The following is a 130,327-nucleotide window of genomic DNA, read 5'->3' as shown; positions in this document are numbered from 1 at the left end:
GGGGAGAGAGAGGAGGGAGGGGAGGAAAATCGTCTTGGCTATTTTCGGGAGCGTGGTCCAGGAAGGAGATCCCATTTTCTCCGAGCCCAGGCGCTGCTGCTTATGTCTATGTGGGTTTTCCCGGGGGTGGGGGGGGGCCTCCGGTTTGCTCCCTCTGTTCAAAACATACTGGGTTGATTGGGTAAGCACGGGCTCGTGGGCCAAAAGGGACTGTGTGCCTAAATTTTAACCCCCGCCCCCCGCGATGCCACTGAAAGCCCGGCCCTGGGTTCTGGCGGTGAGACGCTCTAACGTTGCATGGCCCTGCAACAGGGCCATGCCAGGTCATTAGTGGGTAACCGGGTGGACTTGAGGGCGGTGAGATCCGGGTTTAAATCCCACATCTGCTGGTAAGGGGAATTGAATGGGCGCCCTGGATGACCGGCCTGGGGTATTGGTGCTGCTCCGTCACGGACACCACGGGCTGGGCAGTAGTTGTGGGGCCAGCAAAGGATTTGAAGTTAGTTTAATTTCACACAGTGCCTTGCACTGCGATGGCTTTTAAAAGTTATTCCTTGACTTTCAAAGTCCAGCCTGTCTTTACAGAGTTCTTTGTGATCAGTTCTTTTTTGCTTGCACCTTCATCACAATCCTCTACCAATTTAGTTAAAAGATAAATCCACCTTACTCTAACCAATACACACTTCGCCCAAATTTTAGTTCACCCCGTCTGAATCATTTCTCCAATTTTGCCCCCCACAGTGATGTGTCTAAGCACAATCTCCCTCCCACCGTGTCCTCTTTTACACTGGCTTCTCAGAGTTTTGCCTCAAAATGTCAACCATTTTTTATCTTCCACTGATGCTGCTGAGTTCCTACAACTTCAGATTCCAGCCTTTGTTGTCTCCTGCACGTCTACAGTATTGATGAGCCTCCAGTGTGATTGGGGTTTGCTCCTGTGGTCTAATCTAAGGTGTAACATGTATGGGTGTAAATAGGGCAGGGATATCAGGAGAGAGGTCTACAGGATTCTGAAAGACATGGATAAGGCATGGAAAAAGCAGCCAGCTTCTTTTTCCCCCCAAGGCGGAGGGAGTTGCAAACTGCAGAGGTCAAAATGAAGGAAGGAAAGTTTAGGGGAGACATCAGGGGCAAGTTTAAAAAAAAAACAGATTTGTGTATGCTGGGAATGCCTTGCCAGGAGTGGTGGGGGCAGTTAAAAGACTTTTAGGCAGGCACGTAGGTGAAAGAAAAAGAACGTTATGAGGTAGGAATGGTTTTGTCTGTTTTTTTTGTAGGAATACATAGGTCAGCACAATGTTTAGGGCCGAAAAGCCTGTACTGTGCTGCAATGTTCTACGTTTGTTCTAGGGAAGTCTGCAGTTGCTGTGATTGTAGTTGAATGAAAGGTTCAAGAATACACATGTGCCAGAGCAGTGGTTCTCAACCTTTTTCTTTCCACTCACATCCCACTTTAAGTAATCCCTCTGCCATCGGTGCTCTGTGATTAGTAAGGGATGGCTTAAGGTGGGATGTGAGTGGGAATAAAAAGTTTGAAGGACACTTTTAATTGCACCTAATTGATTCGTTATGTGCACAGTTTCATAATTCCAAGGGAAATGACAATTTTTCTCAAGCAAAATATTTCAGTAATAATTGGGTCTAGAGCAGTGATTCTCAACCTTCCCTTCCCACCCACATACCACCTTAAGCCATCCCTTACTAATCACAGAGGACCGATGGCATAGGGATTACTTAAGGTGGTGTGTGAATGGAAAGAAAAACGTTGAGAACCACTGTGCTAGAGGAACTCACCAGGACGTGCAGCATCTACGGGATGTAAAGGGTGACTAATGTTCTGGGCTTGCACATGAGTACAGGCTCACAGGCCATAGTTGGATATGGATGGGAGGGTAGAAGAGAAGGGAAAAAAAGCTGAGGTGATGGGGAAGGGATACCTCTGAATGGAGTGGGGAAGCGGGTTAGAGCTGGTGGTTGAAAGGAGGGATTGGGAAAGAGAGAGGCTCAGGGGAGGGATTTAATGGAAATGGAGAAGTTGATGTTAATGCTGTCTAGTTGGAGAGTGCCCAGAAGGAATATTAAGTAAGGTTCCTCCAATTTGTGGGTAGCCTTGGTTTGGCAGTGTATGCAGCCATGGATAAATGTGGGGAAGCTGGTCGAGTGGCTGATCAACAAGGTCCAAACCTTGGGCCTTTGCAATCCCCTCTGCAACTGGATTCGATACTTGCTCATCAGATGACAACAGTCAGCACAAATTGGAAACGTCTCCTCTTCACTGCCAATCAACACAGTTACACCTCAAGGATGAGTGTATAGGCCTCTGCTTTACCCACTCTACGTCCATTCACATGCTGTCTACAAATTTGCTGATGACACCACCGTTGATGGCAAAATCACGGGGAAAAGTAGCAGGAGAGGTGGGTGGGGAGAGGGGTCACAGAGGTTTGGGTGGGTGGAGAGGGGGTTCTGGAGAGAGAGATCCCTGCAGACATTGGAGAGGGAAGCAAGATGTGTTTAGTGTTTCCCACCCACGTCGACTTTCTACCTTCCCTCCTCAGGCTCCATCTCCCTCGTTCTACCATTCTCACCATCATATCAGATTGGCAGTTTCTGTGTCTCATCACCCACTCCATCCTGTATGACTCCTTTCTTGCCTCTCTCCCCTTTGGCATCTGCCAAGTTAATACCTCTGTCCATCCTCTTTCATCCCTACCTGGTTCACCAATCTCACATGATCCTCGATCCCACACCTCCCACCGTGTCCTCTTTTACACTGGCTTCTCAGAGTTTTGCCTCAAAATATCAACCATTCTTTACCTTCCACTGATGCTGCTGAGTTCCTACAACTTCAGATTCCAGCCGTTGTTGTCTCCTGTACGTCTACAGTATTGATGAGCCTCCAGTGTGATTGGGTTTGCACCTATCGTCTGTTTCAGGGTGTAACATGTCTCATCTTCCTGTCCTTGCGCACCTCCCATGAATCTATAGATGTTTGGAAGGTTATAGCCAGGGCTTCTGCAATGCCCTCCCTTTGTTCAGTGCCCCATCTGGAAAAGGTCATCTACTTATCTACAGCTTGACTTAGCATTAGCCCATCTGGAACCTCAACCATATCTTCCTTTGATGAAGACTGAAGTAAACTTGATGTCAGCCTTTCTGATGAAGAGCTTCAGCCCAAGACATTGACTTGTCTATTATCTTCCACAGATGCTGCCTGACCTTTGTGTGCTCCAGTTTTCCAGCATCTTGTTTACCTATTTTCTCTGCTTCAGTAGTAGATATGACCTGACTGTTCACAAGACCAAAGTATGTTTTTGATGTTTGCTACCAGTCAGTTGCCTCATTTCTTCCCTCCCCCCCCCCCCCCTCCCAACCTCCTCCTCACCCCTCCATCAAAGGTTCTGACCTCTGGTTTGAACCCAGCATCTGTCATTATGTCTGTTTTCTACTCTAAATCCAATTTTTTGGTCATCCATGGAGCCCTGGCTGCAGTTTCCCTTGCCTCCAGTAATGTACCTTGACCCTCGCTGAAACATTGCCACCTTTGTTTACTTGCTCCTGCCACCCAATTTATGTGGCCAGTATCAAGTCATTGCCCTTCTCTGCATGATTTTTTAAAATTTGAAATGCCCTGTGAGCTTTTCCAAATCCGTTCTATATCTTGAATTGCAAGTCAATAAATTTGCAATTTTTCTTTGTTACTATATTAATGGTTTAGATGAGGAAATAGAAAAAAGCATTTCCAAGTTTGCAGACGACACGAAGCTGGGTGGCATTGTAAGCTGTGTAGAGGCTGTTAAGAGTGTGCAGGGTGACTTGGACAGGTTGGGTGAGTGGGCAAATGCATGGCAGATGCAATATAATATGGATAAGTGTGTGGTTATCCACTTTGGAGGAAAGAATGGGAGGGCTGAGTATTATCTTAATGGTATCCAATTAGGAAAAGGGGAGATGCAAAGACACCTGGGTGTCACTGTGCATGAGTCATTAAAAGTGGGCAGGCAGGTGCAGCAAGCAGTAAAAAAGGCAAATGGTATATTGGCGTTCATATCAAGAGGATTTGAGTACAGGAGCAGAGAGGTATTGATGTATAGGGCCTTGGAGAGACCTCACCTGGAGTATTGTGTTCAGTTTTGGTCTCCTTATCTGAGGAAGGACATCATTGCCATGGAGAGCATGCAGAAAAGATTTACCAGATTGATACCAGGGATGGCGGGACTTGCATATGAAGAAAGGCTAGAACGGCTGGGCTTGTACTCGCTGGAGTTTAGACAATTAAGAGGAGATTTAATAGAAATGTTCAAAATTCTTAAGGGATTTGACAGGCTAGATGCAGGAAGATTGTTCCCAATGTTGAGCAAGTCTAGAACCAGGGGTCACAGTTTAAGGATAAAGGGGAAGTCCTTTAGGACTGAGATGAGGAAGAATTTTTTCACTCAGAGGGTGGTGAATTTATGGAATTCTCTGCCACAGGCAGTGATTGAGGCCGGTTCCATTAGCTATATTTAAGAGAAAGTTAGATTTAGTATTTGTGATTAGGGGGATCAGGGGGTATGGAGAGAGAGCTGGAACAGGGTACTGAGTGGATGATTAGCCATGATCAAAATGAATGGCGGTGTAGGCTTGAAGGGCCAAGTGGTCTACTCCTACACCTATTTTCTATTTCCCTGTGTTTGTACCCTTATAAATTAGTTCAAGACTTTCCTGCAGTGCTGGCAAAGCTCGAACAAGCAGATTTTTTAAATCTTTCTTTTCTGTATGTGGTGTATCTGTTAATTTTTTGTTCAGAGTCAAACACCTTCATCAGGATTCTTCAATCTGGTTAATAAGAAATTGAAGCAAGATATGGCCATTTGACCCGTCCTGCTTGCTTTGTCATCAGTCATTACTCTCCTGCAGCAACCCGTCCTGCTTGCTTTGTCATCAGTCACTACTCTCCTGCAGCAACTGCAGATTCCTCTTGATAATCAAAAATGTACTCAGTAACTGAGCATTCAGTGTCTTCTTCGGGAAGAGAATTCCAAAGATACACAGCCAAAGGACGGAATTTCTTGACTCTGGTCTGAATGTAACCCCTTTAGCTGTGTACACTTGAACAGGGGAAACGTCATCCCTGCATGTGCCTGGCTAAGCTCTGGGCTGCTTCATTGTTAACAAGTTGTTCAATTCAGTTCACCTGGTATAACCATCATTGAGAATTTCCACTTCTGACCTTGCGATGAATCAGCTGAAGGGGGTCGGCCAAATAATTTCTGGTGGGAATTGGTACAATTGACCTCGAACAATTGCATTCATCCTCCTTTATAACTCAAATGATTTCCCATGGTTCTCACTGACTTAAACCAAGGAACCTTGATTCTGTTTGATGTTGAGGGCAGTCACTTCTTGCTTTCACCTGGAGTTGGGCCTGGGTTTGGACCAGGACTGAAGTTTGGAGCACAGTGGTCCAAACAAAATGCTGAGTAGGTGCAGTTTGTTAGTTCCCAATGCTTTGCTGATGAATGAGGCTAGACTGGGTGGTAATTACTTTGTCTGAACTTGTCCTGCATTTTGTGTATGAAATGCATGTGGAGAATTAGGAATTGTGATTCTCAATGAAATTCCTGAAGGATTCTATCTGCTCAACTTTGATGCCAGGTTCTAACGTAATATGGTTGTTCCAAATATACAAGCCTGGAACAGGGACTTTAGGCCAACTCATCCATGCTGACCAAGTTGGCATTCTGTGGCACTTTGCCTCCTTGAGGTCCATAGACTCCCACTCCATTCCTCTCCATATTAATGCTCTTGGTAATCCTCCAGTAAACCTGATTTTTGCACATGACTGTCTACAGAACGATCGGGTGAATTTGCAATGAAATCAAAGTATGAGTGAATAATTGCTTTGGGTGGAAAAAATGTACATAGTGTTTGGGTTACCAGGTTAGTGATTCAGTTTCCATTTAATAATCCACAGAATGAATTGAAATCTACTGTAAGAGCTTTTAGAATCTGTACTCAGCAGTTTTAATGAGAAGCTGCTTTCAGTGATTCAAGTGTGAGGATTTAACCATTTCATTACCATAGGGACATGAATCTGACCTCCTGTTTTGTGTGAGATTGGCTCTTCTATAATCCACTGGGTTTAGAGGCTAAATGCAGATGTCAATGTCATATGACATGCGTTGACTAAAACTTTTACCAGCAGTTCTCTGTTAACTTTTTTTAAAAATTTCTTGCTGAGTTTAAAGTAAAATGTACACAGACACTTCATACAGGTGATAAAGCCAGAAGGTTGATAGAAAGGCAATAGTGGAGCATTAAGGGCAGGGAGAAATAGTCTTTGAGTGAACAGTTGGTACTGAATCTGGTCTCATGCAAGATTAGTCTGAATGTGGGCATCAAAATAAATCACTCATTGGAATCCAAGCACAGGAAATAGTTCTCAGGCAGAAATATTATTGCTGTGAAAATGGGAACAGGACAATACATCTGCTCCATCTAATGTGGTAAACACCGAAGGTTCCAGTCAGAGGCATAGACCTTTCCCTATATTTTTGGGTATGAAATGTTTTTAAACTAATCAACACTGTAGAAATTGTTGAGAATGGAGCTCCCTAAACAATATGTGAAGGTCAAGAAAACGATTCTTCTGAACTGCATTCTGAATCGAGTCACTTTACAAAATCTGTTGCTATGGAAAATCACAGATGTTTCAGGATAATTTCAGTTTTGCACTATGTTGGGAATTGCAGTAAATGTGGATTGAGGAATTATATGTTAGACAAAAGCCTGATGGATTCTTGCAGAAAGTTCAGATGTCAAGTTCAAATTTATTGTCATATCAAAAGTTGTTTTGTGAGCAAACCTGCAGACCCTCTCATACTTAGTACAAGTAAGACTCGGTATAAAAGTAGTCTCAGTGCAATCAGTTGGTACAGAGCAAAGGCAACATTGAACCAATTGCAATGTTGCCTTTAAGTTTCACTAGGAGTCCGAAACAGCGGGAAGGGAACTGACCTTGAAGCAGATCGTGAATTTTCTCCTCTCGGGAAGGGGCCAGGGAGGGACCAATAGGTTGGCGGCTTTTTCAAGGCAGTGCAAGGTATTGATGGAGTTGATATAAGGGAGAGGGATGTGATGGACTGAGCTGCATTTGTAACCCTTTTCAGTTTCTTGATCGAGACCACATGAGAACCAGGAGGGCAAGTGAAGCGAGGTTTTACAGGTACACACCAAGCGTATGGAGAAGGGAAATTTTAAAAGATCTACACACTGTATATTCTGATACTGTGACCATGAAGGCAACTGCCACAAGTTTTAATGGACATAGATTACTTCAAGGGGTGGTAGTTAAGTGTACTTTGAAAAGATTGCTTGGCCAAGCTTGTAAAACTGAAATAAAGCCTCGTTTATGATAAAGCTAATTGGTTTTGAGATGTTGACTCTTCTCTTTAAAGATCCTGTCTGAACTGCTTAGTATTTGCAGCTTTTTAATAAAATCTTTCTGGGGTTGAAGATGGTAAGGAAACCTTTTGTAATGACGGTTCATAGGTTGGAGGTTAACTCCACTGTAACCGCAGCCATTTAATTCGACAGCCATAGCTTTCATGTGTCGTGTCGTTTCATTGCACTATCTCCCTCCTTTAACTGACTTGTTTTTCATTTCTAACAACTGCATTTAGATAAAAGGTCAGAATGCTTCTGCTACAGTTCCATGGTTCCTAATTTTCTAATTCCTCTTTATTTGCAGCTTTTTAATAAAATCTTTCTGGGGTTGAAGATGGTAAGGAAACCTTTTGTAATGACGGTTCATAGGTTGGAGGTTAACTCCACTGTAACCGCAGCCATTTAATTCGACAGCCATAGCTTTCATGTGTCGTGTCGTTTCATTGCACTATCTCCCTCCTTTAACTGACTTGTTTTTCATTTCTAACAACTGCATTTAGATAAAAGGTCAGAATGCTTCTGCTACAGTTCCATGGTTCCTAATTTTCTAATTCCTCTTTCACCACCCACCGCTGGTTCTGCACTTGTTCAGGTTAATCTAGAGATCTACTGATTGAGCTCAAATCCTACCATGTTGGTTTGGGCCTTTCAATTTATCTTCTAGAATGTTTCCATCTGCATTAAAACTCATGACTGTAATTGAAAGTGTTGGATTGTTGTCTAGTAACGCACTGGGTCTGTTTAGTAGTGTGGCTCACAAGGCTGGAGTCGGGGCAAAACGTGGGAACTGGTAGTGTACGTGAGCAGCCTGTCTTCACCACCTTGGACCAACAGCAGGAGTCGGCCATCTGACCCGTCGAGCCTGCTCCACCGTTCAGTAAGGTGATGGCTCAGCTCCACCCCCTCCCCCTCCAGTTCCCTATACAATGCAAAAATCTTATCGGACTGTGTCTTAAATACATTTAATGAAGCAGTCTCTTTTTCCTTAGGCAGAGAATTCCACAGATTCATCAGTCTCCTCCTTATCTCCATCCCAAATCTCCTCTCCCAGATCTTAAGCTGACCCCCTAGTTCTTGCCTCACCTGCCAATGGAAACAACTTTCCTGCCTCTGGCTCATCTATCCCTTTCTTAGTTTCTAGTTACCTGCTGTATCTCTAAATTTAAAAATATTAAAATTAAGATCCCTTCTCATTCTTCTGAATTCCAGGTTATTAAATATAGTCCAAGGTGACTTGATCTCTCCTCATAGCCTAGCCCCCTCAAGTTTGGAATCACCCATAGAATGGCAGAGAAAAGTCTGACCTCCAGAGTTGACCTGAACATCCTTGCTCTCCTTCATTTACGTTGCCTGTCTCTGAGCTACAATTGGGTGGGGCTTTCAGTGTATCATCCAGCCCCTGCTCTCTTGGTCAGTCTGGATCTCCTTGGGTAATGATGGCATTTTCCTTTCCCCACTCAACGTGTGTCGTGATGATGTGAATCTTCCTTGTCTCAACAGCATTGTAAGCCTACAACACAAGTTCAGCCACCCTGAGATTGTGTGTAACATTTGTTCCTCCCCACAGGACTTACCCCAGGCCCCATGAACTTCTGCCTGTTGCCTCGCTGCCAAAGGCATGGGACTGGCGCAATGTGAACGGGATGAACTTTGTCAGTGCCACCCGGAATCAGCACATCCCGCAGTACTGTGGATCGTGCTGGGCTCATGGGAGTACCAGTGCCATGGCAGGTACCGCACCAAGGACTCTGGTAGGGGGAAACTGGGCCATGTATCAGAAGAACAGGGGCTCCCATTGACGTGCAAGATGACCTCTGTGGGAGCCATGGGTGGAGGAAACATTACTGGGCCAGGAATACAATTGTGTAAAGGGAGATGGAATGAGTGACAGAGTGGACTTGGTTACTTGTATTTGTAAATCAATTACAGGAAGAATCACGCTTAAAGTGAACAACTTTAGTTGTTGAAACGTAATGGGGATGGTCATTTATTCAAGATATTTTCATCAATCATTAGATGTGTAGAGATTATTTTCTTTTGACACCCCTGTGCAGCTAGGACCAAGTACTAATTTTTCACCAAGCCTTGTGTCTGTATATAGATTGATAGCCCTTTGACCAATTTGAAACATACTCTTCCCCATTCGCCAAGTTCTGACAGATTGGTGAGCTGTACTCAATGCAGAACCTCTCAGCTTTACTGGGGTTGGGTTCTGAGGAAAGCTGCTTTGGTGCTGTGACGAGGTGAATGCTGCTTGCTTATGCCATCGTGCCTTTCCTGCAAACCTCTCCGACAGCAGGGGGTTCTTCCCACCAACCGGATTGGAATGGACGGGTGTAAGTCCACTAGCCTGACTTGTCCAGGCATAAGGATCACCAAGCAGATTAGGACTAGCTAACAAAAAATAATCTCTTCCAGATAGGATCAACATAAAGCGCAAGGCCACTTGGCCGTCTGCTTACCTGTCAGTTCAGAACGTTGTTGACTGTGCCAACTCGGGGTCTTGCGAAGGTGGTGATCACATTGGCGTGTGGGCATATGCCAACTCGCATGGCATTCCAGATGAGACCTGCAACAACTACCAGGCCAGGGACCAAGGTAATGTCTTCACTGCTACAATTTTCGCACCCTATTACACCGGATGAGGTCCTGGAGTACATACATCAGAACATCACTGCTTTTAAGGTAGAGACACTAGAGATGGCAGAATCTGGAGATAAATTGCTGGTGGAGCTTGGCATCAACTGTCCTTTTGTCTCCAGATGCTTTTGACCTGCTGAATTGCTCTAGCAGTCTTGTGATCCCTTTAACGCACTTGTACAGACCTCAGCCCAGAAAAGGAATGATTGGCATCTTAATCTCTACAGATGTTTGAACTCCAGCTGTACCTCTTCATTTAACCCTATCGCTGCCATTCAATCTGTCTCCAGCTTGGGGTTGCCCATTCTCCTTGAATCGTGCTTTTCCTCAGAGGGGAGAGGTGCAGGTGGAATATCTGTTTGGAGCAGTGGGTTTTCAAATTGTCCCCCCGAAACTCACATACCACCTTGTAATCACTTATAGTGCACCTATGGCATAGGGATTACTTAAGGTGGTATGTGAGTGGAAAGAATAAGTTTGAAAACCACAGATTCCTTTTTTCTGCGGAGAGACAGAATTACAACTTATTGGTAGTGCAAAAAGATGCAACATATAACAAATAACTGTGAACAGATAATGAATGTTAACAAACTGTGCACCTATAGAGAGAATTGTTTTAAAAATCAATAAAGTGCACAAGTAAGAATCCTTAAATGAGTCCTTGATTGAGGAGTCTGATGGTGGAGGGGTAGCAGCTGTTCCTGAACCTGGTGGTGTGAGTCTTGTGGCACCTAGACCTCTCTCCTGATGGCAGCAGGGAGAAGACTGTGTGCTGGGTGGTGTGGGTCTTTGATAATTACTGCTGCTCTCCCACGGCAGTGATCCCTGTGGATGTTCTCAATGGGAGGGTTTTGCCTGTGATGTTTGGGGCTGTGTTCACTACCTTTTGCAGGGCTTTATGCTCAGGGATATTGGTGTCCCCATACCAGGCCATGATGCACCCAGTCACCACACCTCTGTAGAAATTTGCCAGGGTTTCTGGTGCCATACCAATCCTCCGCAAACTCCTGAGGAAGTAGAAGTGCTGACGTGGTTTCTTCATGATACCATTAGTGTGTTGGGTCCAGGAAAGGTCCTTTGAGAATACCTCCCCATGATTTATCATCTTTAGTTTACCAAGAGAAGGATCTCTACCATTTTAATCTTTTTTTTCCCACCCAAGTTCTATCGCAGACATTCCTCAGCTTGTATTTTGCATTCCCTACTGGGCTTAATAAAATCACTTCAGCATTGCTGGTTCACTGTACAGTGTGTTTTCCCCATTATCCGAAAAGCTTGGGACCAGATGTTTTTCAGTTAATGGGTTTTTTTTATTCCGATAACAGAATAATGACTTTAAGCAGCTCAGAAAAAAAATTTTAAAAAAAGAGAGAAAAAAAAAAGCAGCTCAGTAGCGTCAGCCGAATACTTGTATCAGTGGTTAAACAAACAACAAAAAAACAATGGAAGGCTTTTCAAGCATGAAATAATGTTTTATTCTTGTATTTTAAAAATCTCTGCTTACAAAATAAGATAAATGCAGCACAAACACTAGAAATTCTCCTCGATGGCTTTTTGAAATGTTTCTTCCAGTGTCATCTGCCTCATTAACAATGGATTTTGTCTTCGCAGTCGCTCTTTGTTCTTGTTCTCGCTGATTTCTTGTTCTGTTATGATTGCACACTCCTCCTGTGCTTCAATGAATCCATAACACATTTTCACAATGTCGTCTATAGGCCCTTTCTCTGCAGTGTCAACTAAGACCTTCATCACGCTCAACTTGATGCAAAACAATTTCAGCTATTTCGCCATTGGTCAGTGAATGCTGGAGCCTCATTATCGATGTTTTAAAAACTTCTTCAATATCCCCTTCCAGTTTACTGATGGGCTCTGAACATCTATTTTTTTTTGCATATGTAAGGAGGTTATACAATTTTTTCTCACCTGACACAGAATCCTTATATCACCATCATCTTCATCAAGGAACGTAGTTGCAGCCAGAGATTGTGCCAGGCATGTGCAACTGTGTCTTCAGTCACTTTGTTCCAAGCATAAATGGCATCCATTATGGTAAACTCCTTTTGGAAACCTGCCACACCCAAACCTCTCTTCACTACTGACAGCATGTTGTTCAAGAAAGTGTTTTTATATTCACTTTTCACTGATCTAAGGATACCTTGGTTGCACGGCTGAATTAAGGAAGTCACATTTGGGGGAAGGTACATGACATGAACATTATCTTTGAGATTTTCAGCTGGAGGATGAGCAGAACTGTTGTCGAAGAATAAAATAATCTTGATGTCATCCAGTCCAGCTTCCCTGCAGTGAGCATGACCCACTGGCACAAAATGTTTGTTAAGCCAATCAGAAAAGATATCCCTGGTGTCCCATGCCTTTCTGTTTGGATAACATTAGACTGATAAAAAATTCATTCCTTTAAAACAATGAGGACACAAGCTTTTGCCTATCACAGCAAGATTACACTTGTGCATGCCTACTGCATGAACACAACCCAGCACAGTTAGTCTGTCCTTGGCATCCTTAATTCCTGTAGGGGCCATCTCATCAGCTGTAGCCAGTGTTCTTCTGGAGCAATAACGCTAAAACAGTGATGTTTCATCAGCATTATAGACTTGTTCTGGCTTCAGATTTTTATCAGTGATGATTTTGACACTCCTTACTGATTATCGGCACAAGTGTACCCCAAGGATGTGTGGTTAGCCCACTGCTCTACTCATTATACACCATGACTGTGGCCAGGCACAATTCCAATGCCATCTATAAATTTTCCAATGACACTGCAGTTGTTGGCAGAATCACAAACGGCAATGAGGAAGATCAGCTCATTGAATGCTGCAACAACAAGCTTAATGTTAACAAACCAAGGAGGTGATTATGGCCTTCTGGAGGAAGTTGGGGGAACACGACATCAAGGGGTCAACATCTCCGAGGATCTGTCCTGGAGCCTCCACGTTGATGCAATCACAAAGAAGACTCACCAGCTGCTATACTTTGTGAGATATCTGAGGTGGTTCGGTATGTCACTGAAGACTCTTGTAAACTTCTACAAGTGTACCATGGAGAGCATTCTGGCTGGTTGCATCACTGTCTGATGATGCACCAAATCTCAGGACAAGAATTTACTTTTTTTTAAACTTTATTTAAGATTTTATAACATGAATAACATATAGAATTACATTAAAAAAAAATAAGAATAAAATAATAAAATTACAATACAGTATCAGTAATCTAAATAAACTATACCCTCCCCAATAATTATTACACATTAATAACTCAACTCAAATTAGTCCAACCCCCCTTTCCCCCCAAAAATAGAGTGAAGAATTAATAAAGTTAATAATATATGTGAGAAAAAAAACCCACTTACAAAAAAAAACAAAAACATAACCGATTAAAATACTAACAAAAAGAACAGTAATTAATACTAAAATATCAGACTTAAAAAACATATTTAAATCAAACTTAAATGCCTATATTTGTGAGAAAAAAAAACCCACTTACAAAAAAAAACAAAAACATAACCGATTAAAATACTAACAAAAAGAAAAGTAATTAATACTAAAATATCAGACTTAAAAAACATATTTAAATCAAACTTAAATGCCTATATTTAACAAACAGGGTTAAGATGAAACATATATTTAACTCAAACTTAATATCACCATCATCACCCTGTACAAAAACAAAGGCGAGAAATCAGACTGCTCAAACTACAGGGGAATCACGTTGCTCTCCATTGCAGGCAAAATCTTCGCTAGGATTCTACTAAATAGAATAATACCTAGTGTCGCTGAGAATATTCTCCCAGAATCACAGTGCGGCTTTCGCGCAAACAGAGGAACCACTGACATGGTCTTTGCCCTCAGACAGCTCCAAGAAAAGTGCAGAGAACAAAACAAAGGACTCTACATCACCTTTGTTGACCTCACCAAAGCCTTCGACACCGTGAGCAGGAAAGGGCTTTGGCAAATACTAGAGCGCATCGGATGTCCCCCAAAGTTCCTCAACATGATTATCCAACTGCACGAAAACCAACAAGGTCGGGTCAGATACAGCAATGAGCTCTCTGAACCCTTCTCCATTAACAATGGCGTGAAGCAAGGCTGTGTTCTCGCACCAACCCTCTTCAATCTTCTTCAGCATGATGCTGAACCAAGCCATGAAAGACCCCAACAATGAAGACGCTGTTTACATCCGGTACCGCACGGATGGCAGTCTCTTCAATCTGAGGCGCCTGCAAGCTCACACCAAGACACAAGAGAAACTTGTCCGTGAACTACTCTTTGCAGATGATGCCGCTTTAGTTGCCCATTCAGAGCCAGCTCTTCAGCGCTTGACGTCCTGCTTTGCGGAAACTGCCAAAATGTTTGGCCTGGAAGTCAGCCTGAAGAAAACTGAGGTCCTCCATCAGCCAGCTCCCCACCATGACTACCAGCCCCCCCACATCTCCATCGGGCACACAAAACTCAAAACGGTCAACCAGTTTACCTATCTCGGCTGCACCATTTCATCAGATGCAAGGATCGACAATGAGATAGACAACAGACTCGCCAAGGCAAATAGCGCCTTTGGAAGACTACACAAAAGAGTCTGGAAAAACAACCAACTGAAAAACCTCACAAAGATAAGCGTATACAGAGCCGTTGTCATACCCACACTCCTGTTCGGCTCCGAATCATGGGTCCTCTACCGGCACCACCTACGGCTCCTAGAACGCTTCCACCAGCGTTGTCTCCGCTCCATCCTCAACATCCATTGGAGCGCTCACACCCCTAACGTCGAGGTACTCGAGATGGCAGAGGTCGACAGCATCGAGTCCACGCTGCTGAAGATCCAGCTGCGCTGGATGGGTCACGTCTCCAGAATGGAGGACCATCGCCTTCCCAAGATCGTATTATATGGCGAGCTCTCCACTGGCCACCGTGACAGAGGTGCACCAAAGAAAAGGTACAAGGACTGCCTAAAGAAATCTCTTGGTGCCTGCCACATTGACCACCGCCAGTGGGCTGATAACGCCTCAAACCGTGCATCTTGGCGCCTCACAGTTTGGCGGGCAGCAGCCTCCTTTGAAGAAGACCGCAGAGCCTACCTCACTGACAAAAGGCAAAGGAGGAAAAATCCAACACCCAACCCCAACCAACCAATTTTCCCTTGCAACCGCTGCAATCGTGTCTGCCTGTCCCGCATCGGACTGGTCAGCCACAAACGAGCCTGCAGCTGACGTGGACTTTTTACCCCCTCCATAAATCTTCGTCCGCGAAGCCAAGCCAAAGAAGAATATAAAAAATTAGTAAAGTTAGTAACATTATCTATCAAAAATTCTTAAACAATAATCAATTCTTAAAAAAAATAGTAGCATGAAAAAAAAATGAAAAAAAACTTTCTCTATAGAGATAAACATTCACCAAATATCAACTAACTTCACATCTATCATCATATTAGTCACATAAACCACCATCTTAAAACAAAATTCAAACCTCATTAAGCATTGTACAATTCAATTTTAGTACTCTTCCACCATTTTTCCCTTTTACTCTTGAATAGTTATCCAATAAAAGCTCCAATACCACATTTAAATATCCCCAATCATTATGTTAAAATTCAGATATCCAAATAATAAAAACACATCTACAACAAAATCTATATCTTCAACAAATGGAGCATAAACCACAAACAAAATTCAAGCCTCATTAAGAATTGTACAATTCAATTTATAACTTTCACCATTATTCTCTTCGTTCTATAACTAAAATAGCAAAATAATATACACCAGAATTACCACTCCTTTCACCTTAAAGTTAAAGAAAAAATATTTAAAAAAACTTATCCCATTCACATTTAAATTTCAAATATTCCTTATCTACTGAATAAACTTTACAAAAAAAACCACATCACTTTTTAGTTTTTTAAACAATCAAATACTTTCTTATACTTTTTTTTATATTTAAACAAAAAAAAAACGGGTAGGAGGTTAAAAATACCCCCTCCCGTCTAAACCGCGCAATGTGGTAACTCCCAAAAAAAAATGGGTGTGAGATAACTCACACGTAGCAGATGACTTTCAGGAAATAGTGCCTATCCAGTTCTCTCCCCCAACTCTCACTTTATCTTAAACTAACATCATCATTATTTAATATTCCTTTTTTTTTAGCAGATGACTTTCAGGAAATAGTGCCTATCCAGTTCTCTCCCCCAACTCTCACTTCATCTTAAATTAACATCATCATTATTTAATATTCCTTTTTTTAAAAAAAAACATTAGAAAAAAAAAGGACAACTCTTCTTTTAATCAGCTCCAACTACCGAGTCACCATTACAACCATTCCTTCTTGGAGCACGGCTCTTTTCTTCCATCTCTTGTCTCCTTAGAGATTGCGGCGGACTATGTCTCTGTTGAAACTGAGTAATTGGCAGCTCTTGAGCAAATGCTTCCTTTGAAGAATCAAAGAACTTTGGTTGGTAACCATCTTGGAAAACCTTCAAAACAGCTGGATATCTAAAGGTTGCCTTGTAACCTTTCTTCCACAACAACTCTTTAGCAGGATTGAATTCCTGTCGTTGGAACATAATTTCTTGACTCAAATCAGCATAGAAGAAAACTCGATTATTTTGAATCATCAAGGGTGATTTTCTCTGTTGTGCATTTCTAATAGCCACTCGTAAAATTATTTCTCTGTCGTAATAATTCAAGCAACGAACCAAAACAGGTCTTGGTCTTTGACCTGAAATAGGTCTTCTACGCAAGGCTCTGTGAGCACATTCCAGTATTATACCTTCCGGGAAATGTTCTTGACCCAGCACCTGTGGAATCCATTCAGTAAAAAATTTTCTTGGGTCTGTCCCTCCATACCTTCCGGCAAACCAATAATCTTTATATTGTTCCGTCTAGATTGGTTTTCCAAATAATCAATCTTTTTCACCAAATTTTTATTTTGAGTTTGTAAGTCTTCGACCCTTTTGGTCACATCAAAAACTTGATCCCGTATTTCGTCTATATCTTCTTCACACGAATTAAATTTATCTCTCACTTCAAGCTTAAAAGCTCCAAACTCAGCCATCTGTTGAGAATGTATTTTCACCAAAGTATTAAACCTAGTACCAAGTTCAGTCATAATCTTGGATAATCCCTGCATTGTATAAGATAATTTAGATTCAAGATTCACAAGTCATTCATTCATAACATTGCCGTCAGATGCTACTGCACATGTGCGAACCTGAGTAACTCTTTGTTCTAAAGGTTGTTTGGCGCCCTCTTTAGGGGGCTCTACCGATGTAACATTGATCTCTACATCCGAAAGCTGTAGCTCTCTCCTGGGATCCATTCCAGGCTGAGTCCCGATGTTTTTTCTGTAGGTAGGCTCCAAAACTTGAACTTTTAGAAAATGTAGTTTTTTGATGATCTGTTGTCGTTTTTTTTTTTGCTCTTTTTCACCAATTGTACCGTCAGAAGTTAAATTAACAGCACTGAAGTTATCTAAACTTTTAAAAAATTTTAACGGGCATTTCTAGACAAAACAATAAGATAGAGTCAGGAGAGGACTGGAAGGCACGTCTGATCCTTACGCCATCTTGCCACGCCCCCCAAGAATGAACTTGAGGGTTGTTAACTCTGCCTCCGACATCACAGGCACCAGACATCACTCCAGTGAGGACATTACATGAGGCGGTGTCTTAAAAAAGCAGCCTCTATCTTCAAAGACCTCACCACCCAGGCCATGCCCTCTTTACTCTACCATTGGGGGGAAAGGTACAGGAGCCTAAAGATGAATACCCAATGGCACTAGGACACCTTCTTCTCCACTGCCATCTGATTCCTGAATAATCAATGAAGCAAAGACTCTGCCTTACTTTTCGTGCACTGTTATTTAAATTTTTTTTATAGTGATGGTTATAATATGAATGTTTCCACTGTGACCCTGCTGCAAAACACAGAACTTCATGACAATAAATCTTAATTCTGAATTTCTCCGCTGCTTCGTGATTAGCAGGTGTTTTTCGCCACTAATCTTTAACAATTTAATGCCATGTCTTTTAAATTGACTCCATCAGCCTGCTGAATATTCAGTTCCCTTCAATGTTCAGATCACCATGATAGAGCTTTGCTTGTTTCATGATCAGCGAACCATTAAGTGGCACTTAATGAATTAAGTGCAATGCTGTTGGATCCACTCTATCAACACATGATCGAGTTCTTCACCTTTACCTTGGTGCAGTGTTTTTCTATCTTTCATTAACCTTTGTTCATCACTTACATAGGTTGTGGTCGTTCCAACACTATACTCTTCAGTTAGACGTTTCACACTTACACCACTGTCCTGTTTCGCCATTGACTTTCTGTTCTGTAGACATACATAAACATTCCTCCTTTTCACTGACCTTGACGGTGCTATCTGCAGACCCTTTTGCCATTGTACAATACATGGGAGTTCTGCTGGATTCAAAGTAGGGCCCCACATGGCAAGTCGGGTGAAATTTGTTTTTCAACTTGTCATGTCGCCACCAAAAAAAATTTTGATAATAAATCTTTTTGTTTAACAGAATTTTGGATATGGGGCAAAGTACTGTATCTACAATCAGAGATGACCATTGTAGGTCTGATGTAAAGAGAAAAAAAAACACCAAAAAATTGGTGTCAAATGATCCATTTGACTTCCCTTTTAATCTTTTAGATTGTTTACCGTTCAACCAATGTGGTACTTGTACAACATTTAATGTCTGCCACGTAATCAAGAATTACACGCTCTGGAAGGTCGGTGACTATGGCAGAGTCAGTGGTCGGGAGAAGATGATGGCAGAAATCTATGCTAATGGTCCAGTCAGGTATGGTAATTGGCCAGGCTCCTCCCTACTTGATATTGTGGCATCAGTGATGTAAAGCGGGAGACTTGATGTGTGAAAAAGTGCATACAGACAAAGTACAAATTAGGAAAAGGCTGTTCAGTTCCCTGTTCCTGCTTTCCCTGTTTCTGCAATCCTAAATATACATGGTACCACTCACCTCCTTGATTATCAAGAATCTACCTCTGACTTAAAATATTCCAGGATTCAAATTCCAGAACCTCAGATGCACAAGTCTCAGAAAATTTCTGCCTCAAATGGGTAATGCCTTATTTTCAGTGGCATTCTAAATTTTCCACATTAACCCTGATAATATCCAGTCAGTTTTAATTGTCTGCTTTCTTCCAACCTCCCAATGGATACCATTGCCCATTCCAGCTGTTGGTCTAGTAAATCATCTCTGACCTGCTTCCAAGGCTTGCACCAGTTTGCAGTGATAGTGGGGCTGATGACCTAAACCACCGAACAAAGCAGTAAGGCCAAGCGGGAAGATTTCATGCACCAGCAGTTTGTTTTTCCCCCGAAGCTGAATTGGCACCTTGTCCTCAGGAGCATTTCTTCTATGGAAAAAGTGAAACCTTTCATGATTTCACAACGTCCCAAAGTGGCAATTGAAGAAATTACTTCTGATGTGCAGTCACTGTGACTTGTGCTGTTACAAAGTGCACACAATATCAGACTTGGCTTTCTTTTGTGGTGGGGCAAATAATTTGCCTATTCCCTGGAGTAGTTGTGTGGAATCTTTTGGAAGCATGTCGTCACTTGGTTTAAAGTCTTAACAAATCTGAGGCATTTCTGAGCTTGGCCACATGAACGTGCTGGACTCAGAGTGTCACTGCTTACATTTTAAATTTAGACATGCAACACTGTACCAGGCTGTTTCAGCTCCGGAGTTCATGCCACCCAATTTACACCCCATTAACCTACACTCCGATACATTTTGAACAGTGGTAGGAATGAAGCCACAAAACTTTGGCTTCTGGAGGTAAGTTTCAACACCAGCCCGAGTTCGGCAATCCAGGTGCCTGCAACCTCGTGTTGAATGTGTCCATTTCTGTCCTGTGTTTGTTCAGTCTTGGAGCTGGCCATGTTTGGTGAATGCTTTTCCTTTTATTCCTCATAGTTGTGGCATTATGGCGACGGAAAAGCTGGAAGCCTACAGAGGAGGTTTGTACTCAGAGTTCCAGCAAGATCCCTCAATAAACCACATTGTGTCAGTGGCAGGCTGGGGAGTAGATGGGGACGGAACTGAATACTGGATTGTCCGCAACTCCTGGGGTGAGCCATGGGTAAGTACAGTCCACGGTTGACATTTCCAATCTTTTGGCTTGCACTGGGAGAAGCCAGGGCCTGTGTGTCCTTTTCTAGTTTGGATGCAAGGGGAAGGTTGAACTCTTCTGTTGACTTACTTGCGGATTAATCTGGTACAACTTTCCAGGCTCTGAAGCTGATGAGCAACTATCCATCTACATTTGTAATTAGGGGATCTTGAAGTAGCATTGTCTTAGTTTGCCTGACTCTTTGGGGGTTGATAGGAACCTTTAATTATTGCAAATCCATCACCTCCTCCAACTTATTTTGAAAGCCCTTGAATGTTCTCTAGGGACTTAACATCATGTAATTCTATGAGCATGTAAAGGTCATTGTGGTTGAGGGATAGAGAATAAACTTCACCAGTGATAGTGGTAAAGAACCTGATAGTCACAGGAGATGTGATCAACAATGGGATTTGACTATTCAGCAACATAAAGCTGATCAGGAATAAGGCTTGAATTTAATCATCTAGTTTGGAAAAGGAGCCCATCTCTGACCCAAAGGCCTGGGCTTGCTGTCCAGTTGGTATAAGCACCGCTTAAAATGCAAGAAAGAGTTCAGACATGACAGGGTCATTAAGCGTGATCACAATCCTCTCATGTGAGTTGGAATACACTGTGCTCCAGGAGTTGCGAAGGAGCAGAAATTCCAGATGAACACGAGCCAGTGACTAGGTGAGGTACCTCAAGAAGGGATCCCATCACTGGGCCCTCACTGTAGGCTGTGCTCCTCAATGCTGTGGGCATGGCTATTTGCTAGTGTTCAAGACCTGGAATAAATGAGTCTCCTGCACTTGGAAATCTACAAACAGAGAGGAACTGGTGCACTAAGGACTGTCCCTGTACAGTACCAGCATCACCCTTGGAACAGGTTAATGTGGATGGATGAAGCTTTCCACGTGGCTGGTATAAGAGCGTATGTAGAAGTGGGTCACTGCCATTGGATGCAGAGCTATGGACTGAGGAGCAAGATCTAGGCTCTATCTGATAGTGTATTGTACACGTGCATTATTAACGCTGCATCATTGTGCTAAGATGCTTTGGAGAAACACAGAAATAGTTGCAGGAGTAGGCCATTTGCCCTTCAAGCCTGCACCACCATTCAATATGATCATGTTCCTGCCTTCTCACCATAGCCCCTGAACTCTTAAATATTGACAAGGAACTGGCCTCAACTACTTCCTGTGGCAAAGAATTCCACAGATCCACCACCCTCTGAGAGAAGAAATTTTTCCTCATCTCAGTCCTAAAAAACTTTCCCCTTATCCTTAAATTGTGGCCCCTCGTTCTAATTTTTCCCAGCATTGGAAACAATCTACCTGCATCTAGTCTGTCTAATCCCTTAAGAATTTTGTATGGTTCTATAAGATTCCCCCCCCTCAGTCTTCTAAATTCCAGAGAATACAAGCCTAGAATATCCAACCTTTCTTCATATGCAAGTCCTTCCATCTCTGGTATCAGTCTAGTGAACCTTCTCTGCACCACAAGGATGTCCTTCCTCAGATAAGGAGTCCAAAACTGCATGCAGTACTCCAGATGTGCCTCACTAACAGTGAGGACACTGGTCTCTGCTGCCTTGAGGCTTTGCTATTACCTTAAGATTGTGGGTTGGGATGTCATTAGCAACACCTGAGTAGCCCTCCTGAGACCTGGGTGTGATTACTGGGGGGGATGGGGAGAAGGTGCTGGAAGCACCTTTAAAATTACAGGGTGATTTAAGGGGGATCCCAACCCTGCGATGACACGATAAATGATGCATCATATACTCATGGGAACTATCGGTAGTCAGTCTCCCCTGCATCCCCACTGACATTGTCGGACTTTACCTTACTCTTAATTTAGTCTATGTGTGGTCTGAGTCCAGCGTGTTCTTTGAATGAAGTGATAGGAGAAGGTATTCGGTTCAACAGTCAATTTATTACACAGCACAAGAATAAAACTTAACAGCTCTGGGTCAATCATTAGTTCATAGGTCACCTGCACAGTGAGCTACTCCCCAAGACTGACCCCTCTTGTCCAGTTGGCTCAGTTTATATAGATCAACCTTATCATACAGAACAAAAGTTGGCTTCCTTTGCTAGATTTCATTATCATACAGAACAAAAGTTGTCTTCCTTTGCTAGATCTTTTTGCATAAGGGTTATCACAAGTCATCTCCTGTTTTGCAGATATCTGGGGTGTAGCACTCCCATCTTAATCCTCCAGGCCAGACTATCCTGTTGTGTTGATCAGAAATTAATTCATCCCCAGATATTTCTAATCACCATTCTGTTCCTGTCTGGCCAATTTCTGCTGTTCTCTTTAACACCTCCTCCTGCCTTAATCTTCCTCCTAGACTGGTTTTCCATTCCCTTTGTTTCTTGCAGGCCATTCTTTGTTCTGGTCTGGCCTGTGTCTCCTGTGCTACTCACCACCTCCTTCAGTTTGAGCATTCCTCCTAAATCGTTTTATGCATTTCCTCTCCCTGTATTTGGGAGCAGACCATTTTGCTCAGCCAACTTTGCTCCATGCTGTGATTGCCACTTAATCACATTCCTCTTTTCCCCTGAACCATGCAGTAAATATACACTTATTAATTAATCATTTATTTCATAATGTTTTAACCCCTCGATTCCAACAACATCTACCCTGTCAATCATGCACTCCGCCCTCAGCGCCCCGCTGCTGCAGTCGTTGAGCTGTCACTGAACAAGAGTAGCTTTCGCAGCAGCGGCAGTTCACTTCTCCCACCCAGGCAGCAATCTCTCTCTCTCTCTCTCTCTCCCCTCACCCCCCCCCTCATTGCGGCAGTGACCTCTTCTTCCTCCCCCACCACAGTAGTGAACCCTCTCCTTTCTTTCCTCCCCCCCCCTGATCACGGCAGGCACTTCAGCCGCTGCTGCGAAAGCTACTCCGGTTCACAGTGACAGCTCAACGATTGCAGGAGCAGGACGCTGAGGACGGAGTGCATGATTGACAGGGTGGATGTCGGTGGGGGCGCAGGGGAGACTGACTATCGATAGTTCCCAGGAGTGTACGATGCATCATTTATCGTGTCATCGCAGGGTTGGGATCCCCCTTAAATCGCCCTGTAATTTTAAAGGTGCTTCCAGCACCTTCTCCCCACACCCCCCACCCCCAGTAATCGCACCCAGGTCTCAGGAGGGCTACTTAGGGTTTCCCTGCACTCCAGTGTGTAAGCGCTGATGTCACAGGAGTAACTGGGTCGGCCATTTTCACGTTCAAGTCACCTGTGGACATGACCTAGGTAGGTCAGGGACCTGGTTGGATTCTGAGGGGGTTGACCAGGTCAGACCTTTTCTAACTGCCTCTTGACCAGGCAAATTGCCTGTTTAACCCCATTTTTCACTCTCAAGACATTGAAGTTTACGGTCCATTGTTCTGGTTACTCAACATTGTTAGTACTTGTCACATCTTCCCTCAACCAGGGGAAAAATGCAGTTCTCAAAAGTGCTGGAGGAACTCAACAGATCATGCAGGAAATCAATGGCAATCATCGTTTGATATTTTTTTTTTGTCCCCATCTCTTCTCAGCTTCATTCTCTCCCACCCTCTCACCTGTATCCACCTATTGTTGGTAGGTGCTTTCCTTTCTTCCCACCTCTTTTCCCTGTTCATCCACATTCTTGTCAAAGGGCTCAGGCCTGAAATGCTGATTGCCTTTTACTTCCTGTGGATGCTGCATGACCTGCTAAGTTTCTCTTGCACTCAACCCCAACAGCAGCAGATTTCCTTGTTTACCTCCAAGGTTTAGTGCATTGCCGCCTCATGTATCCCTTCAACCTGCCAGCAATGTGAATTCTTCAGTAGCTTAACATGGATTCTTTTGCCCATGTGAATCTCCATGGGGTGTTTGGGAGCCTCTCTAAACATTGAATAAGTGCAGCTGTATTGGAGAGACTGCACTGCTAAGACTCCACCATGATTAATGCATATGTTTTGAATTTCAGGGTGAGAGAGGTTGGCTGAGAATCGTTACTAGTGCCTACAAAAGAGGAAAAGGAAACAGTTATAATCTGGCAATAGAAGATGACTGTGCTTATGGTGACCCCATTTTGTAGAAGTTGAAAATCTCTGCTGCTTTTAAAAAAATATATTTTTTAAGTGGCTGTCAAATGTGGTGTGCAGATAATTTTACAAACTTGTGCTTGTACTAAGATGATTGCATTGAGTGCAGAAGTGATTTTAAAAAAAATAAAGATGGAATTGTATAAATTAAAACTGTGAGAAACAGAAGTACCTTCACAGAATTTGCTTGAGACAAAAATCGAGAACAAAGAACATTTGGTGCTTCCCCTTACCCTGGGAATACACACACATACTGGGGCTCACCCAACTTTTATACAGTTCATTTCAGTGTAGAGGTACCCTGCCCCCCTAACATTCTTCTGCCTCCTGGATAAGTTTGGCATTAGGCAATCCTGTCTGCCTACTTGCTGTTTCTGTGAACTTGGAGGACCAGGGGGTATCCTTGTCTGTGTCCTATCATGTCATTGTCCTTATTCACACCTTCCCAACCCTCAGGGCTGACTAACTCTTATATGCAGAACTTGCTAATTCTGTCTAAGGCTAGAAGACCCTTATCTTATTACTAACTTTACTTCCTACATTCTATTATCTACCCTTATCCTATTCATACTGGCTTTATTCATTACACATATATCCATACTAGCATTCTTCATCTCTCATATTTTCAAATTAGTTTTACTCATCTCTCACAATCCTCACTTTTCTTTTAGCTACGCTTCGTGAATTCTCAACTGGAATGTATTACTTGTAAACTTGGTCTTTTTCCCAGTGAGTCAGTAAACGAACTGCAGTCTCAGCCTCATCAGACAGAATTTGGGAAACATACATCCTTTGGGTTATAGTGATCTGACGAGGGGTCTGTTGAATTAAATACTGCAACAAGTCTTTAGGCAGGGGAGCACCATAATGGCCAGAATAGCAAGTCCAGCTGCTGTAAGGGCTGTGGGTATCAGACTCCAGTTACCAATAAAAAGTCTAGTCCATCCCACACCGGACCAAGGTTGCCAAGTCTGAACCTGAGCATGGGAAGATTTTCGAACTCCTGAAGAAGTGTCTTTAACCGCCTGACCGTTGTGAGCATTGTCATTAACCAGTCTTTCACAAACGCTGCCTTCAGCAGCCAACGAGTAATCGAGAGCCAGGCGGTTTTGTTGAACTGTGGCTCGTATCTGTCGTCTTTCTTCAGCCCATAAATTCAGGGCCATCACTGTCTGTTCGGTGATGATCTCCAAGGCTGCCTGGAGTCCGATTAAACGATTTAAATGCCAAGCAGCTGTGGTGTTCTGGAGCAGCTTATGTCGTTTACAACTGGAACTCTCCTTACAGTGGTGGTTCTTCTTCTTTGGCTTGGCTTCGCGGACCAAGATTTATGGAGGAATAAATGTCCACGTCAGCTGCAGGCTCGTTTGTGGCTGACAAGTCCGATGCGGGACAGGCAGTCACGGTTGCAGTGGTTGCAGGGGAAAATTGGTTGGTTGGGGTTGGGTGTTGGGTTTTTCCTCCTTTGTCTTTTGTCAGTGAGGTGGGCTCTGCAGTCTTCTTCAAAGGAGGTTGCTGCCCGCCGAACTGTGAGGCGCCAAGATGCACGGTTTGAGGCGATATCAGCCCACTGGCGGTGGTCAATGTGGCAGGCACCAAGAGATTTCTTTAGGCAGTCCTTGTACCTCTTCTTTGGTGCACCTCTGACACGATGGCCAGTGGAGAGCTCGCCATATAACACGATCTTGGGGAGGCGATGGTCCTCCATTCTGGAGACGGTTCTTAACATTCTGTCTAAGGCTTACTAATTACATATGCGGAACTTGCTGACTCTCTCTAAGGCTAGAACACCCTTATCTTATTCAGACTAACTTTACTTCCTACATTCTATTATCTACCCTTATCCTATTCATACTGGCTTTATTCATTACACATATATCCATACTAGCATTCTTCATCTCTCATATTTTCATATTAGTTTTACTCATCTCTCACAAAATGAAGGAGAATAATATTTGGCTCAGAGGGCCTGGAACCAGAGAATAAAATTAGAGCCCTTTAAAGCTATCCGTCCTGTGTTTTAATTCAAGGCCTTGAGGAACAATTATAGCAAGACAACTTCTGCATGAAGTTGTGTGTGAAAAGCAGTATGGGAATAATCTTAATTAAGTTACCTAAGCTATATTGTGAATGTTGTCCAGATCTGGCTGTCAGGTATTTATACACAGCCTACCTCTGATTCAGCTAATTTGCCAAAATCTTGAAAGAAAATCAATGACAGCAACTGGAAAAAAAAAGTTAAATTGTGCAAAAGGACTAAATTCTAGTGCTGTGTAAAAGAGAATCTAGCTGCTATGCGAGGCCCAATTCCAGGTGAAACCGGGCAAATATATGAGTTGTGAGCATGGAAACTGGCCCTTTCGCCTACACAGAACAAAAATGTCTTACCCAACCAGTCATATCTGCCTGCATTGGGCCATATCCCTCTAAACAATCCTATCCTTGTATCTGTCTAATTTTCTTAAACATTGCTGTAGTACCTTCTGTATACATTTTTTTTTAAAAAAATCACCCTTCAGGTTTCACTGAATCTCTTCACAACCCCCCCCCCCCCCCCCCCCCACCAAACCCTTAAACCTATGTCCCCTCGTTACCATTTCCCCTTCTCTGGACAAAAGACTGCGTTCACCTGATCTATTCCTCTTGATTTTGTACACTATGAGATCATCTCTCCTTTTCCTGTACTCCAGGGAGTCAAGCTCCCTTGCCTGCGCAATCTCTCCCCATCGCTCAGGCCTCCCAAGCGTAAATCTCTGCACCTTCTCCAGCTTTACATCTTCCCTGTAGCACGGTGAATCCGATACTTCAACGTGACCTCCCAACTTCTATATTCTGAACGATGAGGGGCAATGTGCTGAAAGCCCTTTTGACCAACCTATCTACTATGTACCTGTACTTCCAGATTGGGTTTGACCCACTTTAAACTTCCCAAAATGCAACACCTCACCTTTAACTATTAGATTCCATCTGCCTACTTGATCAAGATGCTGCTGCAATCTTCGGCAACTGTCTTCACTATCTATAACATCTGACACTGATCTGCTATGTTTCTCCAGCATTTTGTTTCTACTTCAGTCACGGTGTATAAAGACTTTCATGTTGTACTTTATTTTAGTGTCATTCCCCTCAGTCTTCTGAGGGGGAGGGGAGAGAGAGAGAGATTGCTGCCGGGGTGGGGGCAGTGAACTGCCGCTGCTGCGAAAGCTACTCCTGTTCACAGTGACGATTTTCATCTAAATTGTTGATATAGGTGTCAAACAACAATGGGTCCAACACCAAACCCTGTGGCACACCACGAGTCACAGGCCTCAAGTCTGATTTTTTTTAAAACTTCCACGAAGCCAAATTTTCTATTCATTCTGCTTCCCCCTTGGCTCTGATCTACAATAGCATTGATGCCACGAGACTGATCGTAAAGTTAACTGATGAACAAGATTGAAAATGTAATTTGCTTATCACTGAGGTTAAATAACTAAACCCACAGGTACTATATGCTATGTTCTGTCTAAGGTACGAACAGTGACCACAGACACAGCAGCAGGTTCTGGTTATTAGACTGGCAGTCCTGGGCTCTTGAGGTACCAACAGTCATTTTCAGCTTCCTAATTTAGAGATGTTAGTCTTACCTGGGGTACTCTCAGTCACTTGTTAACCATGAGGACACAGCAATGAGCTGTGATCAAGTGGGTCTCACTCTCAGTGGTGAACAGCACAGGTGTTATCCAATAACACAGCATCAACAAATTGCTTTCTATGCTGCCCTGTAATGTCATGACTCAGTGCACCCTGTACTTGGAGCAGTAGATCACATCCCCCTCAAGTCTGCACCACTACTCAACATGATCACAGCTGAACTAACCCAAGCCTCACATCATCTGTGACCAGTTCCTTTTAAGCTGAACTAACCCAAGCCTCACATCATCTGTGACCAGTTTCTTTTAATGCCCTGCTTTTTCATAACTGGATCTTACTCTCTTTAATTACCATTAATCCTCCAGCCTCTGCAGCCTTCAGATGGAGATTTCCAGGGATCACTACTGTCTGAGAAGGAACTTGAAGCACTTCTTTTTCAAATCACCATCCCTTTCTCAACTTTGTTCCCTTGATCAGGATTCCTCCACAGTGCAAACATTTCATCTAATTCAGGAATTTGCATTTTTCAATAAAACCACCACTTAATCTTCCAAACTCGACTAAAACTATCCTTTGAAAGAACCAACTTTAGCTCCTCGTGAGAGGACAACCACTCAGCATGAAAGAACAGTGAATCTCGGCTGCCTTGAATGTTGCTTCATCCTTTCTTAAACAAACTCATGCACAGCACTTCAGGCATGACCTCACTGTACCCTATATAATTGCAACCACACTAACTTACACCAGCCTCCAACATTCTTGCAATGGTAGCCATTTGCCCTCTTCACTATTGTTGTCTCACTCAAATTGCAACCACACTAACTTACACCAGCCTCCAACATTCTTGCAATGGTAGCCATTTGCCCTCTTCACTATTGTTGTCTATGCTTGTTAACTTTAATTCATGCACGAGGACACCTCGAGTCCCCTTTCCATCACTCATTTGCAATCTCTCTCATTAGATTAAAAAATCCCCTTAGATTCCTCCTATCAGAGTGTACCTATGTCACACTTTACCATGATAAACTCCATTTGCCTATTGTTTGCCCACTTGCTCATCTACGTCCTATTGGAGAGTCCAAACACTTCATTACAACCTGTCTTACACATAGTTTCATATCACTGGCACACCTTTCTGCTTTACAATCTGCCCCGTCATCCAGGTCATTAATATACTGTAGTCTGTAAATCCTACCACAATAAGATGCCGGAAACAGTGCCAGGTATCCTAAAAACAAAAATGTGTGTGCTAAATGGTGGGGCCATATTCAGTTCGATCTATCGGTCAGGATTTCTCATTCTAAGTGCACAATAAGGAACTATGTTTGGTGCCCTCGTTTATCTTCAGCAAACTTGTCAGAGAACACATCAAGTCACACAAACACCCAGCTCTATCTGTTTCCCCTCTTCCAACCCCTCCACTGCCTATAAACTGTCAGACAATGAAATGTAACCAGAGAACACTTTTTCCTTTGGCTTGGCTTCGATTTGTGGAGGGGTAAATGTCCACGTCTGCTGCAGGCTCGTTGGTGACTGACAAGTCCGATGCGGGACAGCCAGGCACGGTTGCAGCGGTTGCAAGGGAAAATTGGTGGGTTGGGGTTGGGTGTTGGGTTTTTTCCTCCTTTGTCTTTTGACAGTGAGGTGGGCTCTACGGTCTTCTTCAAAGGAGGTTGCTGCCCTCCGAACTGTGAGGCGCCAAGATGCACGGTTTGAGGCGAGATCAGCCCACTGGCGATGGTCAATGGGGCAGGCACCAAGAGCTTTCTTTAGGCAATCCTTGCACCTCTTCTTTGGTGCACCTCTGTCTCGGTGGCCAGTGGAGAGCTCGCCATAGAACACGATCTTGGGAAGGCGATGGTCCTCCATTCTGGAGACGTGACCCACCCAGCGCAGTTGGGTCTTCAGCAGCGTGGATTTGATGCTTGCGGACTCTGCCATCTCGAGTACTTTGATGTTGGTGATGAAGTCACTCTAATGAATGTTGAGGATGGAGCGGAGACAGCGCTAATGGAAGCATTCTAGGAGCCGTAGGTGATGCCGGTAGAGGACCCATGATTCGGAGCCGAACAGGAGCGTGGGTATGACAACGGCTCTGTACACGCTGATCTTCAGGTGGTTGTTTTTCCAGAGTCTTCCAAAGGCGCTATTTGCCTTGGCGAGTCTGTTGTCTATCTCTTTGTCGATCCTTGCATCTGATGAAATGGTGCAGCCGAGGTAGGTAAACTGGTTGACCGTTTTGAGTTCTGTGTACCCGATGGAGATGTGGACTGGGCGACCACGCCAAGCCTGCTCCTAGCACTGTGGTAGAGCGCCCAGCCCCTGCAGGGGCCCCCAAGAGCATAACCAAGGCCACAGCATCCGCTTCAGGCCTCTGCTTCTACCACCAGCGCTGGGGAGCCAAGGCTCGGAGGTGTCATCAACTCTGCTCGTTCCAGGGAAACAACCAGGCTGGCAGCTGTTAATGGCTGCGGCGGCTGGCCAAGGACACAGCCTCCTCTACCTACGGGACACAGCCAGCGGCTGGCAGTTCCACATTGACACTGGAGCCCAGATCAGCATCATCCCGGCCACAGCTATCGAACCCAGGAACCGACCTCATGGACCTCCCTTCCGCGTGGCCAACGCAATGGCAATCCAGATGTATGGAGACACGACAGTCCACTTCCAGATCGCCAATAGAATTTCGCGTGGAGATTCACCGTCTCGTCCCTCCCGACTGCCATCCTGGGTGCAGACTTCCTCCTCGCACACAGGCCTCTGGTGGACATTCGAGGTAGGCGCCTGGTGGACGCCCGAACCTTCCATGCCGTTCGCCTCGACACCTCCCACTCAGAGCAACCGCAGTTGGCTACAATCAGCACACCCAGAGACGAGTTCCAGCAGATCCTGGACGAGTTTCCGACACTCCTCAAGCCACAGTTCTCCACTGCCTCACCGTGCCATGGGTTGTTCCACCACATCCCCACCCAGGGCCCACAGGTTCACGCCTGACAAGCTCCAGGTAGCGGAGGTTTTGCACCTGTTGGAGCTGGGGATCATTCGGTACTCCGACAGCACGTGGGCCTCGCTGCCCCACATGGTCCCAAAAGCCTCTGGTGGCTGGCATCCCTGCGGAGGCTATCGATGGCTCAACGAGGCAACCGTTCCTGACCGTTACCCCATCCCTCATATCCAGGACTTTACGGCCAACCTGCACGGTTCGAGGGTCTTCTCCAAGGATGACCTGGTTCGCGAATATCACCAGATCCCAGAGCACCCTGAGGATATACCCAAGACGGCCATAATCACCCCCTTTGGCCTGTTCGAATTCCTGTGCATGCCATTCAGGTTCAAGAATGCTGCTCAGACCTTCCAGAGCCTCATGGACTCAGTGGGCAGGGACTTGGATTTCGTCTTTATTTATTTGGACGACATCCTTGTCGCCAGCAAGGACCGGGCGCAACACAAGGCCCACCTACGTGCCCTTTTCTCCCGGCTGGCCAACTTCAGCCTTAACATCAACATGGCCAAGTGCCAGTTCGGGAAAGAGTCCATGCAGTTCCTGGGCCATAACATCATGGCTGAAGGAGCCACGCCCACTACTGCGAAGGTTGCCGCCATCAGGGAATTCCCACACCCAAACAGCCTCAAGAGGCTGCAGGAGTTCGCAGGTATGGTCAACTTTTACAACAGCTTCATCCCAGGAGCTGCGCGCATCATGCAGCCACTGTTCACCCTCATTGCAGCCAAGCACAAGATGCTCGCTTGGCACCCAGAAATCTGCACCGCATTCGAAGCCACCAAGGACACCCTCGCGAAGTCAGCCATGCTCGCCCACCCACACACCAACCTGCATATAGCACTCACTGTCGATGCCTCTGCCACAGCCGTCGGTGCCGTCCTGGAGCAGCAGGTGAATGGACATTGGAAGCCGCTGGCATTTTTCAGCAGCCTGGTCCGCCCGCCGGAACGCAAGTATAGTGCCTTCGACCGCGAGTTACTGGGCATGTGCCTGGTGGTGCGGCATTTCCACTATTTTTTTTGGAGGACAGGATTTTTACCATTTTCACCGACCAAAAACCCCTCACCCAGGAGCTCGCGATGGCAAAGGATCCCTGGTCGGCCTGTCAACAGCGTCACCTCTCCTTCGTGTCGGAGTTTACCACCGACGTTCAGCACAAGGCGGTGAAGGACAATGTGGTTGCTGATGCACATTTGCGACCAGCCGTCTGTGCACTGATGCCCGGCCTCGACTTCAACCAGCTCGCCCGGGACCAGGAAGCTGACAAAGAGACGAGGGCCTTCAAGACTGCCATCACATACCTGCGGTTCCGAGACCTCCCGACTCTGAGCGGCGAAGGCACCATCCTGTGCAATACCTCCTTGGGCACCCCGCGGCTGTGATGCAGGCAGGTCTTATGTCATATCCACGACCTTTCACATCCGTCCATCAGGTCCACAGTCCGGATGGTGGCAGAACGGTTTGTATGGCATGGGCTGCAGAAGCAGATAGCGGACTGGGCCAGAACAAGCACCCATTGCCAGATGTCCCAGGTGCACAGACACACCAGGGCGCCTGTACAGGAGTTCGAGCATGTCCGGGAACGGTTCAGCCACATTCATGTGGACATCGTCGGGCCCTTACCTGTTTCCCAGGGCAACCATTATCTGTTTACGGTAGTGGACTGCACCACTCGCTGGCTCAAGGTGATCCCGATGCCAGACGCCTCCACCGAATCCTGCTCCCGAGCCCTGTTGCATGGTTGGGTCACCCGGTTCGGGATCCCGGCTCACCTCACCAGCGATCGGGTCGCCCAGTTCACATCTGCGCTCTGGACACAGGTCGCCAACAGGTTGGGGGTACAGCTACACCGCACCACAGCCTACCACCCGCAGGCCAATGGTCTGGTCAAACGTCTGCACCGCCACCTTAAGTTGGTGCTCATGGCCCACCTCACTGGTTCCGACTGGATGGACGAAGTGCCTTGGGTGCTCCTGGGCATCCGCTCCACTCCCAAGGAAGATCTGCAGGCGTCATCAGCTGAGCTGGTCTACGGTGCGCCGCTGGCACTACCTGGTGAGTTCATCAATGCACCTCACAATTTCCAGCGGTCACCGCATGAATTACTTCCTCACCTCAGGGCACGCTTGGAATCCTTCAAACCCCCACCACCACCCAGGCATGGCACCCGCCCGACTCATGTTCCTGGCGAGCTGCTTTCCGCGGAGTTTGTTTTCGTTCTTCAGGGCCTGACTGTGGCACCTCTGCAGCGACCATACGAAGGGCCGAACAGGGTTATAGAGCTTTCCGGCTCGATGTTCACGCTGGACTTGGGCGGCAGGAATGAGCTGTTTACCATGGACAGGCTGAAGCCAGCGCACCTCGATCCCACCGAGCCCGTGATCGTTGCCCAGCCCAAGAAGCGAGGCTGCCCGGCAAAAAAGGACATTGACGCCAGTTCTGGGGTGGGCGCTGTGTGGCGGCTCACCACAAGGCAGGCGAACTGGCCCCGCTTGTAAGCCATGCGGTGGGGCAGCCGGCTAAAATGGCGCCGTCGGCGGGGGGGGGTTCCCCTTCCTTCCAGCTCAGGGCTCAGAAATCCACGCTTGGGGACCATGTGACACCCAGATGACATCAGCGCCCTCCAGCGTGGTTTTCAGCCAGGTTCGGGCTGGGAGTATAAGTGCAGCCCAACAGCCTGCAATAAACCAGTCTGCTCAGTGAGCTCAACCGGTCTGGTTGCTTGTTTTATTTCAGGAGTAGTGTAGCCGCCGCTACAATTGCTTCAATTTGAAGAACTGATTAGCGTTTATTTTTAGCCATTAAATGAAGATCAAGTGACAAAGACTTTCAACTGAGTAATCTGTTAACGTGAAATCCCCATCCATCCAGAGCACCCACTCAGGGTGGGATTTCACAACCCCAACCTATCAATTAGGAAGTGGAGCCTCGATCCCTGATCAGGGTCTGCATTGATAATATCTCGACACCTGCAACATTGCCACGTGGAGGTCCAGATGGATTACAATTCTGAACTCTGGAAATAAAAGCCCTGTAATACTCATATTTCAGACACAGAATCTATGGCAGGGAATCCAAAGTGTCACCACTTTTGAGGGCAAGCTATTTTCTCACTGGCGGGACAAAGTGACAAATGCTACATAGGATTCAGTGCACTTCTGAGTGAATTTCCATGATAAAACCATTGCTATGATTTTTCCTCTTTTTTTAAGATAGTCCCTTGAGATCAAGGGTGACGCCTCCATTCCAGTTTTGTGAGTTATGAAGTGACTGATGAGAACCATGTGGGAACAGCAGTCTCTTCCACCAAAGGGCCAGGAGGTGCCAGACAAGGCTGTGGAGTAGGTACCATCACGATTAGAACCAACAGTCTTCATCAGCTCTACAGTGGGAGACTGAAACTGCAAGAGAACAACAGCTCCTTTGATCCATGACGTCTGCACTGAACTTAATGCCAAACTAAATCTCTTCTGCTCATACATGATCCATACTCGTTGATTCCCTGTGTTTGTCTAAAATCCTCTTAAACACTACCACTGTATCTGCTTCCACCATTACCTACAGCAGTCTGCTCCAAGCACCCACCACTCTCTGATATAATGGGACATTAAACGAGCACTTACCTGTGCAGTTTGATAATTATTATTTGAGCAATGGGAGTTGGTGAGTCAACGTGAGATCCCATCCGTGCATGCACAGCCATTCCTTTACAGTCCAGAGGAGGGAAGAAGCCACTGAACTTAACTGAACGAACCTGTGACAAAACATTTTTGTCCATGAACAAGAAAAAAGAGGGGAGGGAGAGGAGGGCATGTTGACTCACCAACTCCCATTGCTCGAATAATCATCATCAAATTTCGCACAGCTAAGTGCTCGTTTAATGTTCCCTTATTCTTTGCAATGTATGTTGGTTCGCCAACGTGAGAGTTTGTAGGGTGGTCCGACAGACCATAATCAGTTCAATGGGTCCCCCTTCCGCGGCCTTATTCAATCTGCCGCATGTAGGATGGAAGCTGTGAAACTCTGCCCCTCTGAATTTAAAGGTTTGTTGCAGAATCTATTAAAGGTTCTCTCGTTACTCCATCCCGCCTGGCAAATGATATCCCATATAAGGGACCTCGGTCCTATTGGTTGTTGTGGTCGCCGCCCCTCAAGTTGAATGGGACCCTAACTGAGAAATATCCATTCCAACCACTCTCATGACCTTCCGCAGCCATCTCGCCAACACCTGGGAGGTACTCACTAATGCATTTTTTAAAAATGTATAAAGAGGTATTTATCATTTAGTCTAATACGTTTTGTACATACAATATATCTTTTTAAACAATCCAACACACATAATCTTTAATCTTATCCTTATGCATACCATGAAAATTCTGTCCCAATTCTCCCTTGCCTGTCATGTTTCAAAATGTCTGTAACTTGAATGCTGACACAGTCCTTCTCCTAACGGATATAGTCCATATGAATGTGAGACAAAGTTTGTTCCCTCTGTAGACAAAATAGGAGAGGAAATCACAAAAATAGATTGTATCTAAAAAATGGTTTATATGAGGAAAATTTTAAGGCTATTTTCATGATCAACCCAAAATCCATAAAATAAACCCCAAACGTGTTCCGGAAGCAAAATCTTTCTTGTCCAGTGTTAAAGCACCATGAGCTGGCAGAACAAGTTGGATAACTCATTTTTTTTTTAAAATAGCGAGCCCAACTATTCCTGAAACTGCAGCACCAAATATTTATTTTTTCCACTTCAGTTCCAAATACAGTTTACTTCTCAAATTTATTTACAGAAACAATTGGATGTCTATTATGTAAAAAAAATACAAAGTCTAATAATGAATCCTCTGTTCAACAGATGCTGGCTCTCATTCAGAATTCTTCATTTTACATCTCTACGCAGGGCGTTGCACCTTGGCCACATCTCTCAGAATGGCCTTGTCCATCCTCCAGCTGCTCTCGGTATTTCTGCATATCCTTCGTGATTAGTTCACCATGATGAAGTTGGACTTGCAGTGTGCTGGAAGTACAGTTTATAGGTACTTTTATTTAGCAGTTAGAGTTACATCATATCACTAATGCGTTTTCCTTTCCCAGCCTCCCAAAAGCTTTCCCTGTGATCTTCTTCCAGCTCGTTTGTCTAAACCGATGAGTGATCATTGCCTCGAGCTCACACACATTAACTTGGATGAACCTGTGTGGAATTTCACATTCCTGATAGCATTGTAGGTTTTCCAAAGGAGTGCGTTGCAATGAAGGGTCCAAGGTCAAAATGTCAATGACCCTTTACTTGCAATGGATGCTGTGTGACCTGCTGAGTTTCTCCAGTACAGTTAGTATGTAGGTTCTGTAGGTACAATGGAATGTTGGCTTTGACTCCAAAGAGTAGAGTCTAAAAAGAGGGAAGTTTTAGTGCAACTTTAAGGGACACTGGTGAAAGGAAGGATATACTGTATTTGCACTGGAGGAAATGCAAAGTTCACGAGGCTGACTCGAGGATGAAGAAGGATGACGTCTGAAAACAGTTGTGAATATTGGGCTTTTGCTCATTAGGAACATGTGAACAAGAGGCATTCAGACTGAAACGTACAAGATTCTGATGATGATCGACAGGGTGAATGTCAAGAAAACGTTTCCTCCCGTGGGTAATCTAGAACAGAGAGTATGGTTTTAGAGTAAGGAGTCTGGCAATGCTCTCTCTGTAGAGATGGATATACTGAACATATCTAAGGCAGAGTTTGAAAGACAAACAACAAAGGGAACCATAAGGTATGGGGAGTGGCAAAATGGTGCTGAAACATTGACTGCCTATTGCTTTCTATGAGTGGAGTGTGATTTGCTGAGTTCCTACAACACTTCTATGTATAGCTATGGAGTGAAGCCATTTGTCAGCAAGGTGCAGTACACAAAAAAAATGAAAGTCTGAAGCTGACACTGACATGGAAATTATGCTGACTACTTTGTGTTACCACTCAACTGAAGCTATTCCCCAATGCACAAAAGAACATTGTATGGCTTTATAAGAAATGTTATCAATCGCAAGAGGACTCCACCTGATTCTGTAATGAATAGAATACAGTAAAATCCCTATTATTAGGAATTCAAAACTACCAGTAACAAAAATTACCGAAACAACCAGTAACAAAAAAGGGGGAAGTAAATAAATAAATAACTCTTGCTCATAACACTAGGTGGATAGATGGACCTTGCAGGGGAGCACTGAGGCTTCATTGAACACGTGCAGGTTTTCCCTACTGAACTAGTAATGCCCCTCAATGCACACGCATTTTTTTCGCTGCCGCCACTTGCTTGGAGGAGAGTCAGATTATCAGCATGAGGAAGGTGCGACGAGGGCCTGACCGGGACACTTGTGCGGAGGTGAGTCAGGTTGCCTTGGTGAAGATGGGACAAACATTCAGACAGTGGAGTGCTCCAGTCATAGCAGCTGTTTGAATAAGGTTTCAATGAAGTTTCATTGAAATGAAATGACGTCACTCAGGATGAAGAGCCGGCCGATGCCACTGGGACAACTCTCCCAGTGTCTCCTTTTCTCTGCCTAGTAAAAGTCTCAATTTTTATTCATTTTAAGTATATTAGTAGGACTTTATCTGTCAACTTGGGGGAGGGGGGGTTAATTATGACAGTGGCACAGTTAGTGCAGTGGTTAGTGTAACACTGTTACAGCGTCAGAATTTGATTTTTTAAGTTACGGGAATTACTTGATTAAAGTGAACTTTACATAATTAAAGAGTTCAATACCAATTTTTTAAAATTTCAAATTACTTTACATTTTGCACTGTCTTTTATATGATGTACTCATAATGCAGTGATATTAGTTAGGCATTGGAAGAGTGGGTCTCAGTCAACCGGAAAATTAGCATTTCCTTCATCTGTGATCCCCATAGGTGCCAGATTATGGGGATTTTACTGTAAAGGATTCTGCTCAATTCTGAAAAGGCAGATATGATGCACCTGTGAACAATCCAGGTACAAAAACCATACCGAGTCCTTAACTCAATGAGAAAGTCACCATTAAAACATCAGCTAAATCAGAAAGTAGAAGGAACTAGAAATTATGGTGGCTTCTTCCCTACTGAGAAAATGCAGCCACTGTTTCACAAACAGCAAGGACTTGGAAACAGCACAATGATTGTGGCCAGGAAACTGATTTTTATTTTAGTAATACCTCAACTAAGGGAACAATACCGAACACTGTACCTCCAGCAGTGGAGCATTTCCTCAGTATCACACTGGTAACAATCTGGATATTGGGTTCAAGTAGTAGCCTTCAGATGAAGCACTCCACCAAATTCCCACCAACATTTGACTGCACATGGCCGTTTCCCCACTTACCGATGAATTCTGCCACAGCATCACACTCCCCCTCAGTTTTAATTGTACCAACAATGCTGCCATTTTCCAGAATTGGAAGAAAGAGATGAACAAAATCTGAGGTGTATGGAGGGGCGATGACATCCAGAACCTGCAGGCAGAGGATAGAATCATAAATGAAAAGGAAGCCATTCAGCCCAAGGGTCTGTGCTACCTCTTTGGTACAATCAGTCCGTTGTTAAACAAGAAATTGGGGTCAAATGTGCACGCAGCATCCATAGGAAGTAAAGGATAATCAACTTTTCGGGCCAGGCCTTTGGACCTGGAAAGTTTCTCCAGCACATTCGTATATTCCTCAGACTCCACACCTCTATAACCCCTGCAAGTTTTTCTCAGTTTACAAGCTGCTTCCAAAAGGCACTAAGGCAGGGGTGCCAGGATCACAGCAACCCACTGAATATTTTCTTTTCTCCTCCTTCTGCCGATCATCTCAAATGAAATCAAGCTTTGACACCTTGCTAAACAGTCTCCTCTAAACAATTCACTTGTGAATCTGCAGGGGTCATCTCCTGCATCCAGTGCTCCTGTTGTGGTGTCCTCTACATTGGAGAGACCGGACACAGACGGAGATCGCTTTATTGAGCAGCCCCGGCTCTGTCCGCTGCAATAGTGTGGATTTTCCAGTAGCCACCCATTTCAATTCTTCATCCCACTCCCTTGCTGACATGTCTGTCTGTGGTCTCATGCACTGCCAGACGGAGACCACCCGTAAATTGGAGGAACAACAACTCATCTTCTGACTGGGCACCCTCCAACTGGATGGCTTCTCTGGCTTTCATTGAAACCCCTCACTCCTTCTTCCCCATCACGTTTCCCTATCTCTCTCTCCATTCCATCTCCAATTGCATAAACACGATAAATTCTTACCTCATCCCTTAGCCTATCCAATTAGCAACTTTTGTTGGTCCAGATTCCCCCCCACATTGTTTGAATTTTCTGAGATTTCCTGCTTCTGGCTTATTCCTTGAAGAAAGCCTCAGACCCAAAATGTCGGTTATATATCTTTGTCTACTACAGATTCTGGAAAGACGCTGAGTTACTCTAGCATTTCGGAGTGCTTTTACCACAATTACAGCGTCCGCAGACTTTCAGGATTCATTCCTTACTTCCTCCACCAGCTGTGGGCTGAGAACATTCCCATCAAGCCTTCTCTTGTTTTGGCAATAATTCACTCTCATGGTGTCTAAAAACACTTGAACTCTACCACTGTTGGAGCTGTTCCAGTAAACCTCTTCTGCAATTCCCAAAGCCTCTGGTATTATACCTAAAATGTTAAAAATGGATTTAACATAGTGTCCTTAACTCTGTGTCTCTATTCAAAAAATAAAGCATCAATGATGCTTTCTAAACAGATTCCTCAACTTGAACTATGACACTCAAAGATTTATGTCCATATGGCTCCAGGTCTCCACAACCTTGATTGATATTGCAGTATCTCATTCTTCATAACAAAGTATGCCACTTCACATTACTCTTGTTGAATTTAACCTGCCAGGTATTTTCCCACTATCGTCTGCGTACTCATGAAGTCTCACTATTCTCTTTTCGAGTTTGCTTCTGCCTCTTACAAGACTCAAATCATGGAATACTTCACTGTTCCTTTATGTCAACTATTCCCTGGTTTATTCCAAATTCATATCCATCCATCAAGTCCCCTTGATCCCATGGGTTTCAATTTGTGAGGTTCCTACCTATATTGTGATCAAATGTCTGAGGAACAAACTCTTAAATCACTTTGGCATCACTCACTGAGCTCTGTTTCCAGTTCCTTACATTTTTGAGCTCTCACAGCAAGCTTTCAGCCATCAATGGGGTGCCAGCCACACAGAGCTTCTGGTCCCATTTGCTGCTGGGGGTTGACACTTCTTGACATTTGATGAGCAGAGTGCCGGGCCTGGGTGGGATTCCCTCCATTCCTACAAGTCGTCCCACCCATTGGAATACAAGGCTGGTCTAATAGTTACAGGGCTTTGTCATCAGCATCAACCAGTGGGGTGAGGTGGTGGACAGCAGCTCATCCCAAGAGCACTCTGCCCCCTTGCTTGAATCAGCAATGTCAAAAATAATCAAAAATGCCTACGAAACCATCTACATTGTCTGCCCAAAGCAGTTGTACATTGTTCAACTAAATGTGTACAGTAAATCACTACTTGAACTACTAACCTCTGTCACAAAGTATCGGATGAGGGAGATGTCGGTGTCCAGCTTCTCCAGACACTTGCGAATGTAGCTGACCACAGGTAGGACGTAGCCACGACTCAGCAGGTGAACCATCCTGTCCAGCAGGGTTTTCTTCAGCTCCAGCTGGTAAAAAAAAAGCAGTACATACTGAAAACTTTTCCCACTGCGCCCTCCGTTCCCCAGGCACGTGGAAGTCAGTGTCAGAAGAAGGGTGGGAGACTCGAGGAGCTCACAGGAAGGATGGGAATGCCCTGGGAGGATTGCAATAGAGAGTTACCTGGATGATTGGAGCATTACAACACAAGGAGAGACTGGATATGATGGGTTTACGTTCCTGGTTTTCTTATATCCGTGTGCCAAACAAGAATTTTCTGAATTCCCTATGTACTAGCCTCCACCACCACTCCCAACAAAATACATTTTAGGCACCCACCATTCTCTGTAAAAACACTTACCTCCGAGTTTTTTTTAAATAAAAAGGCCAATTCGACCCTATGAGTCCGTGCCACCCAATTTACACCCCATTAACCCACACCCCCGAAACTGGAGCCCCAGGAGAAAATTCACACAGACACAGGGAGAACATACAAACTCCTTACAGACAGCGTGGGATTCGAAACCAGGTCCGGTCCCAATCGCTGGCGCTGTAAAGGTGCCGCACTAACCGCTACGCCAACCATGCTACCCGTAACTTTCCTCCACTCAGCTTAAACAGATGTCCTGTGGTACTTGCTATCGTCACCTCAGGTAGTTAAAGTAAAATGCAAAGCAGGGATTCTGTGCCCTCTGCCCCATCCCTCCCTCAGTTCCTGTTGCTTTGTTTCTTCCCCAAATGACAGGAGGATTACCTGCTCCATGACGTCAAGCTGGGAATGTTCAGTTTCAAACAGTTTAACAAGGAGCTGCAGGACCTGGGGATGGAGAAGTTGGTGGCAGGTGCTTATCTGAAGAAGACCAAAGAAAAACCATTACAATCACAGTCCCAAAGAGCCTGGAAACAACACTGCTGAACCTTCCTCAGTGAAGTACTGATCAAACTTGAGCTAACCAATCTAAATTGGGCAGTAAAAATCCTACAGTTGGCTTTAGTTAAACCTGAAAGTTTGCAGATACTGAGGTTGAGAACATGCTGGAGAAACTCAGCAGTCGTGAAGCATAAAGGGTAACCAATGTTTCAGGCCCTTTGTCTCCTTTCCTCCAGTACCCCACCTCTTCCTTTACTTCCCTATCAGAGAGCTACCCTCAACCCTCTCCCCTATCACTTCTCAGCTGATTTCTCTTCCACACTCCCACATGCATCCACCTATGACCTCTTACCTATTAGCCTGGGCTCCTTTCCCTTTCCTTCCTCTCCTCCTCCCTCAACCCTCCACCTTTTTATTCAGGCACCTACCTATTGTTGCTTATTCCTGGCGAAGGGCCCAGGCCTGAAGTGTTTGTTACTCTCTACTTCCTATAGACACTGCGTGACCTGCTGAGTTTCTCCAGCACATTGTGTAATGCAGTTAGCCTTAGCACTCCTAGATGTTTGGGAATAAATCAACACCCATAAACTTTGCCCTTGATTCACTTCAGTCCTGGCAGCACAGAGCATTTACCAGTTTAGAAAATGTTGCTGTGATTTCCACACTGTGGAATATATCCAGCAACAGCTTCACCTGCCCTTTAAAAGTCTCCTGGGCAAATGACATCTGCCTGTTTTTGCTTCCTTTTGACTCTTGTTCTCACTGAGATACACTAATGCAGTGGTCAGAGGTCAGGTGCTGAATAAGCCTGCTCATATCTGTCCTCATTATGTCGTTCAGCCACAACCTCATGTCCAGCTGTTGTGCAGCAACAGGACCATCTCCAGAACTACTCCAAGACATTATCTAATGTCTTGACATAGTTTTTAAATCCCTTAAAGCATAGAACAATACAGTACAGGAACGGGTCCTTCAGTCTACTATGCCTGTGCCAACCAAGATGCCAATTTTTGAAGCTACTTCCATCTGCCTGCACACGATCTTAAATCTACAGACTCTGTCTGTCTAAATGCCACTTAAATGTTCTTTAAGTTTCAGTTTATCACCTGACTCTAAACATATACAACAAAACAGAACCTTTGTTCAGACCACAGTGCATTCATAACACATATCTCACACACATCACATGAAACAAAAGATTACCACAAATAAGTTGATAAAATACAATTCAAAGTTAATAATATGCAATAAAATGAAATTTAATAAAACATATTCCAAAGAGACCTCAATGGTGACATGGTATTATTCATTTGGTTCACAACCTGAAGAGAAAAGCTGTTTCCTATTCTGGCAGTCCCAGTTCTGATGCTCCTACACCTCTTTCTTGGAAGGAGATCAAAGAGATTGTAGAATGGATGGAATCTTTAGCAAAGCTTCAGTGTACAAGGCTCCCAGTAAGTGTCATACGTGGTGGTGGTGTTGGTGGAGAGGGAAATGAAGTCCTCAATATCTTCTCAGCAGTTTTTACTATGCTATAGTATCTGCTTTCACCACCCCTCCTGGCATGTTCCATCAACACACCTGCTTTTTGTTTAAAAAAAGCCTGCCTTGCAAACTTCCTTTCAATTTTCTGGTGAAGGAACTGAGTAAATTGAACAGCATTAGGAAGGGGAAAGGAAACCTGCTTGAGTTCCTCCAGCAGGATGTTGTTCTAGATTCCAGTAGCTAGACCTTATTATTACACCTTAAACCCATGCTCTCCATACTGGTAAAAGGGCTCTTACTATGTACCCTATCTATACCTGAATAAACATCCATTCCAGAGAAACAATCCAAGTTTGTCAAATCTCTCCTTAAAGCTAATACTCTAAACCCAGGCAACATCCTCTGTACACTCTCCAAAGCCTCAACATCCTTCTTATGGAATTGAGACCAAAACTGTACACAATACTCCAAATGTGACTGACTCAACTTTTATGTAGCTGCAAAGTGACTCATTAACATTTTTACTTCATGCTTCAACCGATTAAGTCAGGTCTAACGTATACCTTCTTTTCCACCACATCTCATTGTGTGGGCATTTTCAGGGAGCCATGAACTTGGATCCAAGATTCCTATGTACATCAATACTCCAAAGGATCCTGCCATAGACTCAAGTCAGAATCAAGTTCAAGTTTACTTATCATCTGATTGAAATAGTACAATCCAATGAAACACTGTTCTTTGGTCCACAATGCAAAAAAACAGTGCAATGCACAAAGGCACCACACATACAAACGATAGACACAAAACCCATAATGTTTAGGACAAGACACATTTTTCCTTTATTTGCCCCTGTTTAAAATTTTTAATCAAACAATTCACATGTAACTACAGTGCACATTCCAGATTTTATTCAAGGTTATTTGTATTCATGTTTGACCATGTAGAAATTACAACACTTGTTATACATAGTTTCCCCCATTTCTTGACACCATAATGTTTGGGACATTTAGCTTCACAGGTATTTGTGATTACTCAGGAATATTTAATTGTTTCATTGGTGCAGGTATAAGAGAGCTAGGCTTGCTTCTAAGCTTTTGATCACCTTTGGAGTCTGTAATTTCCATTTTTCAACACAAGGAACAGAGTTGTGCCAATGAAAGTCAAAGAAGCCGTTATGAGGCTGAAAAACAAGAAAATAACAGTAAAAGACATCACCCAAACCTTAGGATTACCAAAATCAACAGTTTGGAACATCATTAAGAAGAAAGAGCACCCTGGTGAGCTCTAATTGTAAAAGAACTGGTGAACCAAGGAAGACTCCAGTGCTGATGACAGAAGAATCCTTATCATAGAAAAGAAAAATCGCCTAAAGTATGTCCGACAGATCAGAAACACTCTTCAGGAGGCTGGTGTGGATTTGTCAATGACTACAGTCTGCAGACAATTTCATGAACAGAAATACAGAGGCTACACTGCAAGATGCAAATCATGGCAAAGGTGGTGTGCTTTGGATCTTGGGCACCTCCACACTTTGTTCTTGTCAACACTCTAATACAGGTTAAACCTATCATCTTTCCACAAGACTTCTTCCAGAATTTTGCAGGTTCTTTGAAATACTTCTTGGCAAACTGTAACCTGGCCATCCTGTTTCTGTGGCTAACTAGTGATTTTCATCTTGCAATGTAGCCTTTGTATTTCAGTTTATGAAGTCATCTGTGGACAGTAGTCATTGATATATGCTCACCTGCCTCCTGAAGAGGGTTTCTGATCTGTCGGACATGTGTTTGGGATTTTTCTTCATTATGATAAGAATTTTTCTCTCATCAGCAGTGGTGGACTTCCTTGATCTACCAGTCCCTTTGCAATTACTGAGCTCAGCAGTGCACTCTTTCTCATGATGTTCCAAACTATTGATTTTGTTAATCCTAAGGTTTGGACGATGTCTCTTACTGTTTTATTCTTTTTTCTCAGCCTCATAACTGCTTCTTTGTCTTTCATTGGCACAACTCTGGTCCTTATATTGAAAAATGGAAACGACAGACTCCAAAGGTGGTCAAAAGCTTTGAAAAAAGCTCTTTTATACCTGCACCAATGAAGCAATTAAACACGTAAAACTGTCCCGTAGCACTGCTGGCCCACCACCCACAATGTCCCTGCAAACTGGCTTTGCTCACTTTGCCAGCAGACTGTATGCTGGGGTTAGCAAGACAGATAAGTGGGCTGAGTATACAAGGTTGGGGCAAGGAGCAGCAGCCTTGTATGCACCAGGAACATTGGTGTACATCTGATCTAGGGTGTTCTCTCCTCTCATAGCGAAGTTGACATGTTGTTGAAACCATAGTAGAACAGTTTTCAGGTTGGCGTGGCTGAAGTCGCCAGCTACAATCATGCAACCATCAGGGTTGGACACCCAGGCTTTGCAGATGGCACCATAAAGCACCTTCATTGCTTCATCTTCATTCACTGCGGGCTGAAGGTAAACTGGAGTAATCATCGTGGCCATGTGGAAGGGTCTGCATTTCACTGAGCAGAGATCTTCGCGAAAAGAAATTTGTACACCAGTTCTCATCGATGAAAATGTAAAGACTTTCTCGATTCTTGCCAGAAGTAGCAGTATCTCTATCTGCCCTAAGAGAAATAAGGCCATCTTGATGGATCACAGAGCCTAGCATAGAGCCCTGCAGTCACTTTTCTGTAATCACCAGAGCACAGCAGACTTGCTGTTCTTTCTGGTTCAGATGCAACCTCAGGGCATCCATTTTTTTTCTCAAGCAATCTTACACTTGCAAGTAAGATTGTTGGGAGCATGAGTCTGAAGGATTTCATTCTTAGTCTAACTCCAATGCCGGCCCGATTGTAGACTTTATTAAGGGAAAATCAGAAGTGCAGATCCAGTGATCATTGGGGGAATCAAAGGTGGAGAGGGTGAGCAAATTTATATTCTTGGGAGTCACCATCTTAGAGGAACATTCCTGGACCCAACACATCAATGTCATCATGAAGAAAGCACGTCAGCACCTCTACTTCCTCAGGACTTTGCGGAGGTTTGGTATGACATTAAAAACCTTGTCAAATTTCTAAAGATGTGTAGTGGAAAGTGTGCTGACTGGCTGCATCACAGCCATTCACAACCAAGAATGGGGGTACCAATACCTGAGTAGAAAGCCCTGCAGAAGGTTGTGGACACATCCCAGTACATCACAGGCAAAACTCTCCCCGCTATCGAGAACATCTACAGGGAACGCTGCCGTCAGAGAGCAGCTGCAATCATCAGGGATCCACACCACCCAGCACATGTTCTGTTCTCGCCACTGTGATCAGGAAAGAGGTCTTGGTGACACAAGACTCACACCACCAGGTTCAGGAACAATCGCTATCCCTCCACCATTGGACTCAACAACAAACTCAATCAGAGATTCATTTAAGGACTCTTACTTTGCCCATTATTTATTACTGATCTTTTTTCTGCACTGCAGCCAGTTTGTGCATGTTTCATTTTTTGTTTACATTTCTCTCTTTTGTATACGTACCTTTTTGCAAGTAGTTTTTGCACTACCAATAAGTAGAAATTCTGCCTGGCCTGCGTAAAAAAGAATCTCAGGATTGTATGTGATGTTTATACTCTAACAATAAATCAGAATTTCGACTTTAGATTTTCTCTTATTCCCTCAAAAATCAGCTTTTGCCTTCCAATCCATCACTTTGGTCTTTGTTTTATCAAGGATCTCTTCCTTTATATTTAGTTTAAATTGAGGTTATTTAATTGTTATTTTCTCAACATTAAGCAGAAAGTGCATTGTTTTAAAAGCAGCACAGGAGGTGTTTTCAAACTGTAAGTACGCAGAAGACTGAGGCCAATATATTTAGATGAGATCACAAACTCCCTTGCCTACTCACTACCTCCAACTCTCCTCCTGACAAATGTCTGAAAATAAAAGACGATGAAGTCAAATTAGACCTTAATGAATATCAAATCAAATAACTAAGACTACCAACTTCCATCTCTGTGATGACCTGGCTCCACTGACCTGCTGGTTTAACCTTCATTGCTAATTCTAGACTTTCATTTTCAATAGACTAGTTCAATATCTTCAAGGCTGACCTCCTTGAATCTACTCTTCTGGGGAATCCGTCTCAGTGGCCGTATCCTAACCCACTCTGTCCCAATTACTGACTGCTCCTATGTTTCCTGATCTCGTGGTTCCAGATTAAGTATCATCACAAGTTTAAACTCTTTCATCCTTATTAACAAATCCCTCCACAATTCACCTTTCTTTCCTCAGAAATATCTCACAGCACTCCAACCTCTCTCTTCTAATTCTCATTTTTGAATTTAATCCCTCAACCATGAGAAGGTACAACTTCAGCTACGAGGAAGTAACTGTCTCCAAAAGGTTATTGTTCAAGAACAGGAACACTGCCAACATTTTGTCTCCTTAAACCAAGGTTTCTGTGATGAACAGTCAAGGAGAACAGAAAGAGATAGTTTTGGAAAACTGGAAACAGCAAGAGTGTTTTGGTCTGTATGAAGCAAAAAAGACAGTATGAAGTCAGGTGACGTTGACATTTGGATACCTGGTTAGTGTCAGCATGAGAACTTAATTGCAGTACTTTCCAGCAAAGACAGCTTACAACAGCATGATATGCCCACATTCGGACATCATACTTGGCTCAGGCCTGTGGGCTAAAGGGCCTGTTGCTGTGCTGCACCGTTTCATTCTGTCCCTGATAGTTGGGAGATACTGTGTAACAGGGACAATCTGTGAAATGGCACAAGTCTAAACTGTTGCAGTTGTAGGCGGTATGGCGAAAGGGATTATAACCAGCAGAAATGTGAGAGAATTAAAGAAATAAGGACATGTATGAAACTGATGATACAATTGGTTGTAAAGCGAAAGCAATGTCCAAAAAATTTACCAAGAATGCATAAAAAAAATAGTGCCTCATGCAATAACCCCAGAGACTAACAATTTCACATCTCAAGTTTCTGACTCAAAGAGAAACTTGCCACATCAGAACCTGGTCAGATTTGTCTGACTACAAGTAATAGGGTTCAAAAGTTGTGAAGCTCGCTAAAATAATTATCATTAAAGAGTTAATGAGTTTTTTTTTAAACTAAGAAGTGAAGCTTTAAGTTGTTTGAACTAATCTTGATTAATAAAGAAGTATAGATATAGGCAAAATCATTCCCCGGTGTGGTTTGTAGTATGTAGTATTCAATTGATATTTAATTTGCAATAGCTGCTTCACATAAGATCAAATAATTTTGGACATTTAGTTGCATTCTTCAACACAGAGCTTGTTTGTGTTTTAACACAATGGAAAATTGGGAACCAAAGTCATGCAAACGACATGGGAGCAAGTGTAAAGTTACCTCATCCAGCAGAGCCAAGTGAACAGGTGTATGGTCTGTTTGCAGCTGAAAATAGCTGGGCTCTGACACAGTCCAGTCAACCCACTTCAGCACTCCCATTGCCACCACCGGAAACCTATTAATTGGAAAGGATAGTCAGACAAAGTACACCACCGAGCCTAAATAAATTATTTCACCAGCAAAGCAGCTTGACACCATTGCGTGTGGTGCTGCAGGAGCAGCCTCCTCTACATCAGTGAGTCCGGATGCAGACTGGGAGATCATTGCATTGAGCATTTTCACTCTGTCTGCTGTAACAGCAAGGACATCCCAGTGGCCAACCACTTTAATTGAACGTACCCTGTCTGTCCATGGCCTCATGCACTGTCAAACCAAGTTCTCCCTCACATTGGAGAAACACCAGAGATTCTGTCTCAGCAGTCTGCAATAAGGCAGCATCAACCTCAATTCCATTAATCCCTTCCTCAAGGCTCTCTTTCGCTAACCCCGTCACCTTTCCTCCAGCCCTCCACCCCTTACCCTTCCCTCTCCTCTAAGAGCTACCCCATTCCCCTTATTATTTATCAGCTTTTTTTTCCTCCTACTCTCCCTCCTAATTCTACCTATGACCTTTTACCTGCTGGCCTGTGCCCCATCCATTGCCCCTTTCTCTCTCCTCTCCTCCCTCCACAGCCACTTTTTATTCCGATACCTGCCAGTTTTTGGCTTATATTGACAAAGGGCCCAGACTAAACGTAGTTACCCTTTATGTCCTAAGGATGTTGTTTAACCTGCTGAGTGTATTACACTCAACCCCAGCATCTGCAGCCTTTCTTGCTTGAGTAGTGTCATCACCACACTAACAAGTTCCACTGCTAAGCTGAAGTTCACGTCCTGGAGAACCAAAAGAGAAACTAAGAATCACGTCCCACCCTTTCCTGTCATGTCTGAATACAAACATCCATACTTGGTATCCATCGAAGCAGGTGTTTGCTGTCAGAGTTTACATCTCGTATCATAATTGAACTGGGCAGCAGATGTGTTAAATCTGGAAGAGGACACATGCAGGCGAGAGTAAAACTGTCTGCATGTAGCGGGAGTCACGTGATGGAGTAGTGGCCGGTAGGAGAATACCAGCCCTCTCCAGAAAAGAAGGAAAAAAGTAAAGAAAAAGCAAAGCTACAGACACACAAGCCACAACAAATAAAAAATAAAGGTGTGGAGGAAATGGCACCAAAGAAAGAAAAGCCAAAAACAACGGGAAGAAAAGAAAAAGGAAAGACGTCGGAAGAGAAAGGTGAAGGCCTTACCTGTACGAAGAAGCAGGGACCCGTCGTGGAGAGAGGAGCCCACTCCCTGTGGTCAGTGGAAACCCTGAAGGGTCGCGACCCACCGAGCGCAGGACTACAAGGATGGCTCGCGGAGCCAAACAGAGGTGCACAACCGTGCATGCATGAGGAATCGCGCATGCGCGATGCGCACAACAAAGACAACACTGACGGGAGGGGGGAACAGCTGAGTAAGACCCGACAGCTGGGCTCCCAGCGGGAAGATACAGAAAATAACGGGAACAAGAGGGAGGAAAATGAAAAAAGGAAATCAGAGACTCAACAGATGACCAGCCCAGAGGAAGAGGAACAACATCAAGACACCATTAATTTTTAAAAAATACCCAGCAAACTGAGATAAACAGCCCAACAAGAGAGTCAGAAGAGACACAGATACAAGGAAGAGAGGTAGAGGACACAGGTCCTGGAGTGAACTCAGGGGAAGAGGAGGGAGAACATCAAGCTCTGCACAGAAAAATAGAAGATAAAGGGAATGGACTCTACATAGATAGGAAATTTTTTTGAAGAATATATGGAAGCAGTGAAAGAATGGCAGACATGAGAATTTAATGAAATAAAAAGAAGAATAAAAGGTACAGAAGAAAAGGTGAGTAGATTAGAGATGGTAATGATAGAAATAGGGAAAAGAGTAGATAAGGTGGAAGAATGAGAAACAGCCATAGAAATGGAAGTGGACGACTTAAAAAGGAAATTGGAAGAATCTGATAAAAAATCTGATGAACCAGATTGAAGAAACACAAAACATGCCAGATTCATGCAAAACAGCAATAATTACAGTAATACCAAAGACGGGGAAAGATCCACTAACACCAGCATCGTATAGACCAATATCTTTACTTAACACAGATTATAAGATAATAGCTAAACTATTAGCAAACAGATTGGCTGACTGTGTACCAAAAATAGTAAAACTAGATCAAACTGGATTTATTAAGAAAAGACGAACAACGGACAATATCTGTAGGTTCATTAACTTAATCCATGCAGTACAAGGAAACAAGACACCAACAGTGGTGGTTGCCTGAGACGCAGAGAAAGCCTTTGACAGAGTAGAATGTAATTATTTATTCAAAGTACTACAGAGGTTCAACCTACCAGAGATATATATTAATTAGATTAAAGCATTATATAAGGGACCATTGGCGAAGGTGACTGTAAATGGATATATATCAAACCAATTTAAATTAAGCAGATCAACAAGGCAGGGATGTCCACTATCTCCCTCACTGTTCGCATTAGCTATAGGACCACTGGCAGAACTGATAAGAACAGAAAATAAAATAAGAGGGATAAAAATAAAAGAGAAGGAATATAAAATCAATCTATTTGCAGATGACATCATAGTATACTTAACAGAACCAGAAATATCAATAAAAGAATTACATAAGAAATTGAAGGAACATGGAGAAGTATCAGGGTACAAGATCAACGCAAATAAAAGTGAAGTAATGCCAATGAATAATGCGGATTTCACAAAGTTTAAGAAAGAATCACCATTTAGATGTCAAACACAAGCAATTCGATACCTAGGTATACAAATAGATAATAATCTAGGCCATCTATACAAACTAAATTATCAGCTATTAATGAAGAAATTAGACTTAGAGCATTGGAAAGACTTACCACTAACACTGATAGGAAATGTAAATTGTATTAAAATGAATATCTTCCCAAGGATACAATACCTATTTCAATCATTACAAATTCACCTAACAGAGAAATTCTTCAAGGGGCTAAAGAAAATAATAAGGAAATTCTTATGGAAAGGGGAGAAACCGAGGATAGCGCTGGATAAATTAACAGAATGGTACAAACAAGGGGGCTTACAGCTACCAAACTTTAAGAATTATTATAGAGCAGCACAATTAACATACTTATCAGATTTTTATCAAACAAGGGAAAAACCAGATTGGACCAGATTAGAGCTAGATAAAATAGTGGAGAAGGTACCTGAACATATACTATATAAGTGGGATGAAAAGCTGGTGCAACATAGGAATTCATCAGTACTGCACCATCTGCTGAACATTTGGAAGAAGATTAAATTATCAACTACCAAAATTAATATTGACGCAAAATCAACTAATCCTTTTCACAATAGATAACCTTTCCTTTAAAGAATGGGAGAGAAAAGGGATCAAAAGAATAGAAAATTGTTTTTCGGGGAAATAAATTATTATCTTTTGAACAAATGAAGGACAAATATGGTAAAACTCGCAGTACAATGTTTGCATACCACCAACTGAAAACGTACTTGAAGGACAAATTGGGAAGCAGTCTGAGGTTACCAGAAGGAAGCAATTTTGAATATGTGATTACAGACACAATGATAATTAAAAGATTTATAACAAACATGTACATCAAACTACACCTAAACAAAAATGGGAACAAAATCTAAACATAATGATAAAGAACGAAACATGGGAAAAGGTATGCTCCGGAACTATGAGAAATACAATAAACACGAGGTTACGCATGATACAATATAATTGGTTACACAGGCTACACACCATGCCCCAAAAGTTAAATAAATGGGACCCAACAGTATCAGACAGATGTTTTCGCTGTAAGAAGGAAATGGGAACAACAGTACATGCAATTTGGGCATGTGAGAATGTGGAAAAGTTTTGGGAAGATCTAAACCAGGTATTAAATAATATCACAAAAAGCAACATACCAAAAAATCCAGAGATCTTTCTTCTAAGTAATATAAGAAGTAAAGAACTTGGACTCGATTTGGATGGAGCACAAACAAGATTTATTATGATAGCCTTAGTGGTAGCATAAAAATGTATTATGTCCACCTGGAAATTAGAAGATAGCCTGAGAATACAGCAATGGTACATAGAAATGAATAAATGTATTCCATTGGAAAAAATAACATATAATTTAAGAAATAACATCACAGTATTCGAACAAATTTAGGAACCGTACATGGAACACAATAGAGAAGTCCTACCGCGGACCTCCACCGCCTAAAATGACAGAAGGAGAAGAAGATGAAATGAACTGACTCAGTGGGTAAAAGTAGAAGACACAAATTTCTTGTTTATTTTCATTGTGTGACGACATTGTTTAATGGGTTTAATGTATCATACATGTTGAAGATTAAGTGAGTGGGGGGGGGTGAAGGAGGGAGGGAAGGGAGGGGGGAAAAGGGGAGAAAGTGACACTGTGTATATTCAAGAGGGAAATGTTGGTGTGTATTTGGACAGTATGGTTCATCGTGTGAAAAATAAAAAAAATTTAAAAAAATGAACATGAAGTAGCTGCATTGCTGAAATGTAGAGTGATGTCATCAACTATGATGGAGCACCCATGCACCCCAAGATACTCCCCAAATATTTAGGCAGTATGGTTAGCATAACGGTTAGTGCAATGCTATTACAGAGTTCGAATCCAGCGTTCTCTGTAAGGAGTTTGTATGTTCACCCCATGTCTGGTTGGGTTTCCTCCGGGTCCTCCCACCTTTCAAAATCTTACCAGGTTTGTAGGTTAATTGGTGTATTTGGGTTGCACGGGCTCATAGGTCGGAAGGGCCTGTTTCATCTAAATTAAAAATTAAATATGATGGTAAAGGGTCCCATAGTCTATGATACTACTGGATACACCCCTGTTAAGTGCCTCATGCCCAATCTGATTCCCCAAACCTGCAGATACACAACCTCTGCACTGTAATACTCACCTAATACACTGATAAAGAGTCCCCAGTTCAGCAACCAGCTCTGAAGCTCCTTTGTTTTCATTGCAGCAGAGATTGTGGACGGTCTCAATTGCCTTTGAAGTGGATTTCAGCTCATCTTTGTTGATGTTAAATCTCTTGTTCTGTCCAGTAAAGCAAAAAAGAAGTTGAACTGATATACCAATGTTAGACTGCTGTACAATTCACAAAACCCTTAGTCAAGAATCCATCAAGTTTTCCAAAGTTGTATATAATGCCAAGATTTCAATTAGATTAGAACACAGTAAATCACTAATAAAATCTTAAGACTTCCAGTCATTGATTAAAGCAGCCATTCTTAACCTTTTTTTGGGTATGGCCCCCTTAGGCCCCCACTCAAAGTTTATGCCCCTCTTTCCCATGAAATTGTTGTTTATTTGGTTTCTTCCATACTCTCTTCTGCCACCTACATAAAAGATATTTTATGATCTCAGTCTGTGCCCCCCCCCCACCACTTAAATGTGCTGAGGTCCCCAGGGTGCCCTATGGCCCCCAGTAAGAAAGGCTGATCTGGAGTTATAAAAAAAAATCAATACCATTTTCCATTTGCTGTTAATTAATCTGCTTGGAATATAACGAGGGTTAAACATGAGGGTCTACAGATGCTGTGCTAAATACATAAAATAAAAATTATTTTACAGCTCAGTACAGATTCTCTGAGCCTTTTCCAAGTCCATTTCTGGTTTGTAGCCACAGGTCCTGGCTACAGCCCAATATCGAAGGTCTTCATTCACAAGTTTACTTCACTGGTGCACTTTAAATAAGACAGGAAAGACAAATTGGAAGGAGGTGTGAACAGACAGGGTTTTCAAAGAATTGTAGAGGGAAATAAGAAATTTGCTAATTTAAAACACAAAAACAGAATGAGTTTGGAGTTCAGGCAAGTTCAATATGGGGCGAAGGTGCAGGAGGAACAAACAGGAGACTGAAGTATAATAGGTTCTTTAGGAAGAGAGGAAAAGATTAAGATGGAGTGATTTGCATATTACAATAAATAGCTGATGCATTATTCAGAAAAAATAATGTTCTTGTTTGCAAGTGAAGCGTTCACTATAAAATGAAAGAGTTGTGCATGGAAGTACTATCTATATCATGTTACTATTATATCAGTGATGCCCAACTATTTCTTGCAGGGGTGCCAAAACAAACTTTTGATTCTGTTCAGATTGCTATCCAGCAACAATCCATTAATGATTTCCTTATTGCTGGGAATTGTGATATATTTAATCACATAATTTACTTGAAATCATGTTTAAAGTGCTTTTCAGTGTATGGAAATTCTAAAATAATCTGAGTGTTTCATTTGGCTGGGATTGCATCTGATTTAAAAATGTTTCCTGTGCTATAACTGTACTTCCTTTTTTTTACTTCATCTCTCAGTTAAGTGTCATCTTTTTTGGGGGAAGCAGTGAGGAATCATTTTAAAATGAGAGAGAAAAAAAAAAATCACCCCTCAGAAATTCATCATATATTGGGAGTTGCACTTGCTATCCTGTTTCTACCTTGTCAGCTGTAATTCTGTACTCCTCACTTGTCAGGAAGGTACAAGAGCGACTGCACTTCCTGAGAAGACCAAAGATGGCAAGACTACCAGCCACCATTGTGTCAACTTTCTATAGAAGCTCCATCGAGACCATCCTGGCCAGCTGCTTCACAGTGTGATACAGATGGTGTAGAGAATTGGATTGGAGATTTAAAAAAATGACCATAAGAGTGGTAGAGAGGTTATCTAAATGCTGTGAAAAACCACAACAATGTTTAAATAGTAAAACATTGTAAACTCCCAGTCAGTACAGGGATCTGGGTGTCCTTATTGTATACTTCCTGTTTGAAATTAGCAAGCAGGTACAATATGTAATTAGAAAATCAAATTAAACGTTGACCTTCATTGCAAAGGAATGGAGTATAAAAGTAGGGAAGTCTTACAGAAAACATACAGGTAGTTGGTGATGCAGTTTGGATCTCCTAATTTGATAGATGATATATTTGCATTGGAGGCAGTTCAAAGAAGGATCACAAGGATGTTTTCTGGGTAGCCGAATTGCCTTATGATAAATAGTCAAACATGATGGACTATTGAAATAATGAATCAGAATTTATTGTCATGAACACGTCATGAAAGTTGTTGCTTTGTAAATGCAAATATTGCTACAAGTTACATTTTAAAAATAAATAAATTCGTGCAAAAGAGAAAGTGAGCATTGTCCATTCAGAAATCTGATAGAAGAAGGGAAGAAGCTGGTTTTGTGCCACTGGGTGTTTGACTTCAGGTTCCAAAACCTCCTTTCTGATGGTAACAGCGTGAAGTGGGCATGGCCTGGGTGGTGAGGATCCTTGAGGATAGAGGCTGCTTTCTTAAGACACCACCTCTTGTTGATGCTCTCAATAGAGTGACGCTCATGATGGCGCTGGCCGAGTTCATGGTTTTCTGTAGTCTTTGCATATCCAAATCAGACAGTGATGCAACTAGCCAGAATGCTCTCCTGTAGAAATTTCCAAGTTTTTGGTGACATACCAAATCTCTTCAAATTTCTCACTCCCCGCTAGCGAGCTTCTTCATGATTGCATCAACATGGAGGCCCCAGGACAATTCTTCAGACATGGTGACAACCATTGTTCTTATCCTTTCCACTGCTTATTCCTCGATGAGGATGAGTTTGTCTTCTCCTGATTTCTCCCTCCTGAAGTTCACAATCAGCTCCTTGTGACACCACTCATCTAGCTGATTGATCTCCTTCCTGTATACCTTCTCATTGCTGTCTCTGATTCTGCCAACAACTGTGATGCAAATGGAAAATTTGTAGATTGCATTTGAATTCTGCCTAGTCACACAGTCGTGGGTGCAGAGTGAGTAGAGCAGAGGGCTAAGAACACATCTTTGAGGTGTACCTGTGTCGAATGTCAGTGAGGAGCAGACATTTCCAAGTCGTACTGACTGTGGACTCCCAATGAGGAAGTCAAGGATCCAGTTGCAGAGTGGGGTGCAGAGGCCCAAGTTTTGGAGCTTGTGGACCAGTACTGAGTGTTAAAAGCTGAGCTGCAGTCAACGAAGAGTAGCCTGATGTACGTGTGGCTGTTGTCCAGGTGATCCAGAGCTGAGTGGAGAGCCAGTGATATTGCATCTGCTGTAGAGCTATTGTGAGAGTAGGTGATTTGCAGTGGGTCCAGATATTTTCTCGGGTACATTAATTCTGGCCATGACCAACCTCATTTCATTACAGTGGATGATAGTCATTGAGGGCAGATCATTCTACTCTTTTTGGGCACTGGTAGGATTGATGCCACTTTGAAGCAGGTGGGAACCTCCTACTGCAGCAAGATATATATATAGCGAGAGAGAGCTGAAAAGTTGATTAAATTCAAATAATAATATAATGTAAATTAATGCATCATCTATGGATCTATGGTAATGAACAATATGCAAACAAATTCATTTCCAATGTGCTGATGTTAACTGTACAATTTTCAAAACAACTTTTCTTTTGGAAACACAAGTTTTGTATTGAGAAAGTCACATAAAAAAAGTACATTAGGCATTGTTTTAATTTCTCCTCTCCACTATAAATTATAAAGGACAATAAAGGAAAAAAGATGCAGGAATTTTGCAGCCATGTTAGAAACTACAGGGATGGGCCAGAAAGAAACAACCCATAGCCTGGTTCTGGCCATGGAATGAATGAACTCATGTGCTTTGTAGAACAGACCTTAACAATTAAACACATAATGTGCATTCTGGGTTCAGTCAGTGAACAGTTATGAGAGCATAGTTTGTACTGAGGTTTCTTTTTATGACCACATGTACAGCTAACCTTTTTCCACGACTCCACCACACTGGCTGCATAGGCGAGGATGTAGATATATTTGTGTTTATGCTCAGGATTGATCTTGGAGCCTGGTTTGAAGAGAGATTGCATAAAAAGATCAAGGAAAGCTGGGACTCTAATCTGGAATGAGAAAAATAAAAAAACAAGCAGTTAGTGTCGGGCATTCCTGGTACTATAGCACAAATTCATGAGATATATATTTTACAGTAAAGAAATAAGTAACCATTGCAGAAAGGAAGAGAAATTTTATTGCCTTGTTTTCAACTTGATTTGTACGGCTCTAGGAGAAATGCAAGCCAACTCCCATTCCTTAAAATATGGGCCTCTAATGTGACACTGAGCCACACTTCAAATTTTATTTACAAAATTGTAGAAGCCAATTCCAGCCATTTAAACCCATGGCACCCAATTACATTCAAATTAACCTACAACTCGGTACATTTTGGAGGGTGTGAGGAAACCAGAGAGCCTGGAGGAAACCCACCAAAAAACACAGGGAGAATGTAGAAACTCCTTAAAGACAGTGCTGGATTTGAACCCAAGTAGCTGGCACTGTATTAGCATCATGCTAATCGCTACACTAACCGTGCAGCCCAAGATTCTGTATCTGGTTCCGGTAAATTAGACAGTAATAATAAATCTAATGCAATTGGTCTCAGTTCAAAGATTTTTTTTAAATCAGTTCAAGTTGCAAATTGGATCACAGTATGAAAGCAATCACCCAGATCAAAGTCATACATCACAGAAACAAGTAGAGTGTAAGCACAATAAAATTTTGCATGTGCTAGAAATCTGAATCTAAAAACAAAAATGTCATGAGGATCTTAATGATGAGTTACATACAGGCCAGGTGTTTATCAGGAACTGAAACTTAAGGCCATGGAGGGGAAGTCTCCAGAAGTATTCTCTGAGAGACCAAGGGCTGATGTTTTTGGTGGGAGCGCATAGTTCAGAAGAAATCCACAGAATGCGTACAGTTTGGCCGCCTTATTTGAGAGAAGACGTGCTGGTGTTGGAGATGGTTCAGGGAAGATTTACCAGGAATGAAAGGGTGAGCATATGATGAACATTTGTCAGCTCTTGGACTGTACTCAGAGTACAGAAGGAAGAAGGGGGCCCTCTTAGTGACATTTTGAATGCTGAAAGGTCCGGACAGAGTAGATGTGGCAAGATTGTTTCCCATGGTAGGGGAGTCAAGGAAAAGAGGGCACAACTTCAGGATAAAAGGGTATCAATTTAAAACAGCTGCAGAAAATTTCTTTAGACAGAGGATCGTGAGTCTGTGGAACTTGTTGCCACAGGTGGCAGTGGAAGTGAGGTCACTGGGTGCATTTAAAGCAGAGATTGACAGGTATTTGATTAGTCAAGAGTTACAGGGAGAAGTTTAGGGAGTGGATGGATGGATCAGCTCATGATAGAATGGCAGAGCAGACTCGTTGGCCCTACTTCTGCTCCTATATCTTGTGATATTTAAAAGCTTAAAAGAAATAGCAACAAAATGCTGGAGGAACTCATTAGGTCAGGAAACCTCCATGGAAGGCAATACAGTTGACATATCACGCAGAGACCCTTCATCAGCTCTTTCTTTGCCTTGTATTCATGACGGGCCTTAATGACCTGCTGGTAAATTCATTCAGGAGTGGATCTTGGGTTGGTCAAAACAGTCCATTCAGATGGATATTTTATTCACACACTGATGCAGGATGTGATGCAGATACTGCTGTCCACTTTTCAAACAGGTTTCATTCAGTATCAAGAGGCAAGTAGATATTTGGCAAATTGAAGGAGCCCACTGTTTGGAGATATTGGCTTCTTGTCTCAGTAAAACAAGTTGCTGACAGTATTTCTTACCAGTTCTACAGGTGGAGGATCCATGCTAGTGAACATCTTATACAGCACAGTGATATCAGCAGGATTCAGAGCTCCTTTGGAGAGCATGGCACCCAGAGCCTGACAAGCTCGGGGATAGGATGCAGCTGTACCCAGTGCCAAAGTAATTTGACTGGCATCGTGACCTCTGTGGGAAGGCAGTACAAAGGTAATTAATTACACGCTGAAATTAAAATTTCATGATATCATCTCCAAATCTCTGCCTAGCCTTGTTCAAAATAGCTTTATGCCTTTCTTGAATGTTGTGTTTGTAAATATTCTGCTCCCCCTTTCTACCACTGTCAGCAATCCCTTCAGGTCCAATTTACTCACTCCCAAATCACAGAGGGCTGTGAATTTGTGTTTTTAAGTTACTGAACATGACACATACCTGTAGACTGTGGAAGATGGCTTTGGGATGAGTTAACTGCAGTTACACAAACAATTCCATAATACTTGCATTAGTAAAGTGCCTGTATTCTTGATCCCTATCCTGTGATACCTGAAAGAAGTTGTGTTCAGTGGGGCACTGACAGGATGGATCTCAGTCGAGGGAATCTCCCCGTGAATGAATAACCGGCCAGTACCATTAGAGTAGGTTAACACCAGTAAGTAAGATTGGATCGCTAGGCAGAGATAAAGGAGGGAGGTCCTTAAATGAGTCCCTGATAGAGTTTGTTGTTGAGGAGTCTTATGGTCGAGGGGTAGCAGCTGTTCCTGAACCTGGTGGTGCGAGTCTTGTGGCACTGACTGCTCTTTCCTGGAGGCAGCGAGAACAGAGCATGCGCTGTGAGGAATGGATCCTTGATGACAGCGTTCTCCGTACATGTTCTCGATGGTAGGAAGGATTTTGCCTGTGATGTCCTGGGTTGCGTCCACTACCTTTTGCAGGGCTTTATGCTTGGGGGTATTGGAATCCCCATATCAGAATGTGATGAAGCCGGTCAGCACACTTTCCACCACACATCTGTAAATATTTGCCAGGGTTTCTGATGTCATAGTCAAACCTCCATAAACTCCTGAGGAAGTAGAGGCACTGATGTACTTTTTTTCCACAATACCATTAATGTGTTGGGTCCAGGAAAGATCCTCCAAGATGATAACTTCCAAGAACTTAAATTTGCTCACCCTCTCCACCTCAATTTTGGTGACATTGAGTGTGAGGTTGTTGTTGGTGCACCACTTGGCCAAGTTTTCATTCTCCCTCCTGTATGCTGATTCATCACCCCTTTTTTATACAATCCACTTCCCTGGTATCATCAGTGAATTTGTAGATGGTAGCCACACAGTCACAGGTGTAAAACAAGTAGAGTAGGGGGCTAAGAATGCAGCCCTGTGATGTCTCGGTACTGAAGAAGATTGTGGAGCTGTTCTTATGAATCCTCACTGATTGTGGTCTGCAGGTGAAGAAATCAAAGATTCAATTGCACAGTGGTGGGTTGAGTCCCAGGTCTTGGAGTTTGTTGATCACTTTTGAGGGGCTGACGGTGTTAAATGCCAAACTATTGTCGATAAAGATCATCCTGATGTACTCTATGTATCTTTGCTGTTCAGGTATTCCAGGGTTTTGTGTAGAGCTAGTGAGATGGCATCCCCTGTAGACCTTTTGCTACGATAGGCAAATTGGAACGGATCCACGTTGCCACTCAGACAGGAGTTGATATGCTTCAACACCAGCCTTCCAAAATACTTCAAGACTGTTGATGTGAATGCCACTGGTTGAAAGTTATTTAGGCAGGTTACCACACTCTTCTTGGGTATGGATACAATTCATGCCTGCTTGAAATAGGTGAGTACCATGCCTGCCATAGTAAAATGCTGAAGATATCCGTGAATACATAGTTAAGTTGGTCAGCACAGATTTTTAATACTCGGCCAGGTACTTCAATAAAACAGGATGCTTTTCTCTAATTCATTCACCTGAAGGCAGCCCACGTGTCATCCTCAGATACAGACAGATGAGCATGGAGGGGGGGGGGGTGGGGGGTGCACAGTGGTGGTTCTTCCTTGTTCTTCTGGTTGAATCAGGTGCAGAAGGCATTGATTTTGACTGGGAGTGTTCAGTAATGGCACCTGCTTCTATCCAACCATGTATAACATTTCTTGTGCACAAATTTGATTGGGCTAAATCAGTAAATAGTGCTGTCAAGAGGCACTTACCAATATCCTGCTCATCTATGCCTGGTTTGGGTTTCACCAGGATCACACAAGTCAAACTTCATCACAACCACTGACCAAAGGGCTGAATTCCAGAGGCTAGGTGACAGTGACTGTCCTTAACATCAGCTTTTGATTGAATGTGGTATCATGGATCCCCGGGAAAACTGAAGTCAATAGTTAACATTCCAATACCTCGAATTGTGCCTCATACAAATGGAGATGGTTGTAGTTGTCGGCAGTTCATCATCCCAGACCATCCACTGCAGGAGTTCCATGGGTGGTTTCCTATACTTGACCACATCTGGGTCGTTCCTCAAAAGGTAAGGAATGGTGATGTTCACTGCTGATTGAACAATGTTCAATTCTATCTGCAACTCCTCGGTGCAGGAAGCAGCATGCTTTCAGACAGCAAGACTTCAACTACATTTAGGCACATGCTGTTGGTAGCAAGTAACATTAATGTCAAAGTGCCAAACAATATCAATCTCAAAAAGCAGAGTTTAAAAACCTACCCTTGTCATTCAGTGGTATGATTACTATTGAGGAAATACCACCAATGATCAGAAAGTCACCTGAACCAGCCATGGTTATAAGGCCGGGTATCTTACAGCAAGTGACTCACCTCCTGATGCCATAAAAAAGATTTTCACCACTTGCAGGACAGAAGTAAGAACATTGTAAAAATACTGGGCATCTTCCTGGGTGACTCCAGTTCCAACACACTCAAAAAGTTTGTCCCATGTAGGATAAAGCTGTCTGCTTGATTGGGATCCCCAAAACCACCTTAAGGATACATTAGCTGCTCAGAAATTCAGTGATTTAAACCGAAGCGCATTGCAGTTACTCACCTAGATGACTCCAACATCATTTTTAAATCTGCCAAGTCAACCACCTTCTTGCATATTCTCCTCCAAATCATAGTCATCTAGATTTGGAAATATTCCAAGATACTATAATGCTGGCTCTCAATACTGGAACTTCTTACCCACCTGCACTGTGGGAGTATCTACACACAAGAGGAACCTACAGCATTTGAGAAATTAGCTGATATTGTCCAAATTCCAAAAAGTTTTTAAAAAAAATGCTGTTCAGTCTCAATGCACGAGATATTGCAAGATGGCCAATGTATTAACAAATATCTTCAACATCTCACTTTGGCGGAATGTGGCACCTACCCATTTCAAACAGGCCTCAGTTGTACGTTTCACTGCCAAAGAAGAGTGCGGTAACCTGCCTAAATGTCCACCAACCAGAGGTACCCATAGCCATAGTGATAAAGTGTTTTGAAAGGCTACTATTGAAGCATATCAGCTCCTGTCTGGACAACAAAGATGCGTACATGAGTACATCAGGAAACTCTTTGTCCACTACAGTTCAGAATTCAACACCATCAAACCCTCAAAACTGACCAGCAAACTCCAAGACCTGGGACTCAATATCCCACTGTGTAATTGGATCCTGGATTTCCTCACCTCCAGACCACAATCAGTGAGGAATGGTAAGAATATCTCCTCTACAATCTCCATCAGTACCAGAGCACAACACAGCTGGTTTCTTAGTCCCCTGCTCTAGTCACTTTACACCTGTGACTGTGTGACTCTATTCGACAATAACATGATCCTTTATCCATAACCTTTGGGGGACAGTGTGTTCTGAATTTCGGATTTTTCCAGGTTTCGGAAAGCCAGATTTAAGCCCACCAAAATTGTGCTGCTGCATCCACCCCCACCCCCTTCTAGTCGCCCTGTCATCTCCCCCCACCCCTCGACTCCCTCTGCCGGTCTACCCCCCACCCTCGCCCACCCAACTCGCGCTACCAGTCTCTCAGCCGTCCGACTCGCGGTGCTGGTCTCCCCTCCCTCGACTGACCGACTTGCACTGCCGGTCTACCCCCCCCCCCCCCCCCCCCAGCTGCCCGACTCGCACTGCCATTCTCCCCCATTCGCCCGCCCGACTCGCTCTACCAGTCTCTCAGCTGCTCAACTCACGCTGCTGGTCTCCCCCCCTCACCCGTCCAACTCGCGCTGCCGGTCTCCCCCCTCGGACACCCGACTCGCAATGTCGCCTCTCTCCCCACTTGCCGGATTTTGGAGCTTTCCGGATTTGAGATGTCCACATAAAGGATCGTGTACCTGTACCATCTATAAATTTGCTGATGACACCATGGTAATGGATTGTATAAAGGGGGAACGAAGAGTCAGCATAAGGAAGGATTTGCAAACTTGGCTGAATCTCACACTCAATGTAACTAAAACTGATTGTGGACTTTAGGAGGGGAAAACCAGAGGTGAACGATCCAGTGATCGGTGGGAGATCAGAGGTGGAGAGGGTGAGCAAATTTAAATTCATGAGAGTCACTCTTCTCTTGGATCTAATACATGAACATCATCATGAAAAAGTCCATCAGCACTTCTACTTTCTAGGGAGTTTGCGGATGTTTGGTATAACATTGAAAACCTTGGCAAACCTCTACAGATATGTACTGACTTGTTCAGTCACAGCCTGGCATGGGGGGGACCAATACCTCTGAATGGAAAGCTCTGCGAAAGGTAGTGGACACAGCCCAATATATCACAGGCAGAACTCTCACAACCATTGAGAAAATCTACTTGGGACGCCGCTATCAGACAGCAGCAGCAATCATCAAGGACCCACACCACCCAGGACATGCTCTGTTCTTGCTGCTACCATCAGGAAAGAGGCATGGGTGCCACAAGATTCATAATGTCTTGGTTGCGTACTTATCTTTGTCAGGAACGGTGCCGACCGCCACCGATGACATAAGCGATGCGCTGCGATGCTTGGGAACAATAGCACGCATGCGTGGGTGTGTTCAGCACCAGCATATGGGTTATGACTCTCAGATGCAGGAGCAGGAGAGTGAGAATGCCATGATCACTCTTGTGACAGTGAGCCAATGAGGTCAGAGGTGTTTAGCTGGGTGGTGTCTAGTGATTAATAAACAAGAAAGTCGACTTCATGGTGTGCAGAAAGAAATGAGTGAGAGTATTCTTTCTATTTGTTTGTAAACTGTGGTAAATCAGTGCCGTTACAGTATCACTAGGTTCAGGAACAGTTGTTACCCTTCCACCATCAGACTTCTCCACAACAAACTCAATCGTTATTTATTATTGAACTTTTTTTTCTGTATTGTACAGTTTGTGTACTTTTGTGTGTTTCTTTCTTTGTTTACATTTCTCTCTTTTGTATACATATCTTTTCTTGTGAACAGTTTTTTTGCACTACCAAGAAGTAGAAATTCTGCCAGGCCTGTTGTATATGATGTCATGGTATCTGACAATAAATCTGAACATTTTTCCCCAATGCATGAAACAATGCAAGATGACCATTCAAGAGATGGAACTTACCACTGTTGATGAATGAAGTGACCATGTATGAAGCATATATTAAGTATTGGAAAATGCCAATGGATGGTAACACAAAGTGACACAGTATTTTTGATCCACTACCATCAAGAAGGTGGTACAGGAGTATCAAAGTCAGGACTGCCAGGCTGTGAGACTGATAAACAGAATCCTGTAACTGAGTAAATGATCCCAAGACATTTATATATATTTATTTTAAATTACATCTTTATCTCCATATGTAATTATTATGTACTGTGCATTGTGTGTGTTTGTATGTGCACCATGGTCCAAAGAAACATTGTTTCATCGGGTTGGTTATGTAGTCAGATGATTTAAAAAACTTGAAACGGATCTGCTGGTGGTAAGGGCCACTGCCTTATGTAGTCATAAAGGTGATTCAATTACAGGTAGATAAGAAAGCAATGAGGCAAATGGGTTAGCCTTTGACAAGTGATCTGAGTCAGGATGCTTGGGGGCCTGATTGTGAAACCAGAAGCAGATAAAGAACTCATGACATGTGTTAAACTTGAAACAACAAAAAGTCAGTAGAGATAATAAGTCTGCCAGTCTTCATAAACTGAGAATGACAATGAGAAACTAGAACAGCCAACTGCCGGTATCTGCGTTGTCACCTTTTCGACTGGTTTAATTGATATTCAAGACTCCTGAATATTTTTGGAAGAGAAAATGTATAGCAGAAGGAAGTCCCTGAATTTGGAACTCAGAGAAGGCCACACCTCACCTGGCCAGATCACCTCACAGGTTTTTTTTCTGTTTATGCCATGAGTTCTGTTATGTAACGTAATGCAAGCTCGGACAGTGAATTGAATGTGAAGGGATTCACAATTACGTGGAATCATCAAATGCATGTATACTTTAAGTGAACTGAATTTTAATAAAGAATTGAATTGTTCTAAATATCTAGTTGGTGTATTTATTTGTCCTCTAGGTCAGCTGATACAAAGTTGAAGAAAAGGGTCAACACCATTTATGCAGTTACATGGATGGATAGTGCCCTTGCACAAAATGACCCATTTTTATGCATGATTACACAAGATGGCCAGTATTTATAGATGGAGTCACACAAGATAGGCAGTGCCTATGTTAGAAATTAAGGAAGATAACTTGTGGCCATGCATCAGGTCATGGACGAAGTCTAGAATCCAGGGAAGAGGTAGTAGAAAATAACCAATTCAAGAGGTAATGAAAATAGTCATTTCCTCTTCAAGAGTTAGGAGAACAAGTTGACCAGAGCCCATGAATGACATAATGCGAGCCTATGCTCTATGTCGAAGATACCCTTGCATTAGATAATAACAGATATACTTGGCTTGCAATTGAAGTATGCAAAATGCTCAGTCCCCTGGGAGAAAGTGATAGCAGGCAAACTATACCCACACTTAACATAGTGCAAGATGCTCAAGCAGGAGCAAGATTATTGCAAGATTATGACATCCATGGATGGGACAATCAACATGAACTGCATGAGGAAAAGAATGATTACCCATTCCAGTACAATGTGGTAGCGGTCCACATAGGATGGAATGGAAGAAGACCAGAACCCATGCGCAGGGTTATGCAAGATGATTCGAATTCTTGGATAAAGTATGGAAGATAGTGCTCATATTTCAGAGACTATTGATTCTTTGTGATGTAAATGAACATATTCAATGCAGGATGAGTACACTGTATATTTAGGCATGAGATAATCCAACACTGCTTTTTCCATTGTATGAGACAATGCCGATTGAACTGCTATCACATGATATAATATAATTTCTCCATGTACAAAGTAATGGAGGATGACCTCTGCCCAATGGTGGAACACAACTAGTGTCAATCATGAAGTCACCTATTACCACTTGTGCCCATGCTTGAGGTAATGGAAGATAACTAAGGTACATGTATGAGGTTATGCAACATGACCATTGCCACATGACCATTGCCCATACTTGAGATCACAGGATCAGGTTATGCCCATGCGCTGGATGACGATGGGCCAAAACAGATCCACTGCAGATGCCAGAGGCACACAGGAGACCGCAGATGCTGGAATCTAAAGCTAAACATAATCTGGTGGAGAAATTCAGCAGGTCAAACAGCATCATTGGGAGAAAGAGAATGGCTGGCATTTTGGGTTGGATCCCTTTATCAAGACTAAAATTGATGAAGGGTTCCAAACCATTCCTTTTCTCCCACTGATGCTGCTCAACCCACTACATTCCTCCAGCGGATTGTTTATTTCTCTAAATACCATCATCTTCAGTCTCTCAAGTGTCAAACAGAATCTCATCTTCCATCTGGGATTAATAATTCTTTCTGTATCAGTTGTATATCTTAAGTTATAACTTGACCTGCCTGGATAGCACACAAAGTAGAGTTTTTTCATTGTACCAATTCATCTGTGATATTGGCTCAGTTTGTTTGTTTTTGCTCCTTTGCAAGTGGAAGATGTGCGCAGCCTGATCTGCCAGGCATTTCTCTCTGCTCTGCATTTCACAACTCCTATATTATTTTGTACAAGTTCTAGCTCTCTAACTGCTGCCATTCATTCATGACCAGATAACCTTGTTTAAAGATTATCTCCCTGGTTTTGCCCCATCAGAGACACCCCTTCCTCCCTGAAGCTTAATGAGCTTCTGATGCCACCTTCCCAGTTCCGATAAAGGGTCTTTGTCCTGTGACGTTAACTGCTTTCCTTCCCACAGATTCTGAGTATTTGAAGCATTTTCTATTTTTATTTTAGCAGTTGCCAGTGTCCATATATCAGGTTATACAAAATGTCTGTCCAATGCATGAAAAGTTAAAGATTCTCATGGAGTAAACTATGATGAACAATGCAATAGTAACAGAATATGACAACTAGCCATGCACAAGGAAATGCAAGATGATTCATTTTCAGAGATCGCATACAACTAGTACTCCTCTCAATTAACTTTAATACCCTTAATATCAGGATCTGACCATATTAATTCAGCTAAGGGCTCTGTCGTTAAAATAAATAAAGCTGGTGATAAAGGACAGCCTTGTCTACTTAACCTAGTCAATTGAAAAGGTACAGAAACTTGCCCATTTGTCACTACTTTATTATAGGGATGCTCAGTTGAGATTTATTAGAGTATTATTTGACAAAGAAAAAACCTGCTTGGGTGGATATTGAACTCAATAAAATAGAGAAATGAATTCACAAGATTTTATTTATAAATGGAATTCTAAATTGTTGACTGGGGTTAGAGATACCCCTGTTTTGGAACATTAGATCGAGATTTGGAGTAAGATGGATAAAGAAATAGGTTCAAGAGGTTTCTTTCTTCTTTCTCTTCTTCTTTGGCTTGGCTTCGCGGACGAAGATTTATGGAGGGGGTAAAAAGTCCACGTCAGCTGCAGGCTCGTTTGTGGCTGACCAGTCCGATGCGGGACAGGCAGACACGATTGCAGCGGTTGCAAGGGAAAATTGGTTGGTTGGGGTTGGGTGTTGGGTTTTTCCTCCTTTGCCTTTTGTCAGTGAGGTGGGCTCTGCGGTCTTCTTCAAAGGAGGCTGCTGCCCGCCAAACTGTGAGGCGCCAAGATGCACGGTTTGAGGCGTTATCAGCCCACTGGCGGTGGTCAATGTGGCAGGCACCAAGAGATTTCTTTAGGCAGTCCTTGTACCTTTTCTTTGGTGCACCTCTGTCACGGTGGCCAGTGGAGAGCTCGCCATATAATACGATCTTGGGAAGGCGATGGTCCTCCATTCTGGAGACGTGACCCATCCAGCGCAGCTGGATCTTCAGCAGCGTGGACTCGATGCTGTCGACCTCTGCCATCTCGAGTACCTCGACGTTAGGGGTGTGAGCGCTCCAATGGATGTTGAGGATGGAGCGGAGACAACGCTGGTGGAAGCGTTCTAGGAGCCGTAGGTGGTGCCGGTAGAGGACCCATGATTCGGACCCATGATTGTCAAGGAAAACACCTTGAGTACATAAAAGACTATAGATAACCAATCTTTAAGGATTTGGTCACATCGGGGTATTAAAAATATTGAAGATTGTTTTGAAAGAGGTCAATTTTTGACCTTAGAACAAAGAAAGAATAAATTTAATATATCTAATAATACCTTTTTCTGTTACTATCAAGTAAAATTCTTTCTGAATGAAAAATAGAACGAATTTGGCATTACCAAATTGTAGTGAAGCTGAATTGTTGATTCATAATAGTATAGGTAAATTTATCTCTGCGATGTATGTTTTATTACAAAAGGAATCTTCTAAAGAAGGGATGCACAAGAGATGGGAAGTTGCTTTGAATAGGCAAATAAATGAGCAAAATTTGATGGATAAATACAATTAATGTAAGGTACAGGTTGGTATAATATAATTTTTTTTATATCGGTTATATCTTACCCAACAGAAGTTACATAGATTGAACTATACATTAGCAGATTTGTGTTTTAGATGTGTACAAGAGGTTGGTAAATTTTGCATTCTATTTGGCTGTGTCCCAAGGTAAAACCTTGGTGTCTTGATGTGAATAATTTATTACAAATAATAACAGGGATCAAATTCCCGCAGGATCCAATTATTATTTTTTAAATGTTATTTTATTAGGCAATATTAATGGCAGTACATTTAAAATTAAATATGTATCAAATAAAGTTTGTAAAAATTGCCTTAGAAAATATATTGCTACAAAGGGCAACTCAGAAAGGGGAGGGACTATTGGGGTTAAAGGAATTTTAGATATGAGAATAGTGGAAATATTTTATGTTTTAGAAATGTTGTCTTATAATGTGTTCAAAAAAGAAAGCAGAAATGGATAAGAAGGGAAGGTGGTGATGAGGAAATGGAAAGGAAAGATAAACAAAGTATGAAATGACTATGTTGAACTATATGACTTTAAATATTAATGGAATACATAACCAAATCAAAAGGAAGAAACTGTTAAATTTACTGAAAAAAGAAAAAATTGATATAGCATTCGTACAAGAAACACATCTAACTGAAGTGGAACACAAGAAATTAAAGAGAGATTGGATAGGACACGTAACAGCAGCATCATATAATTCAAAAGCTAGAGGAGTAGCTATATTAATCAATAAAAATGTACCAATCAAAATAGAAGAGGAAATAATAGATCCAGCAGGGAGATAGGTAATGATAAAATGTCAGATATATTCAGAATTTTGGAATTTGCTCAATGTATATTCACCTAATGAAGAAGATCAAAAATTTATGCAAGATATCTTTTTGAAGATAGCAGATACGCAAGGGAACATACTAATAGGAGGGGATTTTAACCTTAATTTGGACTCAAACATGGATAAAACTGGAAAAAAAAACTAACAGAAAGAACAAAGTAACCAAATTTATAATTAAATCGATGCAAGAAATGCAACTTATGGATATATGGAGGAAACAACTCCCAAAGGAAAAAGAATGTTCATATTATTCGGGTAGACATAAATCATACTCAAGGATAGACCTATTCCTGTTATCAGCCCACATTCAAGGGAGAGTTAGGAAAACGGAATATAAAGCTAGACTCTTATCAGACCACTCACCCCTGTTATTGGCAATAGAGCTAGAGGACATTCCACCAAGAATGTATAGATGGAGATTAAACTCCATGCTACTTAAAAGACAGGATTTTAGAGAATTAATTGAATGCCAAATTAAAATGTACTTTTAAATAAATACGGAATCAGTGAAAGATAAGTTTATACTATGGGATGCAATGAAAGCGTTCATCAGAGGGCAAATAATAAGTTATGTAACTAAGATGAAGAAGGACTACAATCGGGAAACAGAACAGTTGGAAAGGGAAATAACAAATACAGAAAAAGAATTAGCAATAAAGGAAGACAACTAAAAGAGAATTGGCAGACAAAAAAATAAAATATGAAACTTTACAAACATATAAGGTGGAGAAGAACATAATGAAGACAAAACAGAAATATTATGAGCTAGGAGAAAAAATGCACAAAATTCTAGCGTGGCAGCTTAAGACAGAACAAACTAAAAGAATGCTATTGGCATTAAGGAAAAAGGACAGACAAATTACAGACAAATTCCTGCTTTGCGGAAACTGCCAAAATGTTTGGCCTGGAAGTCAGCCTGAAGAAAACTGAGGTCCTCCATCAGCCAGCTCCCCACCATGACTACCAGCCCCCCCACATCTCCATCGGGCACACAAAACTCAAAACGGTCAACCAGTTTACCTATCTCGGCTGCACCATTTCATCAGATGCAAGGATCGACAATGAGATAGACAACAGACTCGCCAAGGCAAATAGCGCCTTTGGAAGACTACACAATAGAGTCTGGAAAAACAACCAACTGAAAAACCTCACAAAGATAAGCGTATACAGAGCAGTTGTCATACCCACACTCCTGTTCGGCTCCGAATCATGGGTCCTCTACCGGCACCACTTACGGCTCCTAGAACGCTTCCACCAGCGTTGTCTCCGCTCCATCCTCAACATCCATTGGAGCGCTCACACCCCTAACGTCGAGGTACTCGAGATGGCAGAGGTCGACAGCATCGAGTCCACGCTGCTGAAGATCCAGCTGCGCTGGATGGGTCACGTCTCCAGAATGGAGGACCATCGCCTTCCCAAGATCGTATTATATGGCGAGCTCTCCACTGGCCACCGTGACAGAGGTGCACCAAAGAAAAGGTACAAGGACTGCCTAAAGAAATCTCTTGGTGCCTGCCACATTGACCACCGCCAGTGGGCTGATAACGCCTCAAACCGTGCATCTTGGCGCCTCACAGTTTGGCGGGCAGCAGCCTCCTTTGAAGAAGACCGCAGAGCCCACCTCACTGACAAAAGGCAAAGGAGGAAAAACCCAACACCCAACCCCAACCAACCAATTTTCCCTTGCAACCGCTGCAATCGTGTCTGCCTGTCCCGCATCGGACTGGTCAGCCACAAACGAGCCTGCAGCTGACGTGGACTTTTTTACCCCCTCCATAAATCTTCGTCCGCGAAGCCAAGCCAAAGAAAGAAAGAAGAATGGAGATCAATGAAAACTTCAGGGAATTCTACGAGCAACTATATCAAACTGAAAACGAAGGGAAGGAAGACAAAATAGATGAATTTCTAACTAAAATTGAACTACTAAAATTACAAACAGAGGAGCAAAATAAATTAATAAAACCATTTGAAATAGAAGAATTACAGGAGATATTAAAAAAACTACCGAACAATAAAACACCAGGAAAGGATGGATTCCCAATAGAATTCTATAAAACATTTAAAGACTTATTAATTCCTCCCCTCCTGGAAGTAATCAACCAGATTGATAAAACACAAAACATACCAGATTCATGCAAAACAGCAATAATTACAGTTATACCAAAGACAGAGAAAGATCCACTTGCACCAGCGTCATATAGACCAATATCTCTACTTAACACAGATTATAAGATAATAGCTAAACTATTAGCAAACAGATTGGCCGACTATGTACCAAAAATAGTAAATCTAGACCAAACTGGATTTATTAAAAAAGACGAACAACGGACAATATCTGTAAATTTATTAACTTAATTCATGCAGTAGAAGGAAATAAAACTCCAACAGTAGCGGTTGCTTTAGACGCAGAGAAGGCCTTTGACAGAGTAGAATGGAATTATTTATTCAAAGTACTACAAAAATTCAGCCTACCAGAGAAATATATTAATTGGATTAAAGCATTATATAAGGGGCCATTGGCGAAAGTGACAGTAAATGGATATATATCAAAACAATTTAACTTAAGCAGATCAACAAGGCAGGGATGTCCACTATCTCCCTCACTGTTCGCATTAGCTATAGAACCACTAGCAGAACTGATAAGAACAGAATATAAAATAAGAGGGATAAAAATAAAAGAGAAGGAATATAAAATCAGTCTATTTGCAGATGACATTATAATATACTTAACAGAACCAGAAATATCAATAAAAGAATTACATAGGAAATTGAAGGAATATGGAAGTATCGGGGTACAAGATCAACACAAATAAAAGTGAAGCAATGCCAATGAATAATGCGGATTTCACAAAGTTTAAGAAAGAATCGCCATTTAGATGGCAAACACAAGCAAAGAGATACTTAGGTATACAACTAAATAAAAACCTCGGCCATCTATATAAACTAAATTACCATCCATTAATGAAAAAAATTACAAGACGACTTAGAGCATTGGAAAGACTTACCACTAACACTGATAGGAAGGATAAACTGTATTAAAATGCACATTTTCCCAAGGATACAATACCTATTTCAGTCATTACCAATACACCTAACAGAGAAATTCTTCAAGGAGTTAAAGAAAATAATAAGGAAATTCTTATGGAAAGGGGGGAAACCGAGGATAGCACTAGATAAATTAACAGAATGGTACAAACAAGGAGGCTTACAACTACCAAACTTTAAGAATTATTATAGAGCCGCACAATTAAGATACCTATCAGATTTTTATCAAACAAAGGAAAAACCAGATTGGACCAGATTAGAACTAGATAAAATAAGGGAGAAGATACCTGAACATATAAATGGGATGAAAAATTGGTACAACGTAGGAATTAACCGGTATTGCACCATCTGCTCAACATTTGGAAGAAGATTCATGTAGAAAGGAATAAAACAAATGATCAACTACCAAAATTAATATTGATGCAAAATCAACTAATCCCTTTCACAATAGATAACCTTTCCTTCAGAGAATGGGAGAGAAAAGGGATCAAAAGAATAGAAAATTGTTTTTCGGGAAATAAATTATCCTTTGAACAAATAAAGGATAAATATAATATAACTCACGATACAATGTTTGCATACCACCAACTGAAAACCTACTTGAAGGACAAATTTGGGAAACAGTCTGAGGTTACCAGAAGGAAGCAATTTTGAATATGTGATTACAGACACAATGATAATTTAAAAATTCGTAACAAACATGTACATCAAACTGCAAGAAAAGGAGAACAAGGAAGCAAACGGTAAACCTAAACAAAAATGGGAACAAGATCTAAACATAAAGATAAAGAATGAAACATGGGAGAAGCTATGCTCCGGAACTATGAGAAATACAATAAACACGAGGTTACGCATGATACAATATAACTGGATACACAGGCTATACATTACACCTCAAAAGTTAAATAAATGGGACCCAACAGTATCAGACAGAGGTTTTCGTTGTAAAAAGGAAAAGGGAACAACAATTCATGCAATTTGGACATGTGAGAAAGTGGAAAAATTTTGGGAAGATCTAAACCAGATATTAAATAAAATCACAAAAAGCAATATACCAAAAAACCCAGAGATCTTCCTCCTAAGTAATATAAGAAACAAAGAATTTGACTTGATTTGGATGGAGCACAAAAAAGATTTGTTATGATAGCCCTAGCTGTAGCAAAAAAATGTATTATGTTAACCTGGAAATTAGAAGACAATTTGAGAATACAACAATGGTATATAGAAATGAATAAATGTATTCTATTAGAAAAAATAACATATAATTTAAGAAATAACATTACAATATTCGAACAAATATGGGAGCCATACATGAAATACAATAGAGAAATCCTACCATGGACTTCCACCACCTAAAATGACAGAAGGAGAAGATATCGAAAAGAACTGACTCAGTAAAATTTCTTGTTTATTTTTATTAAGTGACAACATTGTTTAACGGATTTAATGTATCTTATAGATTGAACTTCAAATAAATGGGGAAGGAGTGAAGGAGGGAGGGAAGGGAGGGGGGGAAAAGGGGGAGAAAACGACACTGTATATATTTAAGAAGAAAAATGTCTGTATGTATCTTGTTCAATATGGTTTATAGTGTGAAAAATTTAAAAAAAAATATATTGCTATAACTTGAAAATCTGATACAGACTGAGGAATGGAGAGATGGAATGCGGAAATTAGTAGTTGAATACCGCTTGAGAAAATTACATATAGCTTAAGGAATAGATACCATATAATTTGGAAAATATGGCACCCATATTTGCAGTTTTGGAATGAATATTTAATCATTTCTCTGGTAACCTCAATCCTTCGTGACCTCTATTATTTGATGGTAATTATGATCTCTGAAAAAGGACTCTCTGGACAACCTTTGGATTTTTTTCTTGCATCTTTTTCACTCTTTCTTCCTTCTTTCTTGGGGCTTTAGGGGGGAGGGGGAGTGTGATATACAACACATACACACACCACGTGTATAATGGATTAGATGATTTTAAAGACTTGTATTGTCAATTTTATTTGGTGGTTAAAACTTATAAATTTTTTTTTTAAACTAGTGCTCAAGCAAGAAAAGGGAGGTTGTAGGATTACCCAGTATCTTTGACCACATCAGAAGCTCTTTTTACACTGAAAAGCTGCATTATTGCTGTATTCACAACCCCTCTGGAACCCAGCATGCTTGTTCACACAGAACTGAAAAAAGCCAGCTCCGTGAATCCAACATGCTCCACCGCTGAGACTACCTACCTTGGTGGATTGAAGCCGGATAAGCCTCGACCTCTCCAATCCACCTTCAATGCTTTCTCACAGTGCTTGAAAGGTGGATAAAACTCAGCTTCTAGTGCTGTGTAAAAGGGGCAAGTAGGAAGGTGTAGGAGCATCAAGGATCAGAACTACCAGGCTGGGAAATGACTTCTTCCTGCAGGTTATGAGAATGATGAACAGTATTCTGTAACCTTGGGTCTCTTACAAATTATTAAATTATTTGTACTTATTTATTTATATTATTATTATGTATGTAAGTGATCATTAAGTGCTGAATTTGTGAGAAACATATTGTATGTGTGCACAGTGGTGCACATAAAGACTTTTTGTCTGGTTGTATATGTACAGGTAGATGATAATACACTTGAACTTGACGAGAACCCGTGCAAGAAAAAATGCAAGACAACTATGTCTGACACTGGATGGTACCTGTGCAAGAGATAATGCAAGATAACCAATGGCAATGAATATATACCCTTAAGCAGTTCAGGAAGCATAGGAAGAGAATTACTGAAATAAGAAGTCAAGCAAGATATGACTGAAAATAAGTTTGTTAAAATTTCCAAACTTCCCATGGCTTGATTGTTTACTTACTTCTCGTGTGCATATCTCTGAACTTCCTGTGCAATTCTTCGGACAGCTGCCCCTCCTTGTTCCTCCTGGGCCAACACAGACATTATGGACTGAGCATACAGGTATGTATGTTCCCCATGGCATACCATTTTCTGTGGAAATTATCAACAACAATGTTGGTGAAAAATCCCTTAAATGTACAGGCAATTTTCACAAATAACTTAAGAGCTCAAAAGTAGCTTTTAGTAGCAAGCAGGAAGGAGTTCCCTGTTCAGTAAAATATCAAGAAAAATCTTTCATGCCATTTCTAAATAGTAATGAGGGAGATTGTCTAAGTGAGACTGTTCTTTGTTTATTGGGATTGTCCTGGGCTGACTCTCGGGTTGCTCTAGTCACTATAATCTCTCTCGTCAAGATCAGTAAGTGTGCTCACCCATGCAATTGGATTGCTTAGTCCATCATCCAGTTTCATGCTATATCCTTTGTATCCCTTGATCTCTGCTCAAAAATCTAATGATCTTGGTCCTGAACATTCGTGTCCTCATAAGAAATGAATTTCAAAGATTCATAGTGGTCCCAGTGACACCTCAAGTTACATCTCCAGTTTCCATATCTGCAGCTTCTCTGCTTCTGCTCTTTTCAATATCATAACTTGAATAAGTTATTCAAGTTATGCAGGCTCATTCTATTCGATCTCTTCTCTCATCCCAGCAATCAATCTCCTGGCTCAGCCCTCTCATTCCACCAATCTCATGAATGACAGCTGAACCCTCTTTAAGGCAAGCATATACTTTCTTAGATAAGGAGTGGAAAACTGTTGACAGCTTATATAACTGAGAAAACTTTCCAAATGCTATACTCACTCAAATTAGAAACCATCTTACATTTTGATAAACTCAAAAACTTTGGATGCTAGAATCTTGGGCAAGCAATGGGAAGCTGGAGAAGCACTTGAACAAGGTCCTGACCTAAAACTGTTACTGTCGCTTTCTCTCCATGGATGTTGTCTGACCTCCTGCCATCTTCTCATTGCTTACATTTTGAACTGCTGACTGTTTCCAAATATGTCCTGTGATTCTTGTACAAGAACATCTGAACCCCTCCAAATTCTATTTTGTCCCTAATCTAAAAAAAATCTGCTTCTCATTCTTCTTGCCAAGTTAGTCTTAAATATGCTATCAAGTAAAAACACAGAAATCCTGGAGGAACCCAGCAGGTCCCGCAGTGTCCATAGGAGGTAAGGATATATATAACCAACGATTCGGGCCTGAGTCCTTCTTCAAGGCATGAGTAAAAAGCAGGTAGGAGATGGAATTTAAAAAAAACTGGGAATAAGGAAAGAAAAGGCAGGGGGTGGGGGGGAAGCAGACAAACAGACAAAAGGTGATCATGGACATGAGAGGCAAGGTGAGAACTGATTGGTGCCTCTGTGAATAAAGATCTAGAGGAAAGGAGATAGAGGGAAAAGGAAAGAGAGGAAGACAGAGCTAGAGGAATAGGGATAGCTGGGGGGTGGGAGAGAGAGGCTAATGGAAACCAGAGAAGTCGATGTTAATGCCATCCAGTCTCTCAGTGGCAACCCATTTTAATTCTCTGCCCCATTCCCATGCCAACATGTCTGTCCATGGTCTCATGCAATGCCAGGCTGAGAACCACAACACCTCATATTCCGTCTGGGCACCCTCCATCTTGATGGCAACAACATCAACCTCCAGTTTCTGTTAGCCCCTACTCTATATATCCCCATTTCTCTCTCTCTCTCTCTCCCCCCCACCAATTTCTTCTACATCTGCATTCACAGAGCCACCCCTTGCCTCGATCAATTCTTATCTTTTTACTCCTGTCCTATCCATGACCAATGATCACCTTTTCTCTGTGGGTCTGTACTCCTCCCCTGGCCTTCCTTTCCTTCTCTCCGGCCTTTTAACTCAGGCAACTGCCTGCTTTCTACTTGTACCTTGAAAAAAGGCTTCAGGTCCAAAATGTCACTTGTATGTCTTCACCTCCTATGGACACTGCACGATCTGATGAATTCCTCCAGCATTTTGGTGTTTTCACTAAAATCGCAGCTTCAGCAGACTTGTGTGTTTCATATTTCATCTACTTAGTTTAGAAGATAGAGCCTCACCCTTTCCTTTCCTACTGCTGTCAGAAATCTAACCTCATCTTCATCTACCCTCCCACCTGTATCCTCCTTCCCTTTTAGCCTGTGCTCCTCCCCTACCCTTCCCTCCTTCCCTCCGCACCTCATCTTTTTATTCAAGCATCCACCGATTTTTCTTACAAAGGGCTCAGACCCCAAAAGTTGTCCGCTGCTTTCTTCTGGATCCTGTGTGACCTGCTGAGTTTCTCATGCAATTTTGTATGTTGCACTCGACCTCAGCACCTGCCGAAATACTTTCTTATTGAACTCCTATAAAACTCAGCTGGAACCTGTTTGTGATATCAAACAGCTCACCGCAAATTCAGGCAGGTTTTTCTCCAAATGTTCTTCACCTCTGTCAACAAGCGTGGCGAGGGAGGTACGGAGTACGCGGGAGAAGACCTCTAGCTGCTGGCATGCTGTTGACACACTGGTTATTTCCCCCTGGTATCCTGCATCCGAAATGAGCTGTGGAGATAAAACAAAAGATAAGCAGAAATAAATGAGAGAAAATACAAACCTAATGGGTACCTCAGGTCCAAAATGTCAACCTTTTGTTTGTAGCTTTGTGCTCCTCCCTCTGCCCCTTCTTTCCTTCTCCCTAGCCTTTTAATTCAGGCACCTGCCTGCTTTTTGCTCATACCTTAAAGAAGGCTTAAGGTCAATATCACCAGTGGGATCTAGCGGAGTTCAACAAGAAAATCTTTCGGCAGATGCTGGGTCGAGTGCAACATACAAAATTGCATGAGAAACTCAGCAGATCACACAAGATCCAGAAGAAAAAGGCGGTCAACTTTTGGGGTCTGAGCCCTTTGTAAGAAAAATAGGTGGATGCTTGAATGAAAAGGTGGGGTGCAGAGGGAGGGAAGGGTAGGGGAAGGAGCCCTGGATAAATAAAGAAGTGACTTTTACCCCAGTCGACTGATTGTGATTTAGCCAGAGATTTGGTTATTATTATACTTCATGTTGCTTCCTTACTGTTACAGATACTTCATCCTCGTATTCAAAAGGTTCCACTGGTATGACGAGCATTTGTTTGCTCATGAAAGATGGAGGACAAGAAGCAGTTCTAGGATTCATTACAGGGATGAAGGAAAGTGGCAGACTCAAATCAATCATGCCTCTCCATATCCTAACAAAACTTCATGGTCATAATGCAGGTGATTTGACAAGGAAGATGCCTTTATTTAGGATTAGTTTTTCATAACAGCACAAGGAACATGTACAGGAGTGGGCCAATTGTCCCCTCAGGTCTGCTCTGCCATTCAATAAGACCTTTTACATTATCTCATCTTAGCCCAATCACGGCTTCCCTACCATTCTTGGCAAGCTTGGCAGCTTCCATTCCCTTTCTAATTTGAGCATAATATATTCTATGACTTTGCCTCCATGTTCTTTGAGATAGAGAATTCTAATGGTGCACAACTCTCGTAGAAAAAAAATCCTCTTCTCTCAGTAATAAATGATTGATATCCTCATTCTACCATTTTGTTCTCTCACTCTATTTTATTCCTAATTTTTTTTTTTCATTCTCAGTTGGCATTACTTGGAGCCAAAATAAAAGCTCAACACTCAAAGCCACATGTACACGTGATCGAATCTACTTGCTTTACACCTATGAATGTGTGACTCAGTACAACAATCACACCATTTACAAATTCACTGATGGCACCATCGTAGGAGACTATAGAAAAAAAAGATGCCCAGTCAGCATACAGGAGGAAGACTGAGAACTTGGCTGAATGATGTATGTACTAACAACAACCTTTCACTCACTATCATCAAGACCAAGGAACTGATTGTAGACGTTAGGAAGAGAGAGTCTGGTGATCATTGGGCATCAGAGGTGAAGAAGGTGACCAAATTTAAATTCCTGGGAGTCATTATCTCAGACGACCTTTCCTGGACTCCTCATACTGATGCCATCGTGAAGAAAGCACATCAGCATCTCTACTTCCTCAGGATTTTGTGGGGGATTGGTATGTCATCAGAAACTTTGGCAAACTTCTACAGATGTGTAGTGAAAAGTGTGCTGACCAGCTGTAATATGGCCTGGTACGGGGGCACAAATACCTCTGAGTGAATAGCCCTGCAAAAGCCCAGTATATCATAACCAAAACTCTCCCCACCATCGAGAACACCTACAAGGAATGTGGCCATCCAAAAGCATCAGCAACCATCAAGGATCCACACCACCCAGAACATTCTCTGTTCTCACTGCCATCAGGAAAAAGGAACAGGTGCCACAGGATTCGTACTTCCAGGTTCATGTATAGTTGCTATCCCTCCACCATCAGACTCATTCAGAGAATCATTTAAGTACTCTTGCCTTGCTCATTATTTATTTCTGAATATTTATTTTTTTCTGTATTTTCAAAGTTCGTCTGTTTACATTTTTTTCTTTTATGTACATTTCTTTCTTCCTGAGCACAGTTTAGTCACTAGTAATTAGAAATTCTGCCTGGCTTGCAGGAAAATTGAATTGACAGGGTTGTAGATGATCCCATACATGTACTCTGACAATAAATTTGAACTTTGAAGATTGATCAATGTGGATTAATTGACAAACAGAATTCGAAGATAAATGTAGTGTGAAGATGTGTTCACACAAGTCATGGCTAAATGTAAAACAAGATTGCTTAAAGACTTAAAGATGGGAAAGGACTGCTGAGAAATATACAATGTTTTGTTGAAATTAACCTAACTGTGGGTTCTGATTCCCTGCAATTCTCCATGCACACTGAGCACTTCACCATTCAGGTCCTAAATCTTGTAGGTTGAATTCCCAGTGTGGATGATAAGTTGTTTCCTTGCAGTATGCTTCTCGTTGCTAAATTAGACACTCACATCTCAGAAAGGTTTTATTTTTAAGGTGCTTGGAAGTAGGTATATAGGGGATGCAAGAAGCAAGCTCTTCACACAGAGAGTGATGTGTGCATGGCAGCAACAGGGTTGGAGGCAGGGACAATAAGATCTTTTAAGAGACTATTAGATTGGAAAATGGAACTGAGAAAAATGAGGGTTATGCAATAGCAAAATCCTTGGCAGATATTAGAATAGGTTATTAGGTTGGAACAGCACTGTGGGATAAAGTGTCTGCATTGTGCGTTTGATGACTATGATCCCAGAAATAGGAAGCTTGGCTGCCATAATCACACAATCACCCTCAGAAACAACTGTGGGGTTTCTTTTGCATCTCCGTGTGCAAACCTATTCTTCCCTTGTCCACTAACAGTTCTAAACATATAAAAATGTTCTTTTTTTTAAAATTTAAACATACAGCACTGTAACAGACCAATTCAATGCTACAAGTCCGTGCTGTCCAATTTACACCCCATCAACCTACACAACAGCTACATTTTTGAAGGATGGGAGGAAAATGGAGCCCCTGGAAAAAACCCACGCAGACATGAGGAGAACATACAAACAGCACAGGATTCAAACCCAGTTCCAGTCCCAATCGCTGGCGCTGTACAGGACGTTGCGCTAACTGCTATGTCAACCATGCTGCTCACAAATTAAATCTAGATTTGCCTTTCCTTGCAGTCAGTTGGAGTAAGAAGGTCATTGCTATTAAAATGTCTAAATGTAGAAGTGGAGCAAAAGAAACCAGGGGTTCATATTCATTAAAACCCACAAAGCATGTTAATAAACTAGAAAATCCAAGAATAGCAGCAAAGTTGCTTTAAATGTATAGATTCTTGGTTGGGATACAAATTTCTCCCATCTGCTCTGACAAGGGTGGATTTAGAAAGAAGGCTCCCTTCAATAGAATTGCAGCTTAGAGTTATGACCATGGAGGGTTGTAAAATATGGGGGAATTTTTGATGGAGAAGTTGTTCCACTAGGCAAGAGTCCAAGGTTAGGGACCAGAAACAGAAATAAATGTTGATAAATAGGGAATTCAGGAAAAACTACTTCAAGAGTAGATTTTAAAAAGTGAAAATCATCAATTAGAATAGATGAAGTACACATAGTTGAGATGCAGTATGTTCTAAATTGCAAAAGCAGCATGCAATAAACATGGCTAAGCAAGCACACAATCCAATCTCTGCCGTGCTGCCAAATCTAGACAAGGTGATAGATAATTAAACTGCTAACAAGAGGAAGAAGCTCCAAGAAAATCCCCCAACTTCAAAAGTGTAGGATCCAACTCGTGAGTGCTCAAAGGCTGCAGCAATTTGAAACATGGTTAGCCAGAGATGCTGAGGGGATGATCCATCTCAGCTCCCTCCCGAGATCCCCATCATCACAGGAGCAAGTGAACAGCCATTCCACCTGCTATGAAAAAAATGGTTAGGTGGCAACATAGCTGGGATTGGACAACATCACGGATGAAGTATAAAGACATGCTCCAGAACAAGCCAAACTTTTCCAGTGGACTTAAAATAATCTACTCAACAACGTGAAACATTTCCTCATTTATGCCTCTCTTACCAGAAGGATAAATCCAAACTAGATTATGCTTACACTTCATTCAGTCAACTTTCAGTCGTCAGCAAAGTTAGATAGTGTGTACAATGCTGTCAAGTTGTATTTACTTGGGGTGGGGGGGCGTGGCAAGATGGCGTAGAGTCTAGACGTGTAATCTCGACCTTTCTGGCCAGACTTTTAAGTACCTGTTTTTTAACCCTTTGTTTTCAAGTTTAAACTTTTTAAATTTTAGTTTAAAGTATCAGGGAACTATTATGACCACTAATGGTAAAAAGATTAAACCTCAAGTGCAGAAATTACATTTTCGAAGTGCTGAAGATTTGGGGCCTAGACGACTTGATACAGCCCCAGGCTTAATCTCTTCAGTGTCTAAACCTCAAAGGCTGCCTGTGGGAGCTAAAAAAAAAAATGTCTATTATTCACCAAGTGAAGGATGGCGCTGGAATTACTCGTTCTCTGGAAGAAGGTGCGTGTTCCCAAGAAGTGGATCCCGATTTTGAAAGCCTTTCGATTTCAACGGAGGAAGCATGCAGGAAGATGACTCCATTGTTGGAAATGCATCAGGAAGCATTTCAACCTGAAGAAATCACTTACCTTCGTGATTTCATGAAAAAACAACGAGATGCGGGGGGAGACCAGCGGCGACCCCTTGAGGAAGTCTGGGTGCCGTCGCTGGGAGTCCAGACTCGCAGTAAAACTTTTAAAATGCCTCTGTTGAGCTGCAGCAGGAGCTGCAGTTACCTTGTTCTGCCACTACGTCAGAGAGAGCAGGGCTGAGCTTTTCTGATCTACAGTGTATGCAACTAAATGCAGTTATTCAGCCTCTAATGAATGAGATGGTTCAAATGAATGCTAGTAGAAATTCAAAATTGAATACAGTTAAAGCACGTGTGGATGCATCTGATGAAGAATTTTTTAAAATTCAGAATGCTTTTTCGGACTGTAAACAACAAGTGGCTTCTAACACAGAAAAAGTGTTGAAGGTGGAAAAATCAGTCATAGAATTGGGAGAATGCAAGAAGGAGCTAGAGAAGAAAATAGACTACTTGGAGAATCAAAGCAGAAGGAATAATGTGAAAATTGTTGATTTCCCAGAAGGTATAGAAGGACAAGATCCTCTTTGTTTCTTTAAAGACTGGATCCCGCAAGTATTAGGACAAGAATTTTTTTCTGGGGGATTGGTACTGGAAAGAGCCCATAGAGCTCTAAGAAGAACACCCTCAGCTGGTCAACCACTGACACCGGTAATAATTCGATGTTTGAATTATTTGGACAGAGAAGCAATACTTCGACTAGCAGTGCAAAATGTGAGACAATGACAAACTCCGTTATTGATTCAGAATAGCAGTTTTTTTTAATCCTGATTTGAGTCAAGAGGTCATTTAACGTCGACGTCGATTTAATCCAGTTAAAGAAATTTTGTGGCGTAAAGGTTATAAGTCTACTTTTCGCTACCCTGCAGTGTTGAAGGTGTTTTATGAAGACTACCAATTTCGTTTTTTTGAAAATGATCGTGAAGCAATGATTTTTGCTGATTCATTGTCAGATATAAGAGGACAAAGACGTAGTCCACCATCATCTCCTAAAGAAAAATCTGGTTGTTCTGGAAACAGAAAAAATGGCAGAAATGGGAAAAACTGGAATGGAAAGAGCCCAACTTCTTCTGAAATGGGATCTTCGAGATTGGAATCTCTTGGATGAAAAGAAGAATTTTCTTTTTTTCTATTTTTTTTGTTATTATGATATTTTGATGCTATTCATTGTTTGGCTGGGGAGGGAGAGATTTGCTCTAAGTTCTTTACTAGTCATCAGCCACTGGTGTGTGACCCACACCCAATTTTTGCTTAGGGGATTACTACCTTTTGGTAGTTTTTTTTGGGGGGGGGATTTTCTTTTTTCTTTTTTTTTCCTTTTCATTTTAGTTAATTTTTAATTTGATTTTTTTTCCTATTGGAGGGCCTATATACGTTGATTTGAGTTTTTATATAAAGATATTATTGATATTCAGTAATAATAGTAAGTATGTCAAAGTTGAGGTTTGCTACTTTTAATGTTCGAGGATTAAACAGTCCGATTAAGCATAAGAGAGTCTTGGCATATATTAAGAAAATGAAAATTGATATTCCTTTTTTACAAGAAACACATTTGAATGTGAAGGAAAGTATGACATTAAAGAGGGACTGGGTTGGGCATGTATATTCTTCTTAATTTAATTCTAGGGCTAAAGGTGTAGCAATTTTGATACATAAAAATTTATCTTTTGAATTACAATCAATGGAGGAAAAGGCAGGATGTATTCTTAAATTGAATTGTAAGATTTTTAGTGAATTTTGGACTTTACTTAATATTTATGCTCCAAATGTGGATGATGAAATATTTATTTCAGATGCATTTTTATGTCTGGGTCAGGCTAATGATAATATTTTAGTTGGTGGTGATTTTAATTGTGTTTTAGAACCTTTATTAGATAAATCTCCGAAGAAAGTTAAGAAATCCAAGATGGCAGTTCAGGTTCAAGAGTTGATGAAAGATCTTAATTTAGTAGATATTTGGAGACGTCTTAATCCGACAGAGAAAGATTTATCCTTTTATTCATTTAGACATGAATCGTTTTCAAGGATTGACTTCTTTTTAGTATCGGCACACTGACAAGAGAAAATAAAACAAGCGGAATAGGGTGATTTCAGATCATTCTTTGTTATATTTTACATATGCAACTTATGAGAAAATTCAAGTGGCCTATCATTGGAGGTTTAATACAATGTTGTTAAAAAATATGGAATTTATTGATTTTTTGAAAAAACTAATTTTTTTGAAAGAAAATTCTAATTCTGTTCAAAGCAAGTTTGTATTATGGGATGCTATGAAAGCATATTTGAGAGGACAAATAATTAGTTATACTTCTAAAATTTAAAAAAAATCGATTAAATCAGAGTCTTGAATTAGAGAAACAGATTGATGAGTTAGAAAAGGAATTTCAGAAAGATGCTACAGAAGATCAGAAAATAAAATTATCTAGGTTGAAAATGGAATATAATACTTTGCAATCTTATCAATTTGAATGTGTGATTAATAGGACTAAACAAAGGTATTATGAATGGGGAGAGAAAGCACATAAGGTATTGGCGTGGCAATTAAAGAAAGAACAGATTTCGAGGACTATTAATGCTGTTAGACGGAATTCTCTTATTACATAAACCTCGTGAGATTAATGATGAATTTTATTCATTTTATAAAAAGTTATATACATCTGAAGGAAAACAAGAAACTGGATCGATTGATCTTTTTTTTAAACTCACAGTTGAATTTACCGATATTAGAGGATGCAGATGTACAGGAGTTAGAAGAACCATTTACTGATTCGGAAATTAAAATGACTATGCTGGAAATGCCGAACGGTAAATCGCCTGGTGATGATGGATTTTCGGTTGAATTTTATAAAATTTTTTATGATGATTTATCTACAGTGTTTGGGGATGTTATTACGTCAAGTTGGAGAACATTATGAATTACCTGAGTCTTGTTCTAGTGCTTTAATTACAGTAATCCCAAAAAAAAATAGATCCTTTGAAAGTATCTTCATATAGACCAATTTTGTTGTTAAATGTAGATTATAAAATAATAGCTAAAATATTAGCTAATAGATTGGCTAAATTTTTACCTAAGTTGATTCATATGGATCAAACAGGTTTTATAAAGAAGATATGCTTCAGATAATATTTTGCGCGTGATTAGTTTGATTAATAGATTTCGACAATCTTCAGATCACCCGATGGTGATATCCTTAGATGCACAAAAGGCATTTGATAGAGTTGAATGGAATTTTTTGTTTAAAGTTTTGGAGAAATTTGAGTTTGGTCCTTTCTTTATTGGTTGGATTAGAGCTCTATATAGTAAACCGGCAGCTAGAGTATTGACGAATGGTTTGATTTCGGAACCCTTGAAGTTAACTCAATCAACTCGTCAAGGTTGTCCTTTATCACCAGCTTTGTTTGTGTTAGTGATTGAACCTTTAGTACAGCTGATAAGACAAAATACACAGATACAAGGTATGAAAGTTTTAGACGAGGAGTAATAAAATTAATTTATTTGCTGATGATGTATTGGTGTATTTAATAAACCCAGCTCAGTCACTTTTGCACTTGAAGGAGTGTTTAATACAATATGGATGTCTTTCTGGATATAAAGTTAATTGGGAAAAAAGTGAAATATTACCGGTAAGTGAAGGAGATTATTCAGTTTATAAGAATATTATTAATTTGAAATGGACTGATCGAATTAAATATTTGGGTATAATTTTGAATGTTAATTATCAATCTTTATATAAATTAAACTATGTTCCGTTAATTAAAAAAATTAAAACTGATTTGATTAAATGGAAAGATTTACCTATTAATTTAATGGGTAGGAGAAATACAATTAAGATGAATATTTTTCCGCATATACAATATTTGTTTCAATCTATTCCGTATTTACTTGATATTTTTTTCGAGACGAATAAAATGGTTAGGGAGTTTTTATGGAGAGGTAAATTTTTGAGAGTAGCTTTGAATCAATTAACTTGGAAATATGAGTTAGGGGGATTACGTTTACCACATTTTAAAAATTATTATAAAGCAGCCCAACTTAAATTTATTAGTTCATTGATGGATTTGGTATGGCCTCCTAGTTGGGCCAAAATTGAGATGGCAAATATTTCTGAATTTGAAATACATCAATTTTTGTTTAGATGGAATATAAATTTGTTACAACAATATAATATGCCTATACTAAAACATTTAATGAATTATGGATAAAGAAAAATAAAATGACAGGCTCTAGGGGTAAATTATCAGCTTTGACTCTGTTGTATAATAATGAATTTATTTCTTTTTCAATACATAATCGAAGTTTATTGCATTGGAGATTTAAAGGTGTGAAAAATTTGGGACATTGTTTTAAAGAGGGTAAATTTTTATCTTTTAATCAGATGATAACGAAAAGCAAATTTGTAACCTTTACGCCATAAAACATCTTTAACTGGATTAAATTCACGTCGACGTCTGATGATATCTTGACTCAGATCAGGGTAGAAGAAAACTCTGCTATTCTGAACCATCATTGGAGCTTGCCTTTGTCTTGCATTTTGAACTGCAAGTCGAAGAATTGTTTCTCTGTCCAAATAATTCCAACAACGAACTAACACAGCTCTTGGAGGTTGACCAGGTAGGGGTGGTCTTCTTAAAGCTCTATGTGCTCTTTCCAATACCAATCCATCAGGAAAAGACTCCTCCCCCAACATCTGGGGAATCCAATTTTTTAAAAATTTGACAGGATCTTGACCTTCTCTACCTTCTGGCAAACCCACAATTTTCACATTATTTCTTCTATTTTGATTTTCCAAATAGTCCATTTTTTTTGTTAACTCTTTTTCCAGGGCTTTTCCACCTTTACTATTGTTTCTGTATTGGATTGTACCTGTTGTTTACATTCAGAAAAAGCTTCAAATTTTTTAAAGTTTTCCTGATTTTCTTTAACTTCTGCCTTAACCACAGTTAGGTCTGAAGTTACATTAGTAACCAGTAATAACATCCAAATAAGAAGCAATACCTTCAAGCATCATGTAAACAGGCTGAAGTGCAGTTTGAAATGCAGGATCCGATTCCATAAGTTGTAACTCACTTTCTTCCAGCTCTTCTTCCATTTCCTGTGCAGTGATAGAGTAAGGCAAGTCCTCTTCTTGTTGTTCTTCAAAAGGCAGCATTCTAGTCATTTTGCTGAGAGTTTGGACACCCAACGAAGACTCCCCCAACTTCCTCAGGGGGTCGTCGCTGCTGTCCCCCCGCAGACCATTTTTTCATAAAATTACGGAGTTCTCCGTAATTAACGGCACCACCCAAGCCCACAATCACTGTAGACTGCATGTCTGCTGTCACAATCCTCTTCCTCCGCGCTCCCGTCTCTTCCAATGGTGGTGTTCGTTGTAACAAGCCTCCAGGCTCGTGCCCGACTTCTCGGGTGCACGCTCCTTCCTCCGCAGAACGGGTTGAACCAGTGCCATCTTGAGACTGGTGAGTAGCCGTTACCTTAGCATTTGTCCCCACCAGCGATCGTTGAAGCTTGGCTGAAAATGAATCAGAGGCTATTCCAGGTCGTTTAGGCCCCAATTCTTCTGCACTTCGAAACTGTATTTTCTTTTGTAACTGAGGCTTAGGTTTTTTTTTTGCATTAGCAGCCATAATGGCTCACCAAAATATCAAACTGAAAATTAAAGTTTTAAAATTAAGAATAAAGGGTTAAAAAACAGGCACTTAAAAGTCTGACCAGAGAGGGCAGGGATTACAAGTCTGGTTTCTACGCCATCTTGCCATGCGCCCCCCCAATTTTTTTGAATGTGGAAGGAAATTGGAGCAGCAGGAGAGAAGCACATGCTTTCAGAATTCCGGAAAGATGGCAACTGAGGTCAGAGTGTAACCGCACCAACTCCTGTGACCTGCTGCTGCACCCAACCATCTTCAACTGCTTATCACTGAGTGTTCTTCTAAAGTATGGTCAGAAGTGGAGATGATTGTACAATGTTTGATTCCATTTGTAATTCATCAGCAAATGAATGCTTGCATTAACACATACACGAGTGGTTCTCAACCTTTTTATGGCATAGGTGGTCTGTGGTTAGTATGGAATTACTTAAGGTGAGTGGGAGAGGGGGGGGGGCAAAAAAAGTTGATAACCACTGACCTAGACAATATTCAAGCAAGGGTGGGAAAGTAGCAAAGTAACATTGGTATCACAGAAGTACCTGGTAATGAGCATCTCCAACAGGATGGTGTCTAACCAACTATCGTTGACAGTCAGTAGTACCGCCATCAATAAACAACCTGAGGGTTACCACTGATCAAATTCAATTGGGCCAGATAATGTGGTTGTAAGAGTCAGTCAATTACTTGGGTGTATTGCAACTTATCTCCAGTTATTCAAGTCTTTCCACCAAATACGAGGCACAAATCAGGAGTGCGATAAATACATTTTACTAGATTAGGTTGACACTATCCGAGAGAAAGGAGCCAACTTGACAAACATAACATTCACTAGCCTAATTACTTATTCCTTCAACATCAGAATGCAGCAACTGCTACATGTACCATTCACAAAGTGCACTCCAGTTATTAAGGTGCTCTGACAGCACCTCCCAAATCTGCAACCTCTACCACCCCCATGGAGGTCCCCCTCCATGTTTCACACCATTTTGATTTGGAATTTTGTTTCTTATTCCATCAACATTGCTAAGTCTAAACCTTGGATCTGCTATCCCAACACCATTGAGGAAAAAAATCTTCACTAGTTAGACTGCAATAGGTCAAAAATATGGCTCATTAGAATCTTCTCTTGGGCAATAAAAAATGGTCTTGCTTGAGATGCCATAAATCAACAATGAGTAAAGGGAAAAACATCAATATCAAGATGACTTTACCTTTACAGTAAAATTGAGCATCAAACAATCAGGGTGAGCTTCTGCTAGTTTGTAGAAGAGGTCTCTCCAAGTTACATGAGCAATCATCTGCTCTAGCCAAGCTGGTGTCTGCAAAAATAAAACACAAGTGAAAGTTAAATCAAGGTATGACATCAGTAAGTGTAAAAGACCAGTGAGATATTAGCCCTTTTTCCACTGGCATCCCAGTTAGTTGGCCATGCAGTATCCAAGTTAAAGAAGCCATTTTTGCTGTTTCCACTGGGCTGCTTTTAACCGGGACACAAACTGCTTTCCCACTGACCACAAGTCATCCCCGGGGATAGGAGAGTCTACCTTCAACAACAGTCCAGGGATGCAACTTGTCGTTTTTCCACTGGCTTAATTGGCCTGTCGGCATCAGCTGACACCAGGGATGTGAGTGGGGTGGGTGGGGGTCGAGGCTTTCTATCCCTGGTTTGATTTTACATCATTTGATACCTGCTTACTGATTGTTTCCTTTTTCACTGGACCCTTAACCGATAAATTGGCCGTCAATTCTTGGAACAGGGTTTCAGTGAAAAAGGGGCTATTGAATCACATCATATCCACAATCAAAGATCACCAGCTTGGTTGCTTAAAATACAATAAATAATGTATTGGAAATTAAACGCTTCGTTTTATATTTTGACTGAATTAATATGACCAATCATAGTCAGAGAAAGTAGTGACCATCCAGATAATATGATCTTAGTTTGATTAAATAAAGCTGCAAAATTTTCTTTAAAGGAGGTTTTTAATTATCATCATACCTAGATATCTAAATTTTTCTTTCACTATTTTGAAAGGGAAATTAGAGTACAAAGTAAGAGAGCCCTTTATTGGTAACAATCACTCTTATGTAAATTAAGTTTATAGCCAGCAAACTTACTAAAATGACAATATCTTTGGAATAGAAGTCTCTGGGCTAGACACAAAAAGTAAAAGATCATCTGCATATAAAGATAGCCTATGTTTAAATGTCCCTTTAAATAACCCATTAAATCTTCATTTGCACATAAAGAAATAGCTAGCGGTTCCACCATTTAGATCAAAAAGCAGGGGGCTTGGAGGGCCACCTTGATGTAATTTTAAAAACTTGATTGTTGGAAATTAGTATGAATTGAAGCTATTGGGCATTAACATAAAAGTTTTAACAATTGAATAAACACTGGGCCAAAATTATATCTTGCTAAGGTATCAAACAGATATTCACATTCTACTCTATCAAATGCCTTTTCAGCATCTAAAGAGAGAATGCGTTCATTAGAATGAGTGGAAGAGGAGTGTATAATATTCAATCTATGAATGTTATAATAAGGAAAAAAAATCATATTTATTTCAGTCATTACCAATATTTGTTTCTATACATTTTAAGAAATGTTATTGTTGTTACAATTTGATAAAATAAATAACCACCCTAACTGGGAATTTAAATCTTTTAAAAATACTTCTATGTGGGCAGTTTTAGGCTCATCCTTACCTTTTTCTATTCCAAAATTAACAAAGAATTTAATAATGAGACAGAGACTAAGAATTTGGGTTCAATTCAGGAAATCTTTGGATTTTTGTTCACTCGTCAAATTCTGTCTAATCTTCTCTTTTAGATGCAGGTTAATGAAAAATAGAATTGGTTAGGGATTAAAAGCTTTAAAGATGTTTTTATTCAACTAAATTTTGCATCTTTACAACAATTGATAGCAGAATTTAATTTGCCAAATAGACATATTTTTTAGGAATTACCAAATTGGGCATTTTATTTAATCTAAATTTCCAGAATTTCCACATCTTCCTGATCTGAATTTTATAGAAGAAATTCTTGAACTACATTTTGTACATAAAGGTATAATATCTGCTTTATATCATAAAATATTAAATATAAAGACGGTTTCCTTAATTAAGATCAAAATTGAATGGGAGAATAATCTTAATTTACCCTTCTCAGAGGAAGATTGGTTCACCATTCTAGACCGTATCAATAATCCTTGTCTGTGTGCTAGACACAGTTTGATCAATTTAAAGTGGCACATAGAATACATTTTTCTAAAGTTAAACTGTCTCAAATTTATCCTGATATTAATCCATTCTGTGATAAATGTAAAATCTTTAAAGCCTCTTTGATACATGTTTTGGTCATGTCCTAAATTAGGAAAAATTTGGACAAATATTTTTAAAACCTTTTCAGATATCTTCAGATCAATCTTGAACATGTCCATTAATAGCAATATTTGGTTTCTCCAAAGAGGAGAATATATATTTAAGGACAAATCAAAGACTAGTTTTAGCATTTTCTACATTGCTGGCCAGTAGAGAAATCCTGTTGAAATGGAAAGATGATTTTCCACCTACCCACTTGCAATGGTTACAGAATACTATGTCCTTTTTGAGTCTAGGGAAAATTAGACATAGTCAGGAAAATTAAGGTCATGTTTGATAAGACATGGGGTCCATTTATGGTTTATTACCACAATTTGAATAAATGAGGTACATGGATGCAATAGATTGGTAGACTGTGCTGGATCTCTGGAGGCCGCTGCTCGATTCCAAGGCTGCTAATATTATTAATTCAACTTTGTTTAGTAGGAGGAGTTAGAGCAACTGAGGTTTGTTTTCATTTAGTCAGTCTTTTTTTTTCTTCTAGGACCATAAATACTTACGGGTTTGATTGTGATTAATGTACAATACGATAATCAATATAAATATATATTGTATTTGGTTCTTGAGGAACCTATTATGTATAGGTTCTCAATTAAATGCAATAAAAATATTTTAAAAACAAAGAAGTGTTTTACAGATAAGGAAGTTAGTTGCTGGGAAGTGCAGACACTGGATCGCAGTCAGGTGTTCTGCCAAAACCAACAACTGAAACTGATCTCCTTGCTACTTATTTTCATAATGGTGGGAACAGAAATTACTTGCTAAATTTCATGAGTAAGTGCACTTCAAAAATAGTAAATGAGCAACAAAGCAATTTTAAACACAGAAATGCTGGGGAAACTCGGCAGAACTCGCAGCATCCATAGGAGGTAAAATAAAATATATATACAATCTACGTTTCAGGCCTGAGCCCTTCTTCAAGGTATGAGTAAAAAACAGGCAGGCTCCCAAATTAAAAGGCTGGAGAGAAGGAAAGAAAGAGCAGAGGGAGGAGCACAGACCAAAAGGTGACAAACAGACACATATAGGAGGACAGGAGAGGAAAGGTGAGAATTGATCAGAGGAAGGAATGGCTCTGTGAATGCAGAGTTAGGGGGATGGGAGAGGAAACAGAGAAAGAGAGGGAGAGCTAGAGGAAAGGAGAAATATGGATGGGAAAGGGGCAACAGAAACCGGAGAAGTCGATGTTAATGCCATCTGGTTGGAGAGTTATGAGGTGCTGTTCCTCCACTTTGAGGAAAGTCTTAGTCCGAGAGTGCATGAGACTATGGACGGACATGTTGGCAAGGGAATGGGCAGGGAACTGAAATCTATGCCTTTACGGTGGACAAAGTCAAGGTGCTTAATTAAACGATCTACCACAACAGGAGCACCAGATTCAGGAGACGGTGGAAAGGGAGGAGTGATTGAAGGAATAACAGAGAGAGCAGTCCCTGTGGAAGATAGAGATGGGAAGATGTGTCTGGTGGTAGGTGGTAGAAATGGCAGGTGATGATATGTTGGTTATAGAGGTTATTGGATTGGTAGGTGAGGACAAGGGGAATCCTGTCCTTGTTGCTCGTGGAGACAGAGGGGGCCAGGGCAGATGTTTGGGTAATGGAGGTGAGGGCCAAGTTGATGGTAGTAGAGGGGAGGCAAATGATTTTTAAAGAAGAAGAAGCACATTGGATGATCTGGCACAGAAAACCTTGCCCTGGGACCAGATGCGATGAAGATGGAGGAATTAAGAGAAAGGAATAAAATCCTTACAGGTGACAGGGTGTGAAGAGGTGTAGTTGAGGTAGCTGTGGGAGTTGGTAGGTTTGTAGAAAATGTCTGTTGAGAGTTTATCTCCTGAGATGGAGACAGAGGGATCGTGAAAGGATAGACTATTACTAGAGATGGACCAAGTGAATTTGAAGTCAGTGTGGAAGCAAATAAAGATCATTGTTTGCCATTAACATGTCCAGGACTTGCTACTTTTTAAAACCTCCAAACTTGTTCTCACCATAACATGTACCTGCACAGACAGGCTCCTCAACTCTTCATCTGCTTCACTGATAACTACTTTGGTGTTGCCTCATGCAACCACGATGAGCTTGTCGACTTCAATTTTGTTGCCAATTTCCACTCCAACCTCAAATTCACTTGGTTCAACCAGATAGCATTAACATTAAATTCTCTGGTTTCTGTTGCCACCACCCCACCATCCCTTTTTCTCCTTTCTATAAGCTCTCTCTGTCTCTCTCCTTTTCCTTCTGCTTTCACAGACCCACCCTCTCCCTCAAACAATTCTCACCCTTCCTCTCCTGTGCTCCTATCCAATGTTCACCTTTTGTCTGTTGGTCTGTGCTCCTTCCCCTGCTCTTTCTTTCCTTCTCCCCAGCCTTTTAATCCAGGCACCTGCCGGCTTTTTACTCACATCTTGAAGAAGGACTCAGGCCCAAAACATTGATTATTTATCTTTACCTCCTATGGACGTTGCGAGACCTGCTGAGTTCTTCAAACATTTGTGTTTTTACTACAATCACAGCATCTGCAGACTTTCATAATTCACAATAAAGATTTTATGTCATTTTTATCTTTTTATGATCTGGGCTGTACCAAGGTGATAGCTGCACAGAGATCATTGGTTAGCTGCAGTTCATGGGATAAGGAGCTAGGCATTGCAATGTAGAAGTCACATGGACATAGAGAAGATCAATTGTCAGGATATCTAACATTCTTCACTGCTCTATACAGTACTGAATCCAAGGGCTGAGCTCAGAAGTGTGGAACTTGAAGCCCAAATAACTTTACACCAGTCTTGGCTGACAATTGAATTGCTTATTGCCACATGTACTGAGAAACTGGAAAACTTGTTTTGCGTGCTCTCCAGACAAGTCAACCCATACTTAAATACCACAGAAAGTGCAAAATAAAAGTGCAGAATATAATGTTATCGAAAGATTGACTAGTGAGAGGTTACTGCAGAATATAAACTGTCCTTGAAGCTGGTAGCTTGTGTTCTCAAATTCCTGCATCTTCCCCTCAATGTGAGACTGGGGTGGGACAGGATTTTTAATACATTGGATGCTTTCCCGAAAAACACGAGCTACGGTTTTTTGGATCTTATCATTGATCTTCATACTCGGGGAAAAGCATTGTCGCATAGCAGGGACAAATCTGGTGGAGGAAATTTGTTTATGGGTGTTTACTGAAAGGTCCAGTCTTTCATTTATTTCAGTGCCCAAGTCAATGATGTCTTGGAAATGAACCTCTAAGGGTGCACGTCTGCAGAAGTTGCCTGCACACTGCAGCACGATGGCTGAAGTTGACATGACCTTAATTTTTGAACAGAGTAGATAAAGGTAGAACAGTTTCCTAATTGTCCTGTAGATGAACTCCACCCTGGCAGGAAGTTTGTGAAAATGAGGTGCAATTCTGTAACAAGAAAGTTTGAGAAGGCAATTGGAGTGATAAGATAGATTTGCCTGATTCCCATCTGCATTGAGATTAACACTGTGCACAGTGGGCCAACTGGCCTGGATTCATGTAGCAGACATAAAATAAAGACAAGTTTCTGAGGGTAGTCAAGATTATGAATTAGTATAGTTAAAAGAGTTGAGGTATACAGATATTTCATACAATTATTAACTACATAATAACAGTAATGGTCAAGATATTTTAGACAGGGAGGAAAATATATAAATAAAGGAAAATCAGAAGCAGAATGAAGCAGTCTTCTTCAAGATATTTTAAGCAATAATCTAAAAGCAACAGATTGTGTTCTGGAGACTCAATAATGCCAGCGCACACTTTCCAAAGAATTTAGTAAACATGGAGATAAGGGAAAGGACAGGTCTGGTATGATATCTTCAAATATATAAAAACGCTAAGTCACTTAAGCTGATACTGTCAAAATAGGCTTAACTGAAACCAATGTCTGTACAGGATAACCAACACCACTCACGTGAACTCAAATAAGGAAGAGTCACAACAACAACACGGATAAGTGCATCAGATAACTGTTTGTGATTGGTTAATTAATATGATAATGATGGACTGAAAGCATCTTCCAGTTGCTTGAACCAGGGTATTTAATTTTGCATTTAGGATAAAATTGAACCTCTTTGAGGTAAATCCTTCATGCTTAAAATCTTGATTAGCTTAAAAATCCCAACAAGATGGATGCTCACTTTTTTTCTGACCAATCCATCACAAGAAAACTATCACATTTCCTACGAATTATATGCTTCTTTATTATTGTTTTGTGGTTATGGCAACTGTCATTTCTTTCTAAACTAATAAAACCGCTCTATTTCTTGACCATCTTCAGTGATCCTGAGCAAAAATTAAAATTCTGTAACAGGGTGATCCTTCAAGTAATTGCAATTGGATTTGTCCCTTTCCTGAAGTTGACTACAATTAATGTTTCTCTGAAGACCCCAGGCATGTTCTCGTCTCACCAGAGGCTCTCCACCTAGTTTTAGAACTTCAGCAAGGGATACCATCTGCTCAAAAGCTCAATGGGTTTCAGCTGGTACATGGCTTTTCCAATTTCTTAGGCTGGGATGGTGGTGAGACTGCACTGCACTGAATAGTGCACTGTGAAATGGAGTCGAGCACTCTGGTGTCAAAGACCCATTCTTCAAAATGCACTTGCCAACCAGTGCTCACTACCTTTGTGCTTGTGAAGCTCTACTTTTTTCCATCTCAGCTCAGTGGTTAGGCTATAAATGAGTTAACAGTGCTCAAGAATCCACACATCATGATTGAAAGTTGGATCTCCTGGTTTCTCTCCATCCATCTGCTTTTTTTTGGTCACAAACCTTGATGGACCTTGCAGTGCATGAGTATGTACAACATTTTTTACTCCGGAGGGATGATGGAGTTTCCAATCCAAGAAGGCCTTGGTTTTTGATTAGTTGGTTCCTGGATCAATTAGCCATTCTCATCATGCAGTTTTGATGTTGCCTGGTGGAGAATTGTGTCAGAATTCAGTTCAGATCCAGCACGAAGGATACTCTATGACTGCTTTTGATTGAGAATCATCAAATTGCCTGTGAGACACTGACCAGAAGAGCTTTCTTTCTGGGAACCTAGAGATCGCTGAGTTTTTTTTTGCTGTCATTGATAGGGGCCCATGTTAAAGGAAATAGCAAATTGGATCAGGTGATGTTTGGACCAGTGATCAGCAAATATCATGCACAGGCAATGCCAACTTCCTTGCCTTCTCTGGCTTTTAATTATTTAATTTATTTATATTAAAAAAAATACAATACACTAGAAGGCTCTTCCAGCCAATGAAATGTGTGCCACCCCTTCAACCCAATTAACCCATCAACCCAGCATGTTTTGGAAAGTGGGAAGAAACTGGTGTACCCAGAGAAAATCCACAAGGTCACAGAGAGGATGTGAGAATGTACAAACTTTTTACAGACAGCGCCAGATTTAAACCCAGGTCACTGTTGCTAACATGAAGTGCTAAATGCTACACTAAGTCCCCCACCCGCAAATTCCACGTTAACATTTGATCCACTTTAAAATTGAATAGATGGCAGTGCTTGAATCAAGTTTACTCCCATGGCCTAATACTAGTCTCTGTGGTCTAAAAGCCAAATAAGCAATCCAACTGTTTAGGGCCAATGAGGGGTCCTAATGATGATATTGTAGGGTGGAGTGCATCAGTTTACATTTAGAAATGGATGCTGAGTTTTTGTATGGTCTCACTGAGGGGCAGTTCAGAATTAAGAACTAAAGTTGAAGTCCAGGTAACAGCTTGAAAGTTGGAGGAGAACCCAATGAATGTCGATCTGACCATTGAAATAAATCCAGGCAAATCCACTCAAGTGGACATCAGTGCTGACGAACGAATTGGAATGGAATTGTATGTTCAACAATGACAAGGGATGAAGATAATCTAGGAGTTCAAACTTACATCAGTTTCTTTATGTTTGTGGCATGTGTCCCTACTTTTGGAAAAGTAGTAAGAAAATTACCTCCCCCTCTTCTGTGAAAATGGAATCGGCTTTCCGAGGATCAAAGTGCTTAATTAACAAATTCTTCAAATGGTTTTCCACAGTTTCCTGAACATGTGATGGTTCCACACCTAAAAAGGAAGATACAAAATTAGATATTTCAGACAAACAGTTCTGATGAAGGGTCTCTGACCCGAAACAGTAAATAGTTTTCTCTTTTCAGGTGTTGCCTGACCTGCTGGGTTTTTCCAGCACTTTCTGGTTTTTTAAAAAAAAAATACTTCGCTACCCAAACAGACACAGCTCAATACAGTCAAATGCAACCTTCAGGACAGAATTCAACTTGTGTGTCTATAGCAGCCATTCTCAATTTTTTTCTGACTATGGCTCCCTTAAGACTCTGCTCAAAGTTTATGGGCCCCCTTCCCAGTGAAGCAGTTAAGTTCAGTTGGTTTCTTCTTTACTTCTCTCCTACCGACTACAGAAAAAATTTTTTATGATTTCAGTCCGTGGCTCCCCTTAATGTGATGTGGCTCCCGTTGAGAATGATTGGTCTAAAGAGTTAGAAAGCAATTTAATTAAATCAAAACCAAACATTGTAGCCTCAGGATAGCTGGGGATGGGATACAATCTAACAAGCTTGACCAAATCTCAATGAAAAGGTATGATATCATTCTTATACCCTACAGTTACATCTTTCCCCAAAGGGGGTTAAACAAAGGTAAGCCCAGAGTTTCCATTTTGATTCAGTGATGTGGAAAATATGCAATGGTGATCATTAGGTGATACAATATGATTCAGTTAAATTTGCCCCCTCCCAGACATTTATTCGCCCAACGTTTTCACTATTCAGGCTTTTGCATGAAAACTGACTGGTTGGATGAGATGCATTAATCGGACCACCGGTCACATCTCAACCTAATGAAGCTCATGGAAAGAATCATACACAGAAGGGCTCTGCAGGCATTTTCTAATGAGGCTAACTGTTCTACAAGCACTTCCTAAATGGGCAGAACAGACTAATAATGACAACCGCATCAAACCAAATGGCTTCACAAAAAGCCTATTATTTAGAAGGGCACTCTGTTTTTAAAAAAAAATGAATTTCAGAAAATATTACTGATTAACTATGATCAAAATTGTAACCAGGAGGCAAAAGCAAAATGACAACATAGATTTAAAATTGGTTAAGGCAAAAAAAAAGTTAAGAATAGTAATGAATAGTTATTCAAAATTATCTCTCAAGGTTCAGTGAAAGGACATATATATTAACAACATTTTGGTACATAGGGGATAATTTCAGAACTTCCTTATGAATTAAAAATGCACATGTAGTCAAAAGTGACAGGATTTAATAAAATTAAGGTGTCACTAACTGAAATGGGCAGACATCTACATGGCAGGGAAGCAACATATTTTGTTCTCAGTAATTAATATAGCCAATATAAATTAAATGGCACAATTCTAAAGGGGTGCAGGAACAGAGCGAGAATACATAAAAATATATATTTGATTATTAAATACAAGTAGAAAAAGTTCTTATAAGAGCACAGGGATCCATGAATTTAGAAGTGGAAAAACAAAGAAGCAAGACAAAATCTATTTAGATGCAAGAATGGCGTTCAGATAAAGAATACATTTAGGCATTGGATCCAGTAACACAATTAAGTCAAAGAATAAATGACTTTACAACATCACAGCACAAATAATAATAGAAATTTGAATGAACTGACAGCAGATTGAACAGTGCTCAAAGGGAAAGATTAATTTATACTTCAGGTGTAGCCTTCAATAAAATTTCAGTCTATTACACATGAACAGGTCCAGTTAAGAAAATTATGTCAAATAAATAATGCCTTGGAGACCAGAAATTTAACCAGAAACTTAGCATTCAATTCTGAAGCTCTGATAAGGAAACATCTACGTTACAGTTGATGTACTAATAGGGGGAAGAATGACAAATACATTGAAACAGGGTGGGATGCTCTTTCACTACCATTCTTAAAAGGTAAACTGAGAGGGCTGTGCCCGCATCCGTATAAAAACATGATCGATAATGCTGTGACCATCTTGGCTAAGGCCAAAATACAATCAAAACATCAACTGAAAAGGGAGACCCAGTAAAAGAAACACAACTCCACAAGATTGGTGAGCTGTAATCAAAACAAAAATTCATTTTGAAATTTTTTAAAATAATTTTTTATTTTTCACACTGTGAACCATATTAATCAAAATATGTACAAACATTTCTCATTAAATATACAAAGTGGCATTTTCTCCCTTTTTTTCCCCCTTTCCCTCCCTCCCCTCTTCCCATGCCCCTACAAAACACATATTAAACATACAATACAATAAAACCATAAAACAATATAATCACACAAAGGAAAATAAACACGAAAAATGCATCATCTATTTGTTACATACTGAATCAAGTCGTTTTGTCTTCTTATCATTTTAGGGAATGGAGGTCCGAGGCAAGTCCTCTCTGTTATGTTCCATGTATGGCTCCCAAATTTGTTCAAACAATGTGATTTTATTTTTTAAATTATATGATATTTTTTCCAATGGAATACATTTATTCATTTCCATCTACCATTCCAGTATTCTCATGCTCGCTTCCATTTTCCAAGTTGACATTATACATGTTTTTGCTACAACTAAGGCTATCATAATAAATCTTTTTTGCGCTTCATCGAGTTTAAGGCCTAATTCTTTACTTCTTATATTACTTAGAAGAAAGATCTCTGGATTTTTTGGTATGTTGCTTTTTGTGATATTATTTAATATCTGATTTAGTTCTTCTCAAAACGTATTCACTTTCTTACATGCCCAAATTGCATGTATTGTTGTTCCCATTTCCTTCTTACAGCGCAAACATCTATCTGATAATGTTGGATCCCATTCTTTTAATTTTTGAGAAGTGATATATAACCTGTGTAACCAATTATATTGTATCATGCGTAACCTTGTGTTTATTGTATTCTTCATAGTTCCGGAACATAACTTTTCCCATGCTTCATTTTTTATCTTTATGTTTAAATCCTTTTCCCACTTTTGTTTAGGTTTATAGTTTATTTCATCATTTTACTTATCTTGCAGCTTAATAAATCTTTTAATTATCATTGTGTCTGTAATCATATTCAAAGCTGCTTTCTTCAGGTAATCTCAATCTGTTTCCCAATTTATCCTTTAAATAAGCTTTCAGTTGATGATAAGCAAACATTGTACCATGAGTTATTCCATATTTGTACTTCAACTGTTTAAATGTTAATAAATTATTTCCCATAAAACAATTTTCTATTCTTTTGATTCCTTTTATCTCCCAGTTCTTTTCTCTAAAGGAAAAGTTATCTATTGTAAAAGGGATTAGTGGATTTTGCATCAATAATAATTTTGGTATTTGATAATTCATTTTTTTCCTTTCTAAGTGGATCTTCTTCCATGTATTAAGTAAATGATGAAATCCTGGTGAGCTTTTATATTGCACCAACTTTTCATCCCACTTATAAAGTACATGTTCCAGTACCTTCTCCCCTATTTTATCTAGTTCTATCTTAGTCCAGTCTGGTTTTTCCCTTGTCTGGTAAAAATCTGATAAACACCTTAATTGTCCTGCTCTATAATAATTTCTAAAGTTTGATAACTGCAAACCACCTTGGTTATACCTCTCTGTTAATTTATCTAACACTACCCTCGGTTTCCTCCCTTTCCACAAGAATTTCCTTATTATTCTCTTTAGTTCATTAAAAAAAATTTCTGTTAAGGGAATTGGTAACGTTTGAAATAAGTATTGTATCCTTGGGAACACATTCATTTTAATGCAGTTTACCCTCCCCATCAACATTAGCAGTAATTCTTTCCAATGTTCTAAGTCTTCCTGCAATTTCTTTATTAGTGGCTGATAATTTAATTTGTACAAGTGTCTTAAATTATTATCTAACCTGATACCTAGGTATCGGATTGCTGTGCTTGCCATTTAAATGGTGATTCTTTTTTAAATTCTGTATAATCCACGTTACTCATTGGCATCACTTCACTTTTATTTGCATTGATCTTGTACCCCGATATTTTTCCATATTCCTTCAATTTCTTATGTAATTCTTTTATTGATATCTCTGGTTCTGTTAGGTATACTATGATGTCATCTACAAATAAGCTGATTTTATACTCCTTCTCCTTTATTTTCCTGTCTATTTGACCTACTTAATTTAAATTGATTCAATACATATCCATTTACTGCTACCTTTGCCAACGGTCCATAATACAATGCTTTAATTCAATTTATATATTTTTCTGGTAGATTGAACTTCTGTAACACTTTAAAAGTAGTTCCACTCTACTCTGTCAAAGGCTTTTTCTGCATCTAAAGCAACAGCCACTGTTGGTTTCTTATTTCCTTGAACTGCATGAATCAGATTAATAAGTTTACAGACATTATTCACTGTTCGTCTTTTCTTAATAAATCCAGCATGATCATGCTTTACTATTTTTGGTAGACAATTGGCCAATCTGTTTGCTAATAATTTTGCTATTATTTTATAATCTGAGTTAAGTAGAGATATTGGTCTATATGATGCTAGTGTTAATGGATCCTTCCCCGTCTTTGGTATTACTGTAATTATTGCTGTCTTACATGAATCTGGCAAGTTTTGTGTTTCTTCTACCTGGTTCATTACTTCCAGGAGAGGAGGAATTAATAACTCTTTAAATGTTTTATAAAATTCTATTGGAAATCCATCCTCTCCTGGTGTTTTATTGTTCGGCCGCTTTTTAAATATATCCTGTACTTCCTCTATTTCAAATGGTTTTATTAGTTTATTTTGTTCCTCTTGCAATTTCGGCAGTTCAATTTTAGCTAAAAATTAGTCTACTTTATCATCTTTCCCCTCGTTCTCAGTTTGGTATAATTATTCATAAAATTTCTTAAAGTTTTCATTAATCTCTGTTGGGTTATATGTAATTTGTTTGTCCTTTATCCTTCATGCCAATACAGTTCTTTTAGCTTGTTCGGTTTTAAGTTGCAAGGCTAATATTTTGTGTTTTTTCTCCCAGTTCGTAATACTTTTGCTTTGTTTTCATTATGTTCTTCTCCACCTTATACATTTGTAATGTTTCGTATTTTATTTTTTTGTCCGCCAATTCTCTCTTTTTCGTTATATCATCCTTTTTACAAGTTCCTTTTCTGTACTTACTATCTTCCTTTCCAACTGCTCTATTTCCCAATTGTAATCCTTTTTCATCTTAGTTACATAACTTATTATCTCTCCTCTAATGAAGGCTTTCATTGTATCCCATAATATAAATTTGTCTTTCACTGATTCTGTTTATTTCAAAATATGATTTAATTTGGCATTCAATAAATTCTCTAAATTCCTGCCTTTTAAGTAGCATGGAGTTTAACCTCCATCTATAGGTTCTTGGCGGGATGTCCTCCAGTTCTATTGCTAATAACAGGGGTGAGTGATCAGATAGCAATCTAGCTTTATATTCAGTTTTTATAACTCTCCCGACAACAAAAACATATCAATCCTTGAGTTTGTTTGTGCCTACTCGAATAATATGAATATTCCTTCTCCCTTGGGTGTTGCCTCCTCCATATATCCATAAGTTTCATTTCCTGCATTGCTTTAACCATAAATTTGGCTACTTTATTCTTTTTGCTTGTCTTTTGTCCAGTTTTATCCAACATTGGATCCAAATTAAGGTTAAAATCCCCTCCTATCAATATATTTTCTTGTGTGTCTGCTATCTTCAGAAAAATATCCTGCATAAACTTTTGATCCTCCTCGTTAGGCGCATATATATTGAGCAAATTCCAAAATTCTGAGTATATCTGACACTTTATCATTACATACCTCCCTGCTGGATCTATTATTTCCTCCTCTATTTTGATTGGTACATTTTTGTTAACTAATATGGCTGCACCTCTAGCTTTTGAATTATATGATGCTGCCGTTACATGTCCTACCCAGTCTCTCTTTCATTTGTTATGTTCCACTTCAGTTAGATGTGTTTCCTGCACAAATGCTATATCTATTTTTCCCTTCTTCAATAAATTTAGTAGCCTCTTCCTTTTAATTTGGTTAACATTAAAAGGAACATTCCATTAATGTTTATAGTTGTATAGTTCAACGTGGCCATCTTATATCTTGCTTACACCTCTTTTCCACCTCTTTGCCACATCCATCCCCCTTTTTCCCCATTTTCATCTCTTAAGTTTTCCCTTATTAAACTCAATGTATGACAACACATTTAAAACATAAAATACCCCAACAGTTCCCACACCCAATAATACCTTAACCCCAAATGCTCCCCCCCCCCTCTCTGAGTTGCCCCTTATCCCTTGCCGGGCAACCACAACTCCCCTTTCCATTTGGACTGCGATCTTGCTCACAAGCGTCAACTGATCTTAGTGACTGTAATTCCCTCTCCCCACAGCCCCCCCAGAAAACACTTTTTAAAAAAAATATACACACACAAAGCTCTCTTTTTTCTCCCCTTACTTCCTTCCTTCCCTTCTCTTTTCCCTCTTTAGTTCTTTACATATACATTGTTTTTAACATCTTTATATATATACTTCATCGCCGTTCTTCATTCTTGTTACATCTCTTCATCTATCCTGCAAATGTTCTGCGAATTCTTGTGCTTCCTCCAGACCTGAGAACAGTCTGTTTTGCTCCCCGGGTATAAATATTTTAAGCACGGCTGGATGTCTTAACATGAATTTGTAACCTTTTTTCCATAAAATTGTTTTCGCTGTATTAAACTCCCTCCCCCTCTTTAGGAGTTCAAAACTTATGACTGGGTAAAAAAATATTTTTTGACCCTTGTATTCCAATGGCTTATTATCTTCTCTAACTTTATTTCTTGCCCATTCCAGTATATTTTCTCTTGTCATATATCTCAAAAATTTTACTAAGATGGATCTTGGTTTTTGATGTGTCTGCGGTTTCAGAGCTAGTGCTCTGTGTGCCCTTTCTATTTCTTCCTGCATTTCTGTCGTTCCCAGAACCTTCGGGATCCATCCTTTCATAAATTCCTTCATGTCTGTGTCTTCTTCACCCTCCTTCAGGCCCACTATTTTTATGTTGTTTCGCCTGCTATAATTTTCCAACATATCAATTTTCTGAGATAACAACTCTTGTGTCTCTTTAAATTTTTGTCACTTACTTCCAATTTTTCTCTTAAGTCATTTACTTCCATTTCTACAGCTGTTTCCCGCATTTCCACATTCTCTACTCTTTTCCCTATTTCTGTCGTGACCTGCTCTAAACTTTGCATTTTATCTTCTGCTCTTTTCATTTTCCTTTTAATTGCACTAAATTCTAATGACAACCATTCTTTTAATGATCTCATTTGTTCTTCAAAAAAAGTTTTATCTATATTCTGTCCATCAGAAATAGAAATACCTTCTATTTCTCTGGGAAGATCTTGGTCTTCTTCTTCCTCTTCTTCTGTGTCTGTACCTGTGTTTGTATCTTCTTCTTCTCTTCTTTGCGTCTGTCTCTTCTGTTTTTCCTGATGAGCTGCTTATATCTCTTTGTCAGGCCTCCTCTTGCTGGGCCTCTTGCTGTTGGTCCTCCCCTCCTCGGCTGCCCGTTTGTCAGGCCTCCTGTCATTGATCCTCTTGTCGGTCACCCCTCTTTCTTTTTCCCTTGTCTGTTTCCTCGCTCCCTCCTCTGCTGCCTACCTCGTCCTCCAGCTGAGCACCCTGGTGTCGGGCATCCCTCAGCTGTTCGCGCTGTGGCTGCCCACTCCTCTGCTGAGCTCCCTCCCGTCAGTGTCCTCTTTTACCTTTGATTGTGTGTGCGCAGTTGCGCACTTTTGTTTGGCTCCGAGGACCATTTTTGAAGTCCATCGATCGGGAGGTTGGAACTCCGCAGGGCAGGCACTAACCTCGGAGATCGGGCGCTCCTCGCCACCACAGCTCCCTGTTCCTTTGTGCAGGTAAGGCCTTCTTTCTTCTCCGGCGACTTTTCCACTTTTTTTCGGTTGTTTTTACCTTTTCCTTCTTGGGTGCCATTTTCTTTCTCTTCTCTGTAACTTTATCTTCTATTTCTTATATTTTATTTTTGTTGTGCTTTGTCTTTTCTTAACTTTTTTCCTATTTTTCTGGAGAGGGCTGGTTTTCCTGACCAGCCACTACTCCATCACATGACTCCTCACCATTTTGAAATTTTGAGATGATCCCATTTAACCAGTGCTAACCAAAGATTACCTGTCTGAATGAGCCACTCTGCCAGCAGATTTACAGTCTGTGCTACTGCTGTGTAATTCTCAGACAGCATCTGGATCACATGCTCTGGAGAGCCTCCTGCCTGGAAATACCTACAAGAGGGAAACAAACACAATCTGAATAAATCACTTTCTTAGCATACATACAGCTACTTTCTCATCAGCTCAGGCCATCAAGCCAACCCTCCACCGACTCCATCCACATTTCCCACATGATAAAAGACTCATCCCATCCCAGTCATTCTCCAGTTCTAGTTGATTTTCACGTGTTCTGAGGCACAATGAGTTTGTTTTATGTGCAGTCTAGTTGGTCAACTCACATCCAGGACAGCAATAAAAGCACACCAGAGTGCAGTTAGAGAGAGAGAGATCAGTTAGAACATAGCAAAGGCAGTATTATTTCACTGATGTGAGGTTCATCAAGGAGTCTGATAATGGCACGAAAGAAACTGACCTTGATACTTGTGAATTTTCTTCCCAAAGGGAAAATAAGTGTGGCCAGTGTGGGATGAGCCTTCTGATATGTTGACTGCTTTTCTGAGGAGCAACGAGTGTAGATGGAATGAAAGGAGGAGAGGGGGATTTGGGTGATGGCCTCAAGTACATTTGCAGCTCTCTGCAGTTTCTTGTTGTCTTGTGCACAGCAATTCCTGTATCAGCATGCATCCTGATAGGATACCTTTGATAATGCATCTATACAAGTTGTTGAGGGATGCAGGTGACAAGCTCCATTTCCTCCCAGTTCTGAGGAAGGAGAGGTGCTGATGAACTTTCTTGGCCATTGAATCAGCATTGTTAGACCAGAACTGGTTGCTGGAGATGTTTAAAGCAGAACACCATCTCTTAGTCTGTTCCATTGATGCAAACTGGATAGTGAGCTCTACCCCTCTTCGAGTATAGCACCCTTGCCATACTGTTGTCCTGACACCAAGCTGCAGGCTCTCTATCTCCCGTTTATATACCAGCTTGCTATTGTTTGAGATTTTTCGTATGATGGTCTTCTCCCCTCTCCAACTGGGCAGAAGATACAAGAGTTGGAAAACAAATTTTACGAGATTAAAAAAACACGTATTTCCTGTTGCTGACAGATTACTAAAACAAACTTACCACCTGTAAAAGATCCCTTAATCTCACAAACCTTCCCCATGTGGCTCTTGCACTGATTTAACTGTACTTTCTCTGTTACATGAGATTCTGCAGTTCTACTTTACTCTGCCTGCTGTATGGGTAGACTTGCCTGGCTAGCAGGCAAAATAAACCTTTTCACAGTAAAATAATAAACAATTCAAATCAATAAAAAAGCTAATTCTAAATAGTTCAGGTTAAGATAGTATTAAACCCCACACGGACTAGAATCATCAGTCTCTATCCATTTGGCCTTGATTTGTTCCATATCATATCCCACAAGGGGGAGATCATAGAATTAATTGAGAGAAGCATAGAGAGCTCCAGTCAATGCTGTGCAGGTACATTCTGATAAGCCACGGATATGTCATGCTCAGACATCATCTTATCACATATTCTACACAGCCGAAGGTTCAATCATCATATCCCCTGTGGCCTAGGCTCGATCATATCCCACTTTCTCTTTGATATAGTACACAGTCCACATTTAATTTTAGAGTCTAAGCTCAGCTCTAGAGGTTAGAATCTGTACTGAAGGCAAAGAAGCTCTGAAAATCAGTGATGTGACTTTTCTGCACGTTGCGATGTTTGTTTAAACGATGCCTGAAAATAAGTCCAGAAGATGTGTGTTATATTAAAAGCAGCATTAAAGCAAAGGGCACAATACTTTTCTCAGGATCAACTGTCTTGATATCTGTGTATCAGGAATAGCACTGCAGAATCAAAACTCAAAAACCAAGACAACTCACAATGTGAGCCTACCCAACAGTTCTCAAAAATCATTAGCTCATCCAAAAATATTTTTACTAAACAGGAGAGGTTTTCAGGAACTGGAATGTGAGCTGTTAATTTGACATTTTTTTTCATTTCCAGAATGAGATTTTATTGAATGTCAGGATTGGAATTCCTGCATAGATAGAATAGCTGAAGCTTTAGTGCCACACTGTGGTCACAATTACATCCTGCAAATTCATAGAATTTCCAGGAAGCCATCATAAGGTCAGCAAGCTGAGAGAAATTAGGGGAAAACAGACAAGTTAAATGGGACAAAAATAAAGGTCCAGATTCCATGACTAAAAACAAACTGTTGGAGGTGCCCAACGGGTCAGGCAGTATCTAGTGAAGGGAAATGGACAGTCGATACATCAGGTCAAGACTTTTCATCCAGATGATGAGTTTATTGTCATATGCAATGTACGTAAGCACCAAAAGTCCTACTTGTTGCAGCTTAACAGGTACTGTACTTGGTAATGAAAAAACACCTACAATAGTATTAATAGTACACATTAAAGTAAAAAGGGATAAATACAAAAGATAATAAATATTTACAATTACAGAGGTATAAGAAATAAAGTCCCATTTAATTAGTGTAGTCAGATCTTCTGTGGTGTCAGAGTAGTTAATGATCAAGATAGTTAGGGAGTTTGAAAAGCCTGATAGCGGTTGGTGAAAAAAAGTTCTTGAACATGGAGGTGCTGGCCTTCAGGCTTCTGTTCCTTCTTCCCAGTGAGAAGAGGCTTCAACTGAGGTCCTTCATCATGTCGGCTTCCTTCTTGAAGTAGTGCCTCACACAGATGTCTTCAATGGATAGGAGGATAGAACCTGTGTTAGACCTGGCTATGTTTGCTACCTTCTGCAATCTTTGGCATTCCTGGGCACTCGAATGACCATACCAGCCATGTTGAAACCAGTCAGTATGCCTTTCACAATACACCTGTAGATGTTTGATAGAGTATTCATCATACCAAATCTCCTTAAGCATCTTAAAAGTAGAGGTGTTTGTGTGTCTTCTTCATGGTTGCCTCGATGTGCTGGCTCCAGGAGAGGTCCTGTGATATATCGACAGGTGTGTGGTCATTCAGCCTTCCCTTCCTAAAATCTACAATCAGCTCCTTGGTCTTGGTGATATTGAGAGCAAGATTGTTGTTTTGGCACAAAACAACCAGATTATCACTCTCCATCCTGTATTCTAATTGTTTCCCATTATTAAGCCAACAATGGTAGTTTAGTCAGTGAATTTATAGATTGCGTTGGAGCCAAACCTGGAGCAGTAATGGAATAGACCAGGAACTAATAAGCATGCAGCCTTGAGGTGCATGTGGAACTACTGAACCACATTGATTAGGGTCAACCAATGGGTAAGTTGTGGATCCAGTTGCAGAGAGAGGGAAAGAGTGCTAGATCCTTTAGTTTGATCATGTTTGACTGGTATGATAGTGTTCAACAGCCAATGAACAGCTGATGTAGGTATTTTTATGGTCTAGGTCAGGGGTGTCAAACTCAAATTCACGGAGAGCCAAAATTAAAAACTTGGACTAAGTCGAGGGCCGAACTAAATATTTATTGAAAATTTTCAACAACATCTGCATGCTTTCTCTTCTTTCAATATATGTAATGTTAAACTTTAGGATATAACTTTAGGAGGAGGAGTAGGTAGCTCAAGTTCACCCTTTGCTTGACCTGAGGGAAACATATTTGGTCCCTGTGGAGATGTAGTCAGCATTCACAGGCTGTGTCCATTTTGGCCTGCATCAGGACTCAGCATTTCCTGCTCACTCCTCAGGCTCTAGGCCTCTATTCACCCTCGACCCACCATCCCTCTCCCTGACCAATCCTTTACCCAACCTCTACTCACCCCTCACTCCACTTGCTCTGCCTCTACCCACCCCATCCTATACACGCCCCTCTACTGCCTCTCCCCTCAACCTGTTCCTCCCTCTACCCGTCTCTCACCCTCTAATCACCCCTCCCCTACTCGCCTGCCCCTCCCCTTTTACCTCTTCCCTATCCACCCCTCCTTCTACTCATCCCTCCCTCTAACTGCCCCTCGCACCACCATAACTTCCCCTGCCCATTACTCCTCACCTACACCCTCTGCCCACCCCTGCTTACCCACCCACTCAGGCCCAGCGCGCTGCCGATCAGCCTTTGCGGACAGCCACCATCTCTCTCTTCACGTGCAGGGCCGAACCAGCCGTCCCTGGGGTCCGCGCGGGTGCAAGCGCTGAAGGCCGTGGCGACCGGGAGAAGTGCGCTCGCGCTGTGGAAGGGCCGTCCGGTGCCAGTCGCGCGGGGCTCGCGCTGCCCGGGGGCCGTGCGCAGCCTGCCATGCCCGTCGCGCCGACAGGAAATCACAGGCGCTCGCCCATCCGCCGCACCGCTCGACAGGTGGGAGAAGTGACTGGTTGTGCGGGGAGCCTTCCAACTGGCTTGCCGGCTGATGACATCGACAGACTTCTCATGTTACAATTTCTCGTGTTACAATGGGGAAGGATGTGCAATGAAGGGGGAGGATGGTGGGGGTGACATTACCAAAAAACAGCATCGGCTCTCGCTGCAGGGCGGGCCACCTCTAATACATTTTTGAAATGATCTTGCGGGCCAAATATAATTATATCGCGGGCCAAATTTGGCCCACGGGCCAGAGTTTGACATGTGTGGTCTAGGTGATCTAATGTGGAGTGCAGGGCCAACAAGATGGCACCTGCCATTGACCTCTTGCAATGATAGGCAAATTGAAGTGGATACAGTTCTCTCTGAGATAGGAGTTGATCTGCTCCATAACTGAACCTCCCAAAGCACTTCATCACAGTAGATGTAAGGGTTACAGGCCAATAGTCACTGAGGCAGATCACCGGTATAATGAGTGTCCCTTTGTTAAGCAGGTGGTACCTCAAACCACAGAAGCAAGAGAATGAAAATATCTGCAAAGACTTATCATGCCAGTTGGTTTGCTCATTTAAGGACTTGTGATGTCATGTATATACTCTGACAATAAATCTGAACTCTGCCAGGCACACCTTCTAGGATGGATACTTTTCAACGTTCACCCCTTTTAAGGTTCTTCCCACATCAACCTCAGAAACTAGATCCTCAAGGATGGACCACAGTCTTCAAGGGCTAGGCCAGAGTTTAAGTTCCTCCTGTTGACATGTTCAGAATGCAGAAAATGCATTGGAATTCTCATAAGGACACAAGTTGTGCATTCTACACGGAGGAGGTACATTGTCATGGCTCTACTTATTAGATTGCCTTTTAAGAATATATTTAAAATACAACTGGGCTGCACAATGCTACTACAGTGCCAGTGATTTATGTTTGAATCCAGTGCTGTCTGTAAGGAGTTTGTTCATTTTCCCCACATCTGCAATGGTTTTCCTGGGTGCTCCAATTTCCTTCCAACCTTCATAATGTAGGGGGGTTGTTGGTGGATTGGTTTTCTGTGGCCGGCATAGGCTTGTGGATCAGAAGGGCCCCTGGATCAGAAGGGCCCGATATTGTGCTATAGATCTCATTTTTATTTAAATTTATTAACTGCTAGTATACTACTTAGTGGTTTAACTATCTTGAACAAAATTGGTAAATCTACCAACTCTTGTTTGAACTAACTGGAGCTTTTCCAATATTCCTTTAGCAAAAGGAGTGCATCCTGTGCTCTTTGTACATGCCAAGACTCTTTCGAGACTCTTGCATCCCTTTCAAACTCACCAAAACTGTTTCCCACCCTCCATTCAAACTCAGAGATTCTCCTCTGCTCCTTTTACATCACCCAGTGCTCTGACTCCCACTGGGACTATTTCTGGCTTTTACCCACCCAGCTGGAGTTCTGATTTATCCAAAATTGCACAGTGTAACACAGAGTGCGACTTCACTGGTCAGACAGATCAATGGTCGAAAGTCACTTCCTACCCACGTCCATGAATATCAGATCCACCCACAGATGATACCACCCAATTGGTCATCCTTCTCACCAGAAGCATAAAAAGCAGCACATGTGCTTGAGTCTTTCATTTTGTTACCCCAAGCCCGCTTCTGGTTGTGATTCGTGGGCAACAGTAGAGGACCAGTTGTGAGGTGTGGAGGTTCATTCTTGTGTATATCATCATGGTACATCCGGTTGTACCTTTGAATCTGGAGCTAGACAACTCCTTTAATCTGTGTATCATGCCTGTACATCAGGAAGGGGTGGCAGGTATTGGTTGTTTTAAGTTTTAAGTTCAGATACCTTTATAGCTCAGTTAACTCGGGTAACCTGCATGAGAGCAAGATCGGTTTGTGTGTGGACGTACTGTCACATGTTTAATATTTGTTTCCCATACATGAATGAATTCTGTGTTTTTACTACTAAGACATGTCCAGAGTTGTAATTCCTTGAACCCTATGGATCACCACAGAACCCATACCCTCACCACCACAAATCCCACTTACCTTTTCAATGTGTTGAAGATGGGTGGTTCCATGATGTAATCTCGACTGGAGAACTTCTGCAGACATTCCTGCTGCACCTCAGCATCATCTTCGCCATCTCCATCGTCTTCATCGTGCTGAGTGTACACATTAAATTATTAGTCCCACCAGTAATAGGCATCCTTTGTACTTTTACTCTATCTTTTCCTCTTCTGAGTTTTCCCTGCCCCTCTCATAAACATGTTGACAAATTTCAAACTGAAAGCTTCAAGATCCAAATGAGAGGTATCTTCCTTCATTCTGAAGATCAACGGCACAGCAACCAAGTTAATGCTAACCATCAAACACCCATTCACATTACTAATCTCATTTATTCTCACTAGAGGCTCCGACAGCTCAGTGTAGGAACACTGGTCTTGTAAATCAGGGGTTGTGAGTTTGTTCCTAACGGGGCTTCATTTTTGTGAGGGACACTTGACAAAGTGGTGACTCTGTTTTCCCTACAGTAGACAAATTAAACAACTTCAGGTTTGTTACATTTTAAATGTAGTGTTACCTGACAATAATGGAACCTTTATCTTTTTTACCTTTACATTCCCATCAACTCTCCCAATATCCAGCACTCACCCAAACACCAAAGCCAATTTACAGTGGGCAATTCACCTATTAACTTGTATGCCTTTGACTTTCATCAGAATGTTACTGGGACAGGAGGGCTCAAATTATAGGGAGAGGTTGGATAGGCTGGGACTTTATTCCCTAGAGCATCAGAGGCTGATGAGTGATGTAATGGAGGTGTCCAAATTAATGATGGGCATGGATAAACAAAATCTTCACAGTCCTTTTCCCCAGGTTAGACAATTCTAAAATAAAGGGGAGAACTTTAATTCAGAGGCTATCCCTTTATCACCTCAGCTTTTTTCCCCTTTCTTCCTCCGACTTTGATCCCCTTGCCTGTGGGCCTATGCTCCTCCCCCTTCCACTTCCCTCATTATTTTATTAACGTGCCTGCCTGCTCTTTGCTCACATCTTGATGTCAGGCTCAGGCCCAAATCATTGGTTATATATCTTTATCTTCGCTGCATAAAGAGCGCTGTGTGTCTTGCCGAGTTTCTCCATCATTTTTGTGTAATCGAGAATAGATGGCTTGGGTTAAAGGTAAAAGGGGAAAGATTTAAGAGGAACATGAGGGGAAATGTTTTCCTCAGAGTGGTCCATATCGGAGATGAAGAACTGCCAGAGGAAACATTAAAGTGGGCATAATTCTAACATTCAAAAGACATTTGGAACAGACACATGGAGAGGAAGGGCTCAGAAGGATTATAGACCACATTCAGGCAAATGGGACTAGCCATTTCCAACTTTGCAGGCACGGACAAGCTAGGCCAAAGGGCTGTCTGGGCTAAAAGCTCACAGGGAGAATGTGCACAAACCAAGAAAACACCTGCAAGGGTGCAGTCTGCATGCTTTATGCACTATTATTACCACCCAACAGCATATGTAGAGTCCCTGCAAATGGGCAGATACGAGCAGGAATTCACTGGGAGTAGATCAGTTCCTACAGCATAATCCTAGGATGGGTAGAATTCACATCAGTTTTTAAAGAGTGCAACAATATTTGCCTGGGTCAATATTTGCAGGGTCAATGTGAAACAGTTTAGAGTGATCTACATTTTCCTGGAAATGTTCAGATTAGAAGGAACTTTTTCCAACGTGGGTCAGTATTTCAGAACCATAGAGCGTCAGTTTCTTATACAAGATTATTGACTTGAGGCATTAATTCTATTCAACACCTATTGTACTCAGCTCAATCACTGTGTTTTTAATTTCATTCCATATTTTGCTTTTCTAAAATAGAAAAGATTCCCAGGAGTGTTCCATCTGCCATATTTAGATATATCCTCACTGCCTCTCAAAGTGAATCACTGTCACAAAATGATTCCCAGGTTTCTACCAGCATTTACAAAGATCTCTGGGACAAATATTTGCAGAAGTATCCTGGGAAAACAATTTTCAATCAGCAGGATCTCCAGAGGAGTGAAATCGTAACTTCTGATGCAGTGTCAGTTGTTGTTTGGTTTCTTCCTGCAGTAAAAGTCTCCTCATTATTAATGAGGAGGTCAATTTTAGTATAATCCGCAGACTTCTTTAACATACCCCAACTAATTGGGTCTTACGTCATTGAATACACTATGAAAAGCTAAGGGGCTGGTTACCAAACATTGTGGAACCCCACTAGCACTAAATACACCTGCCAACCATTATCCTCTGCTACCTATCACTAAGTCAGTTTTGGACCCAATTTCTTTCTGTCTTTTGGGCCCCAAAGATTTTACTTTTGTGACTGGTCAACGATGCAGGACTTGAGAGTCCTTGCTGAAATCCATACATTTTACACTAAACCCATCAACTTTCACTGTCACCTCCTTGTGCTGAGTATTGGTGAGGTTCCACCTGAAATAGAGTGCACAGTTTTGGTCCAAGTTCTTAAGAAAATCCTGGGTGGAATGGTTATCCTGTGACAAATAAAATATTTTCTTTGGAGTTTAAAAGAATGTGGATGATTGATTTTATTGAAACGTGCAGATCCAGAGAGACGATGACAGGGCAGGCATTCAGATATTTCCACTGGGGGAGGGAAGAATCTCAAACATGGGGACATAATTACAGTAAGCTGCCATTTACTGAGTTATATAGGTATTTCTTCTCAGAGAGGAAGGCCAACCTCTGCAGTTCTCTAACATCAAAACTTATGGGGGTTGTAGGTCATTTGGGAGTAATTGGGCAAGCACGGGTTTGTGGGCCGAAAGGGTCACATGCATGTCTATATTTTTTAAAAATCATTAGTTGTGGAGACAAAAACCACTGGAGGTATTCAAAGAGGAGGCAGATATCTTTTTAAAGCATATCAAATGAGCTATGGAGTACTGATTTTCTCAGGAGGAGACGAGTTCCAGGGAAGGGAATAGTTCAACTACAAACATATGGCAGGGCAGGTTGAGTGGCCTGGTGACTGGCACTTGCTCCTACCTTCAGCAATACACAAAATTGCTGGAGAAACTCAGCAGGACACTCAGCAGGCACTGGAAGTAAAAGACACTCAATAGGCACTTTCAAGTGTATTCTCCACCAAGAATGCGTCTGCAGAAGCGGACCTGTGAAATTGCCATTCAGGTGGCAGAGCTAAAAGCACAGCGCTGGCCACTTGAAAGGGACAGCTGCACGGGAGGCACCTCGGAGCGCACTCCAGCTCCTGTCCCTTCAGGATGTCAGGGTTGGGGCGGCCGGCTGCCCCAGCGCTGACAGCCCATGCCGGGGGGTGTGGGAAGCGGGGAGGGGGGCTGTCAGGTGCTCGCCAGCTGATTGTCACCCCCTTAGCAGCTGCTTTCAGACAGCTGCATTTAGGTGCCTGGAGGGACCTGAGTGCTCCATCGATTATCCCTCCCGGAGGAGGGTTACCAAGTGCGCCTCGCAGGCGCCTTCCAGTGGCCTCCCGACAGCTGCATGGAGGTTAAATATGTAGCTTTACATCAGGGTATTTTGGCCACCTGAAAGTGCCTAATGTTTTGGGCTATGGTCCGATCTTCTTGTAATTTTGCACAATTTAATCCAGTTAATTGATAAGGCCCTCCTTATCATAGCCACGTTGATTGTTAAGCCTGTAGCTTCTGGAAAGGTGTCAGTCAAGGATCTGTGAAACTGACCAGTATTGCTGAGAAGGGGTAAAACCTTGGATTCTGTTGACACTGTGAATAAGTGGGGAGAAAAAAACAAACACACAAATGCTGGAGAAACTCTGCAGGTCAAACAGTGCCTCTATGTAGCAAAGGTAAAGATCCCCCACACCTTGAGGAAAGGCTCCAGCCCGAAACGTGGGTGGATGTACCTTCACCTTTGCTACTGTTCGACCTGCTGAGTTTTTCCAGCATTTGTGTGTGCTTTTCAGTATTGCTGGGAAAGGGTGGGGGGGGGGGGTGTCACCTCAGGGTGCTCTGGCAACGCAATGAGGTGGGCGGGGTGAAAACATTAGGAGGGACGTCCATTAATCTGGGGGGGGGGGAAGTGAGAGAGAGAGAGAGACACACACACGCACGCACGCACGCACGGTCCTGATCAGGTGGTCGACCTAGAGCCGGGGATCTGCGAATGAACGCGCAGCTGCAGAAAGAGGACCGCCCTCCCCCAATGACGTTGCCGATGGACGGGCGAATTCGCGCGCGCTCTCCCCCGCAGCCGCTCGCCGCCTCCGGCTCTTGTTGGTTTGCTCCCTTTTCTCGAGCCCTCACCATGGAGCCATCCTGCTCTTCCCAGTCCGCCGCGGTGCCGAAGTACTCGTCGCTCGTGCCCTTGCCCCGGAGGCCAGTGCCACTCCGGCCACTGCTTTCGCCCAGGCCGCTCATGAATGGCGGTACAAACAAAACCGCCGCCGACAACAATGGGGCCGTCGCTGGAGGAGGAGCTGCTCTCCGAACACCGCGCCACCTAGGGTACGGGAGTAGCAAGGACAACTACTGCAGGATCAGATCTCACCCTTCCCAGCAACTTTGACCATTTACAAACAAACCATCACCTTCTACTCCAGTGGTTTCAAACTTTTTCTTCCCATCACTTTTAAGTAATCCCTATGCCATAGGTGCTCTGTGATCAGTAAGGCATTGCTTAAAGTGGTATGCGAGGGAAGGTTGAGAATCACTGCTCAAGACCCAATTGTTACTGAAATATTTTGCTTGAGAAAAATTGTCATTGGCCAATTTCCTTACGAGTTATGAAACCGTGCACATAACGAGTCAATTAGATTAAAATGGTGGTTTCAACCTTTTTTCTTTCCATTAGAATACCACCTGAAGTAATTCCTTACTCATCAGAGCACCAACCCATGGCCTAGATGGTAACGTGAGTGGAAAAAAAAGTTTGGAAACCACTGCTCTAACCCGACCCAACTGTTAGCTAACCATTTCCACTCACCTGCTGAGTTCCTACAGCAATCCTTTGCAGAAGATTTCAGCCTTTGTGTTTCTCTAACCAAAGTGTGAGCTAATTCTTCAATGTTGCCTCTCTCGAAAAATCAATTCATCTCATTCTTTTTCCACCTGGAACCCCCTCAGGAACCCAGGAAAAGCATATTAATCAGGGACGTGATTATAAGTTGTAGGAGCAGAATTGGGCCATTCGCCCCATTGAGTCTGCATTGCCTTTCGATCATGCTTGATTTCATGCAGCCATGATCAAATTGCAGAACAAATTGTTGAAGCGACGAGTCACTGGACCCCATGCTTGGGACTTAAAAGAAGAATTCTTAAATTATCTTTTCAGCAGGATGTTTCACACAAATTTCAATTTTGACAGCAATCATAAATTTTTATTTAAAAAAATTGGGAATTATTCCCAAAAGGATCTTAAAGAGGATATTACTGCAGAAAACAAAGATAACAAAAGAACCTGGGAGAAACTGTTGAATGCTAAAGGGAAAGAACTGTTAACACCCAGGGAAATGCATTTTTATTCAGTAGCTGAGACACTCAAGAATTTGGTGAAATCTGTAATAGGTTCCATCTTCTCAAGAGGAGGTGCTATGTGAAAAGACTGCTATCTTGAGATCAACCACTCTCTGGGTTGTCATCAATTATGGTTTTTAGACTGCAGGCATGTAATGGCACAATCAACAAAGTTTTCCATTACATGGGCAAAGGAAAGTGCAGGAATTTTTTGTTAATTCATACATTGCGATTTATCCTGCAAGACCCCTACTACTTTTCAGGGGAAGCCTGCAGGATAAATCGCACCACAAAACTCACTCATGAATTAGTCATCCAGCTGATGACACAGGCCACGTTGCTCCATGTAAAAGCACTGGGACTAACGCGCAGGAACTTAATTAATTTTTCTGCATAAAGATCCAAAACAAAAGACTGCTAGCTGAACTTGATCCGTTTTCCCTAAACTGAGAACAGAATTTCGACACATTACCAAAATACAAGACTGGAAGGCACAGCTAAAGCCCTAAGCATTGGAAAGAACTTAGACAAAAGTACGTCATGGGCTATGTTTGCACTTGACTTTGAGTAGCATAAAATCAGGAAAAGCATGCACCTCAAAGTGCATTCGACATTAACATGTCTCTTGTTCATATAGAAGAGTTGCTCATCTGGGAGAGACACGATGCAACACAAGCTTCATTATATTCTGGGAAATAGAGTGGCACAATGTTAATGCAAGAAAAGTTGATGCTCGAGAACCAAATTAGCAACAATGGCCAGGGAAAAGTCAGAATCCAATGAAACAAAGTGATCGTATCTCAAGTCAAGTTTGTTGTCATCTGATTGTACAAGTACAATGTGGCGAAACATCGTTCCCTGGTCCTTAGTGCAAAAACATCCAGATATACAACCAGACATATATAATAGAGACCAGAAATACATATGCAGGGCAAGTATTTAATCTATAAAAATATATACAAATAATAAGTTCTGTATATTTGAGAGTCTCAGATGGTTAGTGTGAGCAGTTCTTTGGTCGTTCAGTGTTCTCACTGACCGTGGGAAGAAGCTGTTCCTCAGCCTGGTGGTGCTGGCTCTGATACTCCTGGATCTCTTCTCCGATGGGAGCAGCTGAAAGATGATGTGTGCACCCGCTTCAGACAATGACAATCCAGTAGATCACGACAGTACGGGTGGTTGAGGGGTGGGGAGGGAGGGAGAGAGACTCTAGTGATCCTCTCTGCCACTTTTGTGGTCCTGTGGATTGATCTCTGATCCATTTCTCTGCAGCAGCCAACCCACGCTGTTATGCAGTCATCCAGGATGCTCTTGATAGAGCTCCTATAGAAAGTGGAAATAATGGTGGCCAGTAATCTTTCCCGTTTCAATCTTCTCAGGAAGTACTGTCACTGTTGTGCCTTCCTGACAAGTGAGGAGAAGTTGAATGTCCATGATAGGTCACTAGTTGAGTGAACTCCAAGGCGTGCTCCACTCTCTCTACTACAGAGTTGTCAATGTGTAGTGGAAGGTGGTCATTCCTGGTCTCCTTGATCATCTCCTTTGTCTTGTCCACATTGAGATGTGGGTTGTTACTCTCGCACCAATTTCATGAGATTTTCCACCTCTTCTCTGTAGGGCGACTCATCGTTGTCGCTGATGGGACCAACGACTATTGTGACACCTGCAAAATTGATGACTCTGTTAGAGCTGGATCTGGCAATGCAGTTGTGGGTCAGTAGCATGATCAGGAGCGGGCTGAACACGCAGCCCTGAGGTGCAGCAGTGCTCAGTGTGACAGCATTCAACGTTTTGCTACCGACCTGGACAGGCTGTGGTTTTTCTGTTAGAAAGTCCAGGATTCAGTACAGTCCCAGCGAGGACAGCTTCTCCAGCCTCTGGGGAATGATTGTATTAAATGCTGAGGTGGTCATTGAACAGCAGCCTGGCGTATGAGGCGTCATTCTCCAGGTGGATCAAATGACTTCATACTAACAGGCAGAAAAACAAAGATGAGAGACGAGCAATGTGGAACAGTCAAATCAAAAATTAAAATACAAACTGTTGAAAATGCTCAGCAGGTGTGGAAAAAGTAATGGATTAGCATTTCAAGTGGTTGGGAAGGGCATTGAAGGATAGATTCCTGTAAACAAACTTAATAACAACTAGTCTAAAAAAAACATGTCCATAGGACATGCTGTATAAATATCAGCAGAAATATCCATATTTAATAAGATGATAATGAAGTCATTCCATATGCCTGCACCCAAGAATCTTTCACCCCCTTGTAGATAGGGGAATTGAAAAGCTTGAATTGAAGCGGAAAAAAAAAATGAATATGAAGACCAGTTAATAACATAGAAAGCTTTATAGAGAAAAAACTGTTGAACTGACAGAGAAGTAGAATGGAACTGTGGAAGATGGTATGGATTTTGAATGGAAATTAGAAGGTTATATGGTAATGGCACCAGAAAGAATGTTTAAATATCAACAGAGAAACAGAAATTATTTGGAATTGATAAGATAGAATGCAAGGGCAATAATTAAGCAAGCCCCTGATAGTCACAATTCAGTTGTTGAAAAGTTGAAATAGAATGGAATAGAGGGTCTCATTTCTTTTGAGATTCACTAATAATACCAGTGTTTGGAGAATAATTGCAGTCAACTTTTTTTTTCCCAGAAAAATATTGTCAAAACCCCAGGAGATACAAAACTGGATAATTCCCAAACATTTATGACAGTAGTATCAGAATTTATTGTTATGGACATGTAACAAAATTCATGGTTTTGAGGTAGCACTGTAATGCAAATATTGCTATAAAATTACATTTAAAAATAAATAAATCACTGAAAAGATATGAGAATGTGAGGTCGTGTCTGTGGTTCATTGTCTGTTCTGATAGAATGAATGACACTTGATTCCCAGATATTCCAGGTCAGGGGAACAGGATTGGGACCTATCCGTCACATTTGTGCACAATGACGAATTGATGAGTTTAACACCTCCTCCTCTGGGTTTTCCTGATGCTGGTGTCCGCTCCACAACATGGAGGGTGAAGCCTTCGGGCTGTGGCATTGTGTCTGGAATGCCCTCGTTCAGCCTTTCTCAGAGAAGCATATTACACAGGAATTCTTGTGTCAGATTTCAGATTTATTATCCAAGTACATACATGACATCACATACAACCCTGAGATTCTTTGTTTCTGCAGGTGAGGCAGAATTACCACTAATTGGTAGTGCAAAAAAAACTGTACACTGCATAAACATGTAAACAAATAAAGAACTATAAACAGATAACGAATGTAAACAACCTGACTGCAATACAGATAATATTTTTTTTTAAATCAATAAAGCTCACAAATAAGTGTCCTTAAATGAATCCATGTTTGATTTTGTTTTTGAGGCGTCTGATGTTGGAGAGATAGCAGCTGTTCCTGAACCTGGTGGTGTGAGACTCATGGCACTTATACCTCTTTCCTGATGGGAGCAGGGAGAACAGAGCATATGCTGGGTGGTGTGGATCCTTGATAATTGCTTCTGCTCTCTGACAGCAGTGTTCCCTGTAGATGTCCTTGATAGTGTGGAGGGTTTTGCCTGTGATGTCCTGGGCTGTGTCCATTACCTTCTGGATGGCTTGATGCTCAGGGGTATTGGTGTTCCCACATCAGGCTGTGATGCAGCTGGTCAGCACATTTTGTCTCTCTGATGTCCTTCTGCTGCTGTAATCTGGCTCCATTTATTTTCTAAGGATCTCTCTCTCTCTCTACCACTCTACAGCCAGTGGGCTGATATCGCCTCAAACTGTGCATCTTGGCGCCTCATAGTTTGGCGGGCAGCAACCTCCTTGGAAGAAGACCGCAGAGCCCACCTCACTGTCAAAAGACAAAGGAGGAAAAACCCAACACCCAACCCCAACCAACCAATTTTCCCTTGCAACCATGTCTGCCTGTCCCGCATTGGACTTGTCAGCCACAAACGAGCCTGCAGCTGACGTGGACTTTACCCCTCCATAAATCTTCGTCCGCGAAGCCAAGCCAAAGATAGGGGTATATTGATAGATGTTAGCTGGGCTTATGAAAAATGTTTTTGTTGCTATAACTAACTACAGGGATATTTTTATAAAAATAATAAATTTCTGCTGAAACACGGCACAAAAATTTTATTGACAGTTATTTTGGTGTCATCCAGTGTGGTCCTCACCTCCAAGTGATCCAGTGCTGGTAAGTTTGTTTCTGCGGTTGTGGGTAGTAATGGAACAAACTTCAAGGACCATTGAAGAAGAAGAAAAGCAACAATTTAGGTATGTTGGCACAACATCATGGCTCTGGCATACTATTCTGACTGCAGGTGCTGCGTTCAAAGATTCTGCATGTTCTTTGAACTCAGATTTACTCCCACCTTGCACACATGTGCTGGGCAGTTAACTGGCTATATTCATTTACCTCTTGGTTTAGGTAGGAAGCCAGAGAACAAAAGGGGAGTTGATCGCCTTGTGTGAGAGAGAGTAATTTGCCAGGGTACAGAGAATAAAGAAGGGGAATGGGATGAATGGGTTTGTTCCCTTGAGTACCAGCTTAATCTCTGTAGGTTGAATGACCACCTTTTATCTTAGCAAGTTAAACAATTTAGGATCTTTAAAGGGAGTATGGTAGAGGTCATCTATATTGGATTTTAAGAAGGCTTTTGATTATCTAATTCTTAGGAGGCTTGTTTGCTTGTTATGCAGCAGGAAGGATGGCTAATGGATATCTTAAGACCACCAAAAAGTGGGAGCCTTTGCCCACTGGATAGTTGAAGGGTTTGGAGAAACACGTGGTTCATGTACACCATTCCTGGAACCTACAAGTATAAACCTACAACCTACAACCTATAATGGCAAAATCCTAAGGAATATTTTTGCTCTTTCTTCATTGCAATCACATCATTCCTGAAGAGTGGTGACAAGATTCCAGCAGGGACCTAAAGTTTTATAAAGTTGTACAAAGACCTCCTTTCTCTTATTTTCTATGCACTGGCTAAAGAAGGCAAGTATCTTCTGCACCTCCTTCATCCCCCATCTACCCCTTCTGTGCCTTTGGGTTTTGCACCAATGCCTCTCTGTTCCTTAATACTCCTTAGGGACCTATTGCTCATTATGTACGTCCTACCCACACTAGACCCCTGCAAAATTCACCAGGCCACATATACAATTACATTGTACCGCTAATGATCTGCTCATTTTCCCAACTTATCAACAACCAAAGACTACCCTCCTCACTGTTAAACACAGCATCAATTTTTGTAAAAACACAATGCTGGAGAATCTCAGCAGGTTAAGCAGGGTCCTTTATGTGGCAAGGATAAAAATACATTTCAGGCTTGATTCCTTCATCAAGGAAGGGAAAAATGTCAGCAGGTGGCTGAATAAAAGGGTAAGTGGGGGGGGGGGGGAGACATGGTCCAAGGAAGAATTAGAATGAGATTTATTGAAATAAACAAGTCATGAAATTTGGTGTTTGGTGGCAGCATCGTGCAGCAAACATTCGCATTATAACCATCTTATGACATTACTATAAAAAAAGTTTTATGAGTATATTGTAGAAATTAGGTTTGTCACCTCTGGAATGGATTTCTGGTAGAGCTGCTTTATGATCATTAATTGAGCAGATAGAAAGAAATTATACCTATTGGCAGAGAGGTCAAGATCTAGAAGTGGAAAGCGGAAAAAAATAGAAGAGACTCGATAAATAAATATTTTATATAGTAAATTGTTAGGATTGAAAATACTGTTGGGGGAGTGATGGAGATAGTTTCAACTGCAATAGTCAAAAGGCAATTGGTATCATGAGAGGAAAGAATTTGCAGGGCATGGGAGGAGGGCAAGAGAGTGAAACTTGCTGGATCAGCCTTAAATAGAACTGGTATGGACTAAACAGGCCAAATGGCCTTTTTTCTACATTGTAAATATGTATTTTTTAACATCTACTTACTACCCCTTGGCAATAACTTCCAAAAAAAATCTTTCCAGCTAACAACCACATCTTGAACCTTCACCTCCATCAGACTACTTAGTATACATTACTGCTGGATAAACAGAAATCAACTTCAATTAAATATTAATAAAACTCAATCTACTGGCCTCACTGTACAGCCATTCTGTGAAACTTAAGTAGTGTCAAGGTCTCAGCTAGCAATCCTGAGGCCTGCTCCCAGACTGTTCTTGAATTGCTTTCAAATGGTCAGACTCATCTAAAAAATAATTAATAAAACACTTAAGAACTAAGAAAATAGCATTACTTAAAAACACATTCAAATGCCATAAATCAATTAAAAGCATTGAGTAAAGATAATAAAAGATTTTTAAAAAACTTAACTGCAATCACTTTTTAAAGAATCCATCCTGTGGAAATGCAAAGGCCAGCTACGTGTATTCTTTTGAATGAAATGCAAATCAAAAATCTTGCAGATGTTGGAAATTTGAAATAAACATGGAACCGCTGGATTCCAATTAAATTGATTATATTGATTTAAAAACTAAGTGTTGGTGTGTTTTTCTCATTAATCTTGTTGTAATTAATTAATAACACCTGAATGATATGTCTTACATGGATGTTGGATGAAATGCTTGGCTTCTGGAAAATTGTAGTCTGTTCTGAGACAATCTTAGCATAGTTGGAGTAGAGTCCTTCTGCTACTGGACATGGAGAGGCTGAGACTGGAGGGTTAAAGCCCTCAAACATTAGAGTAGGGAGTAACTACATGGGGAAACATTGGCAAATTAGAGGGTTAAAGTAACAATGAACGATAATGGACTGAGAATGTGAAAATGACACTATCAGAATCAGGATTTATTGTCATGGACAAGTCACGAAATTTGGTATTTTGTGGCAGCGTCACAGTGCAAACATTCATATTATAACCATCTTACAACAATAGAAAAAAAAATTAAAAATAGTGCAGAAAAAGTAAGGCAGTAACTTTGGCTCATTAATCATTCAGGAATCTGATGGCAGTGGGGAAGAAGCTGTCCCTGTGCTGTTGAGGACATCTTTAGGCTCCTCAACGTCCTTCCCGATGGAGTGCATAGCCTGGGTGGTGGGGATCTTTGAAATATAGAGGCTGCTTTTTTAAGACACTGCCTCCATGTAGATGTCCTCAATGGAGTGAAGTCTGGTGCCTGTGATATCACAGGTGGAGTTAACAACCCTCTGGAATTTTTTCTTGTCCTGAGATTTGGTGCCTCCATTACAGGCAGTGTTGCAACCAGCCAGAATGCTCTCCACAGTACACACGTAGAAGTTTTTGAGAGACTTCGGTGACACACCGAATCTCCTCAGACTCCTCTCAAAGTATACCATCCGATTGTATCAAGATCCTCGGAGATGTTGACACTAGGATGTAAAAAGACTTTGTGTGGTTTTCCTTTGTTCAAAGCTTTTTGGTGAATAAACTTTATTTTTGCAAAGAAATATTGGAGTCAGAGGGCAGGTAGGCTGGCTTCAGATCTCATACTGTCATTGACTTCCAATGCTGTAATATGCACTGATAGACATTAAAGGAGCTTTTAACCATTGAGAAGGCTATACCTTATGGTCTTCGATGGTACCATTAGCAAAGGTCATGTTCATTCTGGGCCTCCAGGAAGTTTAAAACTGACTTCCACAGCCAGCATTACAAACTTTGCTTGAGAGCCACATTCATCCCTTTTTCTAACATCTCCTTTGAAATTGAATCAGACTGGAGGACCTTGAGTAACTCAGTGAACCTTTTCTCATTTCTCAAAGCTCTCACACCAATCTGCAGGCTGCCGGGGGAACCAAAGATCAGAACCAGGATTTGAAAGGGTGCAGAGGGCAAGAAGGACTCCTGAAAGGCCATGGTCGCTGAAAGCTTCCTGATCGTATCGGAGATTTGGATCTGGAGTTCAAGTTGCTAATGGATTGAATGGTCTGTCAGGCTGTGGGAGCAGGTGAGTCAAATCCATGGACACCCAGTGTCTCTGAAAGGACTCTTGCTTCTCTTTCTCTTATTGTTAGGGGTGCAGGGTGAGGCTAAGGAAGACAAAAGTTGATGAATTTCATGTATTTTACATTTGTTGAATTAATACATGCTATTAAAATGAATCTTAAATGTCATATGGCCTTTTCCAAGTTGATTCCTCAATCTATTGATACAAAGAAGCATCTTGTGCATTCAACAAATTAATTTTCTTCATTATGGCAAATTTGTAGGTTACAATCCATAAATATTATATTGTGTTCTTATATTCAACTATAATTTTCTGATTTATGCCATTTCCAATATTACAATTATTAATTAATGACCTATAAATAACTGCTACCAATATTACCTACCTGTTATTATGTCTAAATACCATGAAAATTGATTGTAATTCCATGCCATGATCTGCCAGCACAGGATGATTTTCATTTATTCAGAAGCCTGTCTGTTTTTAGCAACCCTTCACCTCTCCCCTCTGACTACCCTAACCCTCCCCCCACCCCCAATGCCCTCTCCATTCAGAGAGCTATCCCCTCTCCTACCAATTCTCATCTTTTTTCACTTGCGCCCACTCACACCTATTCACCTATGACCTCTTGCCTGTGGCCCTGTGGTCCTTCCTCTGCCCCTCCCCCCACCATTTTATTCAGACGCCTGCCTGCCTTTTCGATCTTACTTTGATGAAGGGCTCAGGCCCAAAATGTCAGTTATGTATCTTTATCTTTGCTACATAAAGAATGCCACATGACTTACCGAGTTTCTCCAGCATTTTTGTGCAAACTGCAATCACAGCATTTGCAGATTTTCTTTTTAACTCAGGATAATTTCTTACCACTCTGCTGATCTTCTCCCTTATCAGTGGTGCTATGCCACCTCCATTTCCTTGTTATCTGTCCTCAGTAAATGTTAAACAGCCTGCATTATGCTGTTCCCAGCCCAATCACTCTGCAGCCATGTTTCTGCCATGGCAATTGGATCATACCCATTCGGTTCTATTTGTGCCAGTATTTAATTAACCTCATTGTGAATGCTACATTCAGAAACAATGCTTTTAATTTTGTCACAACTTTCTTTTTGGACTTTAACTCTGCTGCCCACATTATTTTTTACTGTATTTATTTCAACATTATTTATCTAGCTTGCTTTGTTTCTCTCCTAACTGAACTCCTTTTGAGGTTTCCATCTGTCATGCTAATTTAAACCTTGCCCAACAGCATTAGCAACCCCCAGTCTGCAAGGATGTTGGTCGCAGCTCTGCTGAGGTGCCACCATCCAACAGTACAGGTCCCAAGTCCCCCAGAGGTGGTTCTGATGTATCAAAGATCTAAAACCCTTTGTCTTGCTCCATCTTTCTCTCCAACCATGCATTAATCTTCTCTGTCCTTCTCCTTCTCTACTTGTTAGCATGAGACGCTGGGACTAATCCTGAGATTACCATCTTTGAAGTCCTACTTTCTTAATCAGTATCTAACTTTATAAATTCTGCCTGAAGTACCTCATTTCTTTTCCGATATGGAACATGCCCTCTGACTGCTCATCTTCTCCTTTCTGGATGCTCTGCAGCTGCTTCGTGACATTCTTGACTCAGTACCAGATTTTCCCGTCGCCACGTTCAGAGGTCCAGAAATGAAACTCTAATCACTAATTCTTACACTTCTCCCTCTTCTCTGGTGCAGGGGATACACTCATTATGCCACATTCCTGGCATGTTACTTGCCCTCCTCAGTGGAACTATCGCACCCAACATCTCAGAAGAGAATGAGGTTGACCCAGAGGAGTCCTGCATGGTCTATTCTGCCTTGTCTGTTTGTGGCCACCCAGGGCCTCTCCATCTCTTCAATGTTGAAGCCGTCCTTCAGCAACTTCTCTGACTGTGCTGTCCACAAAGTCCTCAGGTTCAGGGATGCACCCGAATGATTCCAGACATGGGGCTCCTGCTGTGTCAACTGGAGATGCTTCCTGCGCACTTGGGGAAAGTGTTGGCAAGAGGGGTGGGGAGTCACAACCTTAATCCTACAGTGGGTGTCTCAAGTGGAGTGGAGAGCAGGTTGAGGAGGAACCAAGACCAATGGTTATTTGATGTGTAGACGCAAGGGAAAGAGAGAGGAGGAATAGGGAAGGGTAAAGAACAGAGCGAGGGGGGAGATGAGGGGAGGCAGCAGCGCTGTGTACTCTCTGGATTGGGTTCTCCCTGGCACTTGCACTCTGATCTTCCTCGGGTTGTGTCCTCCCTGGCCCCAGGCTCGGAGTTTCCTGGGCAGAACTCTCCATACCCCTGGGCTCTGCCCTGCCCTCTCGCTGGATGATGGTGTTTCTCTGCGGCTGGATCTGCCCTGCTTTTGATTGGCACGGCTGGGAGCGGCCGAGGGGAGGGCGATTGTGTTTCTCACTTCGCTACATTCTTTCACCATGGGGACGTGTTACAGTTTGCGCTCGCGGCTCCTGGGTCCCCACGCCGCCTCCACCATCGCTTACCCGGGGGGCCGCACGGCCAACGCCGCAGCCGGAGGAGGTGAAGGGGAAGCTGGACAACACGAGCAGGTTGACGGGCAGCTGAGGGAGCGTCTGCGGGCCGACGAGAAAGCCCGGCTGAAAGCCGACAAGAAGCGGAGCCGGAGCATCGACAAGAGCCTGAAGGCAGAGAAACGCGAGTACAAGCAGACCCACCGGCTCCTCCTACTCGGTGAGTCCCCCACCACTCCACCCATCTCTTGTCGTTCAGCGATTTCTAGCCCCCGACCCTGACCTCAACGCCAGCCTGCCTCCTGTTCTTTTCAAGCATGTCACATGTCCGCAGGCCGATTATGGGGGCACAGCAGGAAAAGTTGTTGTGAACTTAACAAATTGGCACTGTCAGGGCCTTGCTGAAGCCAGTTCGGATCCTGGCAGTTTTCCTTTCAGGGCCTCGTATCTGCTGCACTCCGAAACTTGAGCTCATGAAACTCCAAGCTTCAAACTTCATGCCGGGTCTCAACCAGTAAGGCTCCTGTCCCTTCAGGTCCAGGACTAGCAGAGGTTTAGGGTTAAAGTTCTTGGGTTTAAAAGTAACCGTGATCCAAAACTGCTTTATCTCCAAATCGGCTGCACCCCTACATTCGTTCAGCTTTGCACTTTCATGCACACCTCACTGTTCACCTTCCCTGGGTGCCTGAACCTTCAGCAACTCGGGACCATAACATATCAACGCAACTTCTTGACCGTGCATTAGCTCACCTATTCTGATTTCTTGATATCAATTTTTGAAGATGCACCTAGTCTCACACCATCATCGCCCTGGAGGGTGCTGTGCAAGTGCAGATTACTGGTGCGAGGCTACTCTTGTGAGCAGAGGTTGTTCAATCAGCCGGCTCCTTCTGTTTGATAAGGTAAACTTTTTCCCCAAAGGAGGGAATCTAAAGGGTATAGATTTAAGAGGAGAGGGGAAAGATTTAATAAGGGAAAACTTCTTCACACATGAGGAAAGAGCTGCCAGAGGAAGTGGTAGAAGTGGGGACAAATGTAACAGTAAAAAAAAACATTCAGATGGTATCTGGATAGGAAAGGTATCCTGTCCAAATTTAAAAAAAAGAAAACGATGGAAATGAAAAACCTAAAATATGCTGAACTCAAGAAAATGGGTCTTGTCTAGTCGGAATGGACAAGTTGGGGCTGTTTCCACGTTGTAGAACTCTATGACTACTCTGATAGACGTTCTGTAACATCCAGTTCTGCGTGATTGGATTTTCTCTGGATGAGCATTGTAAGAACCAAAAGAATATGATTATCCCCATACATTAGCCACCATCTTCATCCTCCTCTATCGCACTGTCTCAGGCTGAGCCCAAACAGTTCAAAGTTTGATGTCGTCCTCGACCTGGAGAGGAAGTTTTGATCCCCGATGCCACCTTGGCAGCTGCTTGTGCAATCATCTTTTCTAGATTTGATCTTGACCACAGGGGCTGGAATTCCCCAGGAGCTCTGGTTTTATCTGATGTGCCAAAGTCATGGTGGCTGTATTGCCCACTGTAAATTACTCCTAATGTTGGCAGGTGGCAGGAGAATGGGGGGAAGGATAGTTGATGGGGGCATGAGAAGGAAAATAGGATTAATGTAGGAATAGTGCAGTTAGTACATACTCATTGATGTGAAGGACTTGTTTGCAATCTGTATGGTTCCATGCTACTTGCTATAGTATCCCAAACCGCTGCATCTACTCAGCATGTCTGGAAAAATCATATGCTTGACATTGGCTTAAATGTTAGTTCTGTTAATCTTCCACAGAAGCTACCCGATCTGAATATTTTCAGTTTTCTATGCCACGACATAGCTTTGTCATCCCCAGACTTGATTATTCAATTGCTCTGGTTTGTCCCCATTGTACATTTTAAAATATTCTTTTATAAAATGATACCATCTCTGTTCGGTGTGACGTTTTTCAATTTTCTCACTACCGTGAACTTTTCTTGCTTAAATTGGCTTCTATACACAGTTTAAGATTCTTGTGGGTAAGTGCTTCCTCTGCTCAACAATTCATTCCTACTTTCCAAGCCCCCCCCCAATTCTG

General features: G+C 41.6%; 3 protein-coding genes across 4 annotated transcripts in view; 2 read left to right on the top strand and 1 right to left on the bottom strand.

Moving 5' to 3' along the window:
- Positions 1–8,964: 8,964 nt before the first annotated feature.
- ctsz (cathepsin Z) lies at positions 8,965–24,440 on the top strand. Its single transcript, XM_069884817.1, has 5 exons — positions 8,965–9,159; positions 9,847–10,026; positions 18,738–18,888; positions 20,030–20,195; positions 24,170–24,440. Exons 1-5 carry the CDS (start codon positions 9,072–9,074, stop codon positions 24,278–24,280), a joined length of 696 nt encoding a protein of 231 aa, XP_069740918.1. The 5' UTR covers positions 8,965–9,071; the 3' UTR covers positions 24,281–24,440.
- Positions 24,441–35,648: 11,208 nt separating this feature from the next.
- nelfcd (negative elongation factor complex member C/D) lies at positions 35,649–116,793 on the bottom strand. The gene is made up of 15 exons (XM_069884816.1): positions 116,616–116,793; positions 112,351–112,466; positions 106,001–106,110; positions 97,804–97,913; positions 89,672–89,779; positions 78,103–78,255; positions 75,666–75,796; positions 59,046–59,211; positions 57,180–57,314; positions 53,335–53,474; positions 48,322–48,436; positions 41,346–41,441; positions 40,480–40,620; positions 38,278–38,407; positions 35,649–35,944 (listed from the first exon to the last, which is right to left on the bottom strand). Exons 1-15 carry the CDS (start codon positions 116,727–116,729, stop codon positions 35,910–35,912), a joined length of 1,800 nt encoding a protein of 599 aa, XP_069740917.1. The 5' UTR covers positions 116,730–116,793; the 3' UTR covers positions 35,649–35,909.
- Positions 116,794–128,139: 11,346 nt separating this feature from the next.
- LOC138736017 (guanine nucleotide-binding protein G(s) subunit alpha) overlaps positions 128,140–130,327 on the top strand; it is a 327,065-nt gene continuing 324,877 nt past the window's right edge. The window contains exon 1 of one of the 2 annotated variants that reach the window (XM_069884809.1): positions 128,140–128,467. In XM_069884809.1, the coding sequence (XP_069740910.1) occupies positions 128,194–128,467 (274 nt within the window). In that variant the 5' untranslated portion in view covers positions 128,140–128,193. The remainder of the gene's footprint in view (positions 128,468–130,327) is intronic. The other variant, XM_069884811.1, reaches the window with a different exon arrangement.

Source organism: Narcine bancroftii, chromosome 6 (assembly GCF_036971445.1).
Source record: "Narcine bancroftii isolate sNarBan1 chromosome 6, sNarBan1.hap1, whole genome shotgun sequence".
Taxonomy (NCBI): domain Eukaryota; kingdom Metazoa; phylum Chordata; class Chondrichthyes; order Torpediniformes; family Narcinidae; genus Narcine; species Narcine bancroftii.
The sequence above is the reverse complement of the archived record's forward strand: the minus strand, read 5'-3'. Positions and strand labels throughout refer to the sequence as shown.

Bases quoted from the DNA above. Each gene is read 5' to 3' on its own strand.
- ctsz (XM_069884817.1), top strand. From the start codon at position 9,072: ATGAACTTTGTCAGTGCCACCCGGAATCAGCACATCCCGCAGTACTGT. The intron at 10,027-18,737 runs GTAATGTCTTCA...TTAATCTTTTAG, and splicing joins CTACCAGGCCAGGGACCAAG to ATTGTTTACCGTTCAACCAA. The intron at 18,889-20,029 runs GTATGGTAATTG...TATTCCTCATAG, and splicing joins TATGCTAATGGTCCAGTCAG to TTGTGGCATTATGGCGACGG.
- nelfcd (XM_069884816.1), bottom strand. From the start codon at position 116,729: ATGAGCGGCCTGGGCGAAAGCAGTGGCCGGAGTGGCACTGGCCTCCGG. The intron at 112,467-116,615 runs GTGAGGGCTCGA...GTGTACACTCAG, and splicing joins AAGAGCAGGATGGCTCCATG to CACGATGAAGACGATGGAGA. The intron at 41,442-48,321 runs GTAACTTTACAC...GGTCTTCTTCAG, and splicing joins ACTTGGCTCTGCTGGATGAG to ATAAGCACCTGCCACCAACT.